This window comes from Myiozetetes cayanensis, unplaced genomic scaffold (assembly GCF_022539395.1).
Source record: "Myiozetetes cayanensis isolate MyiCay16 unplaced genomic scaffold, myiCay2020 scf20-37, whole genome shotgun sequence".
NCBI lineage: Eukaryota > Metazoa > Chordata > Aves > Passeriformes > Tyrannidae > Myiozetetes > Myiozetetes cayanensis.
In genome coordinates this window covers 11,267,960-11,396,482 of record NW_026087412.1, presented here as the reverse complement: position 1 = coordinate 11,396,482, position 128,523 = coordinate 11,267,960, and the positions used below count along the sequence as shown (strand labels likewise).

The 128,523-nt window shown below is 42.4% G+C and overlaps 3 protein-coding genes across 6 annotated transcripts; 2 read left to right on the top strand and 1 right to left on the bottom strand.

The window, feature by feature from the left end:
* Positions 1 to 43,825: 43,825 nt before the first annotated feature.
* TMEM114 (transmembrane protein 114) lies at positions 43,826 to 56,239 on the bottom strand. The gene is made up of 4 exons (XM_050317052.1): positions 56,056 to 56,239; positions 54,885 to 54,965; positions 45,939 to 46,076; positions 43,826 to 44,529 (listed from the first exon to the last, which is right to left on the bottom strand). Exons 1-4 carry the CDS (start codon positions 56,237 to 56,239, stop codon positions 44,297 to 44,299), a joined length of 636 nt encoding a protein of 211 aa, XP_050173009.1. The 3' UTR covers positions 43,826 to 44,296.
* Positions 56,240 to 60,030: 3,791 nt separating this feature from the next.
* Positions 60,031 to 72,267, top strand: METTL22 (methyltransferase 22, Kin17 lysine). The gene is given in 12 exon segments (XM_050317049.1): positions 60,031 to 60,163; positions 62,010 to 62,346; positions 64,690 to 64,793; positions 64,795 to 65,041; positions 65,419 to 65,459; positions 65,545 to 65,689; positions 66,168 to 66,239; positions 66,814 to 66,867; positions 67,578 to 67,658; positions 68,420 to 68,522; positions 69,280 to 69,448; positions 70,990 to 72,267. Coding segments are annotated over 11 exon segments (1,185 nt in total). The 5' UTR covers positions 60,031 to 60,163; positions 62,010 to 62,213; the 3' UTR covers positions 71,026 to 72,267.
* A 3,050-nt stretch (positions 72,268 to 75,317) lies between these two features.
* On the top strand, positions 75,318 to 127,400 carry ABAT (4-aminobutyrate aminotransferase). Of its 4 annotated transcripts, none has more exons than XM_050317045.1 (16): positions 75,318 to 75,453; positions 97,335 to 97,464; positions 107,874 to 107,971; positions 108,800 to 108,829; positions 109,398 to 109,515; positions 114,103 to 114,152; positions 117,001 to 117,081; positions 117,593 to 117,685; positions 118,036 to 118,098; positions 118,285 to 118,348; positions 118,990 to 119,138; positions 120,537 to 120,674; positions 122,079 to 122,246; positions 122,985 to 123,131; positions 123,834 to 123,945; positions 125,224 to 127,400. In XM_050317045.1, the coding sequence occupies exons 2-16, from the start codon at positions 97,395 to 97,397 to the stop codon at positions 125,343 to 125,345; spliced, it is 1,503 nt and encodes a 500-aa protein (XP_050173002.1). In that variant the 5' UTR covers positions 75,318 to 75,453; positions 97,335 to 97,394; the 3' UTR covers positions 125,346 to 127,400. The 4 variants fall into 4 exon arrangements, with proteins under 4 accessions (XP_050173002.1, XP_050173004.1, XP_050173005.1 ...); XM_050317047.1 differs by lacking the exon at positions 75,318 to 75,453 and adding an exon at positions 82,383 to 82,469; XM_050317048.1 differs by lacking the exon at positions 75,318 to 75,453 and adding an exon at positions 82,437 to 82,455.
* Positions 127,401 to 128,523: the final 1,123 nt, after the last annotated feature.

Here is a 128,523-nt window from a genome sequence, read left to right as displayed (position 1 = left end):
GTGCATGAATGTTTTATAGGTAACAGAGTGTATACCCTAAGGGCCTTGAATATTACATTAAATTATACATTTCTAATAAAGCAAATATAAATGAATATGGAACAAATGTCGACTTTCAGCTTTAAACCCCAAATACTTCTTTCAAGAGCAAGCTTCACCATTGCATAACAGTTGCAATATTATCTTGTTTAATGGCTTAAACACTGTTGTCAGCTAAATAACTGTGTGTGTATGCACGACAAGGCATAAGTGCCATTGGCAACTGTTGTGTAGTGTTATGGAAACCATTCTAAAATAAGACCACATTTACTGTCACTTAAAAATCTTTTAAAATTTTAATAGAAATAACATATTCAGCAGAAGAGACTTATTAATTTGCTGTAACTCTCTTTTTTTCTGTTTGGTTTGTTGTTTTGGGGTTTTTTATGGCTCACTTGCAATCACAAAAGCAAGCTACTGTCAGAGCCTAGCTATAGGGAGGGAATATTCCTAGCTCTACAAGCTCCTTGTGTCAGGAAAAGGACTGAGGGGGAGGAATCTGGCAAGCAATCAATATATTTTCTTTGCCATGGTTTTATAAAATACAGTATCACATGTTGAAAGTTCATGCATTTAAGCCTACAGCCTAAGATATAATATTTAGCCTACAGCCTTAGCTCCAAAATAGAAAGAATCCTTTGTTCCTTTTTTTGGCTGAAGAGGGGAAAGAGCAGCTCTGCAGGAGCTTTGTTAATGCATCTGACATACCACGCTATCAGTCATATTTTGGATGCTCAGCCTGACTTCAGACTTTATGTGGGATGGACCATTCCAGCTGTGCAAAGTGAGCAGGCGAAGATCCCTCTGTTGGTTCCCTGCTCCAGCTCCAGCATCCCACACTCCCACAGAGGGGAGTGCAGACCTGGGCCACGCTGTGACTCGGGGGCAGCTTTAAGGACACTGTCATGAAACCTGTGTTCATACCAAGCAGTTCCTCACAAGGGCACTTTGCCTTTGCTGGCAGTTCTGCATGTTTATGTTGCTGTTCACCTGCTGAAAATACACATGTAAATCCAAGCACTTCCAGAAATAGAGATGATGCACTGGGAAAGAACCGCTGAAAGATTTTTTTTTTCTCTAATCGGGTTTGCAGTTAAGACGTCAGCTAGTTTTGTCCTCTGCAAAGCAACAGAACAGATACTGAAGTGGGCCCTAATTGGATCTGTTAACCACCTAACAAAGCCACTGCACACTAACCAGCCTCAATTACAGCAGCTCTGAATAAAGTGCAAGCGAGGAAAACAGTGTGCAGACATTTCAGTCAAGGGCCCCACAGTGAACAGGGGTATTCTTTTGAGAGCATTACACTGAGCCTTGAAGAGAGGGAGCAGAGGGGAACATCAGTTCATTCTCTCCCTTGAAACAGTGAGAGCCTGAACCTGCTCCACACAGACACAAATGCTTAAAGCAGCCTATGCTCTTGGCCTGCAGCTGAGTGAATAGGAGTGATGCAAAGAAACTTGCAAAATGCAGCCTTCCAAAAAGCCAAGCTCTGATCCTTTACCTCCAGCATTAGCACAGGCTGGAAGTCAGCACAGAGCAAAGTCAACTGGGGGGAGCTTCCCCTTGATGCCAGGCAACTTTGGGGTAGAACCCATGGAATCTGAATAATTCCTTCAAAAGTCCTACAGACCCCATCAGATGGGTGATAAGAGGAGAGGTAATGTTCTTTGCCTTGGCAGAGGACACTTCACAGCTGCCTGTCCTCATTTCAGGGACTGCCAGGGAATCCTGCCATGGGGAAAGGAGGAGGGAGGGGGATTTTGTGCCTGGACCCAGCTGGAGTGAGTTACCATATCCCACAGGGAGCTATAAAACTCCTCTGGTGATGCTGGCATTCCTCCTGGTTTAACTCTGCAGCCAGGTCCTTCCCGTAGGAAAGATGAGGAACCTTTACCGGGAAGGAATACTTCAGTGTCAGGAGTGAATGAATCAGTTTTATGTGTAATTTTTGCTTATCTTTGATGTGGTCTTGAAGAAAGACCTGCACCAAGTACCATTCTTGGCTTCATTATTGACATACAAGTGGTAATAATTCAACTAATGTTGCTATACACAAGCAAAATGAAGTTTGAACCAGTACAGAATACAGGCACAGTGGTGCCTTAAGAAAGGTGGCTTTATGAAGCCAAAAAGCATTACGAGCAAGATCAACTAGAAGAAGGAAATAAGGCAGAAAATATGGGAGCTTTGTAAGAACTTCTTAAGAGTATCTTATTTAACAGGAGAAAGAAGGCTGTATCTGTGTAGAAACACAACAGACTAAGCTCAGCATAATAAATCAAAAACCTCTGCAGTAAGAAGTGAATGCAGATATAAAAGTAAGTCTTACCAATAAGGGCAAAAAAGACAAGTGTGATAGTAAAAGAGGATAGATAATTGACAAGAAAAACAAAAATGTCCAGTTGAGAACATTAATAAGGGAACGGTTTTTGCAAAACATTTCTGGAGTGGGGAAAAAAAAACCAACTTAAAACAGACCAATAGGTCTGTTCCCAAACAGAAACAACAGATACTTCTTTTTTATTTAGTAACAATGCAAGAAAATTCAATAAAGATGTCTGTTCTGTAGCTGGGAGAAAGGGTGATGTGTTTGTTAGATGATGATGGTAATATACTTTCTATTGCTACTGTAACTAAAGAGGATATTAATCAACAGCTACTGTAGTCAGACATACTTAAATCAGAAGTTCTGGGTAATTTGCATTGAGGAATTTTAAGGCAGCTGGCTGAGAAGCTTTTTTGGCAGCTAATGTTCATTTCTCAGTAACCTGTGGACATGGGAGAATTCCAGAAAACTTAAAGAATGCTGGTTGCCTGTTAGTTCATTAAAAAGTATGGGCAAGATGGCTGAGATAACAGAGGTTGTCAGGCTGACTTCAGTACAGGACAACAAAGGAAAACCTCATATTTAATTCAATTAACAGGGACTTTAAGGTGCACGCTGCAGTTAGTGCTGATGATGAACAAAGTATGGAAAATACATGTGCTCAAAGTAACTTTAATCTTCTTAAAGAGATTATTAGCCTGGTTCAGATAGGAATAACATTTAATAAGTACACTTAGGCTTCAGTAAAACACTGCTCTACAGCTGGCAAAATGAAACTATGGACTTGGAAAGTTTAAAAGAAAATAAATCAATAGGTTCACTAAAAGGTCAAACAGAATAGAAAGGAACACAATAACTTGGCTACAGAGTAAGTAACTGGAAAGGTAAAAGCCACCAGAAAACAGGAACCTCTGCTCAACAAAGAAATCTGTAGTAGAACCCAAACTGCTCCAACTTTAAGCAACCTAAATTTTGTATGTTCCAGATGTATTTCAAGCTGCTAACACTAATGATTCTGAAGTAGAGGAACAATTTAATGAAGGTTGTGATAATTTTCATCAGTAGCAATCTTTATATTAAAGGTGTATAATTTTTTTTTTCATCTCAGGCTATAGTTCCACTATCACTATTGGAAGTTAATAAAGCAGATAAAATGTTCCAAGCTCAGCAGGACCTGCAGTTTGCCCCTGTGGCTCTGGATGCTCTGTTGGGTTACAACACTTGGAAATCCTCACCTCTACTCACTTTCTTTTCTTCTAATTGCTTTTTTTTTCCAGCATGTGGCATTGACTCTTGCAGCAGTATCTTGAAAAGTTTATTTATAATGTACTAAAAGATGCAATCTTTTTAGCTGAACCAAATTTATAGTAGCAGCATTTTGGGTGATGAAACTGCAGTGCTCCAAGCTTTGTGAGTGATGCTTTACTTGGCTTGGGGTTTTTTATTAAATAGAATGATCTTACTTGTTTTACATCAAAGAACAGTGGAAGCAGAAGTGACTAATTTAATTCCTCATGCACAAGCTACTCACACCAGCTCCCAGAAATTAATATTCTTCAATGTTAGGAGATACAAATTTCAGCTGGCCATAAAAATCAAACCTCTTTCCCAGGTGAATTTCACTGCCTCAATCTGTGACTCTTAAGATGTAAACAGATGCTGAGCATATGAGCTTTAGGGACAAATCAGCTGACCTTTAATGATTGATTCTGTGAGTCCTTCCCTCACTTTCCATCAATAGCATATTTATTGATCACAGAGCTGGCTGGTACTGAATTCCTCTGGAGAAATTCAGTATCAGAAAGGCTAAGAAAAATCTTTAAAGTGCATAGCTTAATTCTCTGGTCTGTTGTCATCAAAACTGAACCTCTGAAACTGCACTTTACCAACTAAAATGGAGTCTCTTCCCTTGACCCTGAGGTCTTGGTATTACTACTCTGGCTTGCAAAGTAAAATCTCCCTTTCCGTTTAAACCTACTTGTAGGCAGGTGATTCAGCACGACTCCTCAAACCCACATCAGTGTATGGGAGCCTTGGATGCATCAGTTCTTCAGAAATCTCACTGGAGAGTAACCTATGAGTTATGTACTCCGAGAAGACTTCAGAGAAAATGTCACCACTGTGATGCCTTTACTGCTGTATGAGCTTCCCGTGAAGGCAGCTGCCAAACTAAAGAAATAAAGAATAATAATTAGGGATGATAAATATCTTTGATTTTCCCCCTCCAATTACTTGGTCCATCTGCATGCCTATCAGGTGTGATATCACACTGTTATTGCAGAGGAGTTGGTTGGCACTCACAAAGTAGTTTGTGAGCCCTCCAGCAGCAATCACTGTCTGAGGAACAAGCTGAGAAGCAGCTACAAATTAAAGGGAAAGCCTGCTGACCCTGACCTATCATGCCAAGGCTCTATACATCATTTTGCTGTATAAATACTGTAAGAGGCAATCATCCAACACACTCACGGTGGCAATGCAGGATGGTGAGAACCCAGAGAGCTGATTCCCAAGCAGCCCCACCACTCCCTGGTCTTAGGGGTCTTTTCCAGCCTAAATGATTCTGTGATCCTATTCTGTGATGATTTGTACACTGACATTCCCTTTAGATTTTAAGTATTCAGGTGAGTAAGAAAACCCCAAATCTGCAGTGTACATTCCATATACAGCTACTGTTGAACACACACAGGGTGCATTATGTTGTACACCATGCTCAGTATATGTATATTGAAATTTGCCTCTTGCACTAATGCTTAAACTCCATTGCCTGATGATGTATGGCAAGAGCTCATCACCAGAGTGACGACGATCTGATGGTATATTACCATCATTTATTACTGGAATATCATCACTGGCATATTATTGCAATGTATCACCAGAGCAGCAGCCAGCAGGGATAGAGCTGCAAGAGAGCCATGTTCTATGTTTTATTAATTCCTAACTGATAGCTGTAGGATTAGTATGACACAGAATCAGCATATACTCTGCTTTCCTCTCATTCACATACTTCCAACATATACAATGGTATATTTTCTTTGCTATTTTCAGCATAGCCAGTTTTCCAGGTGTGAATCATTTCCTTGTTGAAATTTTAGATTGAGAACCTCATTCTGAAAGTTGTTTTAGCAATTATGAAAAAACAAGAACCAAAAGGAAATGGAAATCTGATCTAGACTGTCTTGTTTTATCATCATCTTTATCATATATTTTAGGAATATTTTTGTGGCCCTGACTATTAAATTGTTTCATATTACCCTAGGTATTATGCAAAGACTTACAAAATGGACAAGTGATTAAATCTTGCAACTGGCTTAAGGTCATTAAAGTCTAACATCCATTTATGTTGATTTTTTTTTTATTTTGCATTTGCATGTACATTTTAAAATTCAGTATCTCTTTTGCTGCAAAATATAACATATAAAACCCAGTATATTCCTGCCACTCAGCCACTCAAATTGGCAAAATTGCATCACATATTTAAGCATTTCGATGAAACCTGAGTGTGCTTTCTGCCGTCAATGTTAATTCTGCCTATCTCACCGTGCTTTGCACAAAGCAAGAGTGTACTTATATTACAGTCTCTCTTGCACAGTCATCGCCTGGAGGAATTCTGAAAGCTCTCCTGCAAATGTGTCCTGGATTTATTTCATTGTACCACCAGAAAATAACATTTGCTGCAAGCTTTATATAGAGCAAGTTCTGCAAAGTGATCTCAGTGTCAGCCTGTCTGATTCAGTCAGGAAGACTCTGTTTTAGTTAGTGATAAGGCTCCTATCTGCATCCCACTAGAATCAGATAGAGATATTGGATAACTGCACTTAGTTATAGCTACTCACTGGAGGATTGTATTCATCATATCTCTGCTACTTCTGGCCATTATCTAGCAGTACATAAATACCTTCATCTTATTTAGCTTCATGTATTTTTAGGTGAAACAGGTCCCTCTGATAGACCCCTTCAAATTTCCATCATTCACCTCTAATCTAGTGTAATAGAGCTATTAGGAATGAAATTTAGAGCTGCATATGTTTTCAAAATACTGAGCTAGTTTCAGGTTGCTGCCCTACGTGACACAGGCAGTTTGCTTGGCCAGGATGGTTCAAACACAGAGGCAGGACCAGACAACCCTGGAGAAAAGCCACCTGTGTGGCTGGTAAGATGCAATATCAAACTAGAGGTAATCCATAACAGCACAGCACCTTTTTGACTAATTTTTTACTAAACCTAATACTTTAATGAACCCCACCCACCAGAAGACCTAGACTAATAAAGCACACTGTGAGAGAACAGGAGTAGTAGATGAGGAATCAGAGGGGCATAGACTAGAGAAATGCCTTTTATTGGCACATTTGGCTATCACCAACTCCCTAAGAGCACCACCACTCAGGGCTGGCCATCGTCACTGAAAACATGGGACATGCTGGTGACAAAAGTGAAATGTCACAGATTACACCAGCCTGTCTGAAACCAATTTCTTGTGGCTGGAGAAAGACTGCCAACATTTTCTTAATATTTCCTTCCTCTCTCCCAATGAATGGTAAATGCTTATGCAGCAACAAGATCAGAAAGTTCACCCCAAAATGTGCAGTGTATTAGGTGGGACAAAAGTGTACAAAACAGCAATATCTGTTTCAAGTGTGTTTCTCATTAATCTGCACATCCACTGTTGAAGAAAACTGATTACACTGAGCAAGAACTCTACCCTAAACTAGTAGTTTGGAAGCCCATGTCCTCTTGCTTATTGTCAACTAAATTGTGCCTTGCTGAACACCAGGACTTCCCCAGGACTGACTGCTGTCATAATGGACATCCTTTGAATCATGCTGCCTGACACATTGCAGGGATTTCAGTAAAAACTGGTGCAAGGGATACAGAACTAACAGAGATTTAATGTCTGTCTTCTTTCTGCATATGTTGGTTGGATGAAAGTGTTTAAGCTCAGCCTTAGATGTCGATGTCATTCTCTGAACATCAGTAGCTGTACTCTTCCAACACAGTCTGGTTTCTGCCATCACAAGAAAACATCTGGAGGATGGCACAAATTTTTGGCATTCCTTCAGAAGGGTGTTTAAAATCTTTTGTCTTCTTTCCCCTCAAGAACCCAGTGTAAGCCTCAGAAACAATGGGCTGGGAAACGAAGGAAGGTTCTGAAGCGAGTTTGATTAGAACTAGAAAAAAAATAACCAAAACCCTCACAACACAATTTGTACACTGCTACCACCTAGTGAACTGAAAGAAAACAAAATCTCCCTCTCAACTCATATGAGCCATATCTAAGGGTGTGAACTTTCATCACTGAGGTCACTGGGACTTCTGCCACTGACTTTACTTGGAACAATCCTTAATGAGATAGGCCATAGTAAACACCAGGCATTTGAACTGCAAGGGCAACTACAGAAAGCAGAAGGTATCAAAGACTGTTACATATGTTAGTGATCTAGATAATTGCCGTAATTTATCCAGAATAACACTGAACCAAAAGAATTAGCAATTACTGCTTCAAGCCAGTGCAAATAGGTTCAACTGAATTAAAAGACCCATTTGAAGACTGGAACAAAGGGAAGCTTTTTCATGGGTACTGCATTTTCTCTTTTAAATTAACTTAAACCTTAGGAAATAGGTTTACACATCAGCTCTGGAAACCTCACCTGTGCATTTATGCAACGAATTTCCCCACTGAGCTTGGCCAACTTGCCTTCTTGCTCTTTGGTGTTTCCCCAAGGCAGGAAGGAACTAGCCAGTCCTACTCAGTCTTTAGCTCTGATTTAGTGTGCATTTTTTTTAATCAGATTGGCACGTGCTAACTCATCTCACAAGTCTGTCACACTGTCAGTGCTGTCAGTGCTAACATCCAGTGCTATTAAAATCCACACTGATTTTGACACTTCCTCTTGCAGACTCAGCATTTTATTTACCCCAAGGCATACTTTCACTTGCAATGTGAATCATAGTACAAAGTGTCAGGATTAAATGATTCATACCTTATTTGCAGCACTTGATCCTCTCTTCCCTAGCCTATGCCAAGAGAAATCCCTCCCAAACTGATCTGCAGGTTAGATATGAAACCAGGTGACTTGTGCCACTGCTCAGCTGCCCTGGGACTGTCTGGAGATGCTAAATGTAATCATGGCACACAGAAAGGAGTGGCAGGAGAGGGTTTTCAGCACTTCTGGAAATGAATGTATCAATTTCAGTGTGATTCCTCTTACCTATCTGTAATAATAACTAGGAAGAATGCAAGGACCCTAATTACCTAATATTAGTAACACGAATGCATTTCTAGGCAACCACGCTTTAATCACTTTCACAATATTTATCATCATTAGTCTCATATCATAGTTCGGCAAAGATCTTAAGTGTATTCATAACTCAAAGCACCAGTGTTTTACCCTTTACTTCTTGGCCTTAAAATTAGGGACATTATTTGAGGCTGAGCCTAGAAAAAGATCTCACAACAGCTCTACTTTTTCCTAAGTCTGCTGTGTTTATTCTGAGCTCAGATACATTCAGAGGAGAATCTTTCTAACAATGCAGAACACCCGATTAATTACCTCTCTCTTTTTTTGTTTGCAATTGAAATTGCTTATGTTAAAGCCAGTTGCAAAACAGCTCCGCAGAACCTGCTGCAAAGCAGTTTTCTATCACAAAAAAAAATTAATCTTTCAGTAATTAAATCTTCCATAGATTGCTATTTTAGAAAAATTACAATTTATGTATCACAAAAATCATGCTTTAGAGGAAGGAAAGGGCTTTAACATTTCATCAGTGTTAGTCTCAATTTGAAAACAGGTTCTTAAATGGTCTGTATTAGAATTATGTGGAAAGCAAAATCAAACCTTGGATTGTTTTTTCTGAATTTTTTGTAATGTAGGTTTTCATAACATAGGGGGTCTCCTCAAATACCTATTTTTGACATCTTAACATTTTTGGTGAAATTACAGCGTGTACAATTCTCCTTACATTGTCCTCCCAGCTTCCTTAAAAATCCCCCACTTTAAGCACCTGTTTCAAGCATGTTAAATACACCCTCTCGATGGCTGATGTAGCATTTCACAGCAGTGCAGGTTTCTGGCTGGCTCCCCCTGAGCCTCCTGCAGCGGCTCACCCATATTCATTTTAACTTGTACTTCGTGTTGCTACATAAAGCATTATTTTTTCTCTCTGCAGGGCAAATGGATGGGATCTGTAAAGCAAGTGATTTTGAAATGCATCTTAACTTTCAGATCAGCCTTTGAGAAATTAATTTCCACTTAGTTTTTGGAGTCGTTCCAACTCATCCTCATGAGTGAAATATGGGCATTAGAAGGTGGAACAGAAAATACAAAGCTAATGATCTGGTTCATGTTAGTTAGTTCTCTCTTAATCCTTTGAAAGATTGCATTTCCCATCTCTGGAATTTCCTCTCACTGACGGTTTTTAAAAGAAACAAGACAATATTTGCCATGCATTATATATCAAGATTAACTCAAGAAGCGAAGATGATCTATTCACCATCCCTATAAGCCTCTCATAATTAGGTCTACCAGCTTTCAAGGACAGGACTGCTTTAAGAATAAGAATTCCCATTGAAATTTAAACTGTCTCCCAAAGTAAAGTTAGAAAGGACAAAGGCACCTAATCTTCATCCCCTATCCACCCATCATTTTGACTGGCCTGAGTCATGAGCACAGAGCCACTGCAGACCTGCAATCACCTTGCTCCTGGAAAACAGACCCTCCTCCTTCCCAGGGAGCCTTGCACCACAGCTCCTTCAGTTCTGCTCTGCCCTATAGCAGGGACCATATTTAAATTCCTACCCTTCTCAAGAGTTGTAGGCTTTTCATTCCGCTTTTTGCAAACCTGCATTGCCTTCAGCTGAGCTACCCACGGTATTTTTGCTAGAAGATCCCCCAAGAGGGGGAGTCCACGTTCACCTTTTCAGCAGTGCTGGGTGGATTTTGCAGTACAACACTGTGCAAGGTAGTTGAGGTGTATCCTGGGGCATTTCTGTATTCCTTTCTCTGGTGGGATTAAGAGCAGGAGATGTTGTGTGCTGTGCCTTGCTGGCCCCAGTTAGATCAAGTCTGCAGAAGGCTTTCCTGCAGCCAGCATTTCCCCAGAGAAGGTGGGAACCTACCAGTCACTTAGGGAAGCTTGTCCTGCCAGTTGGGCACCTTCCTCTTCTGCCATGGCACAGGCTGGGCAGCAGTGGCCTCTGGAAGGGCCAGGGGGTGGATTCTACCTGTACCTGTCACTCTGTTTTCCTCCTACTACTGCTGCTTGCCCCAGCCCTGTATTAAAACAGTATCAAGCATTTCTCCTTCTGTCCACAAATTTCCCTTCTATCCAGCCAGTTCTATCAGCAGAGATACAACAATTGTATAGCAATGGAAGTTACTGACATGCAAATATAATAAACAACATTTGCTGATGTGGTGAAATGAACAGTAGGCTTAAAGAGATAGCATGGGTATTTGCATGAAACCATCCCAGATATCATATTTTTACTCTCATATTTACAGTCCTGCAGAATGTTTGCAAAGATTCATCCCTTTAAAGAAATAGCACCCTATCCCACTCAGATGAAAATGGTAAATTTGAAGAGACAGTCTATTCAATTTCGTTCCAATAGAATTGCAAGCACTTTGCTTTTGTCTACTATTATTTCAAATGCTGGGCTGCAAAATTCAGTCCAGCTTCCAGTTCTGGTGCTCAGAAGCTGCAAAGAAAATGTATTTGTTTCTTTCCAAACAGCAAGGAGAATTTGGGGTTTTAAGTGAATGCAAGTTTCTTGGAAACAGCAAATTTCAGTGTTCATTACTGGAGATCAAGATATAGCATGGAGAGGCTTTTGTAATTTCCCTCAAAAAAAGTAGTAATTTGTGTTTAGAAAAGTAGGTTTGTGTTCAGAATATCAGAATTTCTCACCTTTTTTGTCCCCTCCTCCCTCTCATTGTATGATACAGCTGGTGGGGCTCTTAGACTATAAAATAAGGCATTAAATCAGAGAGCCTGTGTTTGTCCTACTTCCTTCACTTTTCTGCATTCAATTCCACACTTAATAGAAGAGAAGACAAAAGAAGGAGACATTTTCAATACTCAGACCCTAATAATATCCCTCTGGGATTACCTGCAGCTCACTACATCATTCAAAAGCAAAGATTAAAAGTAATAGTCACGTTAATATTATTTCACAATCCACAAACATAAATCCTCATTTGTTATTCATGAGCTTATCACACACACCTCTTAAGGAGCAAAATACTGCAGCATGTGCAGAAAACAGTAACACAAAGTAAACAGAGAAGGGGAGGCAGACAACTTTATAGCTCATTTAAGGTAAAGATATTGCAGGTATGTTTGCTAACAGAGTGGAAGTGTTCCTGCCTGGCTTTGATGCAGTAGCATTTACTGCCTCCCTAATCATTACTTAATCAGATCCTTAAGTGCCCACATCCTAAGTGTGTTGCCTTTCTGTGACGGGTACTCGTGGGATTTTTCTGTAAGGGAGGTGGTGGAGGGCAGCATGTCCCCTTCTCGTGGGGTGACAGACCCAGGTCTGTCATGCAATGCAATGAATGAGATGGACCCCCTTTCTCAGGGAAATTCACCCACCACCTGTCAGGATATTTCTGCTTTCTACATAGAATTGAGCTGCTGACCTTGAGCACTGAGTGCTTCCCAGGCTTGTAACGCTGCCTGCTGCACACAGAGAGCCTGGATGCAGCAGAGGCTGCAGGAACCGCAGGCAGCTGTGGGTGGGCCCCTGCCCAAACACCCAGGCACTGGCCAGAGGCAGATGTAAATTCAGAGCTGATTTTGTTTCACAGGTGCCCCCCTTCAGATGCTAATGCATCTCTTCAGTGCCCACAGAGTAACCACTGTGAGCTCCGAGCAGTTGGAGGCAGAGCGAGTGATGCTCAGTCCCTGACACCCAGAGCCTGCCTGGGCTCTGCAGCCACCCAGGGTTGAACCACTCAACGTGAACCCCAGCTAAGCAAACATGCACACATCCTCCTGATGGTGGTTACTGTAGAAACAGAAGGGAAACTTCCACCAATGTTTCTCTCTTATTTCCCAATAAATAGCAGCATCTCCCCTAGAAACTATATCGATCTCTAGTTGTTCAAATAACTACTATTACAGAAGTAGATGAACTCTCCCCTGATAGACCTGTCAGACTCCCTGCTGATGAGAAGCCTTCCATGCAATCCATATCCACAATTGCTTTGGAAGTCGACAACTAACGTTCCCTCCCTTTTCCCCCTCCAGCTGTATCCCTGTAGCTTTTTTCGGTTTCATCCACCTATGCTTTTTTAAGCTGATTCTTGTTTTGAGAAACTGCTGGAGTTGTGACAGAAACTTCTGAGCTACCCCAGTAATTGGCCTGCCTATGCAGAAGGGAGGGGTAGAGAATGACAGTGCAAGGGAAGAGAACCTTGAAAACATCTTGTCTTGGGAAGATCCTATCACAAATAGGGTGGTGTTACACGAGCTTGCCATGCACGTGCAGTGCTCTGTGCAGTAAGTATTTCCTCTCAACTCAGTGTCTTTGCACCTATTTATGGATACATGGTTTGATTTTACATACTATATTATACTTGTATTATGTCTGTCTTTTGTATTGCTATAACTATTGCAAACCATTTTCTCCAGCTCAGAGGAAAAAGGCATTAAATACACAACTCATTGAACTGGAACTGTTGAAAGTCTGCTGATGAAGGAGTTAACCTAAGCAACCATTATTATCTGGAACTACCAAGCAACCTAACACACATCATGTGTTAAAGCATTTTGTTGTACAAGGCTTAAGCAAAAATTAGCACGGGCCACAACCTCCGCTGTTACAAACCAGCGAAGTCACATCGATTTCACTGAAACAACTCTGCTTTATGGGGCACAGACTCTGGCCTGCAGTAGACCTGTCCCAAGTGAAGACAATTTGCATTCCTCCTAAAAATAATTAATTGAAAGCTGCTTGGTAGCTTTCCTGACAGATGGGTAACACAGTCCACTGCCTGATTTTCTGATGCTCATGAAGTGACCTGACTGAGCCAGCAAAGTTCTTAATACTTCACCACCTTGGCATCCAGGGAACCACTCAGGCATCTAGCTTTTCAATGGTTTTGTTTTCTTAACTGTTTAGTGCAAGAAAACAAGCAGTGCTTACACTCTTCTTTTCTTGTGATACAAGGGGTGAAGGAACATCCTCCTGGAGCAGGTTTAATGGCACAAAGTCTGAAGGTGGCTGAGCTAAAGCTGTCAGGTTTGCTCTGCTTTTGTCCAGTCCTCCCGGTCTACAGGAGGACAAGGAAACCTGCTGGACAGCATCACCTCAGCTTCCCAACAGCTCTCACCATACCAAGCAATCTGCAGAAACAGCTGCAGCTGAGGTAACTGGAAAGATGGGTGTATTCATCTGTCACCTATACATGTTGGTAACAAAACTCACCTTGATGCTGTTACCTCTGCAGTTGTCCTGAAACGGTGTAGAAAACTGGGGGTTGGTGGAAGTCTGTTAGTCTGCAAAGGAGATGTTGATTATCCAGTTTCAGAATTTATTCTATAGAGTTGGGCAAGGGGAAGTTATAGCCATTCTATGACAGCAAAGCTTTCAAATTTTTCAGGTGTTAGCCACCTGCTGACAAGCTCCCTACTTAAATGTCATTTAGCAATGTTTTTGGCATTGGTGTTTTCATAAGTGTATTTCCCTTTTCATCTTCCAGATAATTTCATTATCTGCCTAAGTGAGGCTCAAAGACAGACTTATGTAAAGCTTTCTTCAGTCTAGACACATCCCAGTTTGAAGCTGACTACTCCAGACCTTTTCAGGATTAAAACCAAATGCTCGCTCCCAGCTTTTCCCCCTCCAACATAACAGACATCCCTTTTCCATATTTCCATTTTTAAATGCAAAAAATATTGTTACAAGCCAGATATTGCAGACTGTCCCTTTCTTATTCTAAGAATGAACGATTTTAGTGTAGGAATTACTGCTTGCAGACACCAGTAAGAATCAGCAGATACGTCTCCAAGTTTTTTGGTTTTGTTTAAAGTGACATCTGCTTGAAAATTTTCAAGTGTCTGGAAAATTACAATAGGTCTCCTGGGAACGAATTAATAGGCTGCAGACATGTGAGGCAAAGCTAAATGCTAAATAAAATACCTCACCCTAGCACTGCAGTTCATCAGATGGGTTCCCAAACCTGCAATAAACCTCTCCCATCTGTGCCTGCCCATACAGCTTTCAACCTTCACCAAGGAGGGAACTCCAGTTCACAGTAAGGTCGAGCCTGGCACAAATTCTTTGATATTATCAAGTATTCAATCCATTTAGCAGGAAAATGTTGACTCTGTCTCTCAAAAATAGAATGATCAGGCCAGGATTAGGTTTTTTAGTAACTAAATACTCCAGAAAATAGACCCTCCTGTGGGTGTTGATGCACTTGGGTTTTGCTAAAAGGTTAGCAAAGTGCCTAGCCTGTAAAAATGCTTTCAAAATGCTGTGTCAGTATTTGGTACTTGGTTACTGAATGGGTAGGGGGAACAAGGTCTGAAAAGGGAGACAAGCTCTAGGAGGAAAGGTGAGAGAAACTGTCCCTACAGAGACACATAGATTAATTAAAAAAGAGGGTTAGGCCAGAGCTGCAGGAAAGAGGAACTCCTTTTTCCTTCCTGCACTTAATAGGAACAATTAAAATAATTGCCCAGTTAAAACATTGTTTATTCTACTGTGACCACCACAGGGTAGATTGGTAACCCTACCCAATTCTAATTTCACATGGCTTGTGATACTCTGCCACTCCCTTGATGATGCCAGGAATTGTTGTTACTGGTTGAAATGCCTGGAATGGCAGTTCAGAAAATTGAGACAGTGACATCAGAGGAGTCCCCTCCACAGAAAGCACAAGGCAGCTGAGCTTAGCCTGCCTCATGCACTCCAAGCCCTAAGGAAATGGAAGGTATTTTTGCTGAAGGATGCTTGGTGCATCCATCCCCAAATCAATACAATTCTTACATACTTAACATTAACTCCAGTGAGCCTATTCATACTCCTATTTAAAATCTACATATAAGTACTTTCCCAGACTGAGCACTCAGAGTGCACATCCCATGTCAAATTAAATCTTTACTACACGATTTACTGCTCCATTTTGTGCCTATTTTTAAAAAAATTCCTTCAAGTCTCATGTCTTTTTATGTTTATATCTATCTTACAAGATTCTTTGAGATCCCCATATAAAATGCTTCATGTGAGTGAGATTTCAATCTGACAGGCAAATTCTTTACTCAATCCTCATCTGCACCAGTGGTCTGCCTTAAAAGCCAGCCATTAGCCCACACTTCTGTATCTCTAGAGGGTGATGCCTCCTGGGCATGACTGTACAGCCCATGGGGCAGGAGATACCAACTGGCACCGTGGGAAGCCAGCAAGGAGCTCCCTGCTGGAGCTCTGGGAGTTGATAGGCAGGCAAAATTCAACAGAACTGCCGTTAAACCAACCTGCTCTTACAATTTTTCACAGATACTGGCTAATTACAAGGGAAGACACATTGTTATCTGCAGTGATATTTGATTAGCTCACAGAAGGGCAGCAATTCCAGTCCACGAACAGCAGCAATATACCACAATCTGATTCAATTCACAATTAACACTCCAAGTTTCTGACTTCTTGCATGAAACCCTGAATGGCAACCTAACAGACCACAAACTGCATTGTAAGAGACCAGGAGGAGCAGGACTGGTCCACGGGGGAAGAAGAACCAGAAGGCAAGGCAGCACAGCAAGGCTGTACCTACAGCAGTGGGCACAGCCCCACAGTGCCTGCACACAGCAGGCAGAGCTGGGGGCTGACAACAGTCCATGAACTCCCAGACCAGGGCTAGAGATGAGCCATGGGCAAGGGGGAGGACAGAGATGAGGATGCTCAGGGCTATTAAGGACCATTTCCACCCCCGGGGCTGACACATCTTGGTGGCTGAGGATGGTGAGAATGAGGTCTCCAGGTTCTCACTTACCAGGCAGGTTGCCATGAATCAGAGTTGCTCAGGTGTCAGGAACCAAGGCAGAGATCTACAACTTTGGCCTCTATTTAGAAAATCATATTTCTTTCAGGCAGTGCTTAAATTTTATTGGACAGGTTAATGGTCGCAGAAAATCATTATTTTTACCTCCTTTTCTCCCTCTAATCAGCTTTATCTGTAGTCCAAAGGAGTGGAACATTAGCATAATTAGTAGTTACTCTCATCATTTCTCTCTTTGCAGACATCAAGTTAGAGACTCAATGAGCATCAGAACTCAGAGAGCTCCAGCCTTATCACCCAGTGTGAACCCACACTTCCATACATAAGGATGACATAACATTATACACCAGGCATGTTGGTTGCACAGTGAAATGATTTCTGGGTTAGAGTTAGCCCTGGATCTTGTGAAAATGTCTCTACCTTATTCAAAGCACCACATTGTTACTGAACTGAACTTCTGCTGCCTTGAATGTTGCCTCTTCAACATCTTCAGAAGTGTGATTTTGGTGAAGGAACCATAGGCTGAGAAAGAAAGAAAAGGTTCCTGATCTTTTGTTTTATTTTTCAAGTTTTCATTAATTGATGGTTGCTTGAAGCAGATGAAAAACACTGAATTTTATGTGGGAACCTTGGTGCAAATAAGAGACTGGTAGAGACAAGGACTTTTAGTAAATTCAGTCTGGAACCCAGCTCTGTGATTTATTTGATGATGGCCATCACATACATTATGCATAACTGAGTGCACTTGTGTGTGCATGTGTATGTAATACATAACTTTTTAGTTTGACAATATTGATTGAAATCCTTTCAGTTTGATGAATGAGTGCATTATGCACTGAACAGTGAAACTAGACTTGATGAGTCATTGGCAGGATATTCCCAACTTTTTAAGGCATCCTCTCCTATGGGCTAAAAGTCAGAAATGTCCTCCCAGCATGTCTGCTCCAGCTCAGTTTTTGCCTGTGACAAGACAAGCCCAGGTATTACTTCAAGCCTGTCAGTTCCTCCCATCTCCTCAAATCCCTCTACACATATCCTAATATACACATGGAGGATCAAGGGAGGGAGAGTCTCTCAGGGTTCATTTGGACTTGCAGTGCAGCTCTTTCATGTTAATTTTCCTTTTCCTTTTTCTTCACCTCAATTCACTCTGACGCCTTGCCACAATATTGTCAGTCTCTGAGAAAACAACAAGCCAAAGCAGATGTGCTGAACACATGGTCACCAACAGGAGCAGTTCCCAAGCAAAGTTAGCATGTGAAATCATTCCAAAAGAGGGATGTCTTATCCAAAAAATAATCTACATCTGCTCCTGTTGTTTGGTGGATTGAGAAAAAACAAAACAAACAAACAAACAACTTTCATGTCTAAGTTTATGGTTTGAATTTATCCAATGCTCTTATATTGGAAGGGTCATGCTTTTAGACAGTCTGATACCATTATAACATTATAATAATAACCTTATCTTTTGTTGAATAACAGAGACATACAACGTTTCTGGTGTTTTTTTAATAAATGCTATCATATTGCAAAGGCCCCTTATGTTTTGGTGTCACAGAGGTGATGGAGGGTAACACCACATTTCTCTAGGTACTCCAAGAAAAGGAAATCTGATAAAGGTTACCATTCTTTGAAAGAAAGATGTGGTTTTCCAATGGAAAAAAAAAAAGGCTATTTTGTTTATAATGTTTCTCTATTAATTTTCATTGTCCTATATAATTTTGGGTTAATGTCAAACTGGGCTGTGACCTCATCCAAAGGCAATGTACAGAACAGCAATTACACATTTTTACTGCCAGTTCTGTTCTGTTTGGGGGAATATGAGTAAACCCCCTGAAGAACGAGACACATCTGGCAAGCTCTAAAGACAAGCTCAGCCTGCCAAGGAGAGAACTCAGAGTGCTGAGGTCTGGCTTGGGTCTGGAGAAGGCAACTTTCTAGCTGAATCCTGAGGTTTTAGCTGAAGTTTTGTACTGGATAAGCCCATTTACTATTCTCCCTCGTAGGGGCCATCACTGCCCTGCAATATAAATAAAACAGGTGCAGAAAAACAACCATAACAGTTAAAGTAATGTGATGGCAAAATCCATACCCATGTTTGAGGGGAGTGGTCAGGAAACTCAGACAGTGAAAACATGCAGGCTCTGGATTGTTGAGAACTTGTCCAACTTCAACAGAGCACCCTGAGAGACTTGCTATAATTTGATTACCCATACATTCAGATTGAGTATGTACCACCTGTTAACGTACAGAACAAAACACTCCCACCAAGAGCATTTGGTAAATAAATGACTTGGAAAATATTATTAAGCTCAAAACCAACATTTTACCATGTTTGATTTGCCACCAGATGCTGTGGGATCTGAAGGTACAGGGAGAATAAAAGAAGTCGAACAATGGCAATGAAATACTAAAATACAAGAAAAAAGGCAGGGGTTTTTGTGAAATGATAGAGAAAAATGAATGCAAAGCTCTTATTCTACTCTGGACTGTCACGTACAACAAACATTACTTATTCATGGAGAGTGAGAGCCCCTGACAGTTTTATCATATAACTCATGAAGGATATTGTGTCTCATTCAAACAGTAAATAATATATTAACATGATACCACATTTTGTAGTGCATCGCCCCACGTGCTGGGACAGGTAGATGTACAGACCAGTGGCAAAGAAGCAGTTTCTCCTTTGACAGGCCTTCAAAGCCTTCAAGGAGTGCTTCTTTCTGGGAAGACGGATGTCAGCAAGAGCAGCTGGTACTGATACCAGTTAAACTTTCATCTTTTTGCCCCTTCCCTCAAGCTGAGGAGGAGGGACTGTAATATGAACAAGCAGTAACATTCCTCCTAAATACCATAAGTTTAGCAAACTCTCAGTTTTAAGGGTTCCTTCCTTTAACTGATAAACATTTTCAGGTTCCCTTTGAGACTGACAGGCATGTGTGATTCCGGGAAAATTCAGATAGAAACAGTAACATGCCAAAGACCGTGGTTAGAAATGAGCAATGTCCATTGAAAAGTTACAGTAAGAGCTGACTGAGTCTTTGCAGATCACTCTGCTTGGTATCTTTTCACCCTTAACTGAGTTCACAGTCTATCAAAGTCCAGATAAGACCCCCAGGAAAGCCTCTCAACTGATGGGCTACAGCCTGGAGAGAGAGGTGCCATTCTCTGACCTCTCTACACTTGCAAAAGGGTGCTCTGCCTCTCCAAGCATAAAAGTGTTGTCATTGGACAACTCAGCCTTAGTACTGCTGAATATTGTTCTCAATCTAGATCCAGGCCCTAATTCAGATATAGCTCTAGACACCAGCAGCAAATTGAGTGAAATCCACAAAATAACTTCAAACTGAAACATGTAAAAAGATGTTCTCTTTTTAAGCTGATATTCTGCTACTCCTGTCTGTGGTGCTGTTCCAGGGTCACACCAGAGAGTACCAAAGTCTGCCCAGGAGCATGTGCTTCACAGCCAGCTCAGCTGGCTGCAGAGACCAACACCACCTACCCTGCTAGCTTACTCTCCTCTGATATTTTACCTCTCTTTGTGTTACATTTGAACTGAACATTACTCCAAATCAAACCAACTCCAACCCTGAGAGGGAGATAAGGACCCCACAAAGTGGGTGTGTGCTAAACAAACCTCCATTACACTGAAACCAAGACTCTCCATGGAGTCCTTGCTGTTTTCCAAGTCACAGGGTACTGCACTGGGCATCTTGGTCCCCAAGACAGATGACACTGAGAAAGACTATTCTGTCGAGTATCCAAGTTTTAAAGTTATTTAATGACTTGGGAAGGAGAGACTTTTTTTTCCCCCTTTTTGCTTTAAAGCAAGTGCAGGACGAGGTTATATGACTAGTTGGAATCAATGCAGGTTCTTAATGATGCATGAAATGAAATATTGCTGTCCAGTGCACAGTGAATATTCAGTGTTCTGCTCTATGATAGATACATCCTGTGCTGATGTGACAGGGCAGAAACGCCCCACACAGCAGCTGCAAGCTCTGCCCTGCACCCCAGCCCCTACTTTGTGTCAGATGGTTGCCATCTTCTACTACCACACCCTCTTCTCCAGGCTAATACATCCAGCAGCCAGTTAAGTTTCTTTAGCCAAGGGGAAAATGAAAACCTTTTTCATGTCGTGGTTCCTGCTTGGGGAAAGAAAAAAAATCATGGACCTTACAGAATTTCTAAATAATTACTTATCTTTATACCTACTCAGGGCAGGCCTGATTATTTGTACATAATATATTTGGTAGTCCAGCTTTTTGCCTTTTTAATACCTGTGAAAACATGGCCAGTTGAAGCTGGGCCAGAACCTAGATGAATTAAAGCACTGCCCAGTCAGGGCAAATGCATCTGTAGCTCAAATGCTGCATTTCTGAAAGCTTTCTTGCATCAGAAGGGAGAAGCAGCATGGAAAAGATTGAGTTACTACTCTTGTGGAGATGAATTTGGTGTAATAGAGAGAAGAATTAGAGAATAAGCACATGAGAAGAGAAAGGTGTAGTTTCCCTTCAGCAGAGTCCCATCTCCACTATCATTTTCTCCTTTTTAAAAAGTGGACACAAACAAGTCAGGGAAGACAAGCCTTTTCTAGACCTAGTACCAAAACCATCCCTCCATCTGATGCAGGTTGCTGCAGTGCTTTAGATTTGTAACCTCTGCATGGCCAGATGGCTCTGAAACTCTGCAGTCTACTCCTAAAATGAAGGTAGAGAGTTTAGAGTGAATCCACATAGATTTCAGCAAAAAGAAGTTATTGCCCTTTTGCCTGTGGCATAAGAAGGCAGACTGGGGCAACTGCAGCAGTGATCTCTGGCTGCCAAAGGGCCCATCTTTGCCCTCATTTCACAAGCATCAGCTGTTTCAGGGCAGCAGCCAGGCAGGGGATTGGGTCAGATCTGGGAGGAGCACAACGTGGGACAGGCACTGGCAGCTGCTGCCTTCAGCTCTCTGTCTTTCCCAACCCAGCAGGACTCCTTCATCTGATAAACCCTTTGAACAGGCAATGGTACAGCACCTAATGCAACAGGAGAACCTATTCCTGGTGCCTTTCATGTTTAATGGTACACGCAGATTTCCATATTCCTCCTGCTTCTGTTGATAAATAATCTGGATGCTCCTTCTCATTGCTTTTATCCAGACACAAAGGACAGTGCAAGCGACATGCTGTGCCTCATCTTTTCTCCTGATGGGCTCTATTTAAAATGAAAATCCAGCCAGAGAAAGGACACCAAGGGCTGCTTGTTCAGTATTCCCTCTGTGCTTAGATGATTACACCAGGGAACACAAAAAGAAGGACAGCAAAACTAAACAGTAGGAAGCCATGATCCAACAGTAGAATAGAAGAAACCTTTTTATCCCACAACTATTGCAGCAAGTCAGAAAAGGATCTGTTAGTGAATTGAAATTTTTTCTCTCCTGTCCCTTCTCCAGGGAAAACTGTAGATTTACTACCTTACTCTCAGGTGTTTCAGCCAGTCTATGCTAATTTTCCATGCCCCCTCCCCACCCCCATCAACTCCTGCTCCTACACACCTGACTTCAGCTTTATCTTCATCTTTTAAAGCAGCTTGGATCGCCATTTCAAACCCACCAGATTTACGGTTAAAATTAAAGCTTTGGCAAGCTTCTGTCACTATGTTGCCCATTACTGTGGTACAATATAATGTAATTAATGTTTTTATGTTTAAGGAAGAGGAGGCACATATGTTCCTCAGCTGCTGATGAACAGATTTATAGGTAACACATCTGAGCCAGTGCCCATGTTTAGACGTAAGCCTGACAGACCACTAATCATTTCCTAAAAGCTGTGCACCACTGCCCTGCTTCCCTGGATTTGCAAGCAGGACTGTGCTGGGATGCCATAGTGAGATGATAGATTTCAGGTGACACAAGGGGAGGAAGCAAAACATCAGTAAATGTTTCAGCATATCTATCTCTTCATAAGCAGATGTTCTTACTTAACACGTACCATTAAGCCAGAGCACACCGTGTGCTTTCTTAAAGAGAAACCCAGCCTGCTCAGGGGAGGCAGCTTGCAAAGGCACCCGAGCCAGCCTGGGTTCTGGCCCTGGAAACTTAAGCCCTATCTCAAGCAAAGTCCTCTGCATGGAAGAGGGGAAGCTGCCCCATCCACAGACACCCAAGAGGACTGAACTTGTTACTTAGCTGGACTCTTTCCATCTCTCATTGCCATTTTGATTAGACTGAGCTGAGGGGGACAAGTGCTGGAACACGGGCAGGTGGCACCACCCAGGCCAGGCAGTCCCTGGCAGAAAGGCAGGGCACACAGCTTTGCTTTCCTTTCCAGCTCTGTCCCTAGGGGAGAGGGTGCTGGTAAAATGTGGAGATCAAGGTCCCAGCCCGCTGTCCTGCACACCAGAAAAAGGAATTCCTCTTCTTTTGAAAAGTGCAAGCCTAAGCTTTTGTTGAGGGATTTAATTAGCCTGAAAAATGTGAATTTTCTTCTATACTTATAGCTGGGGGCTGCTTATGCATTTTGGTGAGTCATGCTCTACTTCCAAGCATAGGCTCTCTTTCTGAGCCCACTGTATTCAATCTACTGACTACTGACTTAATGGCATTAAGAAAAAATAACGCAGTTTAAGAAAATCTTTCCACAGAGCAGATTTGTTAACCTATACCAAAGCCCATTCTGGGCACTCTCATTCAGAATTAAAGTGGCTTTAATTCAAGTTGGTGTTTGAGTTAAATCTAAATTAAATTTGAATTTAAATCATTAAATCTGCGCAGGGATTTAGTGCAGTTTACATAATCAATTTTAAGTTCATACCCTTCATTAATTTGGACTACTATCATCCAGTCTTTGCTTACTTAAAAATAGTTCTAATGCATTTATTAATATTATAATACTCAAACTGGGTTATTCTTGAGGAAACAGGGAGTTTGAGCTTTCTTTGAAGTTTCACAAAACGAGAGTATCTTGCTGAAGAAAGTCATTTTGTTCTCACACATATTAAGGGCAGCAAGAGCTTTTAATTCCACTTAAAGAGCTTCTGTGTTGTCACAGCCAGTAAAGCAGGCACAGGGAGCACGGCTCTCCCCTCATTAGCAGCAGCCCAGGCTGTGCTGCACTCACAGGGCCACACACCTTCCCAGATGGGTGGCAGCTGCTCTGCTCCAGCTTTGGGCCCTGCCTGTGCCCAGCTCACTCTTTCCAGCCCTCTGCCTGCTTTAGTCCTGGCAGCATCCCCAAACCAGGGTTGTTTGTGGGATGAGAAGCAAAAAAGGCCTCGATGCTGTGTAAGCACTGCTCAGCAATAGCTAAAGCATCTCTGCAGTATCAACCCTTCTTTCAGGGCAGGTCCAAAACATAGCCCCACACCAGCTACTGTGAAGAAAACTGACTCTACCACAGCCAAAACCAGCACTGAAAAATGTAGCCTTGGGTGTAGAGTCCCCACTTTTTCCCCTCTCCATGCAGAGCCAGCCATTTGTGATTAAAATCCCGCCTGTCACCAGATTTCAGAGGAATGCAGAGTGGATTCGTTTTACAGTATCAGAACCAGCTGCTCACAAAAATAGCTTTCACTCTCCCAAGGTCTACTAATCATTTCAGGAGACAAGCACAGAAGAGGATATCTCAGCTGACACTGGAGAGCACAAATGTTGACACAAATATGAATCTGAATTTTCTGACAGTAGTTGATTGTGTTCCTTTAGAAGGTTTAACAGACATGCCACTCAGCCGACAAGACCCTGTTTAATGCTTCACTTTAAGTATTTGTATGATCTTTGGGGTTGTCAGTTCTGGGAATTGCAGTCCTTTGAGGGCCGTTGTGGCAATCTCCCTGCATGTTACACCTGTAACAGTACAATGCCTGCTTCTTTTTCAGGCTGCCTTGCTGATAATCTGGAGTCACGTGCTGTCTGTGTGCAAGAGCGGCTGCTAAATCTTTTTCATGCTTTCCCTGCTTTGTAGCAGCCAGTTTTCACTGGTGCCAAGTGCTCGTTACACCAGCCAGGTGTGTGCAAATGCAGCAGGTGTGTCACACGAGGATGTGTCTGCCCACAGGCTCTGCAACTTTGTCTCAGTTTGCTCACGCTTCAGGATCTCAGACTAGAAGTCTCTTATTAAGCTGTTTCATGTTGCTCCTAATTTTCAATTGATCAGGGAGTTCTAGTTTCAAAGAGTTCAAATATCATTGGAATGTTTCAATACAGTCTTTTTTTTTGTCCTCCCAAAAGTACTTCTCATGAATTTGTAGGTAGCCATAGGTCCCCTCAAATTAGAATTTGGGGAAGTAGAATATTTGGATGACTGTTTCTAGCAGAACTGAACCGCTGTGTTATACTTCTAAGGCTGCATTTGTATACTAATTGCTTCTGGGGATCTGAATTTCATGGGAATGCACTGAAAATTATTAAAAATTAAAGTTTGTATCTGCTTTATATGGCCGGCATTAACATTGTCTTTTGTTGTCTTCTAATAACCATAATTAGGTGTTGCATTACTCTTGGGTATGTCTAGTAGCACCCCTGGGAGGGCTTTCATGCACAAGATAAATACTAAGTACTAAATACTCTATACATGAAACCAACCCCTGTTGGTTTCATCTTTATAGTGTTCACTTTCACCTTCTTCTTCCAGACCCACGAGGCTCTTTTAGAATTTCTCTTTGTCAGCTTATTTTCTGTTCTATATCCGAGTTGCTGTTTGTCTCAGACCTTTCATTCTGCCCCACTGTCATCCTCACCCCATGGGTGGACTTACCCAAGCAGTTAATGCTGTTCCATTGCTGGATCCTCCTGCACCAGCCTGTGCTGGAGCCCATCAGCATCAGCCAGGGTGGGGGGCTGGCAGGCACATGGGAATGTCACATGGGGGCCACTGTAACTGGTACATTCCCGGTGTCCTGTTAGAACAAATGACTGGAGAGGGAAGCTCTCCTCACCGTAAATACTGCAGCAGGCATTTTAAGTGCCTAACAGTGGGAACTGTAGAATGTAGAAAAAGGAGAACATAGGCCAGTGGTGATGGATATCTGCACATTTTCAGCATTTATGGACACCAAGGTACTTTCTTAACCTAACTTCTGGTTTCCAGTTTAAAATTCCCGGCTGCTACAATTCTTCACATGCACCTGCACAGACACAGTGTCATAAATGCTCCAAAAGTGAAGGATTACTCAGTTCTTCCCCAGCCCAGAGTGATGGACATGGGGAAGCTAACTAGACACTTCATGTTGAGTGAAGTTGGGAGAAAGGCAGTAAGAACATTGCTGTCGTACATACCCATTTTAGAAATTTTTAGCTGTGATTCCTAGATGTTTTAAAATGGGTCATGTATTCCTACTTGTAGGGTTTACAATACTCTAGACAAAACTAGGTGCAGCAGTCATGTACAACAAAAAGGCCCCCCAGAGCTCCAGGAAAGGACTGATCTGATCTGAAGGTCTTGGCTACAGGGATACAAATCCTAACTTTCAACAATAGGAAAATGAATAAAGTGATGACTAAAAATAAAGCTGTAGTAATGATTGTCTGAGTGTGAATTGTGAAAGTGGACCTTCATTATTCAAACCCCCCCATGATAAAGCACAAAGGTTCCTGGGTGTTATTTATTTAGCATTATTACTGCAGCTATTGTTGTAACAATCGACATCTAGAGCTGAGTGACCACCTGCTGTTCGTGTTGATGCTCAATTTGCAGACAGTCAAGTACCATTTGGTTTGTGCCAGCTTGCTGCATTACTTCAGCCATAAAAGATATTGTGTAACCTAACAGCAGCTTTTTAACTAAAAATAGGTGTTCTGCTTGTATCCAGTAGAAAACTGGTATTTAATGATTACAATACAATGTATTCAGATTCTTTCAGCTGCTTCAAGCTGTAAGAACAGCTTTTTCAGCTGCAACAAATGGGGCAAACCTCCTTAAAGGAAAATTTAGTAAAGCCAGCAAACTCGGAGACAAGACAATTGGACAAATTTACTGCTGCCATAGCACTGCAAAGGGCTGTCTGTGTGACCTTGGGCAAGCCTTCAGATGTGGTTTTAGAAAGGTTAAGGATTTAAAACTCCTCCAGAAGTTACTAGCAGGCCCAGGGTCTAAGCACCTATGAAAATCAGACCCTTTAATCTTCACCATTTGTCATTCTGATACCACACAGGGGTAAAAGGGATCTTTTGTGTTGACCTCAGAGAGCCAGACCAGACCCACGCTGGCAGGGTCCAGTCTGAATTCCAGGGGTTTATTTTTCTTATTATGACAGATGCCCTGTCCAGAAAGAGGTCAGTAAGTGCAGTTACCTCAGAAAGGAAGTGTGATCTGTTTTGAGGGAGAAGCTGAGAGAGAGAGCTCTTGGGAGCTGCTATTATATCACATAGTGGCTTTGGGCAAGAGGCTTTCCCTGTCTTTCAGCTAACCCACCTGCAATACTTACATCACCCAAGAGTGGTCACACTTAATTGTTATTTATAAAATGCTCAGGGATCGCTGGAGTTACATCACTCAAAAATTGAAACCACGATCATTTACAGCCAAGGTACAAAAGAAGGAATCTGTGTCTGGGCAGGGAGAAAAGCTGTTCAGATCCCAGTCCCTCCTGCTTGGGCACAGAATGTGTTAAACTGCAGCACGGAGAGATGTTTCTTATTCATTAACAGCCTTATTGTGTGATGAAAGGAAAGGCAAACTCTGCGACCATTTTGCTGATGTTAAGGATTTCATACACATAATAAATTATACGTGAGCGTTGTTGCCATGCATCCATCCTAGAATTCAGCCCCTGGGGGACTCAATCACGCTGTTCTCCTGTAGCCAGGAATATCAATGCACTGAAACAATGAGCTAAATCTACACGTATCTCATGAGTGGATGTTATGAAGGCAACATAAAAGGAGTGTGAAGGAATGTGGACGCCGCTCCCCCCCTGGTCGGGGGAGAAGGTTACTGACCCCATCGTCTAATGTAATAAACACCAGCCAGGTAGGGAGCTATCGCAGAGCCCTGAGCAATATGAAGCCCCGTGGAATGAGATACAGCACAGTACATACAACTTTCATAAAGATTTCTGTGTGGGTAGTTTTTGTTTTCGGTAAGAAGGAAGGAGGAGGCTGTGTGCCCGGTCGTGAAATACGGGCTGGCAGCCACCAAGCCTTTTCTCACAGCACCCTCGTGTGCCCTCGGCAGAAAATGCTCTGTGTCACAGGGGGAATGCTGCGTCTTTCAGCAACGCCGTAACTTGTTGAAAGAACTAATTTAAATTAAATAGGACAGCCAGCACATATTAATTAAGTATCAATTGATTCTTAAAAGAGTACTTATTGAGGGTTCTCAAGTTGGGAAGGGATAAATCTGGTTGTCATGTAATTAATTCAGAATGACACAGGCAACAAATGCATATTACATATTTTTCCTCTGAATATTAACTTGTAAAGAATGTTTACATATTCAATTAACATTTAACAAGATAACCTTAAACCACATTAATTAGCTATCTGCTAATTACAAATGTACTAAAATTATTATAGACATTAGGCAAGTCAACTGTATAACTGCTAATGCATAAGGGGAAATCAACATGAAATATCTGGAAACGCTCTTTGAAGGAAAATATTTGAGGATCTAGACCTATTATGTCCCTGCCAGTGACTCTGGAAACCAACATCAGGCCAAACTAAAACAGAGTGGTGGGGTTTATTTCTTCTCTTATGTTCATGGCTCATGAACCCCTTTCTGGACACATCTCATCCCAGTGCTGTTGGTCTCCATGTTTTGGAAACTTTATGAAACTTGATTGGATGCTTCTCATTGCTTTTGACCTTAACCACTGTGGATCAAAAAATGGGGATTTTGAAAGCTATGTGAAAGAGAGAGAAACAAAAGTGAGTAAGAATCTAAATAGCTGGCTTGACCACTTCAAAACATCAATACTGCAGATATCTGACCAGCCCTGTGAACCCAGTAACAGATCCTCTCTGCAGCCTGTAATAAACCAAATGCTCAGTGAACAATGAAAGGAAAATGAGTGGTTGTTAACGGGTGTTTTAAAGGACAGAAAGAGTTCTTACCCATTAAAATAAGACATTAGATAATACTCATGTTTGTAATTATTTCCATGAGTTTAACACCTGACCACTTGTTTTGGCACATGTGAAGAATTGTAGACCCTGATGAGGATGATCCTCTCAGGCATTCTGCCTTGCCTTTGCCAGTAATTCCAGCTAACTGGAAAATAAAGCCTGTTTCAATTCTAAAATGGGCTGTGATACTCTGAAACATTGTAAACTGGCCTACTTTTAAATCAAGTAGCTCTGCAAAGCAAAGCAGAACTAGAAAAAAAAAAATCACCGAGGCTTTGTCTCCTCTCTTGCACATAACAGACCTCCTGCTTACAAAGGCCCACAGAGCAGAAGTGCAGCTTCCAGACAGCACATGGATGTGGATAGTTGTCTGTGTGGATATTTCAACATGCTGGAAGCCTTTGGGAAAGTATCTTGCCAGTTCAACAGTGAACTCAGCTATGTCAGCTGCATGGGTTTTATTTCTGAGTGTGCCTATGCACCCCTGTATGTGTACTGATGTACACATGCACCTCCATGTCTTTTGATATGATTACTCTTTCCAAACTGTAGCACTGATTAAAGTGCTTTGAGATATATCTGATCTCTTTAATGCGATTGTCAAGCCATTTACATTCAAACATTGCCATATTCGGTTTTCATCTGAGTTTAATCATAATATGGATATAATTTAATCCCTTTTGTAGTATTTTTAAGACCTATGTAGTTCAAAACCTGATAAATTATAATAGAAGTGAAGAAGAGCTAATGCAAAGCACAGAGAGAATTAGCATTTTATAAGGAAGGAACAAGAAAAATTATTCTTGTGGGGGAAGATGCCACAGAAAGTGCGAAGGCAAGAAACTAGGATGAGAACAGGACAGGAGGTGGAAGGTATGTGCAAAAATAATGGAAAAAGCTGAAAATAGAAAGTGATTCTGCAGAGTTTGAGTGATCAGCAGAAAGACAAGGAGGACATGGGAGGGAAAGACAGATGTCATGTTCTTGTAATGGAACTGACTGTGCTAATACCCCTGTGAAGCCTCTCAGCACGCCCCTTGTAAATGAGATGTTTTCAGAAGCCTGAGAAGAGTCAAATAGAGTTGACAGCCTCAGTGGTCAGAAAAAAATCTCTGGGTATAGTCTGTAGCCCCTCTCTGCTGCCTGCTGCTCCCTGAATCTTACAAGAAAACACAGTCCTTCTCAAAAGTCTTTTCTGGGGAGCTGTAGGGACCTGGGAAGAACTCTGAAGATTTTCAGCATACATGCACTACCAAAGAAGGCTGTCAGTCATTCCACTGCCATATTTTCATCTGTGTTAATAAGACAATGACCAGTTCAATTCCAGCTCGATAAAATCCAAGCAGCTGGGATAAACAGCAGTGTCAGGCTGGAGAAATGGAACCAGATGCTGGAAAGCTACAGAACAATGCTGAGCCCAGTGAATAAACAAAGACTGCTAGTCAGTAGCTATGAAGAGACATTATTGCTGGCACTTGGAAAGACTTGACTAACAGAAGCATCTTTCTCCACTAAATAGCATGGACTGGTAAGCTTGGCTGAGGCTAGAGCAGCACCAACACTTCTGCAGGGCCAAGCATCATGTAGGTGTTTTTACTTGGAAGAACATGAAGAGCTAAACCACAAACTGAAATTAGAAACAGACCCCAGATGAAACCACGGGAATGCAGCAAGTCTTTCCCATCAGTGTGCTGGGAGCTGAGTCCACAGTGCAGGGGCGATGCTGCAGCTGGGGGAGTGCAGAGCAGTCAGAGATGGAGTGATACAGCAGAAGGAAGACTCAGAGGTACAATGGTGCAAATCAGGAGCCAAAAGCCTGGCCCCAAACACCTTGACATATCCAGGAAGGGGACAGGCAGACAGAAAAGGAGTTCTTGGCAGAACTCTCTGGAATGGAGCAATTTTGTGACTGGCTTTCAGCACAAGGGGGATGTGCTGGCTGAGCATGAGCTATTAGAGGGTATGATGAAGAAACAAAAGCTCAGTGCTTCCATACAGCTACAGACAAAAGTACTTTCATAAAAGGTGAAGGCACCATTTGGGACATCCAGTTCTGGAGGCAGCTGATGGAAAGGGTATCTGTTTTAGTATTCCACTATGGGTTATGTGTCTGTCCAAGAGGACAGTGGGCATGCCATGCCAGAAAGAAACAATTTTTCACTTCTTTTATAGAAGAATGGGGAAAGATACAGGGCAGTCCTTGACCTTTCTACTGATGTTCTGTTAAATCCTGATTACAGATTTGTAAGCACTGCATGTATTGCATCAGTGACATGCACTGCAGTTCTAAGACCCTGTTTGTGACTGTTATCTAGGACTGACATTTAGGATTTGATTCTAGAACTCAGAACTCCAAGGGTGAAATCACTTTTATTGAGAAGAAGGATGCAGATAAATAGCTTAATCCGAGGTCTCTTCAGGCCTCAGAAGGTTTTGCCAGCTTCTAGTAAAACTAGTTTTGTCCTTCAACTTGTTGCACGATTCAGCTTTTAACTGTGTGACAGCCTTCTCATGGACCTTTCATAGAATACAATAGTTCAGTCATCAGCAATGCATTCTTTACTAGGAATTAATCTAATAGATTTTGCTTTTCTAAAAGACTCTTTCAAAACCATGGAAATCAGTATGTTCTCATGCAAATTTTTAAATCACTTCTACTGTTTGAGGGTATAAATGCATATATGGAAAACAGTAAGCAGGTAGCAGGTATCTGCATTGCTGAATTCTGTTCCCAGATCTAGAATCTCCTAGATTCTCTTAGATCTAGGAGAGAAATATTGGTTTAAATGTGAAGAGTCTATCATGTAACTGGGCATGGCATTGCAGTGGGGAAGAATTTTAACTTTTGGAGGGTTTCTAAATGTCTTATTATGATTGAGCCTGATTCAAGAACTGTGATCATCTAAAAAAACCTCTGTGTTCTTTACAGCCTCTGAACTACTTGAATCTTTCCTTTGGATGTTCTGGCTCTGTGTGTTTTGGTGGGAAATATGATGCTGGAATTTTTGAGGGTGTTATTATTCCAATAATTTCAGGCAGTGAACTGGAATAACAATATTGTTTACTCATCTTTTTTGTTTGTTTGTTTGAACATGTGCTACTTATTTGAGTTTCTTGGTCTCTCTGGATGCCATTTCTCCCATCTGAACAAGAGAAAGAATGATAGCTCCTTACAGATGAGTCATGAAGAATAGTTATGCTCATGTTTGTAAAATACTTTAAAGACACTGAGTGTCTTGGCTTGGCTTTTAATATCCTTTGCTATTATTAGATGTTCTATTCTCTTCTTTTTCAGAAATATACATGAACATTTTAAAACAAAGAGGGCGAGCTGCTACTCACTTTTACAAGATTATGTATGTACATAATCTGCTGGATTTCTCACTTCTCAGCTGATCTATCCACTGTCTTATACTCCTACCAATCACAACAAAAAAAAAAAAAAAAGGTACAATGAGGGATTTTCAATTCTCTCTTTATTCAGGGGAAAATTTTAAATGAGAATGACCCTGGATATGAGAGGACAAGAAGCAGAATGGAAAGACAGACAAGCAATAACATTTTTCAGTGCTAACACACAAACAGTTGTTACCTATCAGGTGTTTTTAAACCTGGAATAATTGGGAGGAGTGGGCTGCTTGGGATTTTTGAAGTGTTATTACTGCTTTTATGCAGAACTGTGTAAACAGAGGCAATCTAAGATTTCAGGTTAAATTATGTGTGTTTCAGTATTTTCCCCAGAATTTACAGTAACTGTATGGTTTCTTACACCTCAACACAGAGCAGGATGACTCCTATTTGGAAGCAGGATAGCTCTAGTCCCAGAGGAGACAATAGTTATTTGCTATTTATTGTTACAGACGGCTGCATTACCAGAGGGATTTAAGGACATTTAGCACAACACATGCACTCTATAACTGAGTGAACATGCCCTTTTGCAAACACATCTCCCCCTCTCAGTGCTGCCTGGAGCACTGAAACTTTCAGGCATTGCCTTATCTGCAATTGCTGACACCTGTTCCATGGGAGCAGATAATTCTAGAGGCCTGTCATTTCCTTCTCCAGCTGCCATCTCACCTCCCAGTCTCCTAAGGGCCTTGTCACCCTTAATCACGGTTTTCTCTGTGATGGAAACCACAGGTGAAGAGCCAGACAGGTTCCAGACTTGCCCACAGCAGAATTCTTTCACTTTATTCCCTGGGAAAAGGATGGGGGAAAAGTAGGGAGACAAGGGCGAAAATGCAGATGTACTACAATAGACAGCTACACCAAAAGCAAGTGAGCATGAATAACTCTTCTGTTGGATTTTCTTCCTCGTTAATTCCTTTCTCCACGTGGAGTTCAGGTATACTCATACTCCAGGCAAGGATCGTGGTGTCAGAAGGTTTGGGCTGAAATAAGTGCTTGACTTTGCAAGACTGAAAAATGGATTTTCATGCAAGGACCTCCAAACCTTTGGAGTTATGGAACTGGAGTATGCCAGTTCCACTCAGGTCAACAACAGCAAAACACTGATTTTCCATTGTGGAGCCTGAATTCCCATTTATTATTCAGAACCTTTTCAGCCACATTTTAAGGTGCTCACCATACATTAAAACTTTTCTTCCATTTAGGTTTCTACATGCAAAAACCAATAAAATAAAAGCCAGCAGCCAGTGTTAGGACAGTGCTGGCCAGACTCTTCCATATGTATCCAAAACATTAAATACTTGACAAATATGGCTGTGCTGATGATGTTGAGCCTTTTGTGAAATCTAGGCCTCAATAATAATTAATTACTTCTAAATTAGGACTTAATCTAATGTACAGATATTGGGACAGTTACATGCCTCTGAGAAGATAAAATAATATTCTGTAGAGGCTAGGGCCAATGTGATAAAGAATTCCTTCAAATTTTGCAGAGTGAAGCTTGGACTGGGTAGAAGTTACATTAATCATTTTTTCAGGTTTGCTGTTTTGGCATCACTGCTCAAATGTTTTACTCTGATCAGATCCAGCATTCAATGAAGGGCTCTGCAGACACAGCAAACCTCACCCCATTGCTATTCAAAACAATATTCAGCCCAGGTCTGCTCAGGATTCAGACCTCAGTCACACTATGATTTGTGCTGGGAGTTGAATACTGTTTTCAGTGTCTAACCTTACCTCAGGAAAAGCTGTGCTGCTGAGGTAGAGAGGGATACCCTTCTGTGAATGTCACTCTAAGCCATTTTTGCTGTCACATTAGAAAAAAAAGACACATTCTGGAGTAGTTTGCCTAATTTAACAAAAATTGTAAGAAAATTTACTGTGCTCCCACTGCAGAATTATGTACATTTGCTGAAACTACACTGTGCTTGTGAATGGCTTGGTAAAGGCTCCAGTTACCTTCAGTGGTCTTGGGATCTGACACCAAGTGAGGCAGCATAAATAGATCAGTATTTGGAGGAAGGTTTAACTGTGCACCATCAATTTTATAGCACCTTTAAACCAATATTTACAATAGCCAGCATCAAGTGATTCACCGCTTAAAATGCTCCCAAACACACTATTGACAAACCTGCAATTTGCCTTCCATCTCCAAACTCTGGACAGGTATTTTTTTGCCCCATCTTTTTTTTATATATTGACACTTAACTTTTTCAGCACAGAATGTCTATTGACGGAGCCATCAAGAGAGCAAACACATTAAACATAAAATAACAAGAAAAAGCTCTAAATAATACAAAGCTGGACCTGCAAGCATGTATGCTGAAAAGCTTTAGATAACTGGGTCTGCACTGAGCTTCCATTTGGGCTCATATAGCAAGCAAAACAAAAGCAAATCTTGCACTTATACAGACAATGACAATTTATGGTGTCAGGTCAGAAGCAGACTTGGCTCCAGCCACCCAGCAGCTTGTTAATCACACAAAGAACTTGAAGCTGTTTAGGACTGCCTTGCTGAAAACTGCACCAGCAAAGTCTCTGCTAAGATTTTTGTCCCCCTAAAATCAAGTATTACTGGTTTAAATGGTAATTCTCAGCTCAGCCAGTGGGCAAGGCAAAGCACAGCTCTTCCCCAGCCCTGCCTGCAGGATGAACTTGCAGTCAGTCAGGCTCAGGAGCCAGAGGGCACCAGGACTTTATTACACAGCATCTGTGGCTCCCCAAGGCCTCACTTCCTCTGCCAAGGCTTTTGCTTGAGAGGAGAATCTGGCCCATGGTTTTTGTCAAATTTCTTTCATCTGTTATTTGTGGGAGAGAAAAGAGCTGCAGGCCAAGTGTACTCGGGGCAGTACAGCAGCAGGGATCATCCTGACCAGCGATGCTGCTGTGAGGTAGAGACCAGGACATCTGAAATTACACCTCCCTCAGCAGCACAGGAGTAACACACCAAAGGAGAACAAAAGTTGCAGGCAAAGGTGAAGGTGTTTCCTGACAAAGCCTGAGGAGGGATGGACATTTTCAATCCTGCCTTCGATTCCAGACTTTGATTCACTTCTCTGTCCCTTCCCTTCTTCACTCAGCTCAGCAATCTTGAGGCAACTGTTTTGATCGTCAAGCCATGTATGTTTTCTCTTTTATAAACCATCCCTGTCTCAGTAGGATGCAGTGTTACAGCCCAGTCATTTGCTTCAGGAAAGGGTTTCCTTCCCTCTGGCAGTATGATCTCCTCTCATGTTTGTGGAACTGGGCTTATGAAATAAACATTTGTTTCGTAACCTCAGAAGCAAAACTCCTTGTTCTTGTGCTGCATGAAGAATTCTGGCCTGATTTTAGGCCTCTCAAAGGATTAAGGTTATGGCTGGACATTGCAGGATAATTTCTTTTGGGAATTTTCTTCCTTTCTGTGACACAGGATCTACAGCAGCACTCAGGCTGGGCATGCAGAGGCTCATCTTCTTCATGCAGCCAGAGAGATGCAGGTGTTTCTGTGTCAGTCCAGTGTGCGAATTGCCAGGGCACAGCATTACAAAGTTGGCATCTGATTCCTACTACCTTTGGTGGGGTCCTAGGAAAGAAAAGAAGAATGCATTTCTCAGGTTATATCTCTTCTGCAGACTGGAGATGTGGGAAAGCATCTGTGAAATAACTGTAATCATCACAAACCAGGGTAGTAACATCAGGAAAAACACAGTGGCATGGGAGTCATCGTGCACCACACAAGCCTGGCATGAACACAGCTGCTCCACATTGGAATTTGTCCCTCAGCTGGGTTGAAACTGGAGCTAGATGAGTAAACCTGGCTTGAGAATGTAAACACAGCACCTCTGTCACCTGCAGCTGAAGTGTTGCTTCCTCTTTATGATCCCAGGTCCATGGGCTGCCAGCCTTGTGATGAATTACTGAGCCAACAAGAGCCCAGTCAGGCTGAGCAGCACGATCTGGTAAGTGCAGCTATCACTGATGGGTTACAAGCACAGTATGAAAACCCATGGATGGGAAGCTATTGCTTTCAGTGCACTGAGTGCAACAGAAGATACCACAAAGTCCCTCCTTGAAAAATAATTTTGTGTTAAGTTTATATGTATCTTCTATTGTTAATTCCCCTCTAGCATCTTCTCATGGTTTTGTTTTATTTTTTATTTTATCCTTCAGCATCTTCTTTCCTACCCTGTGCTGGAGTTCTCCTTACTGGCAGTATCATCCCTCTTGAATTGTTTTGTATGAAACTTTACTGAAAAAGGAATTAAGCTTCCCCATTGCACTCAGACAGCGTGGGAATTGCTGAAAATTTGGAAAAAGTCAAGTGATGAACTGGGAGTATTTCTGTACTTTAAGTGGCAAGTACTGGAAGGAAGTGCTCAGTGCTACTCAGCTTATGTGAGTTGACATAGCTGTTGACAAAGCTTTCTTAGGAGTGTTATGCTTCTAGAAAAACATAATTCAGACCCCTGGTTCTTGAAGACTTCTGAGGCTTAACGGTTATGCCAAATTTACTCTATCTTTATGTGTAATCCCTGGCTAATGACCATTGTCTTCTTATACCTTTAAGGATAAAATGTGGATTAAATCTTTCTGCACACACAAATGAGAAAGAGAAAGAGTAACAGGTATGGCCTCCCTTCAGTCTTGGAGGGGGGTGAAAAATGCCTTGGCTTCATCCCTTGGTTTGTAGCACATTTTCTTCCCTTGACAAAGGCAAAAAGACTCGAGTCCTGCTGCCGGCTCAGAGAAATGAGTCTCTTTTGACTCTTTTGTGTGGAACAACAGTGACGTGCCGTGGCTGCTCAGGCAAAGCACAGCAATACAGAGCTGGGAGAGCTCTTATCTCAGGGGCTGCTTCTCCACAGAAAATTACATTCACACATAACAGCTAACAGTTAGTTGGGTCCCCATGTCGTGATAACTGCTCATAAATGAGTTTGGTGAAATGCCAAGTTGTGATTATGTGTGTTGCAAACCCCATTTCAAGCACTAATTTATACTGCATGCTTCTCTCTCATGTAGCAGTGCTATTTAGAGGGTAATCACGTTTTAACCTAATTTCCAAATTAGTAGAAAATATTTGTATTGACTTGCAGTGTATATATGGGTTGCAGCTGACAGTGCAGGCTGAAATCTCTACATATAATGAAAGAAAATGTGATGAAAATTATTCAATCTCTAAATGAGCTATAGGAGAGGTTTAGTAAAGTCATTTATCCAAGCTGAGGCAATTGAGTAGGAACACTGCCATTAAAGGTGGTGAAGTACAGAAAGGGATATCTGTTAGTCCCATGTAACAAAGTTAGTAGCTAAGTAAGACTCTGGGGTTGCATTTTGGAAAGACATGGTGCTTTCTGAGAGCACTTTAGTGTTTTAATGCTTGTCATGGCATCTACATTCCAAAGGACTCAGAAGTTACAAGGGGATTTGCTGTGTGAGCTGTTTGCTCTGTGTGGGATTATTTTCTGAACTCCTTGGGGCCTCCGTTCCCACAGGCAGATCCAAGACAACAGGGTTAATCACAGGGTTAGCTGGCCTTTGAAAAGACAAAGGCTTACCTGTATCCAGTTCAATCCTCTTCCCAAATGGGTGACTATCTAGTTCATCAGACAGAGGGGCAGATTTAGAAAGAGTGGGTGTGGGAGACACCCTACAATAAAGAATGTAGAATGGCTCAGGGAAGGATTGATGAGCTCTAGGTGGTGTGTAGGAAGAGGCCCTTGAAGCTGGAGAGGGTAATTTGAATTATAAGGCAGATAGCCCAGTTGTTATGGTGACAGAGGGTCCCCACCCACTGCTCTATCATTGCCAAGGCAGAGTAAAAGGGCTTTTTGGTGATCAGGAGAGCAGGCAAGTGAGCCCAAGACAGATTCTGAAGGGCAGGTCTGTGCCTAGGAGGGGTTTGGGTGCAGGAGTGTAGCTTTCCTATTGGATATATGTATGGGAAGTGGACTTTTTTCCTCATTTGTTTTGCTGATGTAACAGCCTCCTGTCTATCCACACAGAGAGCCAGAGACCCCTGAGGGGGAATAACAAATCTTCCTTCAAGGAAGCCAGCCCAGCAGAGCTCCCTGCACAGTTACACTCCTGAGGCTCTCGACACTAACGGGACAAGCAAGTGATCACTAAAGTATGACAGTAAAGACACTTCTTGTTAATCAGCCTGTTGCTACTCAGATGGATTAGTAACTTGTTGGTGCACATGGTCAGGGGACTGAGTGACTCCAGGAAACACAGGGATTTTGTAATTGCCACCTGTTCAGCAAAATGAAACTCACAGCAGTAAGTCCTGTCACTTGGGTGTTTGCACAAATTCTAGTAGCAGGCTAAACAATGAATACCTGAGTCTGAGGCAGCCCTGCAGGTCTGAATCTAAAAGACAGGACTGTGAATGTCTTGATTTCTGTTGGCTGAGAAAGCGCCCTGTAGGCAATTCTTTCTTCTTTTGTTTTCATTAAAGATTGCATTATTCCTGAGCTCTGAGAAATAAATATTTACACTTTCTTGCTGCATACTGTATTAAGTAGGTCTCTTATCTATCTGTTCACTGAATGAAACAGGCCTGGGCTTCTCAGCTACTTGTGTAGAACTTCTCCATTTTATCAGAAGTGCCTTGGACCAGAATAAAGGTGCTGTCACATACAAAGATCCCCACAGACCAGAAGGAGATACAGTTGCCAGGTCTGCTGGCTACAGTCTTTGCCATTCCTGTAAGGTACTGTTTATAAACAGAAAGGCAGATAACTCAAAAGACTTATTACAAATACTACAAAGTTTTTTTCTTCTATAGATTTTGCTTAACAGTTATAAAGTTGTTTTTTATGGTGGGTGGTTTTGTTTGGACTTTTTGGGAGGTTTTTTGGCATAATTAAGTGCTTCGCTGTATAATATTAGTCAAGTGAGAACTGTGGCAATAAAAGGTGTATGATGCCAAAGGGTTTTCACAGCACTGATACAGTCAGTTCCAAAAGGCTGTGGAAATAGAGACTCCTCCACAGTGCAATTCAGTTCAGCCTCTCTGTATGCTACAGACATTACATACAGCGTTGGTTTATAAATATTTTAGAAGGCCAGGTTGGATGGAGAAGTATGTTGGCCCCATCAGCAGCCAGATGTGTTGTCCAGAAGCATAAGCCATTAGCAAATGCTGTTCAGCTATTGGCAGAGAGATTCCTTTCGACACCTAGGGAGTATTGCACTGAGACAATCACAGCCTTCCATGGCAAGTGTTTGCCTTGTCCTTGGCAAAAAGGAAAACAGTAAAGTTATGAGCCAAAAGCCCTTCAGGGAACTGCCTTCCACTCCTCCAGCCCCAACCAAGGCATCTTTCAACTATCTTTGAAATGAGTTGTACAAGCAGACTGTCACCAGGACTAAGGTGCTACTTTTTAACACTTACCTGCTCATCTGCTCTGCTCTGCTCTAAATGAAATATTAAACCCAATAGCTTAATGTATCATGTGAACAGGACCAGGCTGTAGAGATGCTGTGCTGAATAAATGCATTTTAATACCAAAGAGTGGTGGGAGATAACTCGGGAGTATAAATACATTCCATTGTTAGAGCTTGGCTGATAAACAGTAACTCATTAACTGATGATAACTTGTATTCTTACTGTCCCATATCCCTTTCTTTCTGGCAGTTTTTACCAGTATTAACTTTAGTGCCTTGTCCTCAATGGTGATGGAACCTGGAAGGTTCCTGTAAGGTCACAAAGATGGGTTTTCTCAGGTCATAGAGGGAGAAAGTAGGTCACACATAACAAGAGATTTCAATCTGTCAATGCCACTTTAGCTACCGTGGGGTATGGTAGGGTATGGCATCACATCCTCTCCCTCCAATACCTGCAGATTGTTAGCAAAAGGTTAGATTTGATCTCTCCCACTTTGACAGCTGTTGCATAGTTTCAAAACTCAGCAATGTTGTGGTGTTGCTCAGCTCATACTGAGAGCAGAACTTCATGACTTTGTTGGGAAAAAAAAAATTACTGAAAGAGGGTACAAAAGTTAATATCCACAGAAAAATGTAGCACGTTCTTTCCTCCAGAACCCCTCTAACGTTTGCTGTATCAATACTTAAGTCTGTCCTGTTCAGTTGTTCAATTCCTAGTCTGTCATATCATGGAAATAAGCCACGATATAAAGCTATTTGTTTTTTCTTATTGTTTGCATCCTCAGATATTCTGCTTGGTTAGTTTCTGCTAAACAGTTTCAACATTTATCCCACAAATGTAATCAAAAAACAATACTACTCAATCTACTCCAAACATAGCCATCAATGGCATGGCTATAAATAAAAACCTTTAAGGATATTTTGTGATTATTTCTTTAAAAACAAACACAGGCATTATTAACAGCACGTTTTCCAACACCTGATATTTTAACTTCAGATGCCCAGCAGCTGGGAGTTGTTACAGGCTGGGATTCAGCAGTTTCTAGGTGAGAATCTCTGGGCTATAAAATACAGGAGCTAGAACATAGTGAGCAGGAGGGTCTCTTCTGCTCTTCAAACCATACAAAAATAGTATAGAATCGTTTAGGTTGGAAAAGACCTTTAAGACCATCGAGTCCAAAGGCCTTTCATGAAGCCAGGGTGGCTGTTCCTGATCACCTGGTTGTCCTGTACGTGCTGTGTGCACAGAAATGATTTCTCCCCAAATACAGCCAAGTGCTCAGTGCAGCCATGAGGTGTCAGTACAGACCACGGTTTCTGTGCAAACCCATCACAAAGCCGAAGAGATCTCCCGAGGGAGAGGACTCACACTGTGATCGCTAGCGATACAAACGCCGAAGTGAGATGTGACCCAGCAGCACGTACTGCTCCTGTGAGTACACATCCAAAGACTGGACATGGCAGTGACAGCTGCTGAAAGCACTGGCAAAAAGGGAGGGGAAAGTTTGAGGGCTTAGTTAGGGTTAAAGCTCATGTACAAAACAGAAGAGAAGGCTGCTGCAGTAAAACAGCACTATAATGTTTTAGTAAAAGCAAAATAGTCTAATTTTTGTAACTTAACTAGAATGCAATTCAGTAGTAAAATATCTGTAGCCTAAACCAGGGATAGCTAAAACTCTGGTGTAGAACCTGCAGCCCATGGGAAGAATTCATATTGGAGAAGTTTATGGAAGACTGTCTTCTGTGGGAGGGACCCCACACTGGAGCAGGGGAAGAGTGTGAGGAGTCCACTCCATGAGGAGGAAGATGCTTCAGAAATAACCTGACTGCACCCCCTTTCTCTGTCCCCCTGTGCCATTCAGCAGCCAGGAGGCAGAGAATTCAGGAGTAAAGTTAAGCCTGGAAAGAAGGGAGTGGTGAGGGTAAGGTGTTTTTAAGATGTGGGTTTATTTGTCATTCTCCTATTCTGACTGGTAACAAATTAAACTCATTTCCCCAAGTCGAGTCTGTTTTGCTCATGACAGTAATCAGTGAGTGACCTCTCCCTGCCCTTATCTTCTGCCCTTTGGTAGATTTTCTCTGCCCTTGTGTTGAGGAGGGGAGTGACAGAATGACTTTGGTGGGCAACCGACATCCAGCCAGGGTTAACCCACCACACAGGTCTACTGGCTTTGGACCAGTGGTCAACAAATGCATGGAGTTGCTTTAACTGTCCAAAAATGTCCCATTGGTCACCAGAGGTGGGGGTTATACAGAGACATCCAAGCTGCTCTGCAGCAGCCAAGATGGGGAACAGCACAGTTTCAAACTGAATCCTTGTGGATTCATGTCTGCAGAATATTCACCAGCATGTCCTATAAATGTCTTGTATATCTGCACCTTTTTCATGCTCCTGGATTCCTTTGACCTCTCCTACACTTCTCTGCCACTCCCTGAGGAAGCCTTTAAATTACTGATGGATATTGGCCAGTAGCTCTGTGCCTTAACTCCTCAAACAGTACTGCTCTGCTCAGTACATCTGTTTTTCTTCATTTGAAATGTGACCAATTACCAATGAGTTTGCAATTCACCACAAAGTAATGGGAACATTCAGTGTCCTCATCTCAGTAATGTATTTTGGGGAAAACACAGCAAAAAACTGGGTATTAAATAAACATTAGTTTCAGTAAGAGGAAGAAGCTTATAAGGTCATTTGTCTCAAATTACATAAAATCCTTTCTAGGATGTTTTCTCTTCCTAGCATAATTTTTCAAAATGTTCAATGCTAATTTGACTGTTCCAAAAAATCTTTTGTTCTTTGTATTCAAAAGGAATTTCAGAGAAATTCTGGGGTTATGCAAACATTCAGGAGTAGAAGATGCTCTTTATTACCATTGTACCAGATGTTGCAGGAAGCCAGAATGAGAAATTTAGGAGAGCCATGGAAATGACAATTGCTCTAATTCAATAACAGATTCATTGGCTTTCTAATTAGATTTGATCACTTGAGTAGTTTATATTGTAGCTGTGCAAGTATCTTTTGAATACCTACCACATGTGACACAGGCACTTCAAAAGCATTATAAAAACAGTAGAACAGATCTGAAGAAAAAGTTAGGGAAAAATATAAAACCTAGTTATTCCATGTCTTGATAAATAACTCCCAGCTCCGAGATGTCATTTTATTTAATTTTACAACATTCAAAACCACTTTAAAATAACATCTGTAATAAATATTCAAAAAATAACTCAGATGATATTTTATTGTTACAGCTTACAGTAATGTCTGAGTAACATCATACAAATTGTATTATAAATAGCTTCACCAGCAACAAAACACAGAATCACATTTTACATAATTCACTTAAGCACATGGAATTTTTACTACAAAGGATTTGTTTTTCTTACTCTTCTTCTAGAGCTGATTTTGTACGCTTTAACTTGTAAAATCACTCAATTATATGGTCCCAACATAAGGCAACATGGAAAATACCTGAAAACCAATGTCAGAGCAAGTGAGAATTACAAAACTGGACTGGCTAACCACAGAATTTCTACTACTCAGTCCTTTCAGGATTTCTAGTCTTACTTCAGTCTGATAACAAGCAATGGCCAACTAAGGTGTTAGGCTGGGATTCAGAAACACTGTTTTCATGTGACCTTGGACAGGTCTTCTGGCTCAGCTCTCCATTCACAGCATGGCAATAATAATGGTCCCTTCTGTCTTCAAAGACTGGAAGCTCCCAGAAGCTCCCTGAAGGAATTGGTACTGTGGGACTAAGATTAAAGCTGAGCTCTGTGAGAGTGAATGTGCAGTCTTCAGCATGGGACACACTGATAAAATCATCCTGATATTTAACAGAGGTAGATGAATGATGCCCTTTGCACTGCTGGGGAATGTACAAGGGACTTTGCCCAACGACAGAGTGTGCCTGACACAGCTCCTGAGTCACAGTCCTGAACTGCAGTGTGCTGAGGTCCTCCAGAAATACATGATCTAACAGAAAGAGAGGGAAGCTGTTAACACATCCAGGTCTTTATTCAAAGCCACAGCAGTCAGGGAAAAATTTCTTCAGTGACTTCAATTCTTTTAAGTGCTACTACCCAGAGGAAAAACTGGATTGCTTGGCACCTAGGACAAAATTCACGTGTCTTGTGTGTTCACTTTATTTAGCAGCTTTCAGCACAAGACAAACATATTCTAGCACAAAGCATGTGCACAAACTTCATGAAAAGGAAGCATCAACAAAAATGCAAAGTAAAAACTGAGAAATTCATCAGATACATCTTCTGCATTACAGAATTGAAAAAGCAGCTAGTGATAGGCTGAAAGAGATAAGTATGTAGCCTGAGCATCTAAAATAGATTGGGGCTGGCTACAGTAGTTAGTTAAAACATCTAGGAAAGTAGCTGTATCTTTCTCTTGCCATACACTCACCACTGCACTACACTCCAGAACTTTACCATCTGCTGGATTACAGAATCATAAAATGGTTTGGGTTGGAAAGGACTTCAAACATCATGTAGTTCCAACCACCAGGCTCTTGTCCAAATTCCCTTTCCTCTTGTATCCCACTTCAGGTACTGGAAGGGGCTCTAAGGTCTCCCCAGAGCCTTCTCTTCTCAGCTCTGTCAGTCCATCTCCATACCAGAGGGGCTCCAGCCCCTGGAGCACCTTTGTGGCCTCCTCTGGACTCACTGCAGCAGGTCCATGTCCTTCTTAGGAGACTCAGAGGAGAAACCAAAAGCTGGCCTGCAAGGTACTCTGAGGCACTTTGCTTAGACAGCAAAAAAGATAAAAGAAAGCAAGAACTCTGCCTTGTTCCAAGCAGTGAATAGAGATGTCTTATGAGCTGCCAGCTGAAATTAGTCTGAAAACACTAACACTGCAATGTACTTTCTTCTAAAGTCACAAGGGTGTCATTATTGACAGCACTTGCAATGTTTTACTGATTTATCAGAATCTTTGTGTTTTACAGCCAACTCTGAGGAACAGGGTTTACAGCAGCTGACAGGGTACTCAGCCTTCCACTTTTATATACCCCCAGTGACCAGCTGGGCCAAGCAATCCAGACTGTCAGGCTCTTCAGGGTTCTGTCGTTGCAAAGACACCTGTTGTTCACAACGTCTCCTCACGCTGCCGTTTCAGACCCACAACTCTTGCTGCCAGGAGGAACACAGCCCCAGTGAGCACTTCTGCAACAAAGGAGATCCAGACCAGTGCCAGGGACCAGCCAAACCTGATATCGATCTCCACCAGCAGGTCCTTGCTCCTCAGGAGGCAGACAGCTTCTTCAAAGGCAGCAGCTGAATATGCAATGTAGACACTGATCCCAGCAAGTGTGACCAGAGCTGAGAGAGAGAAACACACTCAGCTGGTTAAATCAAAACCAGTCAACTGGATATGGCTTAGGGCTTCTTTGCCACTCCTTCCTATCCCACCCAGGCCAGATTTCCAGTTTATCTTTGATATCTATTTGAGGTTGGTTTTCTGTCCATTGAGTACAGTGTGTTCCCACTGTTAAATACTGAATCAAAACGTCTAACATCAAACCTGCCACAATAAAAATCCAGTCATATATTCCACAGATATATAATGCACACACATCTCTGTTTTCAGTACTGTATTATAATGCATCCTGATTCCTCCCTGCTGACCACCATGTGCAGATGTCTACCTCTATGCCAGAAAGCCCACAGAGACACAGATTCTTGCATTTCATGTCACTGACCTGAATTTGGGCTGTTTTCTAATTTTGAGTATTGTAAATTTTGAGTGTTTAATGTAAATGTGTTGGTCTTTGCTGTCACCTCCCACTAAGTGTTGTGGAGTTATGACTACTCATCACTTCCGAATAACTGAGTCAAAGACATCCTTGGAGCAGACTAAAAATAAATTAATAAAGGCACTCAAACAAGGAGCTGGGTGCTTTCAGAATAAAAGAACTGTACAGAAGGTCACAAACTTAGGGAATGGCCCATCTAGCACAAGTACATACTAAATCCTAAAAGTGACATAAGTATATGACACTCAAAGGACATATATTAACCAAAGTCACACTTTTACTTGATCAGTGGCAGGAAAGAAGTCATAGAAAGGCCTTGGAATAAAGGGCTGTAGCCCAGGGAAAGTAGATACTGGAGCACTTGCAGGACAAGATAGTGTCTTATCTGATTGAGAGGGAGAAAAGCTTTGTTCTGGCTTCTGTTACTAGCTTCAGAATCAAATGTTATAGACCAAAATAACTTTTGGGAGTTTCCTTTTGTGGCCCATGGTTTGGGGACACCACTCTAGCTCAAAACTAGCAGTGAGGCTAACCCAGGAATGCCCACCCTTTTCAGGAACCCAGTGCAAATGCCTTTGCCAAAGTGCCAATTTTCTTAATGGGTGTAAGACCTGTGCAAGGTTATCAAACCCTATGCTTTAGCAATTCCAAAGTCACTTTTCAATTACCCCATTACCCAGTCTGTAAAGAATTTGTGCCCTGTGCTTAGAAGGTATTAAATCTTTTGTGTTAATGGGCACAGCAAACACTCTGTGTTCAAAGTGTGACTCACTGCACAAGGATGTTTGGCTGTGTGTGATTATTTGCCTTTCCTGACTAAGTTGCTTGGCTCCAGAATCCCATCAGGATGAACACCAGTATTGTTCTAAAAGGAAACCTCTGCTTATCTCTTATTCCCTGGAAAAACAAAGTGATGTTTCCCAGATATAATCTCTTATTATTTAAATTGGTTAAGTTGGGAGTTTGATATTGTACCTCCAAAAAGAAAAAGCAGTCCCGTCATTAGAAGCAGTAGGTAGGCCCTGGCAAGGATACTGATGAATCCAGTCATTCCTCCAAAAATCATCAGTATCAGGCTGAGGGGCATCAGGATGACAAATGTTCCATGCATGTCTGAAGAAAAATAAAGAACGTTAATATTTTGATACTTTATGAGGGTGTCAGTGGATGTACTAATAATTATTAAGTGCATGCAACATCAGAATCAAAGCCTTATTCTGTGCTGAATTAACAAGAAATTGGAAAACCTCTTGGGTTTCCAGTTTAAGTTGGCAGGACAAATATATGATATGGAGGAAAAGGTCAGATATAGAGCAAGCCCTCATAGGATCACAGCCTAGGTTTCAAACAGAGACTGCAAATATAAAGGATATGTCTGCATAGATATATTTAAGCAGTTAAACTGCCTCAGCTATTAAGCCAAGCTGGATCACAGGTGATGCACTGCATACCAGGCACTGACAAACTAAATCAAAAGTAGCCCTGGTTATGACACAGATCACAGTGAGTGGCACTGTTGTGTCTGGGTGGTGAGATCCAGCCATGCTTTTGATTAAATTCTTTCTCTTCTGTCACATGCTCTCTGTTGAACAGATCTAGCAATTTGGTGACCTTTTCCTTTGTTGCAGCTGACCATCAACTAGAGGTAAATTTTCCCATCCAGCTCTGATTCTGTCTGTCATTGTTTTCTACAGCAGCTTCACTAAGTACATTAACCTATCCTGCTCGCTTCCTCCCATGCTAAATGTTTTACATTAGTCTTTCTTGATCCCTATAACATTTTAATAGCTGTGTAAACAGAGGGTTGCTATGTATTTTTTCATATGACACTTTATGATGGTTTTTTTCCATCATAAACCATCTTTGTGTCATTGTTCCTTCTCATGCAATCTATCCACAACATTCAACCCAACCTTTTCTAGAATAATAACCAAGAAAAAGTAATTCCAGTATCAATTTATTTAATACCAAAGTGCTGAGGAAAAAAAAAAAAAAACCAACTTAAAATCCATATTCTGAAGAGGTCTGGGCTTCAGTGACTCATTTAATTTCACAGAGGAATGACAATATACATTAGCTGGTTCCCAAGGAAAAGGAATCAGTTAGAGATCACAGGTTTTGTGTGATCAAATGATCAATTTTTTTGATTGATTGTAACTGCCCACTGAATTGGAAGTACTCCATCTGCCACTGGCTAAGGATCCAGCTTATCCCCTTCAACAGCATTATAAAGATAAGACACAACTGTGTATCTCTGTTCAGTTCTAGAAGCTTAAAGGTTAGGAGGGGACCAAGGCAGACACTGTTAATGTCTTTACTTGGGTAGAATCTGGTTTCAAGACATAATTATTTGTTCTGTGTAGCACAGAACACGACCCCAAGGAAAAATGTGGCAAACGACAAAGTTTTGGGAGGTGACCCTACTGTTCTTCTATTTCTGTTTATTTATGCTGGTATTATATTTTCATATCCAATCCCACATATGCCCACATCAGGACCAGCTGATGCTCAGAAATCATGAATTCAGCATTCTGCACTGAAGAGAGCACTTTCTCTCTTTGATTCTAAAGCTGAGGACACTCCCTGCGTTTTCCTTCAACAAAAGTAGCCCCAGCTGCTGTTGCTGGCTAAGAAACACAAACCTATAGCAATTCTCAGATGCTAACAGCCAAATCAATCTTCAGCTTACTGGGTATAAACCCGTATGTCAAAATTGTCTGCAAATCTTAGCTGAATACCAAGATGAGAAACAGCCATGGAACTCAGTTCAGGAGTTTTATATAGGTAGAAGTGGTTGTTGGGGATGTGATGCAATATGATGTGACAGAACAGAGATCTGGAACCCAACTCAGCTCTCAGATTGCAGAGGAGCAGCAGGAACAGGCTGGTCTTCAGCCACATTTGTGCTTGCTAAGGGTTATTGGGCCTGATTTTGGTTCACTACCACCCCGACATCCATGTGTCCTCTTAGGTTTGGCCTTACATGTAAAAGGTGAAAAGGCCTTAGCAGATAAAATCTGATACAATTAACATTTTTTACAAGTGTGATTGTAAGAATGGTACAACTCTGTCCCCAGACCTGGCTTTGCTGGGAGGAAAAAAACATAAATAAGCTCATCGCTGGCTCTATGCCTTGTGATTTTCCAGGTGTCCCTCACTGACTGTTAACAAACTACACCTCAGGACAGTAACACCTGCAGTTGCTATTTCTTTGACTTGCCTTATCATGATGTGATTTCATCTACTGCACCTACTGCAGCCTGAGCCAGGACAGTGGGTGAGGTAGGTCAGGCTCTGAATGGAACCTTGTGAAAGAAAGGGAAAGCAAATCCATACCAGAACGTCCTGGGGAGTGTCACAGATTACATTATGATCTGTGGCAGTTGCATGCAACTTCAGATCAACTCTGATTTTTATGCCCTCTTCATAAGGACATAAAACGAAAATACAGGGTTTGGGGATATCTCAGCTGAAACCCACGAATCCCACTGTGACAGAGCCTCACTTTTCCTACACACAGCTGGAACTGCATTTCTCATTAATCACCTGCAGCTTTTTTAAAATCAAATATTTAATGGATTGTATTTGGTTAAACAGCACTTTTATCATCTCCACTGTTCAAGTTCAATATCTAATAGTCATTTGTCCTATGAAATCTGCAACTGCCTGGGAAACTTATTCTAAAATGCTGCCATGGAAACCACTCAGGAATCTGAATTCATGCCATCTGGCATATGATATTATGCCATTATATTCCTTGATTAGAGGAACAGAATTAGTTTATAGAAAAACATGACTTAAAATATCTTTACTCTGTTTCTGTCCTCAATAATCATCTGTGAAAGAAGTTAAAACATTAATTTTGCAGTAATTTTAGTGTGTTTTTTTTTTTTTAGTTTCTGTTGAAATACACTTATGCATGTATTATACATACAACTCTCTTCATATCGAGGAAATTAATCTAGTATTAAAAAAAAAAAAAATCAAAAAAAAAAAACCACCACAGCCTAAACATTTTGCTGTTTAGAAGAAGAGGTATGTGCACTTTCCTGCAAAACAGAATTCAGTTTCCCACATCTATTGCTCAATGCCGGAGTTCCCCATCAGTCCAACACAAAAAATCCAATAATTTAGTCTTAGAACTACTGAAACAAACTCATAAACATTTAAAAAACACTCCTGTCTTTTTGAAGGAAAAAAAAATCTCAATTGCCTGACCTGAGCTAATGAAGTTTTACAGTAACTAGCCGAAGCTGTTTTAGTAGAGATCTGACCAAATATCTGTAAGGATGACATCTGCAGTGTGTGTCCAGATCTCAGGATTTGGCAGGCACTACTAAATTACCACCCAACACAGTTGTTGAGTTGTTTGCAAAGAGAAATCTGTGGAATGAACTAGAAAAATTGAACGGTGTCAGAAGTAACCAACTGCAAGCAAAGCAGTTTTGTTAATCATCTCCTGTTAACGTGCTGGAGCTTAATTGCTTCAAACTAACTTTGGATTTGTTTGCACAGCTTATAATAGCAAATAATCTCTAGAAAACTGTAATAGTCACCTCATCAGAAATACTCCAAATGGCAGCGGCTCAGAAGAGCTTAATTAAGGGCCTGTTTATCTTACCCAGCAGTTACTAAATAGCCAGTTAGAAAGACAAAAGCCTCGAGCCGAAACCAAACGCTTGGCAGCTGCTAAAACCGACGGGGCTGCTCGGGAAAGACTTGGCAATGCCAGGAAGAATCAGTGTATGCAGAAAGACCTACCTGCTTGGAAGGAAGGAAGGAAACAATTGGAAAAACATTGAGCAACTGAAAAGATGTAAGTGGCTAAACTTGAGACCTCTGGGCTTGGACCTCAGGGACACGAGGGCCTGGTTTCCCTGCTGTTCAACAAAGATGCTGGTGGAGGATTGCTGGTGGAGGGTTAGGGAACTCCAGGATAATTAGCCAGGCTCTCTGGTGTGTGTTACATGTTTTGGCTTGGTGCTCTTCTCAAAAAGTCTCTGAGCTAAACTGGAAGACAAATTGCAGACAGCAGAAATAAAATGATGCTGGAGTGGGAACAGGGGACACTGACAAGCAGGAATGGGTAGAATGATGGATGTGAGAGGTGAACCGTGGCTCACATTCTATTGCCACGGTACCAATGACTTTGAAAACGAGAACATTCATCAGAGGTTGTCACTCGTTCGGCCTCAGCCGCAGTGATGCTGCAGTTATCTCAGACTTCTGTATATATTTACTGGAATATCTACTCTAAGTACCCAAGCAGATGTGCCCTGGGACCTCTCTGAAGGAACAGTACACTGTTGCTCAGAAACAAAGCAGATCCCTTTAGGTACACACCTACCAGATCAATTAAATTAGAATTTCTGTGTACATCACTTGGGTCTTATTTCACTTGGCCTCTGAAGTAGCTCTTGCCAGATATTCCAGCCCTGTTCTCCTTCTGATAGCTTCCAACTAAAAGAAAAATTGTGAAGAACTGTAAATCCCCCAGGAAAAATGTCATGGCAGCCAAAGAATAGGGTATTCTTTATAACATTACAAACCGTAAAAATAAAGTAAATTCAGTAAAAATTAAACGGGACCATGAAGAGCAGGGCAAAGTGTGAAAGCAGCTGGTTAGTGACTGTTACAGGGTCCACATGCTGTGAGGATATCCAGACAAGTTTATCTGTACTATTAAACTAATTTTGTTGAGGAAGAAACCAAGGCAGCTGTTACATTAAAACAATTGAGGTATCAGTAACTGCCTCTGTTGCAAAGATTGTTTCCCTACAAGAAGCACTAACTTGTCTGCAGCCTCATGTTCCAGTCACACAGAACTTTAAAAAAGAAAAAAATAAAAATACTCTTGGGAGAATACTTAAAGCAGTTGTGCATGGGCACACTCCAGTCTTGATTTTATAACAGGAAAAAGATTTTCTTCCAGTCACATGTAAGTGGAAACCACATCCATTAACTGCTTATCTCTAGGTGGCTCAGGAATACAAGAGAGCACTAAAAATGGACCTGTGAAAGGAAATCAATCACTGCCCATGATGTTCATGTCAATGACAAAAAATCAGGATTGTCAGAGGCTTGTAGGCACCTTGTAGGTGCCTAATGCAGACAGTTTGTGTGCCATGCAGACAGTAAGAAAGAACAGCAGTTCCTCTCACGTTATTTTTCATAACACCCGACTCACCTCTGCAGTGCAGGTGGGACCCCACACCAGCTCAGGGGCAAAGCTAAGACTCAAGAGAAATTGTCTGGTTTTGATCAGAGACATTTACAACACTGTTCATTCTGCAGGGATTACACTGGTGCTGTCTTCATCTAAATCTGTACTGGTATTCACTAATTATTAACAATACAGACGGGTAAATGGAAAATATTTATATTACAAAAATACCTAAGAGCAATCTTTGCCCAATGTAACTTGTTGGGGTTTTCTTTTAGTTGTTAGGGTTTTTTTGGTGGTGGTATTTATTTTTGTTTGGGCTTTGTTTGTTTTGTTTTTTCTTTCAAGAAATTCTTTCACAAAGCTGAAACTCTTGGAGAAAATCTTTCAGCTGATTAAATACTGCCATTCCTTCCACACACCAGCTTCCCTCTCTCTGTATGTGATCCTCAACACTTAGATGTGATTGTGGATGCTATGTTTCTTCTACTGGAAAATGGCAAATCTGCTCAGAACTCCTGATGCAGCTTTCTTTAGAGTGACATCCTCATTTTATCATTTAGTGAGAGATGGATTCAGATCACCATGAAAAAAAGTTGCTCTTCCTGCTTGTCTCCCATAGCTGGCACAGGAGAACACATGGAAAGGCAAAATATCTGGGGGGTCTGATGACAGATTTCAGTTCTAAGGGTGATTTTTATCTTTAATCCTACTGGTCACCAAGAGATCCTAAAAACTGTCTAGATTGTGAAAAGTGACACTTTTAATCCTGTATAGGACAAAAGAAAGTGTGCATCTCCAGTAAAAAAGAATTTTTTAAGTGCAGAAATTTCAGGAAAACTAGTGGCAGGAAGTCCAGTGGTATTTTTGTTTAGACAGTGGCTGATGTTTTCAACAAATATATAGCCATGTCATAATGTAATCTGTAGTAGGAAAATATTTTATACATTTTGGGCTTGAGGGAGGCAGATGGTATACACTGAATGTTCAGCTGGAGGGAGTGGTAAGAAAAGAAGTGGAAGGCTAATGCAGAAGGGAAGGCATGTTTGTGTCTAATCCCTTACAGGAATCAGTCAAGAGTACTCCTGTGAGGTGAAAACACATCATACTCCCAGGCTTAACAGCACCTGTGTTGATTGCCTGAGTAATATTGCTGCTAGCACAGGATTTTAACTTGTACACCAAATTGTTTTAATTTACCAGGAGCTCTATTTGAAGTACACAATAAACCTAAAAGGAATATGCTGTGGATGAATAGGAGAGAAACTGGAAGTGTGGAGGAAGGGAGTGTGAAGGCTTTTCATTCTCCAATGAAGGGTTTGTCTTCTGGCAGTGACCAGGACTTTTGTTTCTGCTTCCACCCAGCTCTTTGCACTCACATACAGACTTTCTCCCACCTTTTTGGCACTTGTGTCTAGTCAAGGCATAACAAAAAGTGCATTCAAACTCTGAAGAATGAGGCACGTGACCAATGTGTTACTTAAATGCCTACATTAGGAGACAGTCCTTTAAAATCTTTTTAGGAATAATCAGAAAGAAACACGTTTGATGTTGCCAGAACCCATGAAATTCAGTCTGCCAGTCAAACAGTGAGAAATATGTGTTACAGCTAAATGGAATGAGATTAATCCCATGTGAATGTTCCTCACAGACACCTTCACAGGCACACACAGAGAAAAATGTGATTTTTTGAAGCAACCAATTAAAGCTGTGCAATTAGCTTGTTTGCTCCATACAGCAACAGATGAGGAAACCGCTGTAACTACACTGCAACCCATGCCCTCAGAATTTTCCTCTAAAATTCTAGTTAAAATGTGCTGTAGATGAAAATGGTTTGCCTAAATATGATTCAGTGACCACAGTCAGAAAATATTTAAGAGCAGAGGGTAATATCTCAGTACTTAATGAACTTAGATGTCACTTAGAAATATCTGTATTTCCTTGAAGGAAGAAGTACTGACATGGCAGTTCCTGTGTTCAGCTGCTCTTGCTGCAGACCTGTAGCCTCACCACACTGAAACTGCACTGAAGCTGAACATCCAAAAAAATCCAAAAAGTTCACTCTGTAGGGCATTCTAATCAAGCTTAGCAGGTTATTTCACTAGAGTATCTTTGATTTCTTATCTTATCATTGTTAGGTAGACTATGCCTGTTTATCGTAAAATCTGTGAGTGCCTTGCAGACCTGAAGTCTTTGTCAAGGAACCTAAAAATAGTACTTGATATGGAAGTGAGAGAAAAAAAATTTTCTTAAGCTCTGAAGAGCCTGCAAGCATAGTTGTTAATCCAATTTTTACTCATATCCACTATTCTCTTACACTTCATGACTACCAAAGAGCTGTCCTTTGTTTCCAAGCCAACATCATTTTTATAACTGAAAGAGCTCTCTATAATCTATGATTTCGTTTTGTTATTCCACTAAAGAGATGCAACCTAAAATCTCCTCACCTGAGGGAAATAATAGATGTGCCTTTTGCAAATACGCACACAACTTCTGAAATGCTAATAATTTTATCCTGAAATTTTGGACCATCCCCAACGTAACAGTTGAGCCACCCACACCTAAAACGTCATCAGTCTGGCTGGGTTCATTTCGCAGTGACCCCTCAAAGGTTTGAGTGATCAAGCAGACAATCATTTTCACTGATCCTCGGAGTTTTCAGCAACATCAAGCAGCCAAGGCCCCCTCCCTTGAGCAAGAAAAATTTAAGAAATGGCCCTTTTCTATTTGAAAGCTCAGAGAGACAACCTGATTTGTGAGTCTTGAACCTGCCAATATGTTTATATGGCCCTTTCAGTAGCCCACTGGGATCTTATTCCTACTTCAGCTTCCCAGTTACAGCCCCACCAGCATCAGCACCTCCCAGGCCTCCTTTCCCACGTGTGCTGCACTTTTAGCTGCATCATGGGATGCTGCTCCAAGAAACTGAAGACACTCTAAGCCTCTCTGGATGATTGTTCAGGGAATGGCTGGTTTAGAGGGAAAGAGTCCCATTTTAAGACACGGGACTAATGCACATATTCTGCATGCAAGGTGGAAGGAGCCAGGGTCGGAGAGGAGAGGTAAGTAAATTAAAAAATTGTAAGAATCAAGCCCATATACAGGCATGTATGAGCAGAGGACTGCACAGAATATGATGCAAAGAAGCTAAATCATCTTTTAGGCGATGCCTGTAAGTATTTGAAAATGTTCAGTTTGGACTTTTGAAAACATCCTGACATTGACTAATGTATCTTAAAAAAAAAGGAAATAAATAGAGTTAGGAGCTTAGTGATTTTGAACACAGTGTTCTTCAAGGACTTTGAACACTGCTTTTAGTCAGTGATTTATTTTCTTAAATTCTCACAAACTTAAGTCTTTTATCAGTGCAAGGAATCCCACTGAAAGGGTAGAAAAGTAACTGCCTAAAAGGTTCGTTTAAATGTGTGCTTAAGCATTTTCAGTGACCAAACTCCTCTGAGGTGATCTTGACCATTTTTGCCTTCTGTGTTTTAACGATTGTGTACCTTCCTGTGCCATTCCAGTCAGAAAGGTCTTGCTCCTGTGGAAGAAATTAGCTGAACTTGACATGAAATGGATGGTTATTTCAAAAGTAAACCCACTCAAAGACCACAGGCAGTGACAGATATTGTACAGAAGAAGAGTCAAAATACTATCTCAGCGAGTTCCCCCTCTGAATAGGAAACGAGTCCTTGTAAGTGGCCAAGGAGGGAGGGAAGGGTGGATATAAATATAAAAATAATATAAATGTTACTCACACAAAAGCTGTCTGTGTGAATCGGTGATGTTTGCATTCTCGTGCCAGAAGGGGTTTATCAAAGGGTAACACTCATTCCTCACTAATAGAGAAGGGGAAAAACAATGAAGAAAAAATTACACTGTAATATCATAATATCTTTTTACTATTTTTTTTTGCATGTAAATATAATTCATATAATATTAACTGCTTTTAAAACAGTTATTCCTAGTTAGGGAAGGAAAGAAGGGGATTTTCAGTACCCAGCATTGGCTGCTCCCATGGGGCCCAACTGCTGGAGTCAGCAGGGAAACATCTGCTCGTTGCAGTGGGCTTGGGATATAGCACAGGGAGAATTCCTGAAACCTGCTCCTTCTCCCCACTCCACTGGGAGCAACATCCTTTCTTGCCTGTGGTGAACATTACTTACTCCTTGCTTTCAATGGTGGAATAAAAACCAAAAGTAACAAATTAACTCAATGGGAAAAATTCTATAATATCCATATAGCGTTCATAGACCTTTCATTAAAATCTAGAACCATGAAACACCAAGCAAGACCAAACACAGTAGAACTACCTGGTGAACTTGGCGACTCTTTAGTCACTTGCCTTTAATTAGTATGTGATTAAGTTTATCTCAATTATTTATAGATAGCCTAATTTTAATGATAAAAATTCCAAATGTGCATTTCAAACTAACAATATTTATATTGCTATATTATTCTAATAATACATAATAATATTAACTTTAATTATATTGTTTATATTAACTACAGTGTTTATATTTATGTTGCTTATGTTTATATTCTTTACATTATTATTTAACATTTTAATGGCTTTCACCCAGAACTTTTGCCCCTTAATTCCCCCAGCCAAATGAAAAGACATCTCCTTCCTCCTAAATGGTTAACGTTTATTAAATTAAGCTCGGATTAAAAGTTAATGCATAATCAGCTTACAGCAGCAGAAAATTCGCTCTCCCCATGTCTCCCTGGCAGGTAACACGGGGGGATATCGACAAGGCACTGCCCAGGGATGCCGGGCCCCTCCGGACACCCGGACCCCGCATTCGGACCCCGGCGGCTGCACCCCCGCAGCTGGACCCTCAGAGCTGGATCTCCGCAGCTGGACCCCCGCAGCTGGATCCACAGCTGGATCCACAGCTGGATGCCCGCTCCGCCCGCCCCACTCACCGCGGCAGGTCCGCCACAGCCCCGAGTGCGAGCTGAGCGCGTCCGAGCCGTTCCGGGACGCCTCCAGCTTAGAGGCATCGATGATGTACCAGAAATCCGTCGCGATGGCCACCACGAGGAAGACGAAGCTGGAAAGTCCCACCAGGGCCACGAAGAGGGAGAGGGCGCCCAAGTTCGCCCTCATGCTGATGCCGCCGCCGCCGCCTCCTCCCCTCCTCGGCCGGACCCGACGGCCGCGCAGGTTGCGCGCCCCGAGCCCCGCCCCGCTCCCTGCGCGCCCCGCGGGCGGAGCGGGGACCCCGCCCGGCACAGGGGGGTCCCCCCTGCCCCCGACCCCGGGTACCTGTCCTGCCCCGCCTGGGCATCAGTGTTGGCACTGAACAGGTGGGTTCTGCCTCCCCAGAAAGGGATACCTGTGAGAACACGCGGGGATGGAGATCCTGATCGCTCCCATATCCCAAACAGCGCTGTCCTGGAGCGGAGGAAGGGAGCAGTGACAGTGCTGGTGTTTCTGCAGCCTTTCCGATGTATTTACAAGATATTTCCTCTCGCTCTTCGCCTTCCAGATGCCGAGTTCGAAAGGACAGATCTAACCTAATTTGAAAGGTGGTGTGAGAGAAGGCAGCAGCATCCCTGATGCAGGGATGTCTGTACCCTGCTTGGGATCATTTTCCTGTCAGAAAGTCACTGATGGAGAGAAGGACACAAGTAGTACACCCTCTTCCAGAAACTATAGTTATGCAGTTTCCAAGGGCACAGGTGTGTTCATGTGTGAGCCCCTAAGCCACATTTCACCTATCCCACTGAAATGCTGGATAACAAGGGTAACAGAATGCAGTAACAGAACCTTGGTTTTAAATCTGCAGAACATTTGCTCTGAAGTTTTTACTGTACCACTTTACTGGCATAAAGATACAACACAGGTAGGGTCAATGAGGCATCAGGTTTTCTTCCTTGTAATTCCCTTCAGACCTTCCAGGGAACTGCTAAGTAACTCCCAGTAATTAAAAAAGTCATTCTCATTTATTTTCTGACATGGACACTGGCAGAACGTGTGACATCATTACCCATCCATGGCAACAAGCTATCATGAACCAGTAGGGCTTCAGCTGTAGGATCAGTTAAAAGCAAAATATTCCTTGAGAGAGAGTGTTTATTTAAGCACAGTAATCATCAGCACTATAGAACCCATCTTGCTCTGCAAAAGTACTGGAAGGTGTATACTGCTGGGAATATAATAGTCTTTCCATTCAGGAATACACTGTTAAGCAGATACAGCATTATTCTGAGCTTTTGCCATCTCTTTCTCACATCTGCAAGATGTATTTGTAACACATGGAAGTGCCTGTGTAGTTCTACAAACCAAGCAGCTGTTGCCTCCTTGTAATTGTGATGTTTGGGTAATACAAAGTTAATGAAGCAAAGCGAAATGTTTAGTTAGACTAAGTAATGCAGTAAGACAAAATGAAGAAGCCTTGAGGCATGAGTCTTAACTGGGATCCCAAGCTTGTCTCTTTTTTCCAACTATATTTGCAGTGGACATTGTCTATCCTGACTTTAGCAAGGCTCTCAACACTGTCTCTCACAACACCCTCATAGGCAAACTCATTTCTGGTGTTGGCAATCCGAGTCACTGGGTAGACATTCACCTGATATGATACGTACGTGCCTCTTTTAGAAAAATATTTGTGCAAATCAGCTTGTGTTGGACATGGGAATTCATGATAGGGTGATGTCAAAGACACGCAAATTATTGTTCTGAGTAAGCCCCTGGAGATAAATGCTATAGTCAAAGGGTATGACAGAAGCTGATAAGCAACCATAAAATAGTTAATTAAAAGGAAATCACTGCAGATTTTAGGTCTGTGAAGTTAATGTTACTGCTTTTTAATTCAGTTTTCTTATTGGCAAGGCAGTATGATTCTTAACTTCCCACAGGAAGGAGAAATGGATATTCAGGAAATGTAGAAACAAAAAAGCTGACAGCTGCAGTTGTCCTTTTTATTATTTTTCAGTTATTCCCCTCATGCACTTTTCAACCTCAAGCAGTTATTTAGGAAGATTCTTCACTGATTTATCACGTAGACCAACAATCATTTTATTCACTGTGTCGCTCTGTGCTGCTTGATGGCTTAAGCAACTTGTCTCACATACTTGGCATACCACCACACCAGTTAAGAAGATGCAGTGAAACCCATTTCAGTATATTTCCTTTCAACAGCCCCAGTACAGTAGGATTAAAATTATGAGGGCTGATACATTTTTTTCTTCCTGAGAGCCTTCAGTTTGGTTTTTTGGTTTACTTTTTTTGGTTTTACTGACCTACCGCAACCACAGCTCAAGTTTCTTTCTAGTAGAAAAGAAAATAAGCAAAGAGACAATACAGTACATGCTGCAAAGATAACATGAGCTTTCAGGGATGCACTACTGCACTGTACAAGATCAAGGCTGTGGTGGTGTATTAATTCATCTGTTATTCCTGTCTGCTTAGAATTAGTTCTGTTCTCTTACCTAATCTTAAGGAATTAGATTTTTCCCTGTGATATACATTTTCCAGGATTGTCTGTATAGTTTTCTTTTCTGAGCCTCCTGCAGCAGTGCTGGTATTTTAGAAGACACTCTGAAGAACCATCCTAGTGATACCCTTTGGATCATGAAAGGACTGGAGGAAAACCATGTGGAAAGCAGTAATGTAAGTCCTCTAATACCTGGTATGATGTGACTAAGGCATACTCTTGAGTTGCTTTCTTTAAGCAAATTGACAGCTCACATGGCTGTGGTGAAGATAGGAGATGTAGCTGAGGTGAGCCCTTCAAAAAGAGATAGGTATCGGGAATTTGCTGCCAAAGCCCTCTTGTGTGTAGTACAGAAACTGCATCTCCCTAAACAACTATCATTATCACCCACATTACAATGCCTGCAGCCACAGTGGCTCCTGTATGACCTTCTGCAGCACAAGATGTTCCTGCTTTGCCTAATAATTATGCAGACGGTGAAACTAGGTAGCAGCATTTTGTAGAGACGAAATTACGGCAGCTCCATTTCTCACATAATGTACTTTCCTTTGTGTTTAAAAGCCTCCGTGTAGTGCAGTGAAACACTCACCTTTTAGCTCCTCTAGTAATACTTAGTCTGTGTGCCAGTAAGTGTCTCCTGCCGCAAACTGGGAGGATTTTCCAACAAATAAAAACTGCTTTTCCTGCAGATTGTTAGCACTTTATAGCAGTGGGAACATGCCAGCAGAGAGAGACTGCAGTAATAATTTATGTGGCAGTGTATCACCACGGGAAGTAAAATAATGTTCTGCTCTTTCACGGGAGCCAGATAAAAGGAGAACAAATCTCCAAAGAGTTTTTGACAGATGTTCATCCAATAGAATTCCCTACAGAAACTGCAAGGAGAGAACTGAATGGCTTGCTGTGTTTTCCATTCCAATGCCACTCAACACTCTTGGCTGTAAAAACAGGGAAAGATTACTTCTTTCTTTTAATAATTCTTAGCCTTTGTTGAAGGATGTAGATCATGAAAAGCAGACATCTAGAAACAGGCACAGACTATGCATTACATTCCATGGGGTTTTTCCAACACTGACTCTTTAATTCTTCCTTCCCCACAAGCATCTACTCAAGAAAAATAAAAGTATCATCTGTAGCAAAGGTCCAAAGTGTAGATACTAACTCTGTTAGACAAATTCCTGTTATTAAATCCACCCAAAGCACTCTGGTTATGGTGCTTCTGCTCAACACCTAACTCAGTCCTCTGTTCATTTCACCTCGTTCATGACTAGTTAAATACTCTGCAGAATTAAGCAACTATCCCCCAAAACAAGTGAGCACATACTGCTGTTGTTCCCGCTAATCTTACGGCTATAGTAGAATTCTGACATTATCTGGACTAAGAAAGAAATGGCAATGTGCATCTGCAGAGTGTTTTTCCATTTTTGCTTTCAAGCCGTCTGGATGTTTCTGCATGGAATTACACGCGAAACGCGACACGGCGAGGGATGCTAAAACCAAAAGAACGTGACAAGAAACGCGGGTTCAAACGCCGGACGCCACTCCCGCGGAACCTTCAGCGCAGAACTGCTGGCGCTGCCTATCACCGACAAGTTCGTTGTTTGTTGTTTTTTCCCGGGTTTAGCGGGTAATTCTCAGATAAAGCACTCGCCCATCACAGCAGGCACCGCCCGGGTCCGCGGGGGCCGCCGGGCAGCGGCGTCAGCGGAAGGGGCGGACGGAGCCGCTGCCGCGGCAGCCACGCAGGGAGGTGCTGGTGGGGCCGGGATAGGCGGGATCTGCCCGGGGGGACACGGGACAGGCAGGACCTGTCCCCCACATCCCCCGGCCCCGGTCCGGAGCTGCGGGAGCGCCTGCGGTCTGTGCCCCGCGGCTGCTCCTGCGCCGAGCCCCGCGGGCAAAGCGCGGCTTGGGAGGGGGAGCGGGTCTTGCGGAGGGGAATAGAGCTGCGTGGCTACAGATGCAGAGGCTGCCCGTAAGGCTCGGAGCGGTTTAAGCGTGTATATGTGTGTCCAGCACAGAGCTAAGGTGGTCAAGGGTCAGGAGCGTCTCAGGAGCGCGGCCTCTTCAGCCCCGAGAAGGGGCGACTGAGAGGAGACCTCCTCAGTGTCTGCCGGTGTCTAAAGGGTGGGTGTCAGAGGATGGACCAGGTGTATACCAGGAGGTGTCTAATGTGAAAGGAGGTGTCGGGATGGACCAGGCTCTGCTAGGTGGTGCTGAGCAATAAAACAACAGACAGAAACAACAGGCAGAAACTGATGCCCAGGAAAGTCCACCTGGACTTGAGGAAGAACTTCTTCACTGTGCAGTGACCAAGCACTGAAGCAGATGGCCCAGAGAGGGTGTGGAGTCTCCCTCATATTCCAGAACTGTCTGGACACAATCCTGGGGCATGTGCTTTGGGGATGGTCCTGCTGGAGCAGGGAGGTTGGACCACATGACCCACTGTGGTCCCATCCAACCTGACCCACTCTGTAATTCTGACCTCATTCAAGGACAAGCAGATAGTAGAAAATATAGCACAATCTTCCAAGGCATTAATGCCAGCGTAGGAAATGGCATCAGCAGTTTTTGAGGAGTGTTTGGGGTGCTCATAGCTGGTGAGACCCGGGTGTCTTTGCTGACTAAATAATTCATGTAATGCCTGATGATTTGCATGTGTGATCTAGGCTTTTTTTAAGTTGTTTTAGGAACTTAGAAAACTTCTTCTAAGTTTTTTAAGATGCAAATTGTGTTTTCAGAGCTACAGTTCACATTCCCTTTCACAAAATGTCAGGTTTTGTAAAGCATAGGGAAATCAATGTCCTCTGTGTTTTTTCTGTTTGTCAAGGGTAATTAATTTGTTCATGGCTTAGGATAGAGAGACAATTCAGTCTTGGATATTAGGTAATGAGGATGGTGTCAGGTGTTGGATTTCTTTTCTGTGGAAGAATAAAGAGTGCCAAAGGTGTGAGACATTAACTGCCCAGTTAATGGGGGTGTATAAAGGGAACTGAATTTTCTCAAGGAAAGGCATATACTCCACTTACAGAGTTTGGAGGACTAACCTGTGATAACACATTTGGTAATAGTGCCTGTTTCTAAGAAAATTCATAGATTTCTATGAACTGCTTTAAGATCCCTTAAACCAGTGAAGTTGTGCATGTAAGGCCTTATTTCCTTTGAAGACCTTGATTTAGCACTCAGGTAACATTTGTTTTTTTCAGGGGAAGTTGTTTTTAACACAAATCACCAGTTCTTCCTAAAATATGCAGTGTCTGCCACTGTGCTACTAAGAGTTATGGATTTGATGATTCTTTGGAGCACAGTAAAAGGGAGCACTGGACCATTACAGCTTTATTGGACAGTGTAATCTGATTTTTATCTTCTGAAAAACTGCTGGAGCAATGTTCAAACAGTGTCAGGAGATCACTGAAAGCTGCCTGTGTTTGGTTTTAGGTTGAATATCCTGATGAGCAACTTACTGGAACATGGAGCTGGCACGATCACCTCTCACCTGGGGTCTTCTCAGAAACCATGTGAGGTTACCTGGCTGAGCAAAGCTGTTCCTGGGTGCCTGTTAACAGAACAGTGTCAGATCACTCTGTGACAGCACTGCACAGGGGACTCTTTGGGCTGTGTTGATGTTCCTCTCAGCAGCACATGATGGTAGATGTAACAGAGAAGGAGATGGATAACCCCACGTTCAGGAGTGACACTGTACTGTCTGATGTTCACCTGCACTGCCCGAACAAAAGACACCTCATGGTACGACTGAATGCAGTTGGACAGCCAGGTAAGGTTATGCCTAGACTGGTGGAGTTGTATTTTAACTGTACTCATGTCTTTGTAATGGCTGAATCCTACTTTGAGTGGTTGATATTAATAATTACATATTTTAAGCAGTTATAAGCAGAATCACCTCCTACTGCATCTTTAAGGAGAGGGCTGGCTGGATTCTCCTCAAGAAATTAACTCCAGAAATTAAAACAATGTAGAATTTGTAGACAACCTATCTTAACAATTAAATGCTTTCTGAGAAGAGGTAACCAAATTAACTTTCTTGCAGATTTCATTTTATTTATTTATTTGTTCATTGAGCTATAATGTCAATATAGCACTTCAGGAATCATGAGAAAAAGTTGGGATGTTTCTTGTATATAAACAAAAGGTGAGAGCCCAGGGGTTTTAAATAGTGTCATTTAAGCTTAAAGTAAAAATTACCAGTAATTAATTTATTAATTTTAATAAAATCTTTATGTGATGATTTACTGTCTATTCCAGGGGAGCCTAACAGGTTTGTTTGGGGGGTTGGTTGGTTGGTTTGTTTGTTTTTAAAAATTATCAACAAGAAAACTCAGAATAGCAATGGCTTTGACGGACACAGAATTTGAAGAGTCAGGGCTGTAGTGGAATGAGTTGGCAAACGCCCCTGGCTGATTGCCAGCTTGTAGCTTGCTATAAAGTTGTCAAGGAAAGTGACCTTAAAGCTGCTGGTAAAACGTTCTGTAGAAAAGTCCTGCTGTGGCAGAAGTGTTAATTGTTTCTTCAAACCGAATTGTGACATAAAAAGAGTAGCTTTTGCAGCTGTTCTGGCATATGACAGTGGTAAAAGTGATAAAAGTAGGCCTGTCAAAGGCCTGACAAAGAAGTGAATAATAATTTTGACCCTGGTCGGGTCAAAACCAGGCAGTCAGTGCTGGGGTGAGTCTTCATGCTGTTTGACATTTGTTTGCTGTGATTTTGCTTGATGCAAAGAACCTTTCAACAGAATGAAATGACAGCATGTTCCACCTACTCTGAGTGAGCTTGGTCTGGGAAATTCCTCTCGTTATGGAGACAAGAATTGGATTGCAGTGTGACAGCTTTTACTCTAACAAATGCAAGGACAATCTACCACTGCCATTCTGCTGTATTTTAGGGAGGTTGATGTGGTTTAGGCTCTTCTCCTTTGTGCCAGTTTTCTCTTATAACTTTTGAATGCCATAGAATGTGCAGAGGATCAGAATGGACTTGGAGAACAGAAGCATTTCCTTCGTTGATTGCATCCTCTAATTTGCTAAATACTCAGAACAGTTTAATCTGGCCATCATGCAAACAGTAGATGACTTTAAAAATCTCTCATGCTGGGCCAGGCAATGAAGATTTTATTACATCTGGCTGAAAATGGTCTCCCTGGAGAGAAAATTCAGTCAGATTACAGCAGACCAACTTTGAATGTCTTGCTTGCTTCCTAAAGAAACTGGAACAGAACTCCATAAATTGTGAAATTGTCAAAAGCTGTGGTGGCAAGCACTTTATTTCTTCCCGTTTGTTGTGAATGAACATAGATGGAAGGACTATGGAATGTTTGTTCTTCCTCATGTGTAGTATTCAGACAGTACAGATTCCTATAATTAAAATTGCAAGGTCCATGTTCTGATAAATTAAAATTTTAATAGACAGTGATGTCACTGGGTGATTGTTGCAACATATTTTTTGATTAATTGGTTATTGAGAACAATAGCTTAAGTCATCAGTTTGAAGACTTTTAAAAAATTGTTAAGGTGTCAGCATGTTCTGGCTTTGTCAGGTGTCTCCTGTGCACTTATTTCCACTTATTTCTGCTCTCTCATACTGAGCCAGTTTCAAGGCTTGAAGTTGCTTGAATTCATAAAGACCTTTAATACAGTTAAAAAAAAAAATCTACTTGCTTTTTACTAGAACACTCTTGTTTCTTACAAGACAGGGATCTTAACCAGAAAAAGCCAAATTCTAACTTCTGTTACATCTGTTTTCAACTTGGTTTGAACTTGACTGAACAGAAGAACTTTCGGAGCATGTAAGAAACCATCCCTTCTGCCAGTTGTAAAATAAGTGTTACTAAATCAGACTAAAGTGTCCATGGTGACTGCAGAGATGCTGAGTCAGCCAGTAGACTGTGAAAGTGCCTCATTTATTTCTACTGACAGAACTTAATAACAGAAATATTTCTTTGTAGCAAATAGAACTGTATTTCAAGTTATGTGTGTAGTTTTTTATCATCTGGATTTTTAATACGTGAACCACATACCGAAATTTCATTCATGTGGAAATTGTGCACAGATTCTGTCTTATCTGGTGTTTAACTTTCCCTGCCTGTCCCACTGTGTTCCTACAGTATTCCTGTCATATTTCAAATTCCTTTGGAACCCAGAAGATTTGGCATCTGAGAAACACGTGGAAGAAGTTACAACAGGAAGAGAACACCAGCACAAAAGTGGAGGATGAACTGTGTGACGAGGACAGGAGTAACCTGAAAAAGGAAAGAGAATTAAATAATGAAGGAGTAGAAGCTCTGCTGGATGATGATGGAGACTTGGAAGTGGTCAGAAGGCCTCGAAGTGCCTCTGATTTAGAAGCAGAGGATCTTTTGAGGGATATAGTGTGTCCTGTAATTCTGATGAAAGGGAGAGAAGATGCTTTTGAAGACGAAGAGCAAGAATGCACCTGCAGTGATGTTGTTAAAATAGGTAAATAATAGGCTTACAGTCAAGGAGAAATGGGGTAAATATGTTTGTGTAAAACAAAAATAAGTTTTCCTTAGAAGTGGAATAGCAGTTGTTCAGTGAATAAAGATAATAATCATAATACTGTGATATTGCAAATATTTTTACATTTAGCTTTTTTCCTCTAGAAGTGATTTTTGGGCAGTTGCATACCATGGGAAATTCAGTGCTCCTTAGTTCCATTGGGGTTTGGCATTATCTGCCATTATTATGTAGAGTGAAGAGTGTTGAGTTCTATATTTGAAAGAGAAGTATGACCTCAGTTTCAAACTTGCCACTATGGAACTTGATTCCAACAACATTTTGAGATAATTATTTCTGCTCTGCTTTCGTTTCCACAGAACATACTATGGCAACCCCCTTAGAAGATGTTGGTAAACAAGTATGTGTTCTGCCTTGGACTATCTTGCTGTTCATGGGTGGTGCTTCAGAATTGACTGAGGTTTAACTGCTGCTCTTCTCCCCAGGTCTGGCGTGCAGCCTTTCTTCTTGCTGATTATATCCTGTTTAAACGGGACACATTCAGATGTTGCTCAGTGCTTGAGCTTGGAGGTGGCACTGGAATTACAAGTATTATCATGGGAACAGTTGCCAAGAGAGTTTATTGCACAGGTAAGGCAGTTACTTTCAGTTAAATATTTTCATGGAGCTTCACAAAGCAGTGCTTTCATCCTGGTACTTTCATGCTGATCACTTCTAGTTAATAATATTATTAATGTGTATCAAGTTGTCTTATTTACTGAAAAATAACAGGGACTTTCTCAAAGGTTGAGAAAGCAGGACTGCTTTTAAGCACAAGGGTTTGAAAGCAAGATATGTTGCTGTGAACTCAAGATAGATCCCTATCCTACCTGTTTTAATCTGGACACACTGACTTCTTTCTTCAGAGGTGCCTCAGAGCTTAGTACTGAAATGCAGAAGGAAGGGGAGGATACAAAGGATACAAATCCTCAGTTGACAGAGTTGCTCTGAATTTGCCTTAATCTCATGGGCTTGAGAGAAACTTCAAGTATTAGTCTGAGAGGTCAAGGGCATGCACGCCCCATACCAAATATTTTTATTTTTAATAAACATTATCACTGTTTTCCAGATGTTGGTGAAGATCTTCTGGCCATGTGTGAGCAAAATGTTGCATTAAACAAACACCTGATGGAGCCAGGAGGTAAGTGCTGTATAGTCAGTGTTTGAGCAATTGCCTGTATGTGAACTGCTTTGGGATTAAACAGCATGGTCCTTGACCACCCAGCATATCCACATGTGCAGTTTTGGTTTTGTGTTGGTTTACAGTGACTCATTTGTTAAGAAAGATGCAAGATATCTCTGTGTGGTCTCTCTGGTCATCATTTTAGACTGGCTGTGGTTCCTACACAGTCACTGTGGGAGTTTCTCTGAGGTCCTTGGGAGCATCTCAGAAGTGCAGGTGCCAGGGCTCACATAAACAGTGTGCAAGTGACAGAGGTAGAACTCAGGAAAAAAGGATTTTGTGGGTGGGACGTGTCAAAGAGAAAGATCTCTCTGATCTTTCATTCTGTTCTCTCGAGAGTGGGTAACTGGTTTTGATTTAATGGTTGGGTTTTGATTTAAAGCAAATGATTTGAAGTTCAGCTTCACTTGTTTCATATGTCCTCGTAATACATCTTCATCATTTGTTTCAGTACAGGTTTTGACTGATTACTTTTGCTCAGGTACTGTCTGAAAGGCCATTTGTGACTGATGTGGTCTTTCTTCACCCACAGGAAGGGAAGTTAAAGTGAAAGAACTGGACTGGCTGAAAGATGAATTCTGCACTGGTAGGTGGTTACAATGGGTCCTTTCAGGTAGGGCTTGGTGTTCTGATTTTGTGGGGTTTTTTTCCTCTTCAGAGCTGTGAAGAAAAGCTCACTCCAGTGTTTATAAAGTGAGTCCTCCAGCACACAGGCCTCTGGAAAAATAGTTGAAAGTACACCTAGCTGAAAGTACACTCAAGCTGAATTTGATATAATGCATCTAAAAAAATGGAACAGCTATTCAAGCAAGTAGAAACACCCTTTATACATTTAAAAGCCTCTCTTAGACCTAAAAAAAAAAAAATTCTGGTTAATGGAAGTATCTGATACTGCAAGGTGAAAAGGTTTTATGTTTTTTAGACTTTCAAAAAAAGTTTCTTTTTAACAAAGTCTAAACTTTAAAAAGCATGATGAAGTAGTAATCTTAGTCAAAATTTATGCAAAGATACATTTGGATTTTTATTTAAAGGTGTACTTACTGTAATGTAGCTAAACCTGTGACCTTGCTACAGGGTAGGAACAGAATGTAAATTCTGAAGTGTAAATTCTGAGCTTGCCAGTCAGACTTGGGAGGGTTGGAATCCACAGAGAGCACTGCAGGGATCTTCAGAGAATGAACAGAGGGAGGAGGGTTTGGTTTGCCTTCAGTGCTGTGCTCCATTTACAGAGTAGCAGATGCCCACAGGAGTTAAGAAGTTTAATCACGTAGACCAAAGCCTTATTCTTTCTTACAGATCCTGAAGTTCCTTACAGCTGGTCTGAAGAAGAGATTGCTGATTTGCATGATCACTGTTCTGTGATAATGGCAGCTGATGGTAGGAAAATATAAACAGTAAGCTTTTCAATCAAACACTTGAGCCTTATGAGTAATCATTTAAACATACCTAGTTTGCTTTTAAAATCTAATAGGTCAGATCCTTACCTAATTTGTCAAAGCTCTGCCTTAAGTGTTCCTGCCTGCATTTTTCTTTTCTATACAATTGTATTTATTTTCTGTCATAACAATGGGGGAACAGAAGTTGAAAACTATTTTCCTTTGGTGTGGTAATTATTCGTGACTAAATAAATTACTCAACAATAATCACAGGTAAGTGAATTTGACTTTCAGAAGAGCTGTGTTGTCCTACCATTGTGTAGCATTGATAAATTCTACACAAATAATGATAAACAGGTGGTTAGACTAAGATTTTCTGTAATGTGAAAAGTAGTTTTAGGTGCTGCACTTTCCCATAAAGTCTATGCCTTTGGTTTGGTTTTTCGTAAGAAATGAGGCCCTGTGTGCTGTGAGACCTTGTGTTCTTTAGCTCTGCAGTAAGATTATTTACAGGCTGAGAGAAATCTTGTTAAAGTTTTGTAAGTTGTCTGAAAGTGGTTCCCACTGATACAAGAGAAGGCTTAAAGAAAGCTTGACATAAATAGCAGCAGTGAATACTATTACAGGGTCAGTTATTGCCAATAAAAACATGCTTCAGCACCTAGTTAAATAGAGACTAAGGCTGGTTTTTGTTTCATACCTGAATCTTAAGTAAATAATATACTTCAATATACTGCATTTTATGCTCTTTTTGTCTTGTAGTGTTTTATGATGATGACCTGACAGATGCCTTGTTCAGAACGTTGCATAGAATCACACACAGCTTGAGAAATTCTTGCACAATTTACTTAGCATTAGAAAAGAGGTAAGTATTACCAAGAACTTAAAATAAAAAGCACTAAAAACAGTTGCATGCTTTCTTTATTTGGAAGAAACATCTGTTTTAGTTGAAGGTTGGCTTCTGATTTTCATTGTATCAGTTGATGCCAGTATATGCTCAGTTATGTTTGTGCATGCTTAATTTTTATCAGTTCAGAATCTGAGTTTTACAAGAGTTTGGCTTTTGTTCTCCTGCCTTTGTCTTAACATGGGATAACCTCTGTGCAAATAAAGATAAATAGGTGGCTAGATGGATATATTCTATAGTATCTGACAACATTTGTTATATATTTTTGAGATCATGGAGTGGAATGAAGGGGCTTAGAATGAGGATATATATTTCCCAGCTCTGGTACCTCTAGAATGATTTCTCTTGCTCTCTTTGAAAGAATCATTGAATACTTTTATGTGTTGGAGTCCATTCATAAACTAATACACAAGTAGGCTTTGCTTAAATCTCTGGAGATATGTAGCACCAGCTATTCCTATGATGTGTTGCCAAGTGTTTGTCCAGGAAGCCAAGACAGTGATTCTGTTTGGCAAAGTGCCTTAAAATCAATGGAAGGATTCATCCAAGAGTTATTGGGTCTTGTCAGCTTTTCAGGAATGGGGGGGGTGAATTTTTTTGGCTGTTGAAGGGAGTTAATTATGCTGAGAAGACCCACCTAGCTGAGCAAAGTTTACACTGCCATTTAAGATGACAATATAGGAGACATGTTTTAAATTAAATATTCTCTTGCCAGGCTGAACTTCACTTTAAGACATATGGATGTTACATGTGAAGCCTACAGTCACTTTAGAAATAATCTGAACGATTTGGAGAACCTCCAAGATAGAAAAATTAAATATACTGTGGAGCCCATTAAGGCTGATTTCTGCCAGTTTCTTGTTTATGAACGAATTGAGCAGTTGGTAAGTGACATTCATGAAAATAAATGTAATGTGTCAGGCTAATCATCTCAAATTAGTATTCAGCTGTTTACTTGACGTGGAGTAAGAACAGGAGAATAAACATTACTTTTCTTTTGTTTCTACTTAGCTTTTTGTTGGTTTAAAATGATTCTTGTTTGTGCTTACACAATCTGGACTAGATTGACACAAGCCCTGGTTTTGGCTGGGACAGAGCTGATTTTCTATCACCAGCAGTAGAGTGGCTGAGACTGCACTCAGTTCCTGGAAGGATAAGAAGCTTCTACTTTCTGAAATAAAATTTTTGTGGTTGACTAGAAAATGGGACCAATATCTCATTTACTTGCTTGTAGAAGAGCTTTCATTTCATGGTTTTAGTAATTCCTTTCCAAGTTCAGGGTTCAGGAAACAATGTTCTGATATCTCTGAAGAAATTGATTAGCTGTTAACTTTTGTTACACAGAAACATGTTAGATATAGTATTTCTGGTTAGCTAATGACCTCCCAAGCACTTATGGTTCTCTTTCTCCATTCTTTTTTTTTTTTTTTCCCCAAATTATCTGCTCTTAGGAATATTGTGCAGGCTGGCTAACAGCTTGCTGGCTTCTAGGATAGTCCAATCTAACAGATCCTTTCAGGGAACTTGAAGTCTGGTACAGGATGGCAAATCAGGTACCAAGAAATAATGTAGTCAACATCCTATAGCTGTGTGTATGTGTAGGAAGATTACAGGGGCCACAGTTACTTCATGACATTGATTTTTTTTGCTTAATGCTGATATCTTCAGGCATAAAACATGCATGCCAAACTTGTTTAAAAGTTTTACAAGCATAAAAATGTAACCTGGATTATATCTAAAAGTCATTCTCTGGCTGTTTGAGGAAGGCTCCTGGAAATAGATGCATTTTTAAAATGCTTATATTTTTATTTATCACTGAGTATATTGCCACAATTCAAGATGTCCTGGTGAAGGGTGTGTGATACTCTGCTTAATAATCTTTTGTATAGCAGGCAAAATGTATATTAATTTATTCTATAGAAATAAAGTGGTCAGGTTTCATCCTCACTGTCCAACAGATTGAAAAGGGGTTGTGTGCTTGTATAAAACCTGCATTTCTGAGACCTTGATTCCTCAGTAAATTGAGTATTTGTTCTGTTGTATTTTTACCAGCATTATTGAAAGCATTTGTTAACACAGGCTAAGAAAAACAGCAAGATTATCAATCAAAATACTGCAGAAGGTCGTGCAGACTGATGAAATTATTTTAACACAAATTATCTTAACACTAAATACAAATTATTTGTTTAAATTATGCTATAAGAGTGAAGAAATCAATGATACTACTTTGCTTCAAAGATAATTTGGTAGTCATTCTAGGACATTACATAGGTGGATTTAGTATCCATCCATAGATGGATACTGTCTATGGATGGGAGTATAGGGCATGTCTTAAAACTTGTCTTACAATGGAAATGTTGAACTTTGATAATTGCAACCTACTGATCTGAGAAAATACCTGTTTGTATTTTTTCTGCTCCTACAGGAATTGTGGAAGGTCATGGCTGAACACCTAATGTGACAGGCCCATGAAAAAAGAGAAGATCTTTATGTAATTATAAAGGCTATTTTGATGTTTTATGAAAAAAAGGATTTTCACCCCAAGAAAAACATCTTCCTGCTGGAATTGTGTTCTCAGAAAGTATTGTAGATTTGCTTTACTTCAGCAAGTTTTGGGTTTGGCACTTGTTTTCTTGGACTTGGGCTCTTGGACGTGGCTTCTTTGATGTTTGTTTTACAAAACTGTTTCATGTGGATCTTCAGAGCATGTGCTGGATGCCAGACAAAGGCAGTGACACAGTGACTTGCTCTTTGGGATTGATGACTTCAGTTTTAGAGTCTGGCTGAAGAAATACTGAACCTTTTGACTGATTTGCAGATGTCATGCATTTTCCTTTTTAGTTTTCAGAACATGGACACAGTTCTCAGTCTCATCCCAGTCCCACAGTATTTGTATTTATGGACAAGTGTTCTGGGCGAGATTTATTTGGTTTTGATGAATTTTTTGAAGCAATTTGTTTATGAAGCATCATCCTTAATTTCCAGTTTGTCCTATCTAAATCAATCTAGTTCAGGGACACAATCTGAACTGAAAAGAGACAAGATGCATTATTTTTGAGCCTCTAAAAGTACTCCACAGAGGTCTTGGAGCTATGTTGTACTGCAGGAATTTTAAGCTATTCTGTCTAGCCAGGTTGAGGATGAGAAGGTACCGTGTGAAATGTTGTGCTACAGCTCCTTAAATGTTTGGAATTCTACCTCAGCATATACATGTGAGGCTGGGGGGAGGAAGGTGACCAAGGATGTCTTGGCCATACAAATGGGGCCTTCAGTTTCTTAGCTTCTGGATGAAAGTACAACATGTTGATCCAGTCTCCTGTGTTATTAATGAAACCAAAAATCTGTTTGTACTTTAATAAATTTTATGTGTACTGTTACGTTTATATCAGCTTCCATATGTCCCCTGTCACGGAAATCCTTGTGCCCACTGGATTCCTCAGCATTAGGAGGGTGTTGGTGATGGAGCTCTTCCAGCCTGGGACTCATGGGAGTGTGCAAACATTCATTAGAAGCATGTGGTTGACTTCCTGGAAGTCTGTTTTACATTTGGCTTGGTTCAGTTGGTTTAGGGCAATTATTTCATAACCTGCTTATGTGTATGAAGACATATTTTTTTGTGTCCTTTAATGAGATGAAAGCTTATTAGATGATGATGGACATTCCCTGTGAGTATAGTCAAAGTAAAAATTACCTAATTAACTAATTACCTTTATTTCTCTTCAGTCTTTGTTGATGTGAAACTTTGAGAGTTGCTTTGTTGTGAATGTCTGTGTATCAGTTTGCTGTAGAAAGTTGTTGAAGATACTCACTTGTTGGGATACATCCTTTATATTTATAATCATCACTGAGTGTTCTCAAGTGTAGGTGGCTATTCCTGGGCCATACTTGTTAGCTCCATCTGCTGTACAACGCTTTGAGTCAAAACATTTTACAGTTTGTTAAACACCCTGTTCCCTTCTGGTTTAACAATATTGTATTTTGGAGTAACAGTTTAGGTTGAGTGCATGGTTCTGCATTTCTCACCTAGACTTGCAGATGTGTGTACTGGAGATGAAGTTATGGTGGAAATAATCCTGAAAAAAAGGTGGTGTTTGATTACCTACTTTTTAACAGTGGCTTTAGGAGGTTGCCTCTAGCAGTTTGGGATTTTCAGGAAACATTCTAGGAAAAAACGGATGTAACTTTGTGTGTGTGGTAGGGACTTTTCATTCATTAGAAGGTCAGGACTTACACTGGATCTCAAAGTTTTATAGCAGATAACTATCATGAAATTGTCTGTTCATTAACTCATCTGTTCTGTGAACTTCTATATCCACCACTAGTCCCAGTCCTTTTCCATTTTCCTGTGTATCTGCTTGTTGTGACACAGCAAGGATAGCTCCCTGCCTCATAAACTTGTAGAGATTTTTCAATCTGAAAGTAACTTGAGGATTATTTACTTAATGCTTAGCAACTTGTCTTTAAAATGCAGTGCACCTCCTGAGTGTGATCATGGCGCTCATAACCTGAACACTTTGTAGGTTCAAGTCAAGTAGGAGGATTTGAAAATGAGCTCCTTCTTGCTGCCAGGCTGTCATATGTTGTGGCATGTGACATAGGTCCAAAGGCTTGTGTTCTCTTACAGACTTCATCCTGCTGTTGTTTCATTCATCCTGACCCTGACTCTCTGTTTGTCCCGTGCATCCGTGCTGGAAGGTGGTGCATTAACAGAATAAAGGTTCCCCCTGAAAAATAACAGACACTTCAGGCTGCCAGCAGGGCAGTCAGCTGTGTCAGTACAGCACGTTGCCTCAGAGAAGGTTTCTCCCAGCAGATGGCACACGGAATTTCTTTAACAATGCCAGCACCCAAAGGCAGTAACAAAATATCTACATATATGTGTGTGTGTTTACAGATTGCTTGCCTAAGCTAGCACCACTGGTGGCAGGAAGAGGAGAAGGGAATATCCCTTGCTTCTTCAGCAAAGTGAGTGTATTCTCTAAGCTTCTTGAACAAATATTCAAAGGAAATGCTCATCAGATAAGTAAGGTGTTGATAGTAATTAAAAAGTAACATAACTCCTGCCTCAAAGATGAGTAAAAGTACATATTATGAATTAGGCAAGAAAGTTAACAGGGAGCTGAGCAGAGAATACCATGAGGAAAGTAAAGTTTACAGCTCTGAAATGGCCTTACTCAATTTTTGTTCTGTTGGATAGCAGCAGCAGCTTTACATTGAAGATTGATCAGAAGGGACACCAAGAAGTTATCTGCTCTATTTTCCCCTCAAAGCAGAATCACATTCATCTGAGAATCCTGATGAGCATTCGTCTTGCTTCTTATCAAAGGTTCTCATCACAGACATCCTGTATTTCTCCCAGTAATCTGTTATAGTGCTTCGTTATCCTTTCTGATACAAATGGCTTACTGCCATTTTAATGGCTAAACTGCCACCTTCTTTGCAATTTTGGACCATTCAATCTTTCTTACTGTAATAAACTGACAGATGTAAGGGTTCTATGCAGGATAAGTGGAAATAAAGAGGCCTCGATGGCCCAGTCTTGAGTGATGTGTGCAGCAACACAAAGGTCCTGTAACATCATCTGCAAATTTGCTTTTGCAGCAAAAAGAACAGCTCCGGATGCTCAGGGAAAACCAAGACTGTGCCTGAGACCTAGAATTCTGTGAGATGAGAGTCCAGGTACGATTCAACATGCTTGCAGTAGGTGCTCTTGTGGGTCATATACATAATAATATTTATTATTGGGTAGGAGTTTCAAGGGTAGTTTTGTGTCTGCTGTAGATGAACTAAGCAGTGACTAAGCAGAAGGGCTCGTTATTGCTTGTAGGGAAACTCTGTATAAGCTTCATACTGGTCAGCAGTCCCACTCCCACGCTGCAGAGAGAGTTGATTGTTGGTGTCTTCAGAGAGGATGGAATCCTGGCTAGAGATTTACTGGTGAATCAGCTCTTCTCTGGAGTTAATCTCACACAGTTCTGGACCGTGTCAATGGTAGGGACATGCATAGGGTTGGGGAGGAGGGTTTATGTGCCATGCCACTGCTGTGTGCAGTCCATAAGTGGCTACAAGCCACTTCTGCCCCCAAGAAAAATACATTTGTTCTAGGTCAGGCTTAAACGTTGATGAAGACTTGGGTTTTAAATTTGGAGTTTGACATCCTGCTAGAGTCACTTTGAATTTCTAATGTGCGTTAGAAGGCCAAATCAGACTTTCCCTGTTGCCGCGTTTGCTAAATTAACTGTGTCCCAAGTGTCACCAGGTAAATGCAGGGCATTACGGAGAGGACAGCGGGTCCGTGTGGAGCTGTAACAGCGCAGGCACAGCTTCCCCTCGGGGTTAGGAAACGGATGCGGCACGGCGCACGGAGTTGGAGGCAGCGTGGCCGGCCGAGGGCAGGGCTGGAAGCCTGTTTGCCAAGGGATAATGGGCTGCTCGTGCCCCAGCGGGGCTCGGTCCGTCCCAGCGGGGCTCGCTCCGTCCCAGCGAGGCTCGGTCCGTCCCAGCGGGGCTCGGTCCGTCCCAGGGGGGCTCGGTCCGTCCCAGCGGGGCTCGGTCCGTCCCAGCGGGGCTCGGTCCGTGCCCGTCCCCGCCGTGCCCTCCGCGCCCCGCAAGCCCCGCCGGCCCCGCCCCCCCGGGGCCGAGCCCCAGCCGCGCTCTCCCATTGGTCGTCGGGCCGCGGCCGGCGGCGCTGATTGGCTGCGGCGCGCGGGGCCGGGCGGGGGGCGGTGGCGGGGCCGGGGGCCCATCCCAGCCCATCCCAGCGCATCCCAGCCCATCCCAGCGCATCCCAGCGCATCCCAACCCATCCCAGCGCATCCCAGCCCGGCGGGGCCAGCCCAGCGCATCCCAGCCCGGCACCGCAGGACACGCAGCAGCCCCGCACCACCCGGTGAGCGGCGGAACCGCGCGGGGCCGCGGCCGGAGCGCTCGGGAAGGGGCGCTGCCTCCGCCCCGCGGCGCTCCCGGCGCGGTGGGGACCCGCTGCTGCCCCGAGCGGGGCTCCCCGCGGGGCCTCCTCCTCTCTCACCGCCTCCATCCCGCCTTGCCGGGGGAGCCCCTGGCTGATGCCCGTCCCTCGCGGTCCCCAGAGCACCGTGCAGGGAGCGGGGGCCGCGGGGCTGGTGCCATCCTGCCCGCTCGGGCGTTCCTGCCCTGCCGGGCCGGAGCGCGCTGCTGGATCCCGGCAGCCGTCCCGGGGGACCGCGGAGCGCAGGAGGGCTTGTTGTTCTCCCCGTGTGTTTGGCCGCAGCAGGAGGAGGGTTCGTGATGCTCTGTGCCCGGGCAGCGGGTGGGCCCCGGCACGGACCTGCGGCAAGGAAAAGGGGAAAGAGGAAGGCGAGGGCACAAAACCCGTGAGAAAACCAGCTGCGTACGCGAGGAGAGCGAGGTTGACCCTGCATGCAGCTCTCCCCTCGCTGAGGTGCTGCAGGCAGCTGAGTAATGCTGTTAGTGGAGGCCTGGTGCTGCACCTCAGCTGAGGTTCTTTTCAATCTCCCGTTCTCCAGCTGGTGCTTGTGATGCAAAACCCAAGCCAATGCCTCAGGCTTTGCCTTGAGACATCCCTGGTTTCACTTCCCTTGACTTCATAAGTGCTTAAAGCAGCATGGGGCTGTTCAGCCAGAGCTTTGCCTTTGCCTAGCTTGGCTTTTGCCTCTGTGATTCCCCTTCTCTGCTTATGGAATATAGAGAAGGGAATGATGCATAGAGAAACTGAACTACTGTGGGAGACTTCCAAGTCATTTTGTAATCAGTAATGAATGGTACTGGATTTTGCCCTGCAGTTCAAAGGCACAAATGATGGGTATGGGCTCTTAAAAGGGCCTTTGCTCCTATAGTTTGAGGCAAGGAATTTTATAAAGGTTGAAAACCGACTGGTACGAAAGAGTTACCTTCTGGAAGGTCTACAGTAAGGAAATTACCTATTGAATCCTATTACAGTCTGGTTGTTATGTTATAAATTGATTTGGTATTTTTGCAGTTCTTGTTGCATTGCTTTGGTGGGGTTTTTTTGCTGTAATTGTTTTTACTGTAATGTCAGTATTGGGCAAATTTGAGAGGCAGTTTGTCTTCTCTGACTGGAGTTACAAATGCATGCTTGGAGGTCAGTGATGGGTCATAGCTCCCCATACTGCAGCACAGCAAAAGGATAATATCTGGAGCCTATAGTGTTTCTCATCCTTGGTGTTTAAAGCACTTCTCATGAGATCAGCATGACTGGACTGACAGTACAGATGGGGGAAACTGGAATAGATACAGGGAAAGAAAGCTGTAACTGCAAGTTACCTAGGGTAGCCTTTTGGACTCAGAATCAGTGTTCAGGTGTTCTGTGTCTGCAGTCTGTCTGTGTGGTACCTCTTGGACAATCTGGAGTGCAGAAGACAGCGATGCAGACGTCTGCAGATAAAGGAGAGCTCAGTCTGTAAGTGTACAGTGTTATGAGATGAGCTGATCACTTGTAAAATGCGTGGGGAAAAGATGCAATAAAACTGTTTTATAAGTCTTTTATTAGACTTTTAGTCTTCTGATGATTAACAGCCTTAGAGGCATACTGTACTGTGAGATGTCTTGTGCATTCAGATACAAAATAAACTGAAATAAGTGGATAAAATTGGATATTTATGCCCAGGAGGCAGTAAGCAAGCACAGCATGCAAATAAACACCAAGCAAATCAGGAGGTGTCCTGCTGGCAGCTGTGCTGTCATTGGGAAAGGGGAACATCCTGATCTGGATTCTTTCAGAAGCAGACAGGAATTCAGATGCTTGCAAGCCATGTGTGTATACACTGAAACCAGCTCTTGCTGCCCCTGCCAGCACCTTAGAGATGTGGTGATTCCTCTTGCCCTGTCTGGTTGGTGTGGTGCTCGACAGCAAAGCTTGAGAGCAGTTTATCCCATGCCTTGTGTCCCACGCAGGTGCAGTGGGCAGCAGCTCAGCAGCAGGTGCCTGTGTGTGCAGGTTCAGCAGCACAGATCACAGCCCTGCCAGGTGTGACAGGGACAGCTCCTGCCCCGGGCTTGTGCTCAGATTAAAGCAGCTCAGGTTACCTCATGACACGTGCCTCTACTGCTCCTGAACTTCGTACTTTCAGTGATTGGGGTTCACAGGATTGGGAAAGTGTCACAGCTGTTCTAGGACAAATTGGATCTGGTTCTTGGCTTCCTAGCTTCATTTTGACTTCTAGGATTGAGAGTCTATTCCAGAAATGCTTTCAAAAATGTTTACCTGTTTCAAGCACAAATTAAAGTCCCTTCCTTTCTCGTCCAAGTGAAGTCAGCTTGTGGGAGTGTCTCAGAAAAGGGCTGTTGAGTGATGGTACAAGTATGTACTATATGAACAATATAGCATTCAGTGTTGTATCTCTGTTGTAAGGGTACAGACCAGTTGTGTCCTTAAGTCTTACTGGATTGGCTGCATACCAGAAACTTTAAATCAAATGGGGACTCTTTGAACTTGGATGAATCTCCTTTGCTTTTGGCTTTACCTTTGCCAGAGGGAGCAGGGAGGAGAAAGGAATAGATCTTGATGGATTAATTCTCAGATTTCATGTAAGACATTTCTCCTCTTTACTGTTTTCAAAGACCATTTTATTCCTCCTTGTATGTGGCAGCTTGTCCATCTCTGTGCACCATATCTGTTCAAGCAGGGTTTTCTGGTAGTGCCTGCTCTTCTTTTACAATTCTTTATAAGCTCTTAAGAGTTTTTCAGGCATAATGATAAGTCTGAATCAAATAGTGAGGTATCTTATCCCATTTGAAAGAGAAAGTAAGAGAAAAGGGCTGGATTCCATCAGAAGAAAAGCAGCTGGTACTGATGTGTGGGGAACTCTGAAAGCACGGGTAAGTAATGCAAAAATGACACATCAGGGGCACTGCAGCTGAAAGACCAGGAATCCACCACACAGATAATTATCATTGTGGGCCTGTTGCCTATGGAAGGATGGATATGCTTTAAAAGTTATGTAACAAGATTAATTTTTCCAGGGGCTGAAAATATCCTGTTCTTCTTCCAGAGTGATCTGCTTTCAAATTTCTTTTCTTTGTGTACAGAAGAGGTTGCCTTAGGGGTCAGAGCTGCTACCAACTAAAAGCAGATAATTCTCCCAGCCTTAGAAGCCATCCATCTCTGCCCCCTCTTGGTTTCTGAACTTTGGGATCTGTTTTATCAGGTCACAGTCCTGTTGTCTGAAATGACAGTTATGGGCCAGGAAAACAGAGACAGTGATATTTTCTTACTCATATGGTATTTGTGCAAAAACAACAGTATTCTGGGTTTTTTCCAAAGCATGCAAACTGTATAAAACAGAGAATATTGTTGTAAACTATTTCTGTGGCTTTCAGGCTCTCTTCTGATCTGTGGGAGTAGGATTCTGTACTGCAGCCTTGTATTACATTGTTTGTCTTTCCTTTCACAAAATATTTTACTTTTCATTTCCCATAGTTAGCCAGTACCAGAAATTTAGCAGAAAAATGAGGTAGGAACCTTGCTTGTGTGTTGCAGAAGAAGGCTGTCTCTCTTGTTGTCCTGTGGAGGAACATTTACTTATGAGAAAGCACTAAAGCCACTCAACTAAAGCACTGCCTTTAGTAAGAGAATGCTGACAGCTTGAAGAAACATGAACTTAGTTCTTCATACTTAAGCAGTCCCCCTTTGTATTGTCTTCTCTACCATTATTTTAGTGAATCTCAGTTTTAATGGAGGAAATAAAATATTTTTGTAGATGAGGGTTTATATTGTATCAAACTCTATTTGAGGCACTGTCTGAAGGGCAGTATGCTATGTAATATTCTGTGCCAAGGTATAAGGCACTTTAAAGGCAATAAAGCTTCAGATTTGGTGAGTTTCCCATTTGGATGTTATGCTTTTACTGAAATGCAACTTGGCATTGGCAGAGAGTGTTTGCCTTCTTGTGCTTCTTGTGAAACTTGGTAGCCTAAACACTAAAATCTAATTCTGATGGTGTCTCTGGAGGTAGTATTGCAGCTTGCTAAAGGATTCATCTGAAAACTCAGTATGTCTCAGGTGCACAGTAGGTGACAGGATGAAGTGCCAAACTTACTGGTTCAGCTGTACAGCTGTAATTCTGAGAGTAAAACAACTTCTAAACCTGTCTGCAGCTTTCCTTATCTCAAACACTTTAAAATATCCCTTATTCCAGAAGGAATTTCCCTTGCCATCTCCAAACAAAGTTCAGTTTTAATTTTACAAATGAAAATGCATTGCTTTGCAACTGTTGCACCCACATATAATTCTGTTTTACTTAGGAATTTTTTTAGCAATGTCCTCAAAATGCCTTGAAAATTGGCTGGATAACAGCAAAGAGACTGAGCAATCCTCACCTGGCACCTGCTGACATACCCTGGTGGAATCCAATCTAACCATGGCCTGTTTGGGATGTGACAACGTGCCCTTTCCTAGCCCAGCTTGGCAGGCACGGGCTGGTGTTGGGAGCCTCCACACAAGGGCAGCAGTGCTGGGAGTGCATCCCTGAGATGTGACCTTCCCAGCAGGAAGCTGTTCCTTTGCCTCAGGAGGAGGAACTGACTGTTGTGGGAGAAACCTGCACGTGCTTCCTTTGGTGTTTAACACATTCCTATTTTGTGCACTCCCTTTTTGCTGGGGCAGCAGAGATTTGGGTTCAGGTTCCCATGTCAAGATCTGCTCTCTGTTTCCCACTGATGGTGTCGCTTTCCCAGCTGTACCAGCCACGTTTGGGAGCTTGGATATGTGGATCAGCATGTCTTTCTTGCATTTCCTTTCATGTCTTTTGTCATCTGCATGTCACAAGCACCAGATTTTCCCTCCTGAAGCCTTTTGCCTGCCTGCAGTATCAGCGTGATGTACTCCCCTTTCCACTGGTCTTCCCACACAGCTTTCCAGCCCTTGTTTTTATGGTGTCTCAGATCTGTTTTAAGGACTCTTAATCCTACCTGTCAGCTCTAAAAACAAATCCTTTTGTCTAGAAGACCATTATAGCTCTGTGGGAGGCACAGCAGAACACAGACTGGCCTGCTGGGTAAAAGACGTGCTCGTGTGGAAAGGAAGGATGGAAGGGGGATAGAATAAACTCAGGGAAGCAGTGAGGAGTAGTGCTGTCCTGCCTGCTGGCAGCTCAGCCTGGAGCACACAGGTTACCTGTGGGTCAGTTGGATGGCTAGAAAGCACTGTGATATGTTTATGGGAAAAATGGAAAAGTGTTACCAAGGTGTGGATTGCCAGCCCGAGGTTTTCTTCTTAGTTGTTTGTTGGGGTATTGGTTTTTTCTCATGGCTTTTTCTTTCTTTTTTCCCCTCCCCTTGTAACCTTGGTTCCATCACTGGTTTCTCACAGAACAGAACAGTGGGTGCTGGGAGCAGACATAAATTAGTGATGATGTTTTCATGATGTCCTGTTTTTGATGTTTGGCTCAATTTTAAAGTATCTGGCTTCCATCTGTAAGCCTCGTACTGGGCAAAGCACAAGGCAGAAAATTTTTTATGGAAATCTGTACCCCAGTGCTGGATGAATTCATGCTAGCTTTGTAGCCTATAATCTTGGTATTCAATCAACCCTTCCTCTTCCTTTTCCTCCCCAGCATATAAACAACCCTACAGATTTTTTCACAAGAGGTGTCACCTCTTGTCCTCTTACCCTTCCAGCAGTTTTCCTTTCTGAATGAAGCAATGTGAGAACATAGACTTGCAGAGGCCACAGAAGAAAACGAGGGGGGAAATGGTTTGCAGGGAAAGGAAATAATAATATCCCTCATTTTATAACTCATCAAGCTCAATCATGATTGAAGATTATGAACATCAGCACAGCATGCCAATTTTTACTTCCTCTTTTAACAAAATATGGAGTGTGTGGAGGTTCTTGGCAGCATCCCTTGACAGCAAACAACTGAAATCAACTCATATGTTTTGATTGGTCTGGCAATAAAACAAAAATGTGAATAAATAATGTAAATAACATGAAAATTGAGTATTTTAAATAAGCTTGGTGTAAGCTATTAGCAGTCATATTTCTTCTGTTTGTATTGTGTGTCCTGCCAATCTACCTATCATCTTCATGTCAGATGTCAAATAATGGGAACCAACCATCTTGTTCCTCTCTGACACCTTTCTTTCCACATCTGTCATGCATGACACATTTTTTGCCAGGTGCTTGCTTGATACTAGCGATGTATCTTGTGATGTACACCCAAAAAAATCAGGGCACTGGGAGTAGGATGGAGGGAGCAAGTTTGTATTAAAGCATTTTTAACAGCTCACTGTATAAATCTGATTATATAAACGATGGCCTTAGTGGGAATTAGAGAACATGGCAGGTTAAAAAGCTGTTAGAAACCAAACCAAACTGCTCTGGCATAACGGGACAGATTTCAGGCATAAGATGCTTCATGGCAACAGGCCAGAGCTTAATCCTGGCACAGGGTGCTGTGGACAGGCTGGAGGCCTTGACTTCTCCATCCTTGACATCTGCATCACTTCAGGAAAAGCTGAGCACAAGGACAGCAATGGTCCCCCATGGCAGATGTGAGGGATGTGGTTGTCCCCTATGGACCATCCACAGGTGTAAGGAGTGTTCTTTACCTGTATGGACTGTGCTGCAGGGTGAGGGATGTGTTTGACCTGTATGGACTGTGCTGCAGGGTGAGGGATGTGTTTGACCTGTATGGACTGTGCTGCAGGGTGAGGGATGTGTTTGACCTGTATGGACTGTGCTGCCATTCACTGCTGTGTTCTCTCCTCTCAGCTCCAGCAGAAAGCAAGCCTTGTTTTTTGCTCCACAGCTATTGCTGCAATGCAGCTTCCTGGAGAGAGAAATAGGATTACACAATCAGAGTGTGCCGGTGGAGGTAGGAAAGCAGAGGATGAGCTGGGCTCAGATGAACTCCACACTCCTTGTTTTTAGGTCGGTTTTACCAGGTAATGAGTTACGGGGGTGAAAATCTTCCGTTTGTTCCATGGTTTGGGCTCTGGGTGTTGCGAGGGGCTGCTGTACCTGCTGTAATGTGATGCTTCTGCCCTGGCTGCTGTGAAAAACAGCTGAAGACAAGCAGAAGAAAAGCTAGTTAGTGTTACAAAGGGAGGGAGTAGAGGCAAATGAAGACAATGACAAGCAGTGCTGGGGGCTGGATTCATGATGTTGTGGAGCCTTTGACTAGGAAGGATTTTACTGATTCCAGCAACAATCTCTGTGTCGCTGTGTGTAGCTGACAAATCTTGTCCTTTTCTTCTTTCAATAATGAAATCCAAAATTCCAGTTCCTTTTGGCAGTAACAGGAGGTCAGTTACTACTTGCTTAATTTCTCATTGGTAATATTCTTTTTTTTCTTGGCCAAGAAGGTGATTGGAAAACACCTCTTCTGATGTAGGCTGTAAGATTCCTGCTGTTAATTTATTCATAAAAATTGGACCATTACCAGATTGTGTATGAATTTATAGTTTGTGGTTTTACTTCTCTGTAGATTTTGTTGTAGTAGGACTCTGTTAAATCAAAATGGTAGGACTGATGATGAACTTGGGTTCCATGGGTAGGGAATGTTTTTCAGCAGTGAGTCAAGTGTGGTGGCTACTCAGGATGGAGCTCTCCTTCCTCAGTGCTCAGGTGTTTCCTTTCACTGGTGTACCTTGTTTTATCTGAGCTCAACTTGTGACTACACTGGACACTGTGAAGGGTTTGGTGATGTTTCTTCTCCAAATTAGGAATCTCTCTGGTGTGAATGGGAGACTGAGCCATGCAGGTGACAGGAGGGGTAGATGAAAGTGGAGTTCTTCAGAAGAAGAGGCCAAGAAGGTGCTGCTACCCCTGCAAACTCAGGGTTGGTGGTGTCACACCACACATCATTTTTGGATGCAATGCTTGCAAAGAGCAAAATTTTTATTTTATCCCCCCTCCGAAAATAGGCAGGGAAAATCAACTTCCAGAGTGATCTGATAAATTATAGGAAATGGCTCACAACTCCAGTTTTATTGTTCTGAATGGGAAAGAGAGGAGAAAGGGACTGTTTGTTACATCTGGTCAAAATCCACATGCAGCCTTGCATAACTGATCCTCTGCTCTGGCTGGTTAGCAAGATTTGCAGGCTTACAGCCACATTCTTGTCATCTGTTGCGAAACTCCAACCTCTGATTATCTCTTTCAGCTACTGTCACTGGTTAACAGCAAAGAGGGAAAAGGGGCAGCTTAAGATAATACCGACTCTGTGTTCTAAAGGCTGACAAAGCACGTGATGTTGCATCTTCTGTAAAGAATTATCTGACTACTGATAAATCCTGCAGTTGCATCCATTTGGCGATAACTGGTTTTAGGAAGGAGAAGAAAAATTTGCCATTTTTCTGAGCTCCTATGACAGTGCTCTGTCGAGAGGTTAAGTACCAGTGAGGGCAATGCTCTGAAGGGAAGCTCTCGCTGTCCCACTGTGCTGGTGCTGCTCACTTTCATAAGCTACCCTTAGGAACATAAACATTTCCCACAAGAGGTTTTTGTTAAATAAATAAACAAGCTGTTTAACCTAACTACCAGCTCCTTCCTCCGTACTGATTGTGTTCATCCTGGAGTGACTTCGGGGAGCTGCTTAAAATTACATGGGCAATAGACTGTCCTTGATCTTCTTTTACTGCAGCAGCCATTCTTAGTGTTTATTAGTGCCTGTGTGGCAGTATTGTCATTACAGAGGCAGGCTTGTTGACAGTGCCAAAAGGGAGGGTGGCTGCTGCCCTGTGCCACTGCACAGCTTACAGGTAAATGCTTTTCTCTGCCCCTGGTCCAGCATTTTTGGGGTATTTGACAGAAAGCACCATTTCCTACCTGTCCCATCACACTAAGGTTGGTGGTATTGCCAGCTGAGTTGTTACTTCACATTCATCTATAACAGCCAAGGGATATTTCTTTGCAGCACCCATGGATGTGCCTTATGGGATATCTGGGGAGCTGCAGGATGTCCAGTGTCCCTCTTGGCTGCTGGAAATGGACAGAGCCAGCAAAGAGCTGCTCTGAAGCATTGCTGCAGGAGCTGAGGTGTGTTGTGACATGGATCAGTCACTGTGATATGGATCAGTGGATGGTTCAGTGATCAGTGGGTGATTCAGTGGACACTGGTTTTGGGTACCTCTCACAAGGTTTCAAAACATGCTTGGAGCGTGGGAGCAAGAGAATATTCTGGAATGGGTTCACTCCCAAATCTTTTAAAAGTCAGTTGTTTTCCATTCCTGCTTTTAACCTGTCTCTAGTTCCAGTCCAATGGGTCTTCTCTTTTATTAAACGGAATTAGTGAGCATCTTCTGTGATTCCAAAAAGAAGCTGGCAAAATATCCTGGGTTTCTGTTCCCACTCTCAATTTGTGCAGCCTCTTTAAACTTCCCTCAACAAGGATTCCCTCCACAGTTTCTTGGTTCCAAGTCCCTCTTTTTTCTGACTCCAGCAGCTAATTTGGACTTGCCCAACTCATGGTAGAACTTTTATAAAGGTTTGTCCAGATCTAGGAGCCTTCCCAAAGCTGGCCAACACTTTTTAACCTCCTAAATGTGGCTCATGGAATCTTCACTCTGATGTGGTTCATGGTTTGTATGTGCCAGACTGAGGGCACATTGCTCTGTCTCTTACGTGGGTGTCAGTGTTACACTGAGAGTAGAGGGTGCAATAGAGATGCACCTCAAAGAGACCTTACCAAGTAGTTTAGCCACAAGCACACTTATTAAGGTCTAATTTAGCTCCTCAAATATGTGTCCAGGTATTTAGTACTTGAGTGAAATGTTACAATTAGTTTGGTCAAACAGGCAATATATAAAAAATAAAAAAGCGCAGTTTATGCAGCAGCCTTGTGGATTTTTCCCTAGAGGAAAACTTCCAGATTTTGGTAACTTTCAGTGTGTCTTCCAGTTACCAGTTTTTCTACCTTGTCTTTAATTCAGCAGAGTGCTTTGGCTCATTCACAACTCTAGTTTTTGTGAATGGGCCCAGTGAAGTAAGAGGGACCACTTGAGAAACACATATCTTGCTGAATCAGATTGGCACTAGTTTCTTTCTCCATCTGGAGCCCAAAAATAATTTCTAAACATACTAGGGAACTTAGTCACAGAGTGTTTTTAACACTGTGTACATATCTGTGTTTTCTAAACTGTTTTGAAAACTGCTGTTCTTTTTTACCTGTGGCCTGAACAGGCAATAACAGGACTTTTGAATAGTAGAATTTCATAGTAATTGTGCTTGAATCCTGTATCCCTTTCCTTCTTCTTCTGAATGTGATGTTTCATGTTCAATGGGAATTAAAGCAGTTGACATCTGAAGGACGGAGGGGGTTATCCCCCTCTCCCTGTGTCAGTGTAAGCTGTACTAGTTCCTGGTTAGTGAGTAGTGCGGGTGCAGTTCAGGTGTGTCCTCGCACACTCACAACCTCTGACTTTTTTAATCTGGGCATCTGCCCACCAAATGAAATCCCTGGGGTCAGTGGTATTGATTGTGGGGAATTCCACTCTGCTCATGAGGCTTTTTGCTTCTTTCACAAAGGAAAAACTGCCTCTGTACACTGAGCGTAGTGTTACTGGATGTGCTTGGGTAGGAAGCAGTCTTCTGACCAGCCACAACTTGGAAAAGCTGCAGTGTGATGGTTTTCCTGCAAAGCTAAGCAATCACAGTTGTCCCTTTTATTTTCTGTTTTGCCCTTCATGTTAATCCTCTTTGACCAAATAAGATTCTTATCTTTCTGCCTCCAAATAATTTGCTCAGATTTTTATAATTAACTTGGGGTCAACATTATTATAGTCTTACTTTGTTTCCTTCCAACTGCACTGAAAAAAATTTTAATATATCTTAATCTTTAATATAACATACTCTATATCTTTTTAAATAAATCTTAAACTGAACCTAATAATTGCTGCTCACAGTATCTAAAACTTGATCTGACACTCCAGTTTGTGCTTTACTTTTTTCCAAACACAACAAGCCCTTAAGAGGGCTGTTACTTTTTCTCTTCATGCAAGTTTGGGGTCCTGAGACCCTACTGTTGAGTCTTATGGCAATTTTGTTTTTTGAAGAGGACTAGGGCTTGGTGCTGGGTATCCTGGTGTTCCTTGCCCTCTGCTTTGTGATACTAATGTGTTTTGTTCCCATTTTTTGCAGGAGTATATGACATGTAGGGTTTTGACATCTTGTCTCTACCCTGGAGCTTCTATTTCTGGATAGTGAATTCTTCTCAAGTACTGTAGCTGTATTGCTTGAAATGCTTTGTTTTTCCAAACAAATGCAGCAGTGACAACATAGTTACACCTTCCAATATTTTCCATAAAAACAAAATGTCCTTTTACTAATCTCATGCTTTTACTTGGCCTTTTGAACCAGCCTGGCCAAAATCTGATCCCCATTTTGCCTTGTAGCATCATAGTGTATTTCAGAAGGATGTATGTAGTATTGATGCAGAAAAATATATCTGACAGTGGAAAGTCATGTTTTTGGTTCTGCTGAAGTTGGAGATTACTTTCTACCAGTGAAAGATTGTGTAATGAGTCTTCCTCTGACAGCTGCATATCAGTGCAGAAAGTGTACTTACTGTGGGTGGTTGGCCACATCCTTTCTGATGACAGACTGTTCAAATAGATCTCATTACCAATAGTCTCTTGATTAATCAAGTGGAAGTCCATGGGGTTTTTTTGTACAGTCCAAAACTGTGGACTGTACATTTTTAATACATCTTAAAGAAGTTTTTAGTAATTGTAGTTGCTTAAAATCACTGATATGGGACTTCTAAGTTTTTTGCCCTGCAACAGGACTTGCACAGAGTCATTGCCATCCTTTTTGTGCATCCAGCCTTCCAGGCAGGGTAATTATGGATATGGAAGGGCTGTGCTGGGAGCAGAGGAGCTGAAAAAGAGCTTGGGCTCTGCCTGGCAGGTGACAGTTTGGTGTCGAGCCTTTTGATGCAAGGATTAAAGCAAAAAAAATCCACTACACATAAAAGTCTACAACTGAATTACAGTCTCTCTGGGGGACGAGTTTCCAGGCAGTTGGACATGACATGGCTTAGCATGATGGTGACTGGAGTCTCTGGATGATGTTGCCATATAAATTGTTAGCACTTAGCAGTAAGGAGCACTTTTTATCCAACATAATTTTGTTTAATGAATTTAGCTTCACATCATCCAAATCAGCATGCAGCAGAGGCACAAGAATTTCTTTGTCATACCTCAGTCTCCCCAGAGTGCATCCTTAGGAGCTGTAATCCTGATTATCCACTGAAGAAGTGTAGTAATAAATCACTGATACAAGGCACTGCTTTGAATCCAGTGTTTTATACATGGTGAGTGTAAGTACCTACAACTTTTCTCAGTCTTTCCTCTTCTGTTTTTGATGTGTCCCTGCATTAACCATCTGTTAATGCACTTTCTGTGGTAGATTAACTGGTTAACAGGTTCAGCTTAGAGGAAGCAGTTTGTTCTAATGACCAGTACAGACCAGTTTGAATATGTCATTTGTAGTCTGTGTATGTAATTAATAACAGATTTTAAACTGTGAAGAAGGTGAGGGATCAGCTTCAGTCCTTATTTTGGATCAAATCAACAGCCTGTTTCTTAGGAGTAGTATGGGATCTGTCTTATAAACAACTGCAATCTGGGCTTCTTTCTTGGCAGTTGCTACTACTCACATGGGATCCCAGGCTACAGTTCTGCAGTGAAGGAGGAGGGTACCAGAACTTCTGAATCTCTTCCTTGGTGGTATTAACAGCATGTTCCTTAGCAGCTTGTCTGGATGCTCATCAGTTGCTCATTTCGTGTAGAAAAGCTCTGGAGAACCACAGGATGACTTCAAACCTTGTACTCCTGCAGTGGATGTAAAAGGTTCTGTGGATGCTGGCACTGCACGTGTTGGTGTGTAAACTACCTGTGTCAGGTAACGTTAGAGTGGAGAGACTGCAGACTATGTTTGGTCTGCCTGAACGACTTTCTGTCCCTCCTTATTCCTGTGTTAGCAGAGTAATCATCACAACATCCACCCCAACCAAACAAATCCTGCTGCTGTTACTGCTCGGGGAGAAGGGGATGAAGAAAGTGTGATGCTGTAAGAGCAGCACAAACTGGAGTCACTCAATGGCCGGGGACCTTACCTGCTTCCTGTAGGCATTGCATCTTCTGTCTTTTTGATGTCTGTCCTTGCCTCTGCCTGTCTTAGACCCTTCCTTGTGCCTCACTCTGCTCACGCTGAATTAGGCAGCACAAGTCTGGGGCTCACTCTGGCTGCTCCCTCATCTCCCCCCTTGCAGCACAGGGAGGTGCAGGAGCTCCAGTTGCAGCCCCTCAGGCAGGCGCCAGACTCTGTGCTCAGGAAAGCATCCTGCCCAAATGTCACATCCTACAGCTGGAGCCTGTGGGAGATAGAGTCCAAAGCAGGACCCACAGCTCTGATCTCGTGCCTGGCTCCCTGCGGCAGTGCAGCCCTGCCTGTTGGGGGGCACGGAGCTCCCCCTCCTCTTCTCGAGCCGTTTTAATGCCCTGATTACTGAAGTGGGTAAGTCACCACCTCGCTTGTAATAATTACAGATTTCCGCTGTGATTTTTCACTCGTCGGTTGCCACAGCAACGGCGCAGTGGCTCGGCAGAGACGCTGTCACAGGGATTTAAATCTGAAGCGGCTCAGCCTTTTTCTGCGCTCTGGCGCATCTTCCCCCTTGCCCCCCAGCACCATGGCAACCTGGCCACTGCATCCCAGCCTCGGCCATGGCAGCCCGTGCTCGCTTTCTCTGCGTCCCTGGGCCTGAAGGGAGGCTGCTGGTATTCCCTGTGGGTATCTGCGTCTCCCCATTCCCGTCTCCATCAGTGCGCAGCAGGAGGTGGCGTTGGGATGTGTGCTGGTTGTTGTGCTGCCTGCGCACGACCTGAGGAGAACGAACCAAAGCATGGTTATTTTATGTGTGCCCGGGTGTCACCCTCGGGATATTTACAAACCAGAGTAAAATCAAGGGGTTAGGGACAAGACGTGTTCTTCAGCTTCCACAATTGTTGAAGATTAAGGAGCTGTTTCAAACGTTAATGCAGTCTGGCTCTGCGTCTCTGCAATTTGTTTTCAGAAACCTGCCAAGGAGGCTTTCAGGTGAACTCGGATCCCCAGGGGTCCGAGCTGATGGGCTACACCCACATGCCAGAGCCAGACGCTCTCGTTTTGAGGCGAGTCGGGTGCTCGTGTGCGCTGGCTCTGGCTGAGCAGGAGCTGGTTTCATTAACCTTCATTAAGTGGGGCATCCCCCGCGGCTCCGCCGCAGGGCTGCAGCTCCGGGCTCCCTCTGGGTGATGCCCGTCCTCGCTGCCGGCAGTCGCGCTCGGGAGCTGGCAGGAGCGGGCAGCGATGGAATTCCTCACGAGTGGAGCCGACAGCAGCTGAGCTGAGCTGAGCTGAAGTGAAGGAGGGAGCAGCACTTCCAACCAGGGCTGGCTGCGGGGAGTTTGCATCCAAGTGCTGTGTAAGTGCTTTTGCCGTGCGCGGTCGGGGTGGGCACAGACTCCGGCCGAGCTCTCTGTCCAGAGGGAAATGTGTGTCTCTGTGTGTGCAGCTGTGTGTGTTACAATGTCCCTGTCATGGATAAACATGGGTAGCTCTTCCCCGTTTGTTTGCTGGACCCCCTGAAGAGAAATCTGCAGGCATCTGCTTCCCTCTGTCCTCAGCTGGAATGGGGGTCACCTTGAGAAACCAGAGCACTCTCTCCAGCTTAAGACGTTCCCTTGGTTTGGTGCAGGCTGCCTCCAAGTGAGCTATTTCATGCCTTAGGACACAGAAAAATATTCGTGCTTTTATTTGGTGCTGTTTATCTGTTTTCCTGACCTCTGAGGAGACAGCGGTAGGATGCTGAGGAATAAAACCTTACAAGAAATACAACTGAATGTTCTTGGAAATTCCACTCGAGGGTATTTTGCAATACTTAAAATTTTTCCAAACTACAGAACGCTTGTGGAGCGACTAATCTGAAAAGCACGGCTGTGCCATAATTTGTTTAACCCATTGGGAGCCGGGATGTTTTGGTGTGACGAAATGTGTGAAAATGAACAGAAATGGTTTGGATATGTTTTTTTGCCATTTGTATTTAAAATAACGAATTCAAAATGTGCTTTCTTGAAGTGAAGAGACGTACTTACGTGTAGCTCACTGGTAAAGTTCACTGAAATACCAAAGTGCAGGTTTTTTCAGGGGAAACTATTAAGAAATTACTTTGAAAAATTTAGAATTTTTAAGCTAACATAAGTTCAGTTGTGCTTGGGTTTTTTTACCAGCATTTATGTACCATTATGCTATTTATTTAGGTATTTTTGGCTTTGCATCTGGAACTTGCCCAGTTTCTAACAGATGCTTTTTCGATCCAGTTTTTTCTTTTCCTGAGACAATGTATTTCTTCTACTGGGAAGCCGTAGGCACGTCTCATCCCATCTTAGCTGTTCCAATAGTTCTTGAGTCAGAAATGAGCTGCTCAAAAGTTTAGTGGGTCACCTGAATTCTAGTGTACCACAATCACAATATTCCCACCTGTTTATATTCATTGGTTTATGGACCAGGAGTCTTTCCTTGGCCAAATATTTGTTGGAGAGAGCGAAAAGGGGGACAACAGCAGAAAGATTTTTGTTCTTTGGTTGGTTTTGGGGTTTTTCTTTGGTTTCGAAAGAAGAAAAACATATATTCCTATCCAACCACCAAACCCTGCCTAGGGGACACATGAATGTTTTGACACTTCTGACTGTAAATAAGTTTTAAAACTTGATGGAAGGACTGAAGGTTTGTGTTCTGGCTTTGCTGTTGGTTCAACCCTGACCTGATTGCAGGTCCCATGAGGTAGGTAGGGACTGCTGTGTTGTGATGGATCCTGGATGGTACTAACAAGCTGTAGGTGTAAGGTTTTCTGTGCTAAACAGGTACATCTTGTTTTAGGCTTGTGCTGCAGTGTTCAGAGCAGACTGACTGGTATGCCAGCTGCATGTGGAGTGAGAGAAGGGAGCTGTGCAAAAAAACCACCAGTTTATTATGCTTTTGTGTGCAGTATTTACTGTTTTGTCAAGACTTGAAGGACAAAACCAATCTTCCTATTTCTATTCTTCTGAAGACTAGTGGGAGTGTCCAAATCTGTTGGTGTCAATAAATAAATAGGCAACCCTGAATAACCGACACTTGAGCTTTACTTGTAACTATGACAACTGTGTCCTTGACAACTTAAGTACAACCATGGAGTTTCCAATTACATCCTGTTCTACACAAAGCCATTAAGATTATTAGAGGCATAAGCAGCCTGTCAGCTTGTGAGGTGTGGGGTTTTTTTGCAAATTCATTTTGGTGGTAGATCCATGTTTCCATTGTCAGGTCCCTGCCGTTGTGTTGTTGCTGGTGTTCCTTGGTGAGCTGTGCTCTGCAACCACAGGCTCGCCAGGCTGGGGCCTGTGGTTGACAAAGGTGGGGGGAAAGCAGCTTCTTTCTGTTTTCTGTGCTCTCTTAGGAGGGTGGTGCCAGGTACTGCTCTTCTTGAAGCCTTCTTGAAGGAGGTTTCAGCTCTGGTTTGTGCTGGGTTGGTATAGATACTAAATGGAAAATCTAATGCCAACCTTATATAAACACTAGATGTAAATTTTCTTGCAATTCCTTCTTAGCAGGACTTTTCTATTTCCTTGATGATTTGAGATAGCTTTGATCTAACTATGACTAGAAATTGTTGGTGTTACTCTTACAAACTTCTCCTGCAAATGCTGTTATGAGCTAATTCGAATTTGTTTCAGAACTATACCTTGGAAAAAAGCTCTGAAGTAAAAGGACCTGTTGTGTTTCATTGTGTGCCCTCAGGCTTTCATAACTGTATAGTCTATATTGAACTCTTAACTCTGCTCCTGGGACCAAGTGAATTGCAATTAAACAATCAACATGCAGGCAGGCCTCTTTATTTATGTTGTTGTTTACTACATTTAATTGGCTAAAGCAGTAAGTCAGGATTTCTAACGTCACCCTGTGCTGTCAATAACAACTGGTGAACTCATTCAATTTTTTCCTACTTTGGTCTATTGGATGTGGACGTTCCCTGTCCCCCCAATCAGGGTGGGGTGGTGTGTTCTCAAGCAGTGAGTGCTGCATACATTGGGTCTTTTTGTGCAGATACCATGATGACATTACATTGCCCCGTTCTTCCTCAAATGCAGTCTAAGGAGGAACATGGTTGTTTAATGCATGACAGCCTAGACCATCTTCCACCTCACTCATATTTCTTTGTGACATTATGGGGCTGTTTCAGACTCTGGGATCTCCTTGAGCTGTTTTTAGAAGTAAAATACTTGAACTACATCACTTAAGTCATTAAAGTTGCTTGCTCATGGACACTGCAAATCAGGAGACTTGCCCCCCTTTAATAATCCCAGCCCAGTTATCTGAATACTGCCAGACTTTTCAACACTGTCCTTTTGGTTTAGTCACAGGAACCACAGCTGACTTGATCTCTCAATTTGCAGTTTCTTACACTGTTAATAAACATGCAGAAAGTGCAGTGTCAAAGCACGCTGAGCTGTGAACTGAAGAGCTTTCTCACCTCTTCGAGAGACACCCTCCTTGCAAACTGTCTGTGCCAGCTCACTCAGGGATGCCAGGGCAGGCTGGGTGTGGAGAGGGTGGGTTTGCATTCGGGCACAGTGCTGGTGCTGCCGTGGGCCCCCGGGAGAGGGGATGTGTCCTCCACTGCTGCACGACAGCAGAGCCCCTGCACCCTCCTGCAGCCCTTGCACAGCTCACAGCACGAGGCAGCCTTGTGCTGGTTCACGTCCAGATGGATCCAAGCAAACAGGACTAGGAGATAGTTAGATATTTTTCAAATTTCACAGCAATGAATGCGTAGCATGACGATATCCTCGATGTGCATCCTAGAAAAGTCAAGCAAAGGGAAACGGTAGAAAAGGGAAGGAATTTGCCTTTAGCTCCATGCTCCCCAAACCCACTTTGTGTAGCCTTGTGCAGTAATTGCCCTGTGCAGCTTGTGCTGCTGTTTCCAAACGGCTTAATTGTTCCTGGTAAATGGGTTTGGAGCAGCTGAGGAACAGATGAATGTGCCCCCATGAATTTCAAACAGGCTCCTGTGTCTTTGGCATGAGCGTCAAGAAAGAGACACAAATCTGCAGAGCTGACTTCTCCTCCCTGTCTTGCCCTGTCTCCGTTTACCTTTACCTTTGCATCCATCCAAGGACCCTTTCCCAGGGAAGTCTCTGCAAGCTGCAGCCTGGAACACGGACGTCATGCTGCATTAGCTTCTCTTCTAGAGAGCAAGCTTGCTGCACAAACTCCAAGTCTCTGTATTTTCACTCTTGTATCTGCATCAAACCCCTCTTTTTTTTTTAATTTTTCCAGAGTTTCCCCCAAGAAATACAATCTTGTTCACTCACAAAACCAATATGTTCACAGTAGGCTGCTGCTGTTGAATGGCTGTTGTTGTTCCTAGAACTAGTTTTATCTGTCAGAAATAATCACTCAGTATAGAAATTTAAGGGCTGCTGTTTAAAAAAAGTATATCCAATCCCACAGTGTGCATTTAAAAAATCCACATATCCTTATGTTTCATGTGCTTGATAAACTGGACTGAGCTCCCTCTCTGAAAATAATTCTTTTTTCTAGAAGAATGTGACTGTGCTCAAACTGTGTTCGCCAGTGAATGTGTTTATGTAATGCAAAATTATGTACAAAATATATGCAAATATGTTTACAAATTAAGGTACTGAGCATTCACTTTAGAATAGCTGTTCTGTACAGTCATCTGTACCAATGGCCTTCTCCAGCTCAGGCAGCTGCCATTAGAGGAAAAATATTTAGAGAAGACTTAGGAATATTTTTTTGGAAGGGTCTCATTTCTTTGAGGTCCTTCACACCCCCTTCCCAGACAGCTATGTGGAGTTGGTGACTGTGTTTTGCCTGGATATCGAGGGATCTGGAGCTGCCTGCAGTGGCTCCGGAGCAGCAGTGGTGCTGGAGCGTGGCATTGCTGCAGTTTTGACACGTGCAGAGCTGATTTCTGCTGGCTTGCAAACTGTGCCTCTGCTGCTTGCAGTGCTGGAACAGGCTGGGCCGGTGGGAATTGATCAGGAGATGGGCTATGGAGGCAAAATTCAATTGGTTATTGTGATAACCAAATAATACATGCTTAGACAAAGGTACCAATCACATCAGCTGATCCCCCTGTGAGAGTTTATGTGCCTAATGGAGATGGAAAAGATGTTGAGTTTAGTTATACTCACATGTGATATTACATGATTTATTCTGACTCTGGACTAGAAAATGGTAAAACTTTTTATATAACAACTGTCAAGGAAAATTAGGGCTAAGCTACCTCTTAAATAATTTTTTTCCTGTGAGTGTTCAGAAAGCCAGTATCATTTCCAATTATATTTTTCAGCCTCTAATGAATACTGTAGTTTAACTATTAAAGAATTTAGGATAAACAGGAAATATAAGTAAAAGGTAAATAACATTCTGGGAGTAAAGACGTGCATGGCTCATGTGGGGAAGGAAGAGAAGGTACTGCTGAAGGGAAACCTGGACACTGGTGGGCACAACCCTGCAGAGTGATTGGAAGGTTTGTTTGATTTGTTTGTGAAGAGGCATCTCATCATTGTGAAAAGGAAGGCTGGGCAGTGGGCAGCAGAACCCCCACGGGAGATGACTGAAGGGGGTGAGAACAACGAAGTGGGTGGCTAAGTACATTTGCACTGCTCCTTTTGTAAGCTGTGTTCATCTTAGATTTTAACAGGCTCCTAGAGACTCTTAAAAAGTTATACTTTGAAGAATAACTTAAGGAGGGAATTGGAGATTGCAGATACCAGATAAATAGCTCTGAACAGAGGACGTCATTGGAGGTGGTTAATTGTTGTGAGAGGTGCTGAGCTGATTCACCCTTTAACAGCTTTTTCTCACTTACACTGGCATTTAGGTTTTGGCAGAGGATGGTCATGAGATTAGAAATCTATGGTGTTGGGCCATTTCTTTACACGTTTATTATGCAAACTAAATATTAGCACAACTAAAGAAAGAAGCTGAGAGAATAAAAAAATAATGAAAGAATTAAATTAATTTTGTCTTACAAGTGAAGTTACTCTTTTCTGAAAAAAATTAACTAGTTCCCCCCTACACTTCTGACCCAAAGCCTTAGGAAGTGAATCCAGCTTTTTCAGCATAAGGACAAGTGTTGTGCAAGTGTATGCTCACCTTGGCACATTTCAAAATACCTTGAATTTTAACTTGAACTCAGAGCAAACTAAGTGAAACCAAGTGCTATGTCAATTGTCTGGAAAGGCACAGGGAGTTGTTTTTAAGTATTAATAGGTCCCTACGTTTATGTAGGCAAGAAGTTTTCTGTTTTCTTTTATCTATTTTGAAAAAGCTGAAGTGTGAAGGCAAACAAATAGTATCTTGCCTAAAGACAATACAGAAATTAAATTTTTGATATTTTAGTGCTGGGTAAGAGATACTTCCTATCAGATGCTTCTCTGCATCTAATCATGAACATCTGCTGGTATGTTTTATTGATGACCAAGAACTGATGTAAGCAGTCAGCTGTGATCTCTTTCTGCTGGTAGATCAGCTCCAATACTCTCACAGTGTATTTGTTTATAATAGAGTTCTTTCCAGGAGGTTTGTGGATAATAGAGGCATTTTGTTTGGATTGCAGGCCTCGGTCCACTGCTGCTGGATGGTCTGCACCCACTGGTGGCAGGGGGACACCCAGCAAGGTGACAATGCTGGGAAGAGGGCTCTACTGTCCTGCTTAGAACACAGGGGGCCATGCTGATAAGTGTAGAGTTTGAATTTAACCTGTATCCTGGATAATAATTCAATGACCTGTTCATTTATGACTTCCAGCCAGACTTTCTGCAGAGGTGATCCAAAGCGAAAAAGGAGTTGTGTTACCATTCATGCTACTTGATTTTCCAAGGTCATTTATATGTAACTGGCTGAGGTAGGATCACAGAACAGTTGAGGTTGAGGGGATCATCTGCTCCAGCCCTCTGCTCAAGCAGCAACACCTCCAGCAGGCTGCTCTGGACGATGTCCAGTTGGGCTGTGAACATCTCCAAGCATGGTGGTTCCTCGCCCTCTCTGGGTGATCTCTCCAGGGTTTTCCTGTGTTTAGATGGAGCTCACAGTGTTTCAGTTTGTGCCCATTGCCTCTAATCCCATCACTGGACACCACTGAGAAGACTCTGGCTCCTTCTCTATTCCCTCCCATCAGGAGTTTATTACACATTGATGGGATGCAACCTGAGCCTTCCTCAGGCTAAACAATCCCAGCTCTCACAGTCTTTCTTCACAGAGATGTGATTAATTGGTAAAAACTGGTTTTTCAGGGGATTGATTTTCTTTTATTTCCTAATGCTTGTCCTGCTGTCTTTTGTATTAGATGAGATTTTTCTCATAAACTTAAATTGAATTGAAAAACCAGCTTTGGCTTGAGAGACTGACTGGAAACAATTCTTTAAAAGTTCAACACAGTCTACATACATACAGAAAACAGAGAGGAAGAGCAAGGGAAAATAGGTACTGCTCTTTACTCCCTGGCCCTGCTGAAGCTGGAAGATACAGCTTTAGCCTAGAAGTCATCTGCAAGTCAGCAAGACCAAGCTGAGCATCAGACTTGGGGCTCAATCCTGAGACTGCTCTGAATGTCAGCATTAATCCATCACAGCCTGCTCTCAGTGTCTTTGGACTGAAATTAGTGAAAGGGGGAATTGAAATGAATAGCACAGTAATAATGGCTGCATCCATAAGCACATGAATTAGTGTTTGCTTTTCTTTTTTTATTTCAGATCATCAACTTGGAAAGAAATCTCCCAAGATTGAGTCTTTTTGAGTAAAGAAAGGCTAAAATGGCATCGATGTTGCTTAGTCGACAGCTGACCTGTTGTCTGCAGCAAAACTCCAGGCTGCTTGTATTTGGTAAGTGTTTGTATTTTCCTGGTTTGTGTTTGGTAAACATTCATTTTATGCTGGTAGACAAAATTCCATTTTGAATATTGCTGGGATTTGTCCCTTGGTGTTGAGTCTGTCAAGACTCGAAGAATATGATGTTCCACGTCTCAGCTAATGATGCGATTGTAGTCCAAAGGTGCTGTGGATTTGTTTGATTTTTTTTCATTCTGCAAACAAGAACTTATTAAGTTAATAATTTGCACTGTAAACCTGCTAATTGACGTAAAGCTCTTCAGCCTTTGGAACTCTGCTTTTACTTTGTGACACTACCTGGTGAAACAATTATCCATTAGAATGAGCTATTTTTTTCTGTGTGCTATGTAGCATGACCCTGCCTGCCTTCCCTTGTGGAGAGGTTTTATGTGACTGGCATGAAGAGGTGGCCCTCACTGGAGTTGTGTGTTTCTGCCTGGAGTGAGCTCTAGTGTGAAATAAAAACCTGCCACACAGCACCAAACTACTTTCTCTGAAGTGAACAGCAAGTTCTTGCTTGGCCCCCCTTCTAATTAGTGTGTGTATGTGTGTATTAAACCTGCAATCTCTGAAATAGATATAAAAACTAAATTTCTATTGACTTTGTTGGACAAAGCAGTGTGGAGTCTTAAGATCTGGCATCCATTTCATGTGCTGTTACACTGACTACAGAATGGCTGAATGGCTTTTCCTGTGACTGAGTAAATAGTAGTGTTTGTCTTGTCCTCCCTCTCTACTTCTGCAGTGCTACTGTGCTCCTTCTGCCACTACCAGGCAAGCACCCCCTTCCATTTGCTCAGAAACTTAAACATCATTGATTTCCTATCAAATAATACACTTTGGGGAGCAACTAACCTTTGGCTAAAGAACGCCAAGTCTGCTCTTGTCACTATTAGAAAATATTAGGTCAGTGTATCAGTGCAGGGTGCGCTTCTATTTCTGGGAGTGACGCACTGATCACCCACACTGGGCAGGAGCAGGGATCGTTTGGTCGATTGTGGGCAATGGAAAGTGCTTGCAGCAACCAGGCCTCATTAGTTGTCAGTCCTCTGAGCTAATCTCTCATCTCAGCATCACTTAACGCTGCCTGTTCCTCCCAGTGTCTTGCACACTTCTGTGCTGCTTCCCAAGCTCAAAGACAGGGGAGGTCAGTGGAGGGCAGAGGCACTAACCCATTCTTCCTTTCTCACCGGTGCAGTGAAAGGTGTGTAAGATCTTCAATAAGAAAGGAAAACAACTCCAGGCTTCAATAATTTGTCCTTGCCTTGAGAAAACTTTTAAGTGGGAAAGCCTGCTGAAGAAAAAAGTAGGGGGCCTTGGCTGCAGGCTGTGTAACAGACCTTCAGCCTTTGGGGTGGAATACTTTGTGTGTGTGACCAGAGATTAGAAAAGCTCTAATCTCTGCAGGACTAGAGAGAGCAAGAGGAGAGCCCCTCACCAGAAGGAACTGTGTCCTGTGACATTCCTGGCTGACGGAATAGGCACAGGGCTCTGACTCCTGTAGCAAAAACTGGAGCTTCAGGCTGTTTTCCTGGTGGTCCCCAGCTAAGGTTGCAGTGCCCCTGCGTTCTGCTGGGCTTTTAGGGAAATGCTGAGGGTGTGGCGTCCCGGAGCTCTCTACTCCGGAGTGCTCGCCTCCCAGGTATTTTGAGCACTCAAGCTCAGCGCTTTACTGACTGAAAAAGAGATTTATTTGTACGTTACTCCCACAAAAATCCTGCGGTGCCGTTGGGACTGATCTTTCTGTGTGTGTGTGGGTACTGAAATGACAGGGTTTGCAAGGGGGCGATGGATATGGAGAGGAGGAGGGAATAGATTGCCTCTTGGTAGAAGTCTGTTTGTCTGTAGGCTGCCATGTTTCAGTTGTGAGTGTGCATTAAGCAAATAATCCTGTTCATCTTGAATCTACAGTAAATCTATTGACATTGAGAGATTTTTTTCATCCTTGACTGTTTCTCTGGTTGGAGAACCTTTTTTACTTAACCATTGCTTGTAGTGTTTTCATTACTCACACCATGCTAACCCCTGCCAAACAAACTGGAAAACGGAAAATGGAAATCATTTAAGTTGATCAAAATGCAAAAGCTAAGTAAAACATATGAAAGTAATATGCAGCTTAAATCTTACCAAAAATGTGAAACCTGTAAGTACTTGGAGTCCTTATGCCTTCCTTGAAACTAAGCTTTAATCAGGTAGGGTTTTGTTTTCCTTTCCTTATCTGTTTGATCTGCTTGATAGTTTGCCCTCGAAGATAAAGTTCACTAGAATTTAAAGGGTGCAGAATGACAACAGAATGAGTAACCAGCCTAATCTTTTCTTACAAAGACTCCTGGACAGTGCTGCCTGTGGGTATCAGCCAGGCAGATCTGGGAGAGGTGACTGATGATGGAGAAATGCCGATGTACCTTGGCACTACATCCCAACTGCCTTGGGTTGTGCTGCTCCTGTCAGCCTGCTGTGCTGCAAGTTGATCAAAACCAGTAGTGTGAATTTAAATATTTATTCCCTTTTGTGCCAGCTCAAGTTTTATCTGCTGGGCCACTGTAGCAGGAAAGCTGTTCTGGTTCCATGCTTTGGAGGGAGGTGACAATGCAGTTGTTTGTGGGCTGGTAAGGCCGTACCAAAGCTGTGAGGACAGACTGGGACTCCAGAGATCTAGTTCAGTGTCCTGTGAATACCCAAAGAGATTGAATTAATCTTGGAATCTTGCACTGGAAAGTATGCCAAAAGGTCAGGCTGCTGCCTGAAGGTAGCATCAGTTTGCATTAGTGCACACCCATGCCTTTCTAGGCTGCTGATCTGTTCTGCAGCTTCTGCAGTCCCCCCAGGCAATCTCTGAGCTGACCTTACCTTTACAATTTTTTTCTAGTATTTAGCTCAAGTTTCAAAACAGGGGAAAAAAATATCAAATCTTTACTATTTGTCCTGCCCTCAAAGGACCTGGAGGGTGGAATGTTTATTTTTCTTGGCAGCAACCTTTTACATTTTGACAACTATCACCTCCCCTAAGATCTCATACTTTTCTCTCAGCTGGTCTAAATACTGTTTCAGTCCTTCCTTATAGGTCCACTTTTTCTCCTCCAGGTTCTCTGCACTCTGCCCTAAGTGGACTAGCCCTTGTTGAGGCTGTACCTCACCTATCTCAGCCTGTTCTCTGTCTCTCTGCAGAGGATAATAATGTTTATCACACAGGTGTGCTGCAGTAAAGTCTGAGAGATGCTCACATCGTTACTGACTTGTCCCCAGCACAGTTATCACAGAGAGGCAGCAAAGCCATGAGAAGGGTTTATTCTCAGTCCCACTTTTGTCTCCAGTATTAATCCTTGCTAAGACTTTTTACTTTTTGTGTTCAGTCTGTACATTGGGAGCCCCCTAGGAAATCAGAGAGAACAGCCTGGATTTGTGTGAGGGAGGTGTGGGAGAAGCAGAGAACAGTCCCCTTCCCTGGATTGTAGAGGTCAGTTTGAGGTCACCTTCAGCTCCTGCCCTGGGAACTGGTCCTTGATGACTCTGGAGTGCAACCTTTCCTGGTGGACTGAGGAATCTTTGCTTCTCTGTCTATCAAATGCTTTCACAAAAAGCTGAGATATATCAAAATGTTCATATAATGTCCTGTTGTTGGAAGGAGGCTCTGCTACAAGGCAGAGTCCAAGTTTGGACCTCAGTTCTGAGTTCCTTGAGTAAATGTGAGGCCTTTGATGTTCCTGTCTAGTTTTCTTGTTCCTTCTGTGCCACAAAAGTTGGCTGTGGAAGTGCTGGCTGTTTTTCCCCCGGGTGTTCCTTGTTGGTTGTTGATCTCCAGAGGTGTCCTGATGAGCTCTCATAGCTGTTACTCTGTCTGGTCTGTTTTGCTGTGAAAAAGGAAAGATATTATGACTGGTTCAAATCACAGGAACTGCAAGAAGACCAGCAGTTGGATGCTCCTGTAACTCTGCTAAGGAGTTCATTTAGGATTATGCTGTGGTGGGGAGGGGGAACTATTCTTGCTTATTCCACTTCTTCACAGCCTGTGTGGTATTGCTTTTTTTCTTCATTTTTGGAGAACCCTGTTCCAATAAAATCTTCAGTGTGTATGTGGGAGTACTGAAACACAGACAATCTCCTGTGGAAGAGCTTCTGATCTTACAGCCTAAGCACTCTGTAAATAGCAATCTCAGTTTTCACAGTGTTATGCAATAGCAATGCTCATTTCCCAAACATCTCTAGCTAGCCTGGCCTTTTGCCATTCCCTTTAAAGATCTGTTAGTAACAGATTCTACTTGTAACACCTAAAAGAGGACTCGAGGGGAAATCACAGTCCTCCTACTTTTGGCTGTCAGGGCCTCCCTGCTCTAAAACTTCTGTCTGGAAGGTGGTTTGACAGACACTGTGGAGGGGAAGTTAAAGGCATGCAAGGGAGAGTGCCTGTCTGCACTTGCACGGGGCAGGGGTGCTATGGCACGTGGAATGTGCCTCCTTGGGACCCTGCAGAGCTTCCCTTCTACACCCCTTCACAGCAGGACACTCATATTTGAGAGATCTGGTGTGCCAGCGTGGATTTTCACCTCTCTTCTGTCTTTCCCCTGGGATAGGCCCTTCTGTTAAATTAATTACACCAATGTAATTCCTGTGCCCCCACTGGAGTTTCTCCCAGGTAATATGCAGTTGTTGTACACTCAGGAACTGTGTTTATGTGAGCATTATTTGTGGTCAAACACATCAGAGGTTTAAGCTCTTTCTAACCCTGCATTGATTGTAAGTCTTGTCCTTAGCCCAGAGTGATACTCTGTGATTACCAACACCACCAAATCAGCAGGGTGCACTTATATTCATTATGTTGCTATAGCAATGTGGTACTTTGCTAAAATTGCTGAGACACCTGGTGAGGAATGGGGGCAGCATGGGGAAGAGAAGCTGGGAAATGAGCTTTTCTGTCTGCTAGCAAATGAAGACATCCTGTTAGATGAGAAGGAAGGATGTGATAATTTTGCTGATGTTACTCAAGTGTTCGGAAAGTGTTGCATAGAGCTTTGAGAAGTCTGCAAGAAGCAAGAAAAGTAGAATTTCGCTTATTGTACCCAACCTCTTTAAATGGGATGGGCCAAAATTAGGTTCATGAACAGTACCTGAGCGTTTTGACTTTTGCCATGATGAGAAGAGACAGCTTTGTTTACAAGGGAAAAAAGGGTGCTGTTCTTGGTCATGTTAGCTAAATGTAATTTAAGAGCTTTCCTCATACTTCTTCAGAGAACACCTAGTTGGAGCCCATTAGCTCCACACACTATTAAGATGAGAGCTGAGGTCATGTTATTTGATCCTGTTCTTAAAATATAACACAAGAAACCTTTTTTCTATGGAAGTTTGATCAGATCTCAACAGAAAGTCAGTGAATTACCTTTTATTATGAAGTTAATTGTGTCAGTTCACTGAAGGACCAGCCACAAGGGATTCTCAGTTCTTGAAAATACCTTGCTTAGACATGGTAAGAATCTCAGTTTTTGTCTGTCCCATCCCTGCTCTGTTCTGGAGAGGTGAAGTGCAGTGATCAAAACCCAGACCTGATGTGCCCTAAATACCAAACTGGAGTAGCCTGACTTACAGAGTATCTTTAGGGTTTCTGTTGAAGGGTAAGTTGATATTAAAAAGTCAAACAGGAAAAATTTGGGATGAGTACCTTCAAGAGAAAAATCCCAGCTGAGCAGAGCCCACTGCAGTTTCCTGGGGATGAAACACTACAGTGAGTGACCTGATTTATTTGCATTTACTTGCATCATTAGGAGGCTTCAATACTGATGCTTGGGCTGGAGGGAAGCAAGAGAGACAGAGTATGACCTGAAATCCTCCTCCAGGCAAAACAAAGCAGGTATTGATGCAGCCATCCATCACCATGTCCAAGTGCTTGGAAAAGCCTTTGCAGGAGAGAGGGGCCGTGTCCCAGAGCTCTGCTGTGTGCAGGGAAGCAAGAGGCAGCACTCGTGTCCTGCTGTTATTCAGGGCCTGGAGGACAAAGCATTGCAGGGGATCCAGAGCATGGGATACCAAAACCTGGAGATCCTGGAGTGCAGGGGGTGGCCAGGCTGTCTCTCAGCAGGACTCTGACGTTGGTGCCTTTTGAGAGCAGCCTGAGCTCCCAGTTTTGCCTGTAGAACAAGGGCAGGCTGTGAGGCTGTGTTGGAATGGGCTGACTGAAGGGGAGCAGTGCCAGGGCCATCCCTCTCTGCTGGGTAAACTGCAGCGTTCAGCTGAGTCCTTTGCTAGTCAAAACTGCCGTGCTTCCTTTGCTTTTGTTATCACGAGCCTTTGGACAGGTCCTTGAGCACCAAGAAACATTAGGCTGCAAGAGTCTTGGGCCATGTGGCAGTAAGAGAGTTTGTGTTGGTGCTGTTGAGGTGCCCTTAGCTGAGGAAAGCTCAGTGAGTGCTGTCACTGGCACAGACTGAGCTCCATAGGAGCTGGCCAGTTACTCATGACAATTTCTGATCAGAGTCCCAGCTTAGTTGAATAAGATTAGGGCAAGAAAAAAAAGAGTTAAAGTAGGGGGAAACAGGGTAACCGTGTTCTTGTGTTCTTAAAATTTGAGTTGTTCTTAAAATTTGAGTTGTTTTGTTTATTTTTAACCAAACCTGTGAATGAGTGTGCATATCTGATAAGCAGTGAAGTGGGCTCTTTCAAATACATCCATTTACCTTGCTAGAAAGTGTGTGAGTTTGTGCCAATCACTTATTATACTTTCAAAGGGAAGAGAGCTTCATTAAAAAATAAAAGGTTTGAGGATTGACTTTACTTTGGTTTCAGCTTTTGCTATCAAAGGCTTTGTTAGTATGTTGAGGTTTTGGGTTTTTTGAGGGTTTTGTTCTAGCCTGTATTCTTCATGCTGTACCTGAGGAAAAGAAAAACACACCACTTTTCAAAATCCTTTGATGTAGTGACACAGGGCATTTTTGTTTTGTTTATGGCAAGATGTTCCTTCAGATTCCAACCACAGTGTTTGCCCGAGCCAGGAGGTGGAACGACGCTTTGGCAAGTGTGAGATCAATAAATCAGTACAGCTGCCATTATACTGGAGTTAATAAAATGAGACATTCTGTGGGCTCCTGAAAACAAGTATTGGAAATTAAATTTGTATCCGTGAATCAGCCTAGAAATCACTTGCCTGTAGAGCCTGATGACATGTCATGTGCTTTAGGAGCTAACAGGCAAGTGCAGCAAAACCTGCCACCTGTATTGCTTGGTTTTTAGGTGGATCTGGTTCACAGACTTACTGAAAATGATTGTGGCTTGGATAAGCTGCTCCTGAAGCCTTTGTTTTAAAAAATAATAGCTCACAGATTGACCAATTTTAGTAATTTGATAAAAATGATCTTTAAATCAACCCTTCTTCTAGGAAAACCTGTATGTTTTAGCTTCACTTGACCAGTTTTGCTGCGTATGAAAACCTGTCTGTTGACAGACACAAACTATGCCAGTGTGAACAACACTGCACTGCAAAGTGCTGTTCATTTTTGATCACTCATATGTGCCCTTAGCAGATATTTGATTCAACCAAAACGTGCAAAAGAGGCTGTGGCATAAATAGTAGCTAAAAGATGATGATGATCTACGAAGCAGGCTGACTGGTTTGGGCCTTTGTTACACAACCTGGCTGATGGAAGCAACCTCCTCTTGACTTGTGCTGTTAAACAAGTTAGGGCAAGAGTAAAATATACTCCAATTTACCTCGCTGTCACACAGCTCTGTGAATAGATTGTTTTCATAGGGGAGATTGTGCCCTTTGCAGTATCCACAACAAAACTTACTTAGAGAAATAATTGAATTTGTGTTTATTGTAGAATCCTCATCTGTTATTCACAAATTGCCCTTCAGGGAAGCAGACAAGGGGAAATGTCACCCACCCCTTCCAGGTGATGGTCAGCACTGTTGCCCCGGGCTTTAGGGCCTGGCAGCCAGGACCTTGCATGCTTGCAGGAGTGGCTTGGGTGTTTTCAGAAGAGGAAGTCTTTAGTCATTGTCCAAACAGGTGCACTTTTTGTGAGAAATCAGCTGAAAGGACTAAGGAAGGTGGTGTGCTCTGGATGGGAGAACCCTGGGATGGGAATGGAGGGGATGTGGTGCCACAGGGTCTCTGGCAGCAGAGCATCAGGCAGGGCTGGGGAGGAGGAGGATGAGAAGGACTGTGCATGCAGGTTAAAGCTCACCTGTCTTACATTTGCAGCTGTGTCAAACGATTCCAAGTATGCTGCTGGGTTTCCATATCTTTCCTGTTACTACTGACTCCCACAATGTCCTCTGTGTTCTGTGTCTCCTGGTGCTTTCCCCTTGGTCATATGAAATAGCACCCAGAGCTTGGGATAAGGGAGAGAAGAGGACATAGGAGAAGCTGAAATGTGTGCAGCTGGTTTACTGTGATCTCCATCAGGGAAGGACTGGGTGCACAAAAGGGTTACTTTGGTCTCTTTACCCCTTTTAAATTTCATAGTGTGTCCACTAAACCTGCAGCTTTACTGGCTGTGAATTGTGGAGACCTTGATCTTTTATATGCAGTAGGTTTTTTTCCCCCTCAGTGGAGCAGTTGCCATGCAGCCTCCAATTTACATGAATGCTAAACAGAATGGCACAAAAATGGTGTTGCTGTAACAAAACCTATTAATAGCTTTGCAGAGAGGCACTGACGCATCCCAGATATAAGGACTCAGAATTAAAGCTGGGGAGAATAATCATCTTTGCAGACTAGGTGTTCCCAAGATGAACAGTGGCTTTAAGTGCTCAGTTAGAGATGCTTTCAGAGGGCTGTGATTTTCCAGGTAGTTTCTCAAAATCAGGCTTGCTTGAAACGCCTCAGCTTGGGTTGACTCAAACTGAGGCAAACATCTCGACTTGCTGTGGGAAATTTTGGCTGAAGGGCTGCACTCAGAGCCCTGCCGAGCAGTGTCACGTGATACCTTCTGTTTTCCTCGATAAATATTGGGTTTATTTGACAACTGTTATTTCCAAACACAAAGCGTTTTTAGTGCGTTTCTGAAGCAGAGCTCTGGCACTGAGAGGTGGTTGTGGATGGAAGTGCAGAGGGGCTGGTGCTGCCTGGGCTCCTGGTGGCACCCCAGGGCTTCCCACGTGCCTGGGTGCTGGGCTGTCTTCCCCAGGCATCTCCCTGCCTGGACCTCTGCCAAGCTGGGGTGCATTTTACTGGTTTAGCATCTAGCATCACTGCCCTGGCACAGCAGGATGCTGGTGAGTGGCAACTGCAGACCCTGCTGCCCCAAATGCCCCAGGCAAGAGCTGGTGACCTCCAGGGGTGAGCTGGGCTCTGAGCTGCGCTGAACTTTCCACCAGTGACAGGGATTGCAAAGGATCCTCGTTTTGGGCCATCCAGATCGTACCAGCTCAAAAATGCCTGTCACAGATTAAAATAAGTTATGCCCTCATCTTTTGGGTCCAGATGTGATACCCCCAAGTTAAGCATGTTAAGATCAATTTTCTGTTGATATTGTGCAGGGTGGACATTTGTAGGTGCTCCATGATAAAAACATAATTACCAAGAACGTTGGTTTATTTCAACACAGCGTGCAGAGCAAGCTGATAGTCTCTTGCTGGTCACCTTGGTAGAGCTTTGGAGTCTGTACTTCCTTTTTTTGCAAATGTACAATCCCCATATTATCCTGTAATCCCCTTAATGGAATAAGTACATATTTCAAATATGTGCCTACCAGAGCTGTCTCTGTCTTGTGAATTTTGTCTGCAAAATGCTGCATTCTGAAACAGTTACTTCAGAAAGGGAAGCAGAACCTGGTTTTAATGAAGCACAGGAGATTTCTGCCTTTTGGTTCCATTAAGGTGTCACATAATTAAGATTGCCCAGTTATTACACATGTGCATAAACAGCCAGGTCAGAGGCAGGATCAGAGGGAAAATTGTCACTGATCTGGGCCCAGATTTCAGAGCTGCACTGCAAGATGCAGGTTTCATGTGAGACACAAACATTTACCTTTGTGAGACAAATCTTTCCCAGTGTGCCTTGAGCTACTGCAGAACATCATACTGGATTTTCCCTGTGGAGTCCATCAGGCTTTTTGGTTATTACTGGTAGCCAACCAAACCATCTCTGCATGGGAGTGGGGCATTTATAGCTAGGCATAATGGACAAGTTCAACAACAGAGATGGAAACAGATGTTCTCTCAGTCCTCCAGTGCTTTACAGAGGATTTGCCTCTGTTTCTCTAGGGTTGCCTTGTCATTTGCCTTGATATTTTTTTTTAAGCCACCTCACTGGTATTAGTTTTGTTTTACTACTTGTCAAAGATGAGATATTTGGTTCACTTCAGACAGCACAATGTCAAGTGTTTTCAGTCAGGTAAGTTGTGGATGTATCTTCTGAGAGGAAGCACAGAAAATATGGTCTGTACTCAGGTTTCCATTATTTGTTACAGGACACAGGTATATCAGTCAAGCTGCAGCTAAAATTGATGTGGACTTTGATTATGATGGACCTCTAATGAAGACAGAAGTTCCTGGACCACGATCTAGAGTAAGTTCCCAAAGTATAGTATCTTGGTTTGTTGTTTTTTATTTCACTGTGTCTGACTTCCTAGAAAACAGATTTCATTTCAAACCTTTAATCAGACATGAATAAACATAATTTTATAAGTCTACGCCTACTTTCATCAAGAGGCTGAGAATAAAAAGCTCATGAAAGAAATGTCCTCTCTGAGAGACAGATCTGAATCTCAACTGCCAAATTCCCATATGGAGAAACTGAAAGCAAAAGAGTGTCAGTTTGATAAAACTTCCCATCAGGCTTGGTCACTTGTGCTCCTGCTGAAATAGAACATTTTTTTGCTTTTTATGATGTGAAATAAGGCTTTGGTTTTGAAATGAAGCAAGAGTTTCAATTTGCTGGATGTTGTTTTACTCTGGCAGAGTCAATATTTGTGTGTGTAGTGGGGTTTTGTTTTTTGTGGGGTTTTTTTGTTGTTGTTTCTAGCAGAAAGGAGCTGTCTTTTTAGAACCAATGTACCAGTATCACTTCTGTGTGGCTCTGGCTTCTCTTATTTTCTGATTTCTCTCTTGTTTTCTCAGTTCAGTTGATCATTATAGAAGAGGCAGCTTTCCCTCTTTGGAGATTTACAGTTAAACTGTGTTTTCAGCCCGTTTAGCTCTGCATGCACAGTTTATAGTGTTGACTGTAATATTTGCAAGATGCACTATGAAAGTTCCTGTGGCAAGTAGAGTTGCCTGGTAAGCACACAGGACTGCAAGGTTTGCATATGATTTATGGGATCATAAAAAAGAAACATATTCTCCTTCAGTATTTGCTAATTACATACCTGAAACTCTGACATTTGCTCTTCTACAGGAATTAATGAAGAAGCTGAATGGCATTCAGGTAATTTGTCAAGTTTTCTGCATTTTGGGGGGAAGTTACTACTGTGATTTCAGAACATGTTTGTACCAAAAAAGAAGGGGAAACACTGGGTTTCCACGTTGAGTACACTATGTGTCGTATATTTACACATTTGAATCAAATCTCTTTTAGTATGTTTTGAATACTGCAGAATCATTTTTTGGCATCAGCTGATTTTTCTTTCAACATATGTATTTAATCTATATTTACATAAAGAAAAGCTTTTGAGTTGTTACGAAGTAGCCAGTGAAAACAAGGTATATTTGAGCCTGAGATTAAAAATATTTCAGCCTAAGTATATATTGCCTTCCTAAGAAGAGCATTACCTCAAAATCTGTGCTTCATTTCTGTAGAAAAAGTACAGGATTGCCCTTTTAACAGTTCCTTTTTATAAAAACAGCTGTACAGTTAATTGCCATGCAATGGATATAATGTGTCTTTTTATTCTAGCATTAGGTATTTTTGTCAGATTTTGCTGTATAACCATTAGCTGCACCTTCCTACACACTGCTGCTTTTTAAAGCACTAATTGTTTGTTTTCACTTTGAAGAATGCAGAAGCTGTGCACTTCTTTTGCAATTATGAAGAGAGCAGAGGGAACTACCTGGTAGATGTAGATGGCAATCGAATGCTGGACCTCTACTCTCAGATTTCATCCATCCCAATAGGTAGGAGACAGCAGTTGTACCAAAATGTTTTGCTTTCTGAAGAAACTACAAATTCAGTGCTTAAAGCCCACCTGCAGTACACAGTGATGCCTGGAAGAAACTCTAGTATTAATCTTAATTTGAATATGCAAGTTCCACAATTCAGGTTGTCTTTGTTAACTTGAATTTGTGCACTTCGTGGTTCTTTGAAGGTGTGTTACTGTTTCAAACGTTAACAAGCATAACTTAAACATTTTTAAACTAAATTTTATGCTCCAGTTAACATGTCTGTCTCAAAATAAATGGGAAAAAAAAAAAAAAAAAAAAAAGGAGTGGGCTATGTGGACTGCAGTAGGATGAAACAAGCCCCAACACTGAGCTGTGGTGCTGAGCAAAAGCAAAGGTGTCAGCTCGGTTGGGCTGAGGAACCAGATATGAGGCTTGGCAGGTGCTTGGGAAAGTCAGCTGATGTCTTTGTGAAGCATTTCAAGCAGCAGCAAGGCAGAGATGTTAAGCCCCAACTGCAAGGAATAGAGGTTTCAGCAGGAGTTCAGTTCAGTTCAGTTTGCTTGTTCCTTGTCCGCGGTTCCTCTCAGTTGCTTAAAAATGCAGTTCTGCAGAAGCAAGAAGAGAAGTTCTGGGTTAATTTGAAAGGTAGATGTTGTGCTGTGTATAGAAACTGTGACTCAAAATCATCCCTACAGGCCTCCTTTCCAGGAAAACAGGGTTTAGTGGCGTTCATTACCAAATTTTTACCAAATTTTTGGCATTTAAGACCTTGTGACTCCAATGGGTGATCACTTATCCCAGTCTCCTTTGCAGACAATTTTTTTGCTCTCACATACACTCAATAAAAGTTTAATCATTCCAGAACCCTTCAGTGTTTGTAGCTTATTTCCCTCAACACCAGTTCTGGTTATTTTGTATCTTTTAGAGGCTGCACTGAGGTAACTTTGTCACTTGTCACATGGAAATAGGGGTGAGAGAGAGGAGTGGAATGGGTGTATGCCAGTGGGATTGGATTTTAGTTTCTGGGAAGGGAGATGCATTTAGTATTCATGACTTCCTGTTCTTCACACAAGAAATGCTAATTTGGAGAAACTAGTTCTTGGTCATGTAGTCAAAGGACAGTGCTTACTCCAAAAGAATGAAATTAATGCTATATTGAGAGTGCACTGAGGCTTTTTCACCTTCTAGTGCTTGATGGTGCTAGCATACCTCTTTTAATACAGCTTTGTATATAAAATAATGAAGTACTGGGGCGGGGGGGAATCCTTTCTTAATGGGCAGAAATGGGCAGGGGCTTCTACAGTTTAGTTTCTCTGGTTGTCTGAAACTGGTGACATAAATACAAGAGTCCAGTACCTGTAACTGACCCTCAGCTAAGCCATCTAGTTCCTCCTACTCGTGTGACAATGCCTTCTTGAGGACAAGGTGGGTCTTTGTCCTAGGGGACACATTCCTCAGTCCTGAAGTGTTTCACACACCTTCCCAGATATGTATGATGTGTAGCAACAAGGAGTAAATGGAAATTGAATACTTACAGCCTGTCCTAAATCTAACACATGCCATTAATTTATATGTTTAAGTTGTCCTGAATGACACCACTATCTGAAGCTGCCCTGGTTGCTAATAACATCCCTCTTGATGACAGAGGTAGGGCCTGGACCAGGAGACCAAACCAAGATCACGAGGTGCTTGCTAGTCATCTGTGCTTATCTCTCTGAAAGTAAATCCAATAAAACCTTTTATGAATCTGTCAGGACTCCCCAAGATTTAATAATGATCTGCTGCACTAGAATATATTTATCAGCAGAGGTTGAGAGGTAATAAATGACTGTCTGGAGAGATAAAAATTAAAGTATAAAAAAACCTCTAGGCAAAGATAGTCTGGGCTGTTTCTTACTGAAAAACAAAAATTAAAACAGTATTTTACCACACTTTTTTTGGCAGTTGTAGCACAACATAGTCTTTTAAACCTGTAACTAATCTGTCTAATAGAGTTAGAAACCCCATGGAGCCAAATGCAGGAGGGGATGCTGTTGACATGTTTACCAGCAAACATCCTGGAATAGCAAATGAAACAATGTGTTTTTCAGTGCTGGGAAGGTCTGTTTTGTTTGGGTAGATGCAGAGAGGTGCAGTTTGTTATTATTGACAGCAACCTGCTGCTCAGTCCAAATGATTCTTTGGACTTTCTCCATCTCATTATTTTAGCAGCCTCTAGGTTGTTTTTTTTTCCTTTTGCAGACAGGCACATTCATGAGCCTGGAGGACATGTACCTTCCTGTCACACTGATCCAGACACAGCAAGAGTGATGGAGCAGGTGCCCTTCTCTTAGAGCCAGCTCAGTCACTTCTGAGAGTGGATTCGTCAAGCTTAAAAGCCTGATGTGCTGGTGATGGCAACGAAACGAGTTAATGCCTGTTTGCCATCCCAGCCCAGAGCTGTTTGATTTGTCTACTGTAGTTATATAATGGTTATTCAACCGTTTAGTTGTCCCTGGTGTTAGTTTATGACTCTGAACCCACGTACCAGTTCAGTATCTTCCCACACTTCCACTCCTTCAGCAGCAGTTGGACTTTAAGGATTCTCCCTTCTTTCAGTGGGTTCTATTTGAGGAGGCACAAGTGGAGTAGGGAGTATTGGGAGGAATTCCAGGCCACTCAGCCTGAAGTGAATGGGAGAGAGATCCTGTGGGGGTGAGAAAGGGAAAGTCAGGAGTAATGAAGTTTGTGTTACATACAAAGATCTTCACATATTGCAACACCAGCAACAGGATCACATGTTCCTACATGCAATACCAGAGCTGATGGTCGGGCTTCCTAAGGAGTGGCAGCTATTTATAACAAAATTCTGTAAGGTTTGGGGATTTCTGAAACATTGGATCTACTCTCAAAAGTGCTCCCAGTGGTATCCACAGCTACAGCTCTCAGGGACACAGCTTTCAGCTGTGCCATCCCCTCTAGCCAAACAACAGCTCCTCCCATGACAGCAGATGCCCATGCAGATTTAGTTGTTGGTGTCCCAAATAACTGCTTTTATTGTCTTCATAATAATTTTAACAGATTTAGCAGTATGACATGCAGCTAAAACAATCTGGATATTTCCTTGTTTTTAGCTGAAAAATTAAAACCTGAATTTATAATTGATTTGCTAATGCAGTAGCCTAATGCTCCATTGCTCAGATGGGGTAATCAGGGCTGCTGTCATTCCACCGAAATGAGGATTCAGAGGCACAATAAGCTTTGCAGGCAGACTCTTTCTCCTGGTGGGATGGAGATGATCATGCAAGAACATCTGCATAAGAGGAATGGAATCTGTATCTCCAAGCCTGCAAGTAGATGTGAGTGTGTTTATCCATGGAGACCTAGACAATGGTGAGGTTGATGTGTGCACACCTCAAACCTGGGTGGGCAGTGCCTTGCAGAGAGAGTGTTCAGGGAGTGTTGCAGAGGAAAACGGATACAAGTGACATCCCAGAGCCATGGATGTCAAGGAGTGCTGCCAAGCCATTGTAAAAATCCTGCTGGAGTTCCAGGGCTTTTCTGTGCTGGGTCTGCCACAACACGTGCTCACCACACACCTGGGCAGTGGAAGCAGCCCTGGGAGCTGCACTGCAGTGCTGGTGGTTTGTTAGAGCCAGTTTAGAGTGCACTGAAAGGACCATTCCTAATGGAGCTTTCTTTGGGAAATAGGTAAAATGTGGATTATTTTTTGCTGGTTTGTTTCTTATGGTCAGCTGTTAAAGATGGGAGCTGCATGGAAGAGAAGTGTGAAGGGGGGAATATATGTTTCTAAGTTGATTTTGCAGTGAGGAAAAGTCCAACCAGTTAAAAAGCATGGGGAGAGGGGCGAAGGTCTGTTGTACCAGGAATAATCAGTGTGACACTCAAGGAAGGTGACATTTGCTGTGAGACCACAAATGTACAGCAGCCACTGGGGATGGACACTGCACAAGGGGCTTTCCTCGAGGTCAGTGCCAGGAGCTCTTTCTGGCTTTGTGCTGTGGTCACTGCTCAGCAAGAGCCCCCAGCAGGTCAGGGTGACAGGGACCAAGAGCTGTAGCAGCTGCTTTGGGGTGGAGAAATTGGGAATGCATCCATAACACAGGTTAATGGTGACTGTCAGGAACAGTGACTGGTGGGCTGCCCAGGCAGAAAGTGATCTCTGCTCCTCACTGAGGAAGGGAAGTTCAGACACTGCTCTGTAAAGTAACCAAAACCACGTGGGAAATCTCAAGAGGAGAGTGAGCAAGCAGTTAACAATGTCAGTCCTGCAGCACTTGGTAAAAACTATAATGCTTCCACCAGACCTTATCAGGCAAAAGATCAATGTTTCATTTATTTTTGCATTGATTTTTAACATTCAGTAATAAAATATGTTTTGATTTTGCCTGGCACAATATTTGTACCAAAGCTCCACATAATAAAAGAAGCTTGTTCTACTTCAAAAGAAATTCTATTTTTAGGAGTTAAAAAATATGATACAAGTTGCACAGAAACAGTCAAGCATTAAGTTAAGGTTATTCTCTAGGTTATGCTTTGCATGAGTTTATTGAAACCAGGTAGAAATAACTGTTTTCTTTCTTTGTTCTTTTTAATTAGGTTACAGCCATCCCTCCCTGATAAAGCTTTTACAGCAGCCACAGAACCTGGTAAGTGAATTAAAAGATTAAGTACTTGCAGGAGTCCTCTCCCTCCTTGTTGTGGGCTTTCTCATTTTTTCTTAAATTGATAGTGAATGCTAATGATTCAATTTAATGTATGATAGGATCTGCTTGCTACTCTGCTCCCTAGATGAAAAGGGCTTGGTGGTGTTTTAAGAAGACACCAAAACCTCTGGAGAGCCTTACAAGAAGTAAACATTTAGGTGATGCAAGCACCTGATATGTTTGCAGCCAGTTTTAAATCACAGTTCAAACATAGTGTTTCCAATTAACAGTTTTAGTAATGTTCCCAGTGAAGATTTTTGAGCCTGAAACAAGCACAAGACTTTGAGAGAAAATATAGGATTTTGAATGTGGTGCCCTCCATCTGGAATGCTGTGGGAAGTTTGGTTTCTTTTCGAAGGGTGGGGACGGTGACTGATCCCCATCTCCTAAGTACACTCTAGCAGTGTGGATCCTGAGCCAGCATGGCAAAGTGCAGACATCTGAGTTCCCTGAGCTGATTTGCTTTCTGGAGTGCTCATTTCTTAAGGATGAGAAATTGTGCCTTCCCCCAGAATTAAAATACTTCAAGTTTTTTTTTTTAAAAAAACCAAACCACCAGACCTAGAAATGCTGGAATTATCAAAGGCACATCTGGATATTTCAGAAGGACTAATATTTCTCAATACTTAATGTTAACTCATAAAAATGATTGCTGAGAATAATATATTTTTTATAATGCAGCAGTCAGTGAAGTTAGATCTAAAAAAACCCAAACAGAACAAGCAAATAAAAAAAACCCCTCAAAACCAACAAAAAATCCAAACCCCAAAAAGTCCTGTTGTCTGGTGGCAGCTGGCAATTTACCCACTGGGGAAGGGCAGGTAAGAGGCTGCCAGCTCAAAGTAACAGGAACTCCTCTGAAGTGGCACAACCAGGACCCCTCTCTCCCATGTACAAGCCCCAGAGCTGCCCTTGGTGCCCATTCTGATTTCTGAGACCTGACTGGCTGAGTGGGGAGGGTGGCAGGGGGCAGGGAGCCTGTGCCTGGCTGCCCTCGGGATCCCTGGCAGGCTCTACCTGGGCTGGGTGTGGGCAGGATGTCGGCTTTGCTGTGCCAAGGGCAGGGACTGTGAAGAGCAGAGCTTGTGCCAACCTCACTGCAGACAGAGCGTGTGCTGGGGCTGACTGCAGGTCACACACCAGCTCTGTGGGGAAAGGACTTCTCTGAGTGATACACAGCGAGGGAGGGCCCGTGGTTAATGCTGGTGATGGGATTGGTGTTTTCCTGGAGGGATTTTGGTTTGTCTGTAATGCTCCATGTACCCTCTTTACAGCCATCTATACAGAACAGAATATGCATCTGTTTGTTTGAGCCCACAGGAGCTTGGTGTCAATGTTCGGATTTTCTCAGTTCTGAGTATCTCATTAACTACCAAAAACAAAAAAAAAATTGCTTAATGGCAAATGTTGTCAATTGACTGTGACAGCCCATAATCAAATTCACAAAAAACTCATGGTCTTATATCTCTAACTCCATTTGAAAATGTACTTCTAAACTGAGACAAAAATCAAACAAGATTTCTCACAGCTACTAAACAGAAACTTTGTTAATCTGTCAGTAACATCTTCGCTTAGTTTTTTTTTAAGATGGAGTCTGTTGAAACAATGTTTTGGAAGTAACAAATGAACAAATTACAAAGTCCTAGCTCATACACTGTTACATCTTGTGTGAAACTTGGTTTCCCCTAAGAATCCTGATGAAATGTCCTTTATAGTGTGACCACTTTCACCTCTTGCTGTGGTTCACATGTCTGAACAAACAAGTTCTTATATTGAAGGATGCCAATAAATGTGCAAGTTTGAGCTGCACTGAAAACATGAGTGTTATGGAGGAATCAGTCCGTCCTCTCTGGAGACCCATTAAGACTTAAGTTATCAAAGCTGAGCCTTTAATGTCAATGATTCCTTCTTCAATAAGAAAAACAACAAATAAAAAGAAGAGCAAATAATGTTGCTTTGCAGTTGGCAAATTTATTGAGCTTGTCCTTTTCTGAGCAAATTTAATTTAAAATAAAAAGGAGCACAGTATGAATCAAATAAGATTACCTACAAAGACAAAGAGCAGCGATGAATCGATTTGAATCCATGACACTTAATTGAAATTAATTGCATAAATGTGACTTTCATCTCCATTAGTGAACTGGGGAGACTGAGAGGATTTTTCCACAGCTGCTCCTTAGAAACCCTGTGTGGGCAGCAGGCTCATCTTTCCCACCAGCTGCTGTTCACTGACACCAAAATTACCTTTCCCAAAGGTGTGAATCCTGATTTGGCCAGTCCACAGGACACTGAAGATGGAAGGACTCAGGTGGTCTCTTGCCCAACATTGTCTTGTTCTCCCAAATCCCACTGCAGCAGTATCTGGGGGATGTTTTATAACCCCAGTGTTCCAAAATGGTCTGTCTTGAAGCCCAGTAAGGATGAAAATGTTACTATCCTAATTGAATTTAGCTGCTTGAACTGAAGGCAAGTAATAAAGATTTTAAAGCATGTTTCCTGTGTGTAGCAAAAATTGAGATTGAGCAACTCAAGTGGCAATATTGAAGAGGAAATGTCAGCATGAGTTAGCAGGCACCTTTCCCAAGGTGTCCTGCAAGAACAAAGCAGTAAGGGTGAGACAGAAAAACATATTCTAAGGCATAAGTATTAGTCCCTGGTTTAAAACTCCATGTGCCATGATACAAATTTCTGCCTGGTATTTGTAATTACAATGAACTGTCACTGCTTTGATATCAGCATATTTTTCATGTGATAGAAGAACCTAACAATTCCTTTTCCTTTGTCTTTTTAGAGCACTTTTATCAACAGACCTGCCCTAGGGATTTTACCTCCAGAGAACTTTACAGAAAAACTGAAGGAGTCTTTGCTATCAGTAAGTTTAAGACAGCAGTGATGAGTTACCTTGTTCTGTGTTCAGGGATGTGAGCACATCAAGGGATGTTATGGATTTTAAGAGGGAACATTACAGATTAGCTGTTTGTCCATCTGCCTCCCCACAGTGAGGAATGAGGTCAAACCTTTTCCCCTGACTTGACAACCGAGTGTGAGAACGCGGCATGTCAGCCCTGCACAGATGCAGCCTCTTTTTTCTGGGTTCCAGAGCTGATGAGAAGACACATTTTCACTTACCTCTGTTCCTTGTGCTTTCATAAGAGAGAGTGGGATAAGTGGCTTCTCTGCCTTGATTTAAATTTTAAGATCTTTGGCACTGAAGCTGGATCAAGCCCTCTCAGCTGCAGTTAAAACTGTCTTTCCTCATCCTAGGCATGGTTTGTGTCCCACTACACTGAAGTTCATGATGTTAAGGACTAATCACTATTATTATCATTTTGCACTATATCTGTGCTCAATATTTTGGGGTAATTTTCTCTCTTGCTTGACAGGTGGCTCCCAAGGGCCTGTCACAGGTAATGACCATGTCTTGTGGATCCTGCTCCAATGAAAATGCCTTTAAAGCAATATTCATGTGGTACAGAGTGAGTAAAATATTAAGATCTTTTTATAGGTTTAGTTGTAAAAATGAGTATTTGTTCATCATCAGAACTGTTACTGTAAAACTAAGTAAGGCTTGGAGGTTGTCTTGCTCTTAATGTTCCTTATACTCAACCTAGTATAAAATCTTTATTAAAAAGTGTTCATCTAAGCTTTCACTTCAGAAATTAAAAAGAAGATGCAGATTGCAGTCAGTATGTAAGAGCCACAGTCAGTGTCTTCCTTGGCTCCAGTCTGGAATATCAGGATTACTGACTTGTGGTTTACCCATAAATGCATTGGTTACAACTAACTACAGGAAAACTCTTGTTGGTTTGTTTGGGTTTTTTTGCAGAACAAGGAGAGGGGCCATAATAATGTCACAAAAGAAGAACTGGAATCTTGCATGATTAACCAGGTAACATTTGTTCTTTACCTGACCTACAGATGTACCATTGGCTTGGGCTTGCAAGGGAAGACTGGGAGGAAAAATTGGCTTGGCCATCCTGTGGTGCTGTGGCCTGGGGGGGTGTTGGGGGTGTGTTGGGGGTGCGTTGGGGGTGTGTGAGCCCCTCTCTGACCCCCCTGTGTGCTCTCCTTGCAGCCCCCTGGCTGCCCTGACTATGCCATACTCTCCTTCATGGGCGGCTTCCATGGCAGGACCCTGGGTAAGCTGTGCCTTGTCCCTCCTCAGCCCCTGCTCTGACCCTCAGCTCACTGTGCCTGTGGAAAACGGAGATTCCCTCAGACACATAGAACTGGTGGACAAGCTGTAGGTTTGTTAAGGTTTGGCCTGGAAGCCCTACCAGTACTGAAACAGAATATTTTAATGAAAGTAGGAATTTTTTATTATTATTATTATTTTCAGGTCTCTTATCATCATTCAGAATCCAGAGTTTTCTGTCTGTACTCATGAAAATCTAACTCCTGGGGAAAAAATCACCACAATATACAAACATGATATCACTCATTTTTACCTAAGCAAGTTACCTGAGAGTGCCGTACCTGTGAGCTTTGTGAGCAGTTGTCTTTGGACAGCTGAAACCCAGCTCGTCTGAGCAACCTGTTCAGACTGACAGAGGTTCTCCTGTTCTTTTGGAACAGTGCATGGGAAACTGATGCTTAAAAGCTAGAGCAATCCACTTAGATCTGACTAAATCCAATTGCCCAGTATTTCAGAAAATAAAACAAAAAGCAATTAAGGTAATTCTACCGTTGTGGTGTCAGGCAGTTTTTCAACTCTTGGTAGCTTTTTTCCTTTATTGTTCTTAGAGAGGTATTATTTTAATATTTGCTTCTCTGTGTTTAGGTTGCTTAGCTACAACTCACTCTAAAGCAATTCACAAACTGGACATTCCCTCACTGGACTGGCCTATTGCTCCATTTCCAAGGCTAAAGTATCCCCTGGAAGATTTTGTGAAAGAAAATCAACAGGAAGAAGCCCGTTGTTTAGAGGAGGTAAAAAATTCACTGGCGTCTTTCTGTTGTTTTTAACTTGAAATAATGAATAGTATTGGTAGGATTAGTGCCTTTCACTAAAAGAATGTTTTCAGGGATTGGAACAGCCTGTGATTAAAGCAGCATTCAGTGTTGTTTACAGTCAGTTTGTCCTGCCTGGCAGGGAGAGCAGCCAGCTCTCTGGGGCTGCATGAGTGACACCCCAGTGAAATTCCATACGCAGGACAAGTTCCTTGTATCCCAGTGAACTTACCAAGGGGCCATGGACTAAGGGATAACACAGCATGGATAACCCTCTCTGCAAAGAGAACCTCTAACAGGATTTCAGGCTTCTCAGCTTTTCCCTGGCAAGTTCTGGTGTAAAGTTCTGATCCTCCCTGGGGCTGCAGGGAGCGAGCAGGCAGGGACGCTGTCCTTCCCCAGCCTGGGAGAAGGGAAAGCTGGGCAGAACAGAGTTTAAGGGAGGAGAACCACTTCCAGGTACCAGAGGCACAGGATTCCCTGTTGAGATCCAGAATTTGCTGCTTCCAAAGGCTCAGTCTTGAGAGGTGGCAGTGGGGAGCAAGGAACTGAACTGGTGCAGAGCCTGGAGAGTCAGGGCCGGTGGCAGGGAGGGCTGTGCAGGGATCCAAGAGACCACTTATCCAAACCTGCCTCAGTCCAGAAAAACAGAAAGCATAGCAAATGGCATCCCTGGGGTTGCTCCAAGAAACAACAAAAAACAACCAAACAAAGAAAAATACAACAAAAAAAAATAATCAAAGGCCAAATGTTCTCTTAGCAGGTCTGTGGCTTGGCTTACTGGCCCCCTGTGGAAACCATTGCTTTTCACAGCCTGCACGGGCTGTGGGCCCTGAAAGCTGTGAGGGGTATTTCAAGTACAAATACACCACTAAATGCAGCAACTGGCACTGCAAGGTTAATGAGAATTCTCTTTAATTCCCTTATCAGCAACAGGATTTCTGCACTATTTCATCCGATTAATTTTAATGTATCTGAAGTGGGTAACTGGAAAAAGTAAATTTTCCAGATGACCTTCTGTAATACATCAGCAGAGTTTTGGTTTCTGACACAAAATCTGTCTCCTTCCCCAGCAGTAGCACGGCTGCCCACCACACTGCCAGCTGAACCTGGCTAGTGCTCTCACACCACTGTAGATAAATGTGCAACTGGTTACAGTATGTTTAGGACATGATTTAAACTTAAGTGTTATTCAGGAACAAGAGGGCCGTGTTAAATCCTGGAGGAACAGCTCGTTAATTGCTTGTGCCTCCTGACACCTTTGTAACCAGGAATGTCTTGGAAAAGTTGAAGTTCTGTTGCTGAGATTGAATCTCGCTGGGAGGAAATGAGTGAATGTCCTGGAAGGAGAATGTATCATAAATATTTGATTCACAGGTGGAAGACCTGATTGTAAAGTACAGGAAAAAGAAGAAGATTGTGGCTGGAATCATTGTAGAACCGATACAGTCGGAGGGTGGGGACAATCACGCTTCAGATGACTTCTTCAGAAAGCTACGAGATATTGCCAGAAAGGTAATAACTCATTTCACTGGTCATTCAGTGGTAGCTAAACATGCAAATACTTGTGGGTGTCTCCAGGGGCCTTCCCCCTGCCCCAGGGACTTTGAGAGCTTCACAGGCCTCCCTAGGAGCAGCCAGGGTTGTTATGTACTTGTAGTCAGATACAAGCAACCCCCGGTCTCTTCCATTTGATGCACATCTAATGGTTTCCTTAGTCCAATAAATTACCTTCTAATTTCAAGGTGTGAGAGAAATCACTCTGATTAATTAACTACGAATTTTGCAGTAGTGTTCTTTAAATGATAATTCCAGTCTGTTGAGAAGGTTCAATTTCTGAAGAGGAGGGTTTGGAAAAGGGTGAATTTTTAATTACAAACTTGTTTTTAACTGCCAAAAAAAGCTGAAACACAGCTTGAGTCCAACTGTAGTGCTGATGTTCCAAAAAAACAATGAAAAGGACAGATGTCTTGATACTTGGAATGTGAAGTTACCTCTTTAGAAGTGATGACCCTCAGGAAGACCTACTCCATGCTTTTTTTTACCCTCAAAACATCTGGGTGCTTATAGAGGAGAGCAGAGGTGACATTTGGAAAATTCTGTTCTGCCATAAGAAAAAGCAGCCTTTTCCATTATCATAGAATCATTTAGGTTGGAAAAGACCTCTGAGGTCAATGAATCCAACCATTAACCAAGCACTGCCAAATTCATTCACATCTGTACATCCTTTAAATCCTTCCAGGGATAGGGACTCCACCATTGCTAACAGCTGCTTGTGCAACGGTGAATGGTAAGTAATGTAAAATGGAAAGAGTTGCCTTGTCTGAAATGTGGTGCTGCCAAAAGTATTTACCAATTGTTTTTAATTACAATACCATAATATAACTTACCTCTCTGTCCCAATGTTTTAACAAAATAGTCTTTCACATAAAATCCCCATGTTGCCAGCTCACATGAGTAGCTCCTTCAGCAGACTTGTCTGAAAAGGCAGCTCTTCAGGCCCCCAGCTGAACGACTCATGCTGCTGATATTGCCTTTGTGCCACAAATGACCAACTCAGATTGGGGGCAGAAACTCCTTATTTAAAACAAAGCTCCTAGAAATGACACTGCTTCCCTCAGGGGTTTTGAAAATGCCACCTCTGCTCCTCCCAGATGTTTTCAGATACCCTCTAGACATGTTCAAGACTCTATAAAAGCACATACTTTGTGAGTTTAGGTAGAAAATAAGTTTCTAATGCCTTTCTGAAAAAACAGCTGAATTTCAAATTGTGAAATCTGTCTCAGTGAGTGGCATTGGTGGAGGGATTGAGGAGGTGAGATTGGAACAGTAAGGGAGGGGAAAGAGGGATGTTACATGTTCACTAAGGGAGGTATTTCTGTTTTGTAACATTTCCTCTCCTCCTCTCTCTCCCCACAGCATGGCTGTGCCTTCCTGGTGGACGAGGTACAGACAGGAGGCGGCTGCACAGGAAAATTCTGGGCACACGAACACTGGGGCCTGGATGACCCAGCTGATGTGGTAACATTCAGTAAGAAGATGATGACAGGAGGATTTTTCCACAAAGAGGAGTTCAGGCCAAATGCTGTAAGATTTTCAATGAGACAAACTCTGTGCTAGTTGGTGACCCACTGAGGAGTGACTGTAACCTCTGTGGAAGGGACAAGGTTTCCTTCAGCAATGCAGGTTCAGCTGGATGGAGCTGCTGTTTCACAAATACTTGCTGTGTGCTCACACAACAGCTGTCATCATCAGTTCTTCACTTGTGTTCCAGTTGTTGTCAGTCACCAAGGTCATAAAGCTGGTGGGGGGAGTGGAGGACAGGGTTTAGCCTCATGGAACTAAACTTCAGTACAAAACCCAACCTCAAACTGACACCTTTTCCTACAGGGCAACTTGGGACCTTCAGAGCTTGTATGTCAGCACTGCAGATTCTGTCAGCAAGATTTCCTCTTCACATTAATGACATTATTTATAGATGCAATAAATGAAAAAAAAGAGTAAAATTAAGGAGGACAACAAAAAGCTTGATGTAAAAACCTGTATAGATGATTTCCCTGTCTTCTATAGCTGTATTTCAATGAGATGTCAGAGCAGCAAGACAGAGTGCACTAAATGTGAAGCAAGAATTAGTCACCCTGTGTTTCAGCTTAGCAGGGCAGTGGGATTTTGCTCTTACAACAAAAAAAGGGGGGTTGGTGAAATTAATACATGCCTTTTCATACATCAGATGTCTGCATTGCCAGTGTGATGCCTTGCTTTTCTTTATTGTAGTAGATTTGCCTGTTAACATGTTCCACAACTCTTTTTCCACCCTTTCCCAAGCCCTACCGGATTTTCAATACCTGGCTTGGAGATCCATCCAAGAACCTTATGCTTGCTGAAGTCATCAAGGTTATTAAAACAGAAGACCTTCTAAACAATGCAACCCACGCTGGGAAAGCCCTGCTGACTGGGCTGCTGGATTTGCAGGTAAACATCTGGAAGGATTGTAAATAAGAAAAATAAATTTTCTGATGGGGCAGGATCTGCCCTCATCCAGTTTAAACACTTCGACTGAGGAACTCCAGCTGGGGACTAAACTATAATCACAGCTTGTTGGTTTAGGTACTTCAATGCAAGCTGAATAACTGTGTCCCTTTTTGCATTGAAGTAAACTTTCTTTTACTGACTTAATGTTGAGTTGATACAGCTTAATCCAAAATAGAGGGTGACCCCCAAATATCTGAGTGTATGAAGTGCAGCTGGTTAAATTGCTTTGTTAGATGGTTTTGTTACTACAAGCACCTGTATTTCATCATCCCAAAGTTCTTTTTAAAGGAAAGGTGCTTTCATATTTTGTTCCAATTCTTCTGGGCTGTTCAAACAGGAAAATTGCAGCTTTCCCTCCCTTGACTATGGGAAATTCCTCACAGCTTCTACTGTGGAGCCCCATGTGAGAAGGAAAGTCAGGCAGGCATTTAAGGGTAGGCTTGGAGGTGCTCTCCTCCCAAAAGGCATTTTGCACAGGATAATCCCAGACGCAGTCTCTGCTGTGTGAGCAGCCCAGCCCGTGCACTCGCTCCACTCCAGCAGAACCAGGAGGCAGCAGGGTTTCCACCTGGCAGAACTGAGTGCCACCAGGTGCCCTCTGTTCCAGCACCTGCCACGGGCATGTCTCTCCTCTCTTTGCAGGCTCGTTACCCCCATCTCATCAGCAGAGTGAGAGGAAGAGGAACATTCTGTTCGTTTGACACTCCAAATGACGCAACTCGGAACAAGTTAATTACAATAGCCAGAAACAAAGGTAAGAAAGTTTGTGAGTGTGGATGAGCTTCATGTGACAAACAGTAGCACAGGTAATGCTACTGAATTTTCCTTTTTCAGATGGTGTATGTGCACCACAGTATCAGAGGAGCGAAGGGAAATGACAAACAAAACTGTATTTAGACTTTTCTGGAAATACTTGTGTTTTCAGAGACTTCAGACCAGTCCAGTGCCTGGTGTGTATATTTACCAGGCTCTATAGGTCTGGTGTTACTGGAAGAGATCTATGTAGGGCAGGAGTTTTTGTGCCATCAATCTCATAGTCCTCTGCAGTGACTTCAGGTGTCCCTGGGCATGGCTTCCTTCTAGAAAGAGATCAGGAAAGTTAAGAGAAAGTTAATGCCACTCAGGAAAACACAGGGAGAACTGTGAATTTTATGAACACCTATACCTAAGAATACCTAATGATTAAATATGATGAGTTGCCTAAATGGGCACAGATCTACAACAGTGTGCCTCTTTTACCACAGAACTGTTAGCCAGCCGCAGACAGGCCCTGGAGGGGATCCTCAGGACCCACACCTAACATTCTCTTTGAATTTAACTGTGTGTGGGCAGTGGGTTTGCTGCTGTCCAGTTTTGCTGTTGCACCTATCTCTTGAAATGCATGATGCATCTAAACTGCGGTGAAACCAAAATTTTAGAGTGAAGAATACACTATTTTTTGTTCTTTGAAACTAAGGCAGCAGAGAGAGAAGGCAAGCAGTTTGCTTCATGGTAAACCAAGGCTCTGCTTTGAAACAGAGTAAGCCCAGCTCAGTGGCTGAGTTCTTGTTGTGTAATAGACCTTTCAAAGAACTGATTTTGGGTTAAAAAGAGTACCATGCATTTAAAGCGCTGCAGGAACAGGTTTGCTGGCACTGAGATATTTTAACTTTTTATAATTCAAAAATTAAGTAGTTTAAAAATACAATTGCAAAGAAACCTCTTGTGTCTTCTTGTGGCACCAAGATACTTAACCAGTAGAGCTGAGCTGTGCACTGGGTGGATTCTTTCCATTGCTGTTGGGATTAGTCCCCATACTCCCAAGTGTTTTGTAGAACAGCTACAGACACCCACAGTGTTCTTCTAAGTTTCTGTGAGGTTTGATGTCCTTCACACCACTGCCCATGTGCTGTATCATGGTGTGATTAGCAGGGATTTAGGGAGCTTCTGTTGGCCCCCCACAGTGAGGTGAACCTCAGACAAGAGACCTGCATTTTGTGGATACTTGGCAAAGGTGGGAATGACAAGAGGACCTATCCTGTTCCTGTTTCAGGTGTTGTTCTGGGAGGCTGTGGAGACAGATCCATTCGTTTCCGCCCCACACTGATCTTCAAGGATCACCACGCGCACCTCTTCCTGAACATTTTCAGTGACATCTTAGCAAACTTCAAGTAAAAAGCAGTTCCCTCACACTGAACAGCTGATTATGAAATTAGTCTGCATTAATTCATGTCTCCTCTACTTACAAGATAAGTGTAAAGTCATAAACCGAGGTTTGTGTTCTGTGTGTGATCCTGCCCAAGGCAAGCTGCTCCATGCACACGCGCCCCAGGCAGAGCGTTGGCACTGGTCACCAGCAGGTACACGCAGCTGCCCTCACTGTGCATCCCCTACAACCTGTGGGCCTCCCTCTTCTGGCCTGGGCCATGCTAACTGCAGACTCCTCTCTCCAGCCGTGGCCCTGACTATCCATTGTCTGACCAGGACCCATTTTCACAGGTGCCCCAGTAGATTTGCGTCCAGTAACAGCAACAAGAGTGGCCTCGCTCAGGAGCCACGTGCCTGCCATATGGGAAGTGCCATTCTCCAATGGCAGCTGGAATAAAATCGGCGTTTCAGGGAAAGCTCTGCTTTCCACCACTGCCAAGCACAGTGTTTTACAGAGTGATTTCCAGCTTTTTTCCCAAGAGTACAGACATCTGTCCCACGAGGTGGGCCGGGGCAGCACTCTGTGCCCAGCCCGCACACGCTGCTCCAGAGGCACCGGTGCCCTCAGCCACGCCTGCAGCGCTGCAAGTGGCACTGAAGCACCTGGCCTGTTCTCCTCATCATGGATGAGTTTTAAAACTTGTGACTTCTCTTACAAGCAGACTTGTACAGGAGAAGGCTCTACCCTGAAGTATGTAATTTGACAAAGCTTAGAGAACCATGCAAAGCACATTACTCACACTTTTGCCAGCAATTTAGAATGATTCCAGATTATCTTACCATTTGCCCAGAACACGCAATAGCCATTAATTTATCTATTACAAGTTCTACATAAATACTTGAGGTATTTTGTAAAATTACAGAAGAAATGCTTAATCTTAGCCATTATCTGGTATCAGAGCCACTACAGTGAAGGCCTAGTCCTAACTGCACATTTATAATGCAAAGTAATTCTATTTTTGTTCTGATAGTATATTCTAAGTCATTGATATTTCAGAGATCTTCTAGAAAGCCACAGGATCAAAAAAAAAAAAAAAGTGTCAACAGATCATTAATTTGTTTCTCTTCAGAGAATTGTTTTGGATGTCTCTTTACTGTTTGCTTAGGGCTGACTTGAACTAGATCTGGTGCCTTTCTTTTCTTTTTCTTGGAGGAAGCATCTGGATTTTGTTTACTAAGTTTAACTTTCTGTTGTGCACCAAAACACAGGGACCACAATGGACTTTACAGTTGCCCTACTTAGGACCTGACCACAATTTTTAAGTACATAATAAGAGACAGGGCAGTTAAAAGATGTACCTGTTTAATACAGCTACCAAAATGTGAAAGGTTTCTTACCTGTTTTGAGAAGCGTTAATCACGGTTTTCCCATTTTAGAGTAGTGGTGTTTGGGAAATCCAAGTACACTCACCTGCCAGCTGAAACCCAGTGGGATTTCTGTAAAATCAGAGTTCTGGTACCACTGGGTAGAACCTGAGCAGGTCTTTGAACAGAGGTTGTAGAAATCTGGGGTAAGGACCAGTAAATTGGTGTTCAACAAAACCTCATTGTCATCGCTGTCCTTGTAAGCATATTATCAGCAAAAGGAAAGTCAAACCAAGAACTGTATTTGACAGCATTTTGGGAATTAGTTTGTTCAACATATCAGTGCAGTAGTTTTAGTGAATGTCTCTAGCAAGTCTTGTACTTTTACAGAAGCAAAGGTCCAGTAATTTGAAGTCTTACCACATCTTCACTTTTATTATGACTACTCTAGGTGTTTTTATAATTTTTACTGACACTCAGTAACTGTATAATTGTGTACAACATGTTGATTAAATTGTTAGAGAATACATAGAAAGCACTGCAGCTAAAGCATATAAAGTTTAATATTGTTTACAGCATACTGTGGACAGTGCCAAATAAATGTTTAAACAAATACTTAACTACACTTCATGGTGTAACTAGTAACTGTACACAGATTCATAACGAATGACATCTCATGTGTAATCAATATTCTTAAATAAAATATTTATAATTGAACTTCTGCAGGGCTTTTAATTTTACACCTAGTACATGCCTGAACTGAACCACTTGTGCATATTAAATACATTCTGATGAAGATAAGCCTCCAAAAAACAGTGTATGTGTACAGCCTACTGTATTTTGCTGCCATGGCTTTTACACCAAGAACATTTTTCTCTTCCTTTTGATATTGCTGTGCCACACAGCATCAGCCAAAATTTAAAATCACAGAACCCCATCAGGAAAAGTTCAACATGAATAAATGGTAATTCAGGGTTAGCCTGTGCACTTAAATGGCAATGTTACTTACCTGCATCTGCTGATCCACCAAGAGACAGAGGTTTCAATTTGCATGAGGAAGAGACAGGGAAAAGAACACTCCAGATTATTGGTGAGGGTCAGTTTATTTGCCATTTTCAAATGAGGTAACAGCTAGAAGAGTGGTGGAAGGTGTTAACTTGCTTCTGACAATTCAAAAGATGTGTAACATGTTACAGTTTATATCTTTGGTTCTTTCTCAGGTTTAAATTCCTCCCTTCTACTGAGGTTTTGGAAAAGGAGGAGTCATACTAACACCATGGAGTAAGACCACTGTCCTTCATGGATACAAGTGCTGCTTTTACCATTCCAGTGGGAGTAAATATTGTACTGTGAGGGTGGTGAGACACTGGAACGGGGAGGTTGTGGATGCCCCAACCTTGGCAGTGTCCAAGGCCAGGTTGGATAAAGCCTTGAGTAATGTGGTCTAGTGAAAGGTGTCCCTGACCATAGCAGAGAGTGTTGGGGCGAGATGATCCTTAAGGTCCATTCCAACCCCTTCATATTCTACGATTAAATGGGGCAGCAATTTCTGTAGGGGCTCCTGAAATGCTGCCCCAGCCTGTAACTTACCCTTACAGCTGAGCTGCCAGTGCCTCTTGCAGCACACGCCCTTCTTTTGTCCAGTTACATTCACATCTTGGAGGATCTTGCCAGGAGACCACGTCCACCTTCCACAGCATTACACACCTCCCTCCCAGCTTCATCAGCACATAACTCAATTTCATGAACACATAAGCATGTCTGTGTCTGACATTCACCATCACTCATCGTGATACAAGACCAGTTTTAATCTCCAGAGGCTTCCCAACCAACCTGGAAC

Excerpts from the sequence above, each read along its gene's own strand:
- TMEM114 (XM_050317052.1), bottom strand. The coding sequence starts at position 56,239 with ATGAGGGCGAACTTGGGCGCCCTCTCCCTCTTCGTGGCCCTGGTGGGA. Across the intron at positions 54,966-56,055 it reads GCTGTGGCGGACCTGCCGCG|TGAGGAATGAGTGTTACCCT; the intron begins GTGAGTGGGGCG and ends CTTCTCTATTAG. Across the intron at positions 46,077-54,884 it reads TTCACACAGACAGCTTTTGT|ACATGCATGGAACATTTGTC; the intron begins GTGAGTAACATT and ends ATTTTTCTTCAG.
- ABAT (XM_050317045.1), top strand. The coding sequence starts at position 97,395 with ATGGCATCGATGTTGCTTAGTCGACAGCTGACCTGTTGTCTGCAGCAA. Across the intron at positions 107,972-108,799 it reads TTCCTGGACCACGATCTAGA|GAATTAATGAAGAAGCTGAA; the intron begins GTAAGTTCCCAA and ends GCTCTTCTACAG. Across the intron at positions 118,099-118,284 it reads AATCTTGCATGATTAACCAG|CCCCCTGGCTGCCCTGACTA; the intron begins GTAACATTTGTT and ends CTCTCCTTGCAG.